The sequence below is a fragment of the Miniopterus schreibersii genome (assembly GCF_964146895.1).
Source record: "Miniopterus schreibersii genome assembly, chromosome: 9".
NCBI lineage: Eukaryota > Metazoa > Chordata > Mammalia > Chiroptera > Miniopteridae > Miniopterus > Miniopterus schreibersii.
The window spans coordinates 11,065,199-11,209,377 of record NC_138118.1 but is presented as its reverse complement, the minus strand read 5'-3'; the positions used below and the strand labels follow the sequence as shown (position 1 = coordinate 11,209,377).

The 144,179-nt window shown below is 42.1% G+C and overlaps 1 protein-coding gene across 1 annotated transcript; it reads right to left on the bottom strand.

Annotated features, from left to right (window-relative positions):
- Positions 1 to 28,598: 28,598 nt before the first annotated feature.
- On the bottom strand, positions 28,599 to 75,630 carry MTPN (myotrophin). The gene is made up of 4 exons (XM_081148104.1): positions 75,293 to 75,630; positions 43,641 to 43,754; positions 42,704 to 42,787; positions 28,599 to 31,758 (listed from the first exon to the last, which is right to left on the bottom strand). The coding sequence occupies exons 1-4, from the start codon at positions 75,362 to 75,364 to the stop codon at positions 31,672 to 31,674; spliced, it is 357 nt and encodes a 118-aa protein (XP_081004230.1). The 5' UTR covers positions 75,365 to 75,630; the 3' UTR covers positions 28,599 to 31,671.
- Positions 75,631 to 144,179: the final 68,549 nt, after the last annotated feature.

Here is a 144,179-nt window from a genome sequence, read left to right as displayed (position 1 = left end):
ATAAAAAGTAGAGTATCAGCCCTTTCAGACTGGATTGACTCAAGTGTACTTTTCTTATAGAATACTCTGTAATGTTTTTGTAAAGTTGCCATATAATCTAACACCTAAGTTTTTCCTTTGAACAGTCAATACTCTAATTAACTGTTGAGAACAAACTTCTAAGTACCAAAGGCAGGTACTCCGTTCATGTTTGAACTATGAGCAAACAATGCACAGTGCTAATTAGCTCACTGACACGACACTTCACTGCTATTCTTTGAAATGCTCTCAATTATTTTGCAGTCTAAATAAATCCATAAGGTCAAAAGTTCCCAGTTTTGCCTTGTCTTTCTTATAAAGTTGGATAAGTTGCTGTACCTCCTCTGTCATAAACCACAAAATGGGACTAATGGTCCATTCCCTACCCAGCCCCCCAGGCCCTCAGGGTGATGAAGATTCAGGGCTCTCACACACAGCAATTCTGAGTTCCTTCCCAGGCCTCCATGCTCTAATCATTCAGTGACCCTCAGGCATGAGTGGTCAACACCAGAGCCTGAGGATAGCTGCCAGGTCACCTTGTAGTAGAAGAAGGGGAGGGACTTTATCTCCTCCGGGAATCCAGGGCTGCTTGCACTCAGAGGTGTCTCTTTGATAATAAATCTTAAGACTCCAGTAACCTTAACTAGCCCTGCAATGGACTGAATGTGTGTGTCCTCCAAAATTCAAAGGTTGAAATCCTAGCCCCAGTGTGATTGTATTAGGAGGTGGCACCTTTGGGAGCTAATTAGGTCATGAGGGTGGAGCCCCCATGAATGAAATTAGTGCCCTTATAAAAAGGACCCCAGAGAACTCTCTTGTCCCCTTTCTACCATGTGAGGACCCTGGGAGAGGGTCCTCACCAGAACCTGGTCATGCTGGCATTTTGATCATGGATTTCCAACCTCCAGAACTGCAGAAAATAAATGTCTGTTGTTTATAAGCCACCCAACCTATGGTACTCTGTCATAGTAGCCAGATCAGCTACGAGAAGCCATTGCCTGGAGGCAGATGCTTCACCTGCTCAGGGACTGCCTGCTTGGAACAGCTCTCTCATCCACCTGAATGAAACAGCAAGCAGGTCTTTCCTATGAAAAGCTTAGGAAATTCTTCACCCACCTGCTTTTCAGGTTGAGGAACGTCATAGTGAAAATCAAATGTTTCCTTCTTAAGATGGGAACATTCACTCCCAGAACAATGGAGTAAAAGCAACTTGTCTTTTGCTGTTACTGTTTTTGTAGAGTCTGTGTGGGATGTTTGCAAAGAGCAGTGAACTGGAGATCAGGGATCTGGGTCTTGTCCTCCTTGCCTGTAACTCGCAGTGTGACATCCTTGTCACCTCTCCTGGCCACAGTGTTTTCACTAGGTGTCATCTAGCATCCCTTTAACCCCAGCATTTTAGGACTCTGTTCTATTTTTCCTGGTCTTTTCTGGGGAAGATTAAATTCTCAAGCTCTTACCCTTTCTGAATGTCTGCAAAATCCCAGGGATTTAATGACAAGCCGTGGCGTGCTGGTCAATGTTTCACAACTGGCACTGATTTGCAGCATTCGCCCATTTCTGTAGTGTAAATAATCTCATCATGGCTGATTTGCAGCTATCAAGGTGATATCGACCTGCTCATTCAATTCTGAAAATTTAACAATCAGCCCTAACGAGCTGCTGTGAGCTGACTTCAGCACACCATTGTGAACAGGCCTCCTGTCCATCCTTAGAGGAGCAGGACTTACCCGGTAAGGGGCAGAGATGCTTGCTCATGATCTTGGCTCTATGCCTGGCTATCGGGAAAGGTCAGTGTGGACATCAGAAAATTATAGAAGATCAGCATTGAAATGTTCACTGAGAATAGAGATGATTCTTATTTATCAGGATGTCTGACAACTCTCTTGGGGCCTTTTGCCAGAAAGGCATCATTCCTTTATGCTTCTAGAAGGGCACACAATGACACTCAGAAATTAGATTGCCAATAAGAAGTGTTCCAATTAAGGAGAGTCTTTTCCCCTGTGCCAGATGGAGGACAGTTTGGGAGTGGGGTCAGATTCAAGATTATGTTCAGTGGAGTCTCTCTTACTTAGTTTTATGCTCATTAACTAAAATCAGCGTTGTAGTCTGGCTGGCATCTCTTTTCCTACAGGAAAGTACTGTTTCGGAGGGCTAGTACTCTAATTTTTTCTGCCTCTGTTAAAACAAAATAATTCCCAGGATATGCTGAGAGAGGGAGCTCATATTTCGCTCTTCTTTAATCGTAATTGAAAGCATAGGAAGGTCATGGGTTCAATTCTGCAGCAGCCAGCAAGTGGTAACGGGAACAGTCTTATCCCCTGGCCATGGCCTGTGTGCTGTCTAACTAAGAGTCTGTAGTAGAAATGGTGTTCTGTACATATTCTGTCTCGTAAGGGGGACGCCAGTGTCAGGTGTGGCTCCATCTCAGTGAGGTTGAAATATCAATAGACCCAGAGCTTAGCAGACCTGCAAGGTCAAGACAGAGCTCAATCTGCAGATGCCAAGCGCTGAATGAATGTTTTGGTGAAGGCTGGGCAGGAAGTCTGGTGTAATGCAAAGCCCTGCAGTTCTTTGTTTTCTTCCCAGGGCAGCATAGAGTAGTCACTAAGGTTTATCATCACTGGAACCTATGCAGGTAAATCACGCGTCTGTATGTAGGTTGATTAGGAGACAAGGGACAGGGACCCTTTACAAAGGTAAGAAAACCTTGACATAACCTCAGCCATCCATCTTCTATATGAATGTTGTTGGGCTCAAGGGAAATCTGGCAAAACTAGGTCAACTGGCTCAATGAGCCCCATCTTCTTAATGGGCAGATGCACACGCTGCTCAGACAAAAGCACTCCTTCTATCCTTTTGTCGAGTGTGGATGAAGGCTCCAGGGAGGACCTGTGAAGGAAGGATAGCGCATCGGTGAGGATTTGCCTGAAAAGTGGAGATAAAAATTAGCTAGTGTGCGAAGATGGGGTGTCTACCAAATACTACCTCTGTTAGGATTATGGTTATTGCAAATATTTACACCAATGGATAAAATTTGGAAGCAGATACAGAGAAATGAAATTTAAGATAGGCTGGAGGATTATGAGTGAGCATTTTACAAACTTTCCTGGTTTTGTAATGTTGTTCAAATATATTTAAATCTTTTGTGAAAAGGATTTTCAGTCTTCACAGAAATCAAAAGGCGCTGGGGTTTCCCTGGAGAAATGGAAATCAGATATAATGAAGAATTTCTTTGTGGGATGCTTAGTCCCTGGGAAGTGTCATAGCAGAGCTGAGAAGCCACCTTCGAGACTGGGATCCCCCTTCATCATGTGGACGGCGCTGGCCTCTGGAGTGGGGGGCAAACGGGGTTGCTGCTGAGAATTCTCCCATCTGGAGACAGTGGTCCTGACACACAGCATTGACTGAGGTGCAAATGTGACTCAGTGAGCTGATGGCAGAGCCGTGAACAGGCAAGTTTATAAAGAAGGGAGAGACCAACTTTGATGACTGCTTCAGATCTCAAGATGCGTTTCCCATTCTTATAGCTGATCTAGGCCCTTCCAGCAGGTTAATCAGTCTCACCCCAGGGTCAGCCTATCATGAGAACATTTCAGAGACTCTTACAGTCATAAACATCCTACATAACCCAAAGTAACACCTCTTGAGTGCAGAGAAAGACATTGGGAGCAGCTTTCTAGAGTGGGGAGGAGTTTTCTTGCCACCAGGGGGGTGGGGAACCACCTCTTCACACCCCACCCAGGCCATTCTTCTGCTCCAAGTTCAGTGTTCTCTTTTTTGGTAACTTGGATGGTACTGTGGCCATATCTGGTTAGAAAGATGTTACCTGCCTGAGATATCAATTTCTCCTGGAGTTCAAGGGCTCTTCTCTTTCCACAAGACACACTTGTGTAGCAGAAAGTTCACACTGACTTAGGCCACAGACAGGCTCTATTTGACCCTGGACCTCAGCTGCAAGCTCACAAAGCCTCAGCTTTCTCATTTGCAAAGTGAGGCTATCACCTCGCAAGGTTCTGGAGAGGAAGTGCACCAACGAAGTGCCTGGCATATCATAGGCCCTCATTAAACATTAGTTCCCTTTAAGACGTTAGGGTCACCGGAGATAAAGTACACATCTGGTGCTCCTGAACCGCTTCCTCTGCCCAGTCATGACTCATTCTCACTGTTGACCAACGCACAGAAGGTGTCAAAGAACAGACCTCACTGGCTCTGAAAGACACACTTCTTTTGGTGACTGGCACCTCTTGCCATGACGCGTGGGTTTAGCCACAGATATTAGCAAAGACTGTTTCAAAATAACTGTGGGGTCTCCTCCCCCAGAGCCACTGTGAAACCCTATGACTGCATCTGTTCCTGCCCCCGGTCTCCGCCAGGGCTTGGTGTTGGCTCTGAGTGCCTGGCATACCCTTGGGGCAAGACGGCTGCTGTGGAGTTCAGGCCAGAGCTCCCCACCCTTGCCTGCTGATGGAGGAGGAGCAGTGCCTCTTACCCCAGCCCAGGGCCCCAGAGTGAGAGGGCCAGTAGGAAGGAGTGGGGGGCTGTTTCCCGAGCTGAAGCTCAGCGGGATCTTCTCCTTGTTGGGTTGGGAAGGAAGGAAGAGTCCATCAGAGCGGAATACCCAAGGGCAGCCCAATGGGTGGGCTACCCCACATTGATGTAAGACCCCAAACAGTCAGTCACATCTTTCTGGAGCAGTGGTTAAGAGCACAAGCTTTCACACCAAATGGAGTCCAATTTAGCACTTGACCTGGCCATTTCCTAGATGTGTGACCTTGGTCAAGCTACTTAACCTTCCTCTCCAATCCTGGCTCCTTCTGTGTGAAAGGGAATAATAATAATAGTAATAATAATATCAACAGTGACAACTTCACTAAGTGATTGAGGGAATTAAGTGAGATAATATCAAGCACGCAGCCCAGTATATAGCACTGTAGCAAGTTCTCAACCAATGTTATCTATTCACATGAGAACCAGAGACCAAGCTCTTTATTTCTATGTCAATAACCGCTTGTTATACTGACCCATTTTTGCCTTCTACTTCAATTTAAAATGCTCATCTTCTAGAAAGTGGGTGCTCAGCAAGCCTTGCAAAATGCATAGCCACGATGCCCTCCCCTCCACCCCCAAGGTGGCCCAGTGCTTCATGCACATGCAAATGTCTGCATGGCAAACACACGTTCACATTTCCCGGGAGCAGGCGGCAGTGACCATTCATTCACAGCTAAGCTGCAGGGTGCCTGCTGCATTCCAGGCTCTGCTCCAGTTCTAGGGATACAGTGATGAAAACAGACAAAAATCTCCACCTTCCCGCAGTGACCACATTCTAATGCAAAAACAGATAGTAAACAAATGAAGTAAGAAAACCTATAGCATATTTAATAGTAACAAATGCTAGGGAGAAAAAATAAAGCAGGGAAGGGGAACACAAAGTGTCCTGGGGGCATTTGACATTGCGGGTGGGGTGATGTATTAGGTTGCTGGAGCTGTCATAACAGCACCACAGACGGGGTGGCTTAAACTACAGAGATTCCTTTTCTGACCATCCTGGAGGCTGGAAGTCTTTGGTCAGGGTGCTGGCAGGGTGGTTTCTCCCGAGTCCTCCCTCCTTGCTTGCAGGTGGGTGCCTCCTCCCTGTGTCTTCTCGTGGTCTTTCCTCTGTGTGTGCCTATGGCCTAATCTCTTCTGATAAGAACACTAGTTCTGTTGGGTTAGGGCCTGCACAAATGACCTCATTTAACCTTAATTACCTCCTTAAAGACCCTGTTTCCTAATACAGTCACACTCTGAGCTACTGGGGGTTATGAATTTTGGAAGGGGATCCAATTCATCCCATAACGTGGGGCAAGGTAAAGTCTTATTGACGTGTCACTTTCGAATAACGGCTTGAAGGACGTGAGGAAACCAACATGTGGCTGTCTGGGAGAAGAGTGTTCCAGGCAGAGGGAACAGCAGGCGCAAAGGTCCTGGGGTGAGAACATGCCTGGCTTATTTTATAAACAGTAGGGAAGCTAGTGTGGCTGGAGCCCAGTGACAGGAAAGGAGGGGCAGGAAGATAAAAGAGGGGTCAGGGCAGACGGTGTGGGGCTTGCAGGCCCTACTGAGGACTTTGTCTTCTCCTAGGGAGATGGAAGCCAGAGGGGCGATGTGGTCTAACTTACAGGACCACGCCGGCGCATCGACGTGGATGGAACGGGGTGAGGGCAGAAGCAGAGGCCGCTGCAGGAGCCGTGAGGACCAGGGTGGCAGCAGTGGGTGTGGTCAGGAGTAGTCAGACTCTGAATAGATTCTGGAGGAAGAACTGACAAGATTTGCAGCTGGGTCAGAGGGGGGAGGGAGTTTGAAAGACAAAGACAAGTCAAAGCTAACTGCAAGGTTTGGGGCCTGAGCAAAGGGACAAAGGAACGGCCATTGATCGAGATGGGAAGACTAGAAGAGCCCTTTGGGGGAAAACAAGGAGCCCGGTTTTGGATAAGTGAGGTCTGAGATGCCTATAAAAGTTCCAAATGGAGATCCTGAGTAAAGACGTGATATGTAAGTCTGGCTGTTAGTGAGGGGCTCTGGTATGGAGACGTAAGTTTGGGAGCCATCAGCATATAGGTTTTATTTGAACCGTGAGACTGGATGGTATGACAAGGGAGAGATGGTACATGCAGAAGGAGAGATAACCTAAGGGCAAACTCCAGGGTTCTCCAACATTCATAGAAAAAAATCCAGATGAAAGAGGATTCTAGGGGTCACACTCCTCTGGGGTGTCCAAGTTATCATCTTAGCCCAGGCTGTTCTTGTTAATAGTCAGACCAGGAGTATTTTTTTGGTTTCTTGTTGACTTAGTGGAACCACAGCTTCCAGGATCCTCCTTGGTCTCTTGACTACCTGACCTTTGCTCGTACCCGGCTCGTGGCCGGAGTGGGTCATGGGAGGCGGACAGTGCAGGCCGCGCGGAGCCGTGGAGTCGGACCCGGCTCAGCCTTGCTGGGGAGTGTGCTGAGCACACGCAGTTACGAAGCTGCGCATCTTAGCCAGGGGCCGGCAAGTCTTCATTTCTCTGGAGACCAGCCTCAGGGGTTGTGTTAACACACAGGAAACCACCAGTGTTGCTAGAGGCCTGGAGAGGACCGCGGAGCTACCAGGTACTTTAGTCCGACCCTGCAGGGAGAGGGCCTGTAGATGCCGCTTGTAACTGGCAAGTTGACATGATTTAAATAAACTTGGTGATGCAGCGGGAGGGCTGGTTGACACAAGCCCTTGCGTTAACCCACAATCGAAACCTGCCTTTGGCAGGAAGTCCCCCTGTGGTTTCAGATGGGTTTTTATTTTATTTTATTATTTTCTTTTGTATCTTTACTGTTGAAAGTATTACAGATGTCCCCTTTCCCTTCCCCAGTGAACCCCTCCACCCCACATCTGCCCCCCTCCCAGGCCTTCCCTATACTATTATCTGTGTTCTTGGGTTATGCATTTGTCTATATAAATTCTTTGATTAATCTCTCCCCACCCATCCCCTCACTCTCAGACAGGTTTTTAAAATCAAAACAGGTTTAGTGTTCTTATCTGATCTTAGCTATTGAGCCTGGTGGTGTCTAAAGGCCCTTTGGCCTTTAGCATCTCTCTTATCCTCGCTAATCTTCCTTTCTCATAGGCTCAGGGTCTTGGGAAGCTGGCAGGAAGGAGCCTTTATTATTTTATTTTATTTTCATATTTACTTTTTATTTATCACAAGTGATAGCTGGTTTCTCATAATGAATTCCCTAAATAATTTAAGCTTAAAAAGTGACTCAATTTAAGAAAAACATTTTTATTTAGTACAAGAAAAACATTTTTTATTTGTGGTTATGGAAAAAACCCTGACAGTAGTGTGTGAATGACTGAATTTTTGCAGAAACACTGCCACTGTGAGATCTTACACCTGTGCACGGGGAGTGCAAGTGCCTTTAATAGCAGTGGAGGTCCAGGTTAGAAATCAGGTTAGAAGTTTGAGGATATTACATTCTACTTTCCAGAGTTGCTGGGGAGAAGTCAGAAGTCACCCTGACTCCAGGACCTTTTTAAGTGACTTTGTTTCCTTCCCTCTGGAAGCTTGCAGGACCTTCTATTAGTCCTCAGTGTTCTGCGTGTGGTGATGTGCCTGGTGTGGGTCAATTTTCACCCTTTGTGCTGGCACATGGTGGGTATTTTCCTATCTGTGTCAGTTCTGGGAAATTTACTTTCCTTTTTCTTTCTTTTTTAAAAGTTGAGATATATTTGACATTCAGTGTTGTGTAAGTTTAAGGCGTATAACGTATTGATTTGATACATTTATTTTGCAATATGATTGCCATTGTAATAATGTTAGCTAATGCCCCTATGATGTCACATAATTATTATTTCTTCTAGCGTTGAGAATCATTCAGATCTAGTCTCTTAGCAAGTTTAATGACTGTAATACAGTTTTGTTGTCTATAATCGCTGTACTGTGCATTAGGTCTCCAGGAACTTTTATATCTACTAGTTGGAAATAGATATCCTTAAGCTTCATCTCTCTCATTCCTCCATCCCTCAGCCCTGGTAACCACCATTTTACTCTCTGCTTGTTTTTTCCAATCCTCACCTGAGGATATGTTTAGAGAGAGGAAGGGAGGGAGGGAGAGAGAGAGAGAGAGAGATTGGTTGCCTCCCGTACACACCCCAACCAGGGATCAAATCCACAACCCTTTGGAGTATAGGATGACTCTCCAACCAAGCAAGTGAGGGCTCTCTGCATATATATATATATATATATGTATATATATATACACACACACACACACATATATATACACACACACACACACATATATATACACACACACACACACATATATATACATATATATGTGTGTATATATATATATATATATTCCATTATATATAAGGATGTGATCTTTATATCTTTATGCATTTATCTGTTGATGGGCAGTTGGGCGGTTTCCATGTCTTGGCTGTTGTGAAGAATGCTGCAGGAAACATGGGAGTGCAGATGTCTCTCTCAATGACCTGTTTTCATTCCTTTGGACATATACCCAGAACTGGGATTGCTGATTGCACCGTAGGCCCTTTAAAAAAATTTTTTTGAGGAAACTCCATACTGCTGCTGTCCATGTGGCTGAAGCAGTTTATAACCTCACCAGCAGCGCGCAAGGGGCTAGGAAGCTTTCTTGGGTATAATAATAATAATTAGTTTTCTGTTATGTTATGTGTTTTATTATTTTATCATTATTTTTGCTTTTCTATTATTTTCTGTTTTCTCTCTTTTCTGTTGAGCTGCTTTTCACTCAGATGCTAAACCTCTCCAGGTTTTTCTCTTTTTCACGCGTCTTCCTATTTTCTAGGTTGATTTCCTCAACTGCTAACACGTTTATTTGCTGAGCTTTTTATTTCTGCTCTCCTACATTTGTTTTCTAGGAAGGGCTTTTTTTGTTCTCTGAAGCTTCCATTTTTAGAGCATACTTTTCTAATGTTATAGACGCAATATCTCCTTTTTATCTTTTAGGATATTCATTGTTTTTGTTTTCCTTTCTTTCCTTCTCTCTGAATAGTCTCTGTTTCCTCCAGGGTTTTTTCTCTCTGTTTGTGTTCTGTCTTTCATTATAAATGTCTGGCGAGCCTCGATTACGAGGAACTAAAAAGTGATGGGCAAACCCCACCTTGAAAAGAAAGACTCAGATAGATGCTTGTATGACTGTGGTCACCGCAGCACTAGTCACAAGAGCCAAAAGGTGGAAACAACCTAAGTGTCTGTCAAGAGGTGAATGGATGAACAAAACGGGGGTACACAGACAGTGATGTGTCCCTCAGTCATTAAAGGAATGAAATTGTGATACAGGCTACAACTTGGATGAATCTTGAAAATATACGAAGTGAAATAAATAAGCCAGACACAGAAGGACACATACGGTGTGATTCTACTTCTGTGCAATATTTAGAACAGGCAAAGTCATGCAGACAGAAAGTAGACTTGAGGTTACCAAGCCGGGGGGCGAGGGAGGAGTGGGGGTTATTGCTTAATGACAGAGTTTCTGTTTGGGGTGGAGAGAAGTGGAAATAGTGGTGATTGTACAACCCTGTGACTGTACTTAATGCCACTGCACTGTAAACGTAAAAGTGGTTAAAATGGCATATTTTATGTAATATATATTTTACACACTAGGGGGAAAAAGGCAACTGGAAGCCCTGAGCCCACTGGTAGGGTGTATGGACTGTGCGGGTCACTGTAAGGAGTTCTGGGGACCCTGCATTTCAGGATCCTTAGACTGAGATTCCCCAGTGAAGCCTCTTTCGAGGCCTTGTTTGAAACGCGCAAACCCGACTGCCTCGTTTCCAGAGCCTCCCGGTTTCTATGATGTCCAGATCCTTTGAGAGTCCTGAAGTGAAGAAACAGCTTGCTTCTCGGTTTTCCCCTCTACCGCTTAGGATTTAATTTTGTGCATGTATATCTTTAAAACAAATCAGTTTGCTGTTTTAATGAGACTTACTTACTGTAACCCATAACTTATTTATGAGCATATTATTTTAAAACAAGTTTCAACTATCTTTTTTTTTTTTTAGCTGACTTCTGATTTAATTGCATTAGGGCCAAAGGTATAATCTCTCCACAGAGTCCATGAAATTTTAGGGAACTTTTTCTTTTGTGATCTACTCTATGCTCAGCGCTCATAAATGTTCTCTTGTGTCATTGACCCTTTGAAGTAGGCAAATGGGGTTGTTATCCCCACATTATAGGCAGGTAATCAGGAGCCCAGAGGATTTTATTTTAGTTATGTATTTATTTATTTTTTTGAGCCTGGAGAATTTTAAAGACTTGCCCAAAGCCCCACAGTGAAGCAGGAGCAGAGCTGAGGGATGTGAGAGGAAGTGGAGCTTGACTGTTAAGAGCATGGCCTCGGGTCCAGTTATTGGGGTTGCATCGAGGCTCTGCCATTTACTAGCCATCCGTCCACTGGGGATTATAATAGTTCCTATTCCATAGGATTGCCTGGAGGTTTACAAATATGGCACATAGTAAACACACAGTAAAAGCTGACTATTATTATTATTTCTGTTTTTATTTTTAATCCAATGTTTGTGGTCCATTTCGAGTAGAGAAGTCATCCCATTAAAGACCATGTCTTTAGAAACGTTTGCAGCTACCCTTTAGCCCAGCAGTTTGTATTATATTCTGACCACTGTGCATGAGAGAAATTAGGGATAATCAGAAATACCACCATCTATGTGTAGAAAAGCGTTCTGGGTGTAATCCATAGAGAGCACGCAAATCAATTCAGCAAGCTCTTTATTGAGCACCTATTATGTGTCATTGCTCCATTCCTACCCAGGAGTTATTTTCTATCTTCTGCAGCTCATTTGTGCCTTAAATAAGGTAAATATTGGAAAAAAACACACACAACCCTTTATAAAACAAACAGCAGTAAAAATGCTTAAAAGTTGAAAGAAGGCTGGGAGGGGGTTGGCCATCCACTTTATGGTGGATCGTCTCAATAGGAGGAATTATCTGGGCTGCCAGACTGTCGGGTGCTAATCTCTGCAATAATCAGCCTCGAAGCTCTCAGAGCTCAGAACCATCTAGCAGGAGGGAGAAATGCCAGTGGTGGATGTCCATCGGGCTGTTCGAGTGGGAGCAGTCCCCTCTCTCTTTTCTGGGCACAAACAGCTGACAGTCTTCAAAATAAAGGCACCTGGCCTACCTCTGAGCTGGACAGCAGGAAACAGGCCAGCCCCCATCTCCCTCTGAAGACTCTGTGTTCCACAGAGTCTGTCTCCATGAAACCAGCTTTCAAAACCTGCCTTTCACTTTGAAACTCCCCACCTCCTGGCCCGTTTCTTCCTGTCTGTGGAGAAATTGTGCAGTTATTTCCTTCTGTGCCATCTCCTCCCAACCCCTAAAGAAAACATAATTGATGATGTATTTCCCTACACCACTATTGCAAGGAATGTGATACACAGGGACATTTAAAAAAAAAATTTCCTTCTCTCTAAAGAACTTCTTTTAACATTTAAAAATTTCCTTCTCTCTAAAGAACTTCGTTTAACATTTCTTGCAAGGCAGGTTTGATGGCAACAAATTCTCTCAATTTTTGTCTGAGAAAAGTTTTGTTTCTCCTTCACTTTTGAAAGATAATTTTTCAGGGTATAGAACTCTAGGTTGGTGATTGTTTTCTATCAACACTTTAAGAATTTCACTTTATTCTCTTCAAGCATGTGTGGTTTCTGAGAAGTCAGATGTAATTCTTATCTTTGTTCCTCGATAGGTAAAGTTTCTGTTTCCTCTCTGGCTTCTTTCAGAATTTTTCTTTGCCTTTGTTTTTTCTGTAATTTGTCAATGATATGCTTAGGTATGTACTTTTTTTTTTTACACTTTTTTTTTTAATCCTCACTGAGGATATTTTTTCCATTGCTTTTCAGAGAGAGTAGAAGGGAAAGGGAGAGAGAGAGAGAGATGAACACCAATGTGAAAGAGACACATCGATTGGTTGCTTCCCACTGGGGCTGAAGACCGAGCCTGCAAACGAGGTACATGTCCTTGGCTGAAATCGAACCCGGGACCCTTCAGTCCACAGGCCAGTGTTCTAGCCATTGAGCCAAACCGGCTAGGGCTAGGTATGTACTTTTATGGGGGCTTTTATCCTGCTTGATGTTCTCTGAGCTTCTTGGGTCTGTGGTTTGGTGTCTGATATTAATTTGGGGAAATTTTCAGGCATTATTGTTGCAAATATTTCTTTTGTTTCTTTCTCTCTTTTTGATTGTCCCATTATTCATATATTATACTTTTTTTTTTTTTTTTTTGTAGCTGTTTCATAGTCCTTGGATATTCTATTCTGTTGTGGGGGGGGGGTTCTCTTTGTTCCCTGCTTTTTTTTTTTGAGGATCCTACTGATATATCCTCCAGCTCAGAGACTCTTTCCTCAGCTGTGTCCAACCTGTCGAGCCCATCAAGGACATTCTTCCCTTTTGTTACAGTGGGGTTTTTTGGGGTTTTTAAAAATCCTCACCTAAGGATATTTTTTGCATTGCTTTTCAGAGAGAGTGGAAGGAGGAGAAAGAGAGAGAGAGAGAATCATCAACATGAGGGAGACACATCGATTGGTTGCCTCCAGCATGGGCCCGATCAGGGCTGGGGGTCAAGCTTGCAACCGAGGTATGTGCCTTTGGCTGGACTCAAACCATGGAGCCTTCAGTCCGTGGGCTGATGCTCTAACCACTGAGCCAAACCGGCTGGGTCCTGTTACAGTGTTTTTCATCTCTAGAATTTTTGGGGGCTGTTTCTTAGGATTTCCATCTCTCTACTGACACTGCCCATCTGTTCTTGCATGCTGCCTTCTTTATTTATTAGGGCCCTTAGCATATTAATCAGAGTTGTTTTAAATTCTCAGTCTGATCATTCCAACATCTCTGCCATGTCTGCCTCTGATGTTTGCTCTGTCTGTTCAAATTGTGTTTTTTGCCTTTTGGTATGCCTGGCAATCTCCTCTGGATAGCTTGACGTGATGTACCAGGTAAAAGGAACAGCTGTAAATAGGCCTTGAGTGAGGTGCTGGTGAGGTGTGGGCGAGGGGAGGCACTCTATAGTCCTGTGATTAGGTCTCCGTCTTTTAGTGAATTTATGCCTCTGGACTGTGAGCTTCTCACCTTTTTTCTCTCCCCTAAGGTGGGGCAGGATGCCTGCAGCCAGCAGGAGTTTGGCGGTTCCCTTTGCCCAGGTCAATTAGGCTCTGATTATGCCCCAGCAGGCTGGCCTCTGGTTCACTAGTCTCACCTGAGGCCAGGCCTGCTCTGGAGCCTTTCGGAATGGCTCTTTTCCAAAGTTTCCCGGGAACTTTTCTCAGATATTCACTGTGGGAGTCTGGCTGGGCTCCTGGAGGTAAACACTGTATCACGAAGCAGGCACACCTCGGAGATATTGCGGGTTTGGGTGCAGGCCTCCGCAGGAACGAGGGTTCGAATCTCTTTGCTGGAGGAGGGTCTCGCCTTCAGTCTGTAAAACCCGCAACACCTGTGCAGTGCAATAAAAAGAGGGGTGCCTGCCTCCGGGGGGCGCTCCTGGGACCGTGTCCTCCGGAGCCTGGAGCCGCCAGCCAGTGGTCAGTGGCTGAGCTGAGCTTTCCAGCCCGTCCTGGTTCCCCGGGACGTCTCTGCTCCCCAGGCTCGGCTCTGGTAAGTCGTGACTCTCTCTGCGCCCCTGTTCGCCTCTCCCATCTTGGCAGCGGCAGTTTGGCCTTGTGTCTTCCCCTCCGGTGCAGACCCAGGCGGGGTTGTTGAGTTTTCAGGCTGTTCAGCTTTTCCTCGTTGGGATGGAGTGGTGACGTGTGTGGATCTGGAGACTGGAGGCCTCTCTTTAGCTTCTACCTACCTTCCCAGCTTGGACTCCCCTGCACTGCACCTCGCCTCCCCCCCCCCCAAACATCCAGTGGATTTGTATTTGGAGCGTCAAAATTAAGGCCAAGAAACTGGCCTTCCGCCGTGGGATATCATTTATTTATGCTTTCAAAGGACTCTGGAAACACAGGTAACAATGGGACGGAAGAACAAGCCCCGTCATGTATTAATAACCAGAAAGCCTGATAACTGGGAGGGCAGGGGTGGAGAAAGACCGATAGGCTCCCTGGGCCCCAGGTGCCCGGCCTTCTAATGACTCCCTGGTGAGGCTACTGAGAAAGAGAATGGATTTTTTTTCCCCTCTTCAGCCATCTAAGTCTGAAAACTGCAAAGTATTTTATTAGCAAGTTCTTTATGAGAAGGCAGCTACTGCTTTACCAGGAGGGACGCAGAACAGATAGACCTGGAGGCTGGGTTTTTAAAGCAAATTAAGTAAAAGATTAATTGGAAGTCTATGATGTGCCAGATACTGTTGTAGGGACTGGGGACACGAAAATTAAAACAATGGTCCCTGGCCTGTAGCTCACAGCCTACCTGGGTGTTCAGGTTAAGGGCAAAGCAGTGCAAAGGTTGCTAAATCAATTCATCTATAAGTACTTTTGCTGTGTTGGTGCACTCAGGAAATTTTTTAAAAAATCATAGCTTTTGGGGCTCATGGATTGATAGGGAAGGCAAAACCCAACCCCTTTGGTACAGTGAAAGGATATTTCAGTGAAAACGTGGGCAGCAGGGCTTTGAAAAGGGAGAGGTGAGTGTAGGTTGGAGTTTAGAGAAGGTCGTGAAGGAGCAGCGGGAGATTCATTTCTAAAGAGAGGGTGAGGTGGAAAAGTGCGGGGCTCAGGAGCAAGGCCAAAGAGCGAACTTGACATGATGAGGGGCTAGGAAGCCGCTGAAGGTCTTAGAAGGGAAGGGGATTGTATCGTGTCCTAGGGCTGCCATGACAAAAACCACCCACTGGGTCACCTAACAGCATCAATGTACTGGCTCGGCCTTCTGGGGGCTGGAAGTCAGAAATCCAGGTGTGAGCAGGGCCACGTTTTCTTTGAGATTCAGGGGGAATCCTTCCTAGCCTCAGGTGCTGGCCACCTATCCTGGGCTTACAGTTACATGCCTCCAATCTTGGCCTGCATCTTCACATGGCATTCCTCCCTCATATCTTCACGTTCGCTTCTTGGGGACACCAGCTGTATTGGATTAAGGGCCCCTCCTACTCCAGTGTGACCTCATCTTAACGAGTTACATCTGCAACCGTATTTCCAAAGAAAGTCACATTCTGAGGTATTGGGGGTTAGGACTTCAACATATAGGGGGGCACAATTCAACCCACAACACGGGTGAATTGGTGGAATTGGGATATTGCTAAGGTTAGCCTGCGTGGAGCACGTTAATGGGTTGGAGTGGGAGGGCCTTCGGGCTGGCGGTTGTGACAGTCTCGGGGCCTGCAAGGGACAGTAGTGTGGAGAGTCGAGCTTGGCCATGGAGAGTTTTTATGGAAGAAATGACAGCAGGGGATGCAACTAAGTGTGAAATCAAGCAAGCTTGGTTAGGTTTTAAATCTACGTGATTAAAAGAATGATGTTGTGACATATGTTCAACCAATTTATTTTAATAAGCCTTGTATTTGGAAGGAAAGAAATGTTTTCTTTGGGTGGGTGGGTGGGCAGTGAAGATTGTGAGTTTAGTTTTGGATGTAGAAGGTAGTTGGAGGGCAGGGCTCAGCTTGGGTGAGGTTTCAAGAAAGATGCAGGCTTGGTAGTCATTCCCGCAGGGGTGGGGCTGTCCTGGAGCCCTTGGGTTATTGCCTGTATCCGGACCTGGCTTTTGGGTTGATGTTTCTTGTTTTGATATTAAGCTGCCTCCAGTTGTGCACGCTTCTCTCTCCAGTGATGTCGAGACTCCTGTCGTAACACATGAACGCTTGCTACACTGTGTTGATGGCGTGACAGGCTTACTGTGGGGACTGTCCCCTGGAGGATGGGATTAAAGTGCGTTAGGAGTTAGGAAGCAGAAGGACTACATCAATTGGCCTAACATTCTTGTTTCCAGAGCATTCTTGTTTATATCTCCAAAACTCCCAGAACCCTCGCTTGTTGGGAATGGGATGTTTTCAGATTTCCTAAAACCTAGCACAGCTGCTTTCTTAAAACCTTTGTGCCTGTCTGTAAACATTTTGAATCGTTTTATCATTCTGTGCTGCAGGTCGGTGTTAGATGAGGGCTCTCAGTGCTTCTCACTTGATTACCCACCAGTGTTTCTGACTCCATTAGTCGATCTGGTTTAAATCTGGCTCACCTGTGCTGCTCATGAGCTATTTATATTAGGCTGTGGTCTTAAAGGAGCCTTGGTAGGCCCATTAGCATCATCAGGGGAGAAAACAGGATTGAGCAATAATGACCTTCGGTTTTCATCGGATGGATTTACTGATGGATACAAGGAACTTGGTCATTGATTGGTGTCAGAATTGTTTCTGGGTTCCTGACAGCCAAGTGCGAGCACAGGAAGCCTGGACAAGTTCACGTAGGATGCAAGTTCAGCGTGTACAGAGAACACCACACAATGCGGGGCGAGGGAGCACTGCTGCTCCAAGTGGTGAGCCTCGGGCGGCCCACCCTCCTATGTTTGGAACCTGCTTCCCACCTTTTCCTTAGACATCTTAACCCAGGAGCTTGTGGAAGCACATCTTTCTTTCTTAACAAGGAGACACAGCTTCAAAGAGGAAGAACGAGCCAAAACTATAGATGTCATTTTTGGCCAAAAAGATTGTCAGGCTGACATGCAAAACTCTAAAAGTAATTCTTTCCTAAAATCTGTCAGGAGGCACAAGGAACTCTTTAACCCAAATAAATGACTGTGGCAGGAGAGAAAGAATAGAGATTTTGCCTTTCTTCAACACTCCGCAATTTAGCAGGCACGTTAAATCATGCATTGGACTCTCATGATAAAAGAGTGACTATCTCATGGAAATTCAAATAAATTTAATCAAGTGAAAAGGTTCTGGGTCAGAGGTACTAGGTGTGTTTTTTTTTACTCCCTGATTTAATCAGTAAGACCTCCTTTCAAAGTCATGCCCTTTTAAACTTCTGAAATGAGGGAGTTTAAGCCTTTAAAAGGTAGCCAGTATGCGTCACACAACCAAACATACACATTCGGTTTGGTTACCCTCAGAGAAGAATTCCTTTCTTTTCTTTCTTGCCATCAGAGATGGTAATACCTCCCGAGGGAGCCGTCCAGTTGCCTGTGGCAACTGGGTGGGGGACATCCAGGTTTTAATTGGGGTTTTTATTGATTATGATCATTATGAAGAGAAGTGCTAATAATGGCATGAAACAAGATTTAAACCCACAGTTTTTGTCATGAGATGAACTACAGGATGCCTGTAACGGCACATTCCAACCCAAACGGAGTAGGAAAGGGTGCCTCTGCTTCGTGCAAGGAGATGTTAGGGAACACATCCCACTTGGGGAGATCGAGCCTGGGGCCCATGTTCCTGTTTTGTTCCTCGAGCTAAACGCTGGCATCCTCTCCCTGGATCTGGAAGCTCCCTACAGAGAGCTGGGCTTTGGCCTCCTGCGTGGCCCTGTTAGGACAATAGGGTTAGAAGGTTCTGGAGCTGAACCCATCAGGGTGGGGCCCTGCTGCTGGTCCTTGATTTGAGAGTGGACACAGTGCAGAGAGATGGCCCTGGGGCGTCACCGCCCTGCAGGTCGTTAGGGTGCCAGGCATCCCCCGGGGGACCTGCTCAGCATTTACTCTGGTCTCAGAGCTGCTGCTATCTGCCACCTCCCTCCTGTGTCGTAGCCTGCACCCGGGTTACACGGCACCACGCCCTGCAAAGTGGAACAAGCCTCACCGGGTGGAGCTTTGCATACCCGGGGCTAACAGTTCATGCAAATGCACAAAAACCACAGAGGCGCCAACCTGAGTAAGGTGTGGGCGCTCGCCCTCCATGAGCAAGGAGGTCCTCTGCACCCCCCGTGTGTGTGCTAGCTCAGCTCGCTCGCTTCCTTCCAGCCCGCATCAGGAATAGTGATGACTTCGTTGAGGAGCACACTTTGGTTTTTGTTTGTTCTCCCTCCCAGCACATAAGCCCCGCTGGGCTGGAGTCACCTCAATAGTATTTACTGTGGGGTCTGCGGGGCCCACGACAGTGCCTGATACGTATTTAGACAATAAATATTTGTCGAATGAATGAGCTCACCATTTAGAGTGCTGACTGTCCTTACACCTCCCTTCATTACAGTCATGATGAGCTGAAAGGGCCCCAGTTTCTTTTGCAGTTGGATTCTTTGGGCATCTAGTAGATATTTTAGCTCCTTTATCCAGCAATGTTCTACATTATGCCTCTCCTTCCCCTGGCCTGTAACTTGTCCCTGCCTTCTTGCATGGGTCTCAAGCAGGCTGCCTTGAAATGATTTCACAGTCTTGGTGGAGAGAGAGAGAGTACCGAGGCCCCCCAGCCTTCATTTCGAGCAGGAAGGCCAACACTGGCCGGCTCCGTGGTTAGCAGGGGGACCCTGGTGAGAGTCTTAGCCCTGTGGCTCCCCCTTGTCCCATGCCGTGCCGCCCCCTCTGTCCAACCTCCCCACCCCTCCCAGTACTGTTTAAACCACCACCTTTTCTCATTGTTGTTATATTGTGTCTTCCAACCACGAAGTGGCCCAGGTGCCTGGCGCCTCCCGGCCCATCCCCACCAGCCTTTGATTCCTGCAGGAGGCAGAATGATACACCTTCAGGGATGTGAGAGGCTCTTTTTCCCTGTCTGGGCAGATAGACAGGGATAAAAAGGGTGCTAGTGAAGCGCAAGGGTTAATTATTTATGGCCCGTAAACTTTCCTGGAAGGAAGGCAAAGGTTTTCGGGTTTTAATCTATTTTTCTTCAAGAGTTTTAAAGAAAAGGAAACCCTGGGCCCTTAAAGGTATTTGGTGGTTATCCCACAGGGTGTGTGTGTGTATGTGTGTGTGTGTAACATCATTTTCCTTTTACTATTCAGACATAGTTTCTTGCCCCTAGGAGATGCTACTGATCCCTCATAGTAGATGTCCTTCAGCTAGGGTGCTGCATCACTTATCAGTCACTGCATAAAAAAACCACCCCAAAATCTAGTGGCTTAAACAGCCACTGTGTTCGTGATTCTGCAGCTTGGACTGGATTTAGCTGGTGGTTCTTCTGCTGGTCTCACCTGGGGTCACTCACGCGGCTGCAGTCACCTGGGGGCTCAAGCGGGGCTGGGTGGCCCATGATGGCCTTACTCCCACTTGGGTCCGGCAATTAGCTGGGCTGTTGTCTGGGACACTTCAGTTCTACGTGTGGCCTGAAGTATAACCGCAGACCGCTTTCCCTGCTGAGGTGCAGGAGGCGAGCCCCCAGTGAGGAAGCACCTGTTGCTGGGTTTATGTTTTATGTCCCATTGGGCTTCAGAAAGTAAGAAGGCCAAGCCCGGGAGTCGGTGTGGGACTTGGTTTCACAAGGGGATGGGTACCGGGGAGCAGGACTCACTGAGGTCAGTACCCTAACAACCCACCACGGCTAGAAGGAGAGGTGTGTTATTTGTGGCTATGGCTTTTCATTTGCTTCAGCTAACACAACATATTCTCCCCTGACTTTGCTGACCACTCTATGACTAGGTCCTGGCCAGTCCTAGAGAGTTTTTCTCAACCAATCCTACCTAAATATCAGCATCAGGAGTTGGCAGCCTTTTTCTGTGAAGGGCCAGAGAGTAAATATTTTAGACTTTGTGAGCCATGCAGTCTGTGGCAACCACTTGTGTCTGTTGTTGAGGTGTAGAAGCAGCCACAGGCAATGTGTACGTGAATGGGGCCTGGCTGTGTTCCAATAAAACTTTATTTACAAAACCAGTTGGTGGGCCAGGTTTGGCCTGTGAGCCATGGTTTACTGATTCTTCATCTATATCATAATTTTTTAGACTGCTAACAAAATGTACTTTATACTCAAGTATTGCTACTTCTCAAACTTGAAAATTAAATGTCTGTGGAATTTGATTTTGTTGTGATTGATAGATGCATGTTACATAATATTTTTCACCTAATTGTTTAAAATCATAAACAAATTCATAAGAATTTTTCTACATATCTTTTTAATAACTCGGTAAGAGTGGTGTTCATAAAATAAAATGCCATGAGTTGGTTCAGTGAAAGTGGGAGGGGCAATATCATAGGTGTAGAGAGCACAAACTTTAGAGTCAGACTGCTTGAGTTCTAACCCTGGCTCTACCAGAAATTGGCTGTGTGACCACAGGCAACTTAACTTCTCTGAGCTTTAATTTCCTCGTCTGATAATAGGGATGGCAGTAGGGCTACCTCAGGGTCATTATACAAATTAAACTAGTTTACATAAAAAAACTTAGATTATAGTAAATGCTCAGTTAAAGTGGTGAAACAAATCTCAAAAATCATAAAACTCTAACTCCCTTAAATAGTAATTTTCAATAAGCAAAGGCATGGGATAGTTTCCAGGTTCATAGTGTTGTGGTATGGTTTCAAGAACTTTTCATTTTAACTTTAAACTGTAAGAACTAATAAATTTAGTAAAGTCACAGGATATAAAAATCTGTTGCATTTCTATACACTAACATCTATACAAAAAGAATATGAAAATTCCACTGTCAATAGCATCAAAAGGAATAAAATACTTAGAAATAAACTTAACCATGGAGATGAAATACTTATGCAATGAGAACTACAAAACATTAACAAAAGAAATAAAAAAGACACAAATAAATGGAAGGGCAATTCATGTTCATGAGTTGGAAGAATTAATATTGTTAAAATGTCCATACTTCCAAAGTGATCTATAGATTCAGTGCAGTCCTTAATAAAATCTCAACAGCACTTTTAAAGACATAGAAAAACAATCCTATAATTCATTTGGAACCACAAAAGACTCCAAATAGCCAAAGCAATTCTGAGCAAGAATTGTGATACTGGAGGCATCACACTTCCTGATTTCAAAACGTATTGCAAAGCTACAGTAATCAAAACAGATTGGTACCATCATAAAAACAGACATATGGACCAATGTAACAGACTAGAGAGCCAGAAATAAACCCTCACATATACCGTCAACTAATATTTGACAGTGGAGCAAAGAATACTCAATGGGGAAAAGAGTCTCTTTGATAAACGGTGTTGGGGAAACCGGATAAACACATGCAAAAGAATGAAATTGGACTTTCATGTCACACCACATACAAAAATCAACTCAAAATGGATAAAAGAGTGAAATTTAAACCCTGAAAAAATAAAACTCTTAGAAAGAAACATAAGGGAAAAGTTATTGACATTGAACTGGACAGTGATTTCTTTGATATGACACCAAAAGCAGAGGCCACCAAAGCAAAAATAGCCAAGTGTGACTACATCAAACTAAAAAGCTTCTGCACGGCAAAGGAAACCACCAAAAAAATAAAAAGGCAACCTATAGAATGGAAGAAAATATTTACAGGCCATATATCTGATAAAGAATTAATATCTAAAATGTATAGGGAACTCCTATAACTCACAAAACCCCCCAATAACTCAATTGAAAAATGGGCAAAGGACTTGAAAAGACAGTTTTTCCAAAGAAGACGTACAAATGACCAACAGGTATATGAAAAAGTGTTTCATGTCAGTAACCAACAGGGACATGAAAATCAAAACCTCAATGAGATATCATCTCACACCTGTTAGGTTGGCTCTTATCAAAAAAACAAAGGACAAGTGTTGGCAAGGATGTGTGGAGAAAGGGAGCCCTTGTGCTCTGTTGGTGGGAAGGCAAATTGGTGGAGCCACTGTGGAAAACAATACAAGGTGGGGCAGAAGTAGGTTTACAACTGTGAGTTTGTGAAACACAGTTTATTCTTGCATTCTTATTTATTAATTATTGTATTTCCCATACAAACAACTGTAAACTTACTTTCGCCACACCCTGTATAAAGACTCCTCCAAATATTAAAGATAGTGAACATGCTCCAGCAATCCCATTTCTTTTCTATTTTCTTTTTCAATTACAGTTGACATACAATATTATACTAGCTTCAGGTGTACAACATAGTGATTAAACATTTATATAACTTACAAAGTGATCACCCAATGATTGACTATATTCTCTGTGCTGCACTTTCCTTCCCCATAGCTGTTTTTATAACTGGCAATTTATACTTCTTAATTCCTTCCCCTTTTCCACCCATCCCTCCCACACCCCCATCTGACAACCATCCATTTGTTCTCTGTATCTGTAAGTTTGTTTCTGTTTTGTTTGTTAGTTTTACATCCCACGTGTAAGTGAAATCATATGGTGTTTGTCTTTCTCTGTCTGACACATCTCACTTGGCATAATACCTGCTAGGTCCATCATGTTGCTGCAAATGATAAGATTTTATTCTTTTTTATGGCCGAGTAATATTCCATTATATATATCACACCCATTGCATATATTGTATATATATCATATGTACCGCATCTTTATCGCCTATCGATGGACACTTAAGTTGCTTCCATACCTTGGCTATTGTAATTAATGCTGCAATAAACATAGGGGTGCAAGTGTCTTTTGGATGAACACCCAGAAGTGGGGTTGCTGGGTCATATGGTAGTTCTATTTTGAACTTTTGAGTAACCTCCATACTCTTTTCCACAGTGGCTGCACCAATCTGCATTTCCACTGACAGTGCACGTGAGTCCCCTTTTCTCCACATCCTCACCAACACTTGTTGTTTGCTGATTTATCGATGATATCTATTTTGACAGGTGTGAAGTGATAGCTCATTGTGGTTTTGATGTGCATTTCCCTGATGATTAGTGATGTTGAACAACTTTTCATAGGTCTGTTGGCCATCTGTATGTCTTCTTTTGGGCAATGTCTATTCAGGCCTTCTGTCTATTTTTTAATAGGATTGTTTGAGATTTTTTCGGTATTAAATTGTATGAGTGTCTTATATATTTTGGATAGTAACTCCTTATCAGATGTATTATTGGCGAATTTCATACTTTTGTACATCTGTCCAGTTTTCCCAACACCATTTATTGAATAGACTGTTTTTGCCCCACTGTGTGTTCTTTGCCTTCTTTGTCATAGATTAACTGACTGAATAAGTGTGGGTTTTTTTCTGGGCTCTCTATTCTGTTCCCTAGATCTATGTGTCAGTTTTTATGCCTTATCATGCTATTTTGATTACTATAGCCTTGTAGGATGCTTTTATATCAAGTGGCATGATACCTCTAACTTTGTTTTTCTTTCTCAAAATTGGTTTTTCTATTTGGGGTCTTCTATGGTTCCATATAAGTTTTAGGATTATTTGTTTTTGTTCTGTGAAAAACACCATCGGTATTTTGATAGGCATTGCATTGAATCTATAGGTTGCTTTGGGTAGTATGGACATTTTAATGATGTTAATTCTGCCTATCCATGAGTATGATATATGCCTCCACTTATTTGTATGTTCAATTTCTTTCTTCAGTGTCTTATAGTTTTCTGAGTACAAGTATTTCACCCCTTTTGTTAAATTTATTCTTAGGTATTTTATCTATTTTTGATGCAGTTGTAAATGTGATTATTTTAGTTTCTTTTTGATAGTTTTTTTACTAGTCTATAAAAATACAATTGATTAGTGAATATTAACTTTGTATTCTGCTACTCTACTGAATTCATTTATTAGTTCTAATAGTGTTTTGGTGGATTCTTTAGGGGTCTCTATATATAGTATCCCAACAATTCCATTTCTGGGTATACATATATCCAAAGTAATTGAATTCTAAATTTCGAAGAGATCTGATCTACATTCCCATGTTTATTGTAGCATTATTCACAATAGCCCAGATGTGGAAACAACCTACATGTTCATCAGTGTACAATAAAGAAAGAAAATGTGGAGTATGGGGTGGGGCAAAAGTAGGTTTACAGTTGTGAGTACATGAAACAGTTTACTCTTGTATTATTATTTACTATTGTATTTTTTTATACAAACAACAAAAAAGTAGACTTACTTTTGCCCCACCTTGTATACATACAATGTAACATTATCCAGCCTTAAAAAAGAAGGAAATCCTGCCATGTGCAACAACACAGACAGACCTTGAGGGCATTATGCAAAGTGGAATGAGCCAGCCACACAAAAAATAATACATGATCTCACTTATATGTGAAATCTAAATTACAGTACTCTCCACTTATCCATGGTTTTGCTTTCTGAGGTTTCAGTTACCCACAGTCAAATGTGGTCTGAAAATATTAAATGGAAAGTTCCCGAAAGGAACAATTTGTAAGTTTTAAGCTGTGCGCTGTTCGGAGGAGCGTTATGAAATCGCACGCTGTCCTGCTGGGGATGTAAATCATCTCCCCACCGTACACGGTCCCTTGCCCACTACTCACTTAGCAATAATCCCAGTTATCAAATCGACTGTCATGGGATCACAATGCTTGCGTTCAAGTCAACCTAATTTTACTTAATAATGGCCCCAAAGCCATTCACATAACTTTTATTAGAGCATATTGTTATAATTGCTCTATTATGTTACTGTTACAATTGTTCTATTTTATTATTCTTACTGTGCCTAATTTATAAATTAAACTTTATCAGAGGTATGTATGTATAGGGGAAAAAATAGTCTATATGGGGCTTGGTACTATCCAGTTTCAGGCATCCACTGTGGGTCTTGGACTGTATCCCTCACGGGCAAAGGGAAACTATTGTAGTCAAACTCATTGAAGCAGACAGTACGTGCCAAGGGTTGTGGCAGAGGAAATGGGAGGTGCTGGTTAAAGTGTACAGTTTTAGTAAATAAATTCTGGAGATCAACTGTTTAAAAAAAAAAAAGCACTGGGTCACAGAGCCTCCCCATAGAAGGAAGCAGCGTTCAGCAAGGGAGTAGGTCTGAGCACTGGTTTGCGTATCTAGGTGAGAACAGTTTTTACACTGTTGTCTGAAACGAAATAAAATTAATTTTAGTGTTCATGCACTAGTTACGGGCTGTGAGCAAGTTATTTAACCTCTCTTGCTCTTTCTTTTCAACATCTGATTATTGGGAAAAGTAAATAAGGTAAAAAAGTTACCGGCACCATGTCTAGCCCATCACACAATAAATGTTCATTAAAAAGTCAGTTGTAAAATTCCATAGATTAGTTGAGATCTGAGTTCTCCCAAGCCTGCTGAAATTGGACTAGGAAATCACCAGCAGGGGCGACCCAGCTGGACTTGGTAGCTCTCAGGGGCACGTGCAGAAACACAGAACATCATTAGGTGTCAGGAAGAGACATATAGGTAGATACCACATACATTTCCAGACTCGTTAGTAAACCTTAGAAAAAGGTAGCTTCTTTAACCAAGGGCTTTAGTTATCTAATAGTATCCTCAAAACCGGCACCCAGGGGCCAGGAATTGTCTGCTCGTTGCTTCCTTCGCGTGGTAAGACAGTGTGGCTGTGCGGGTTGCCTGGCGTGAGCCATCCCTCTCCCCAACCCCCGTAAGGACACTGTCCTTGCTGCTGCAGCTGCGGAAGGCACAGAAGCTGCTAGGGTGCCAGACAGTCCTTTGTTTTGCTACTCTGTTTACAGCTGCGCTTCAGGATCTGCGACAATGGCCCAGTGACCTGCCTTTGACCCCATGGTCAGCATTTCCTCAATGAATCATTGTGACTGTGATATTCGTCTTTACTTCATTGATTTCAGTTTGCAGGATCAGTAGAATTTAGGAGGCTCCTTGGCCAGGATTTGGGTACAATTACTCTTAGGCTCCATGTCCTGACGGCGGGCATCCTTTAGCCAGGATTTGTTGCAACAAAGCTTATTTCACATTTGACTGTATAATAGTTTGACATTAGTAGCTCAGAACAAATACAGTGAGTGTCTGCCATGTGTCAGGTGCTGTGAAAGCTGCTGATAAATGTTCTCAATCAGTAATTATATTTGAGTGAAGTAAAAGCTGGAAAAAAAAAATCCCAGTGCTGATGTGTGATGATCTGTCTGGCATTTGGGACAGAGTTGACCTGAAACAATATTCTTGGCACGAGGTGCGCCCACGGCAGTGGAGGATCCATCTTCACAGCACTGATGCCAGCACAGGGCAGTGGGGTTGAGAGAAGGGCTCTCCTGCTGCAGGACTGGCAGGCAGGAGCCAGCAGGGACACTGTTAAGTGACTGCAGCAATCCCACGGTGACCTGCTGTTGGGGAAGAGTCCCAAGCCTGAGGTCAGGATTGATTCTGAACTGACACATGGCCTTATTCAAATTCTTAAGAGCTTTCATAGGAGAAACTTACACAGGCAAAGCAGCTGCTTCCAGCGATGGAGGCCAGGAAGAGTCCACACCCCTCCCAGGACTGGGCCCCTTTTTAAAGGGGGTAAGTGGGGGTTAATTGCAGAACCAGATGGCAGGTAGCTGTGTGGACCTCCCGAGACAACAATGTATAACTAAGTTAAAAGTCAAAAGATAAGATCAGGCAGTTAATATATTCTATACATTCATTAATCTCCTTCCTGGGGACGTGACGTTTGTCATTTTTGGGCGGCATTCTGGTTTCCAGGGCAGCCAGTCAAGAGTGAGGTTACAGAGTTAAACAGTCACAAAGAGTTCAACGTCTCCCAGAAGCCTTTGCTGCTGGAGCCACAGGGCATCTCTGATCTGAAGTGAGTTCCCCTGCACCTGCGGTGTGGCAAGAATGAGATGAGACTCATGACGCTCCACCCAAATTCCTTGGTTTCCCTCAACCCCCTTTGGAATCCAAGGAGAGGACTTGGGCAGGGCCCGCCTCTGGAATTCAGCCATGGGGACTGTAACCCTGGGCTGCTGTGGGTTACGGAAATGCCATCCACAGGGGACATCCCTAGTAACAGTGAGGGGTTATCCTCACCAGTGGTACATCTTTGGAGCCACCGTTACATCTTACCCTCACTTCTTTTGCCTTGAATATAACTTTGAAGATCATCTTGAATTCCCTTGTGTCCAGAGCTTCAGGACTTGGCCAGTTTTGCTACGCCTCCCGTGTTAAAGGCCTCCGTGTACTTTCTAGGAAGCCAGCCTTGATGACATCCTATTTGCAGGCTTTTGGACTAGTTCTTTCTCCCTTTATGGTGTGTACACTGGTCCAAACTTAGGTGTACATCAGAATCACCTGGAGAGCTTGTTACAACGGCTTGCTGGAGCCGCCCCAGCGTTTGATTCTGTAGGCCCAGGCTGGGCATTTCTATCAAGTTCTCAGGTTATGGTGATCTTACTAGTCCAGGGACCACCTTTTGGGAATCACTGGTCTTGCAGAAAGAGGAAAGAAAAAACATCTTACAACAGTCTGATGCACTGTGCTGTGTGCAAGTCCTGTGATAGCTGCTCTCTAAACACAAAAGAATTTCACAGTACTCCCCCTAAGCTCTCTCCTATAGATGTGTGCTCGCCACTGGCAGACACTGGTCTGCTCTTCCATTGTATAAGGGGGCTCTGTCCCCTTTAACACATATTTAGCCAGACCTAAATGCTTTTATAGACCATAATTCTTAAAACAAGAACTTCACTGCTATAACCTTTTCGGTGGACGCTCCCACCTAGTCACACACACTACCCATGTGTATACTTCCACCGACCACATGCAAGTTCTGAAAGACAGCTTTTGCTGTATTTTAGCATCTGTAGGTTTGTTTGTTTTTCATCATTAATGGACCATTTCAAAAGTAAACTACACCATACTCTTAGGGTGTCAACAAGATTACAATAGAATCACAAATTTTACATATAATCATTCAGTTCTGAGGTTCAGTTATTTAATATTAAATCAGAACATTTATACTGAAAAGTACACCCTAAAAAAGTGACATGGTCAAGCGGGTTTGGAAAAAATGGTGACTCTCCAAGGAACCTGCAGGAACTTAGGTGAGCATATGAAAGGATCAACTTTAACACCTACTTAAATCCTGGTGACCCAGGATGTGCTGGTGGCCTTGTCCCTTGTAATGTGACCCAACATTTACAGCAGAGCCATTTTTATCAGGAGACTGACGCAAAAGCAAACTTCCCAATGAGTATAACTTATTCAATTAAGTCGTTCCTATGTCTTATTTTTCTTTCTACTGTTTTCTTTCTAGAAGTGGGATTCAGGGAGACACCTTAGATTAATTAAATGTTTGAGCTGCTCAAAGTACTGGTCCAGTTGTGAAGACTGGAACGGAGGCAATAGGAACAGGGAGAAAAATGCTGCTGACATGTTAGCTGTAGCACAATTCAAGTTTATTCCATTTGTTCTTGCAACACAAAACTTAAACACAGTATTATTAGCATTCTGATGTACATGAACTAGGATAATATGCGAAACCCAACTGTGTCAAAAGTATTACATCATGGAAAAAATGAACTCAATTATATCAAAATGCACAAAGCACTAGTCTTCCTCCATTACTGCTTAGAAAGATATGATTGTTTCTCCATTTACAAAATAGAATCAGGACAATTTAAAGTTTTAAAACTCTGCATGCAAAACACTGCAATTGCTTATGTAGGAGGGCACTCTCACCAGCTTCTATACACAACCGAGTATACAATATTGCGTGGAAGAAAACAGCAGCTTAACTGAAGTTTAGGGAAAAAAATCCAATGGGTGCGGACAGATTTGAACCCATTTGGGAGAAAGAATCAATGAATAAAGGGGCTACCTGCTTGCAGCTTCCACACACGGACTTGCCCACCTCTCCATGTGCCCTGGGTTTAGAAGGTGAGCTATGCACAGAACTATTCGGGTCCACTCAGGTGCTGGATTTGAACTGTTTACAGATACCAGTCTGAAGCTGCAAGGGGGAACTGGTTAGTATACTAACAGTAAACACTTGGGTGTTTTACACACCTGTTCTTAATTGCTATAGTGCATACGAAATGACTGACTTCATACAAAACTACAGAACATGCAAGGTTTCTGCTGAGATGTTAAATATTACTTCAGTGGAGAAAAAAAAAACCCCACCTTTTCCCTAATGCTTGTAGTACCAAAAAGCAGATATGGTTTTAACTTTCTGTACTCAAAATATGAACATTAAGTGTTGTGAATTTTTCTGCCAAGTGGTTCAGAAATATAGTATAAATAACCTAGTTTAAAAAAAAAAAGAAATTGTAAACCATCTTGGTCAGTCTATTCTATGTTTATATGTTATTTTCTCAGGCAACCGCTTCATAATTATGGGGTTTACAAAATGGCTGGGAAAGAGGAAGGCGAAGCAGCCTCTACTGCATCACAGGGAACATCAGGGTAAACTGTACAGAAGTCACGTGGCTTCTACACCAGGTGACTGGAAAGCAGACCAGGTTCAGGAATGATAGGACAGTGCACTCTCTGCAACAGCCAGCTGGAACAGCACACTGAGGCTGTAAAGGGAAGAACTGTGGAGGGCAGAATCCAAGCCTTTTGATCACATTATGCCAGGAGGTGAAAACAAAGATATCTGAACACCTTGTTGACAGTTCAAGACTGATCGAGTGCCCTCCCTCTTCAATGAGGATAGCTCATAGCCAGCTTTCAGTTCAGTGGTGGGATAAAGTACTGATGACTGACTTTCAATCCAACTCGAATAGGCTGCATTAAGGCAGCAGAATTGGCCAAAGGTATCAAAGTATTTAAACTATTTTGTGAATGTTTTCTTGGATGCAGAAAAATTACAGGGTTAGGCTAGCTGTAAGTGAAAAAAGCCACAGGATTAAAAAAAGTGTTCATGGGGAAAAGTACACATGTACACACACACACACACCCCCAACCACCCAATCAGCAATTCATCATTAAGGTTTGTTATTAGCCAGGCTGACAGTTCTTGACTGTTTAACTCTGCTGTTGAATGCTACGTTGCCTTAAGAAAAAAAAATCCTAATTCTTTATTATCCACAATCTGAATACAAGCCCCTAACCCACCCTCCCCCCTTTTTAAAAATTTGAGGTACATTCAGTTATTGCATGATGTGGTTAAGGAAAAATCCTAATATTTTAGTAAGCTTAGATGAGTTGGCAGGTCAAAGGAATCTTAGTATTTTAAATGCAAAATAGCAAAATTTATGTGTTTTAATTAGTAGTACTGCTCATGAAATAAACATTTGAAAATGTGTAAGTATTTTCTGCACGTCATAAGAACCATTTTAGGGCACATATTTAAGGACACAGAATACATTTTGAAGGTTTCGCACTTTATGTGATGCATGATTTAAAAAAGGAAAAAAATACTATGCAGCTGGGCTGGTGCATTCAGCAGAAGTTTATCAACAGCTCAGGGAAACCTGGTAACAAGCGTATTTTTGGAGAGATTTGTCCAAATAGTAAATCTCACCCCAGTGATAGCTTTGGTGCAGTAAGTAATCAGCATCCAAGACAGGTCAGAGACATGCCAACAGTGTGCCCTGTTCTCCACATAACCAAGGCTGATTCGTTTAAACAGCAAATGAAGAAACCCACAGGTACGAAGACAACTGCTCTCTCTATTACACTAACAGGCTTATGGCTATGATTCTAGTTTTACATCCCCCTTTGCTACCAGCAGGAGTTTAAAAGTGTTTCAATGTTACATAAATGTGTGAATCTAGAGGAGAAAAAATTATGCACACTGGAATGGTTTCTCCTATAGACTTCCAAAATTTAAGATTTTATAAATAAAACTAGTCAGTTTTACCTAAAGACACATGAAATCAGTGTGAAAGGGGAGAGGAAATCCAAAGTTCAGTCACCTAGCAATTTAGGAGTGTGCCCCTCCTCACCGTAACTAGGCTTTCATGTAAAGCTGAAAGTCACCGAGGGAAGATTTGGTCACCAACCACAGGCAGCGCTCTCTACACCAGGAGATTCCCCAGAGTGCACCTTAAGGCAGAAGGCTAATTGCTTATCTCAGCACCCTAAGTTTACATCACAGCAGCCACTACTGCTCGCAGTTAGGGCTACCAAACATGTAGAGTTGGCCTTTGTATAATCAGACCCTCGACACAATCTAATTAATGAATTAGCTAGGGAGCTGAGACAGTCAAATGTTATGTTTTCTTTTTGTTCTGGCTCTCCCTTGGGTAGAAGCTGTGTATTTTTTGGAAATGGAAAAGAGGCCGACTTGATCAGGAGGCCTAATAAAAGCCTGACCGTGGTTTTTGCCTCTCCTCCAAAACATGGTTTTTTCTGGTAGTCTGATTGGTTATGAATTTCTCTCTCCCCTCACCCCTCTTAAAGTATTTAGCTGAAGAAGCTGGCAGATAGAGAGTGACAGACAGACAGGCAGCAGTGTGAGGCCACAGGAGAGTCATTCTTCCAGAGCTGTCAGCCCCGCCATCCATCACTGAAGTAGGGCTTTGATTGCCTGGTTGTCAGTGGCTTCAAAGGCAGTTAGTCCATCTGGACCTTTCACAGTCTTATCAGCACCCTGGAAAAGAGCGGGAAGAGCCTTGGTCATTAAATGAGCCACAACTGGGAGAAGAGAGTGAAAGATGAGATTACTTGGCATACGCTCGTATTTACACCTAGAATTAAAAACTTCTTTTACTTAAATGGAATCCATCCTATCGAAGAAAACAACTCTAACACTTGGCAAGGTTATGGATTAAGTTATAAAAATGTCAGATTATTTTTCAGGCCCTATAAATTGTACACTACACACACAGCTTGCCAATAACATTGACAGCGGCTGGCTTTTATTCATACTAGCATATATTTACCCAATTAATTAAGCTTTAAAAATGAATGTTCCTAGGTGTAGTATAAAATGGGAAAATCACTTTTGCTAATGAAAGTATCATGGTAATATTTTTTTCCCTCTTTGCAAAATTGTTTGGAGAGTGCCTAAGTGTGACATTATTTCTAAAATCTGGGGCTTACAGAACTTTTGCTTTAGACAAATTCCTACAGAACACGTGTAATACTGATCATTATACTTAGACACTTAGCGGTGAGAGGCTGGGACGTGGCCGGGGAAGGAGGCTCTGCGCTGTACTCTGGGGATGAAACCCTCCCCCCCCCCCCCGTCTCAACGCTTCTCCTGGAGGCTGCTGCTCTGGAACATTTACTTGCGACACTGTTTTGGGTTTGAGAATGTGACGTACTCCTCTGTGTCCACACTGTTTTACTGTCTTCCTTTCCTAGAAGTCCCATGGCAGCAGGAGCCTTGTCTGTATTCTCACCGTGGCTCCGGTACCTGGGAAAGTGCCTAGTGTGTGGGTAGTGCATTTGCTCCCCGGCCCTCTCTGCTGGCTCTGCCCAGCCGGGATTCGGTCACCAAACAGTCTCTAGCGTCCTATCCTCCTGCCCTTGCCAAAATCTCATTTGTTCCTGAGGCCTACAGAGCTATCAAAACTTGGCACAGGAGGTCCTTCAAAGACCAACTCCAGTCAAACTCACCAGTCTCTTCTTGCATTAATCTTTCTAGCTCTAATCCTATGGAAGTTTTCACCGTTCCTGACCATACCATGTGCTGTGCCTTTACAAATGCTCGTTCCAAACGGAAGGCCTTACCCCCCTTCTCTGGCAAATCCATGCAGTCACTGGAAAAACATTTACTGAGTGTGTGATGTGCATACACTAAGGGCCTGGAGAATCAAAAAAAACCAAGAGTCTGCCAGCCTGGCTGGCATGGGAGACAGACCAACCAGTGCGAGCCAGTGGGTTGAGAACCATAATGGCGCAGAATGGGACGTGATGCGATGTCATGTGAGAAAGAAAGTCTTTCTAGATGAGGTAATGCCGGAGCCGAGTCTTGGCGATGAGGTAAACCAGAAAGGAGATGAGAGATTCTAGCAAGTGTGAAAGTATCACAAAGTCCTCTTCAAGGTGACTATAAAAGTCTCTACTTCCTCATTTTCTAATTTAATTTAAATGCTTTATGGAACACATGGAACTCACAGTGGGAGAGAAATCTGTAAGGATCTCAATGTGGTAAACCCTACAACATAGGTTAAGTGACAATAATTGGGATCCCTGTATTCAAAACAAATTATTCACTTTGATAGGTTTTATGACTAGCACTGTAAACTATAATTCTGCATTAACAACCTTAAATATTATAGTGAACATCTGTTGCTTTTTTAGCTTCCAGAGTTCATTTCCCTTCTTTTGATAACTTCATCCTAATTTCATTTTGGGGAATCATTTGTCCCCATGGTGTGGAGCCCTGGGACTATAACTCAAGGTGCTATGTGCTTTCCTTGCCAAGTTTCAAAGACTAGTTTGACTCAAGCAGGATGCTCACTTCTGGATTCTGAATACTGATTGGAGAGATCAAAGAGAATGAGGAGTTGGGGCTCATTTAGTTACTTCTGGGGCATCACCGAGGAGACAGCTGAGAGGTTTCTGCTCTCTCGAGTCCTACAGCTGCCGTACTTCTGGCCTCTTCTGAGCTTGGTCCTCCAGCTTTCCTGCTGGTTCTATGACTGGTCCAATATCTTCAAAATTCTTTCTACTTGTTAGTCAAATTCTGCTATCTGTAACCCAAAATCTGGCTTACAAAGTATTTTTAAAATTTACATAAATCATTTTTTCCTAATTACAATACAAACTCATCACAGAACTCAGAATACACAGAAAAACATGAAACTCATAATTCAATACCTTGGGAACAACTGTGATTAATTCCTTTAGCTTTTTGTCTGGGAAACTCTTTTTAACTGTTGATTCTAAATGACAGATAGCCTTGCTGGGTAATCTTGGTTGTAGGTCTTTGCTTTTCATTACTTTGAGTATTTCATGCCAATCTCTCCTGGCTTAAAATGTTTTTCTAGAGAAATAAGCTGACAGTCTTACGTTGTATATAACTAAATGCTTTTCTTTTGCTCTAAACTTTTAGTCATTTCTTCACTTAAGTTTTTAATTCCCTGCTCTCTCTCTCCTCTTCCTCGTAACACTATGATGTGAATGTTGGAATGCTTGCTGTTACCCTAGAGGTCCCTTAAACTATCCTCATTTTTAACCCCTCCCACCCCCCGTTCCAACTGGGTGTTTTCTGCTATCTTGTCTTCCAGAACACTAATTGAATTCTCTGCTTCATCTAATCTGCTGCTGATTCACTCTAATGTAGTCTTGATTTCAGTTCTTGTATTCTTCATTTCTGACTGGTTATTTCTTATCAGTTTTAGCTCTCTGTTGAAGTTCTGAGTTCATGGATTCTTCCCCTAAGTTCATTGAGCATCCTTATAATCAGTGTTTGGAACTCTGTATCTGGTAGGTTGCTTGTCTCCGTAAGTTTTGTTCTGCACTTTCGTTTGGAACATGTTTGTCTCATCTTGCCTGACTTCCTGTGCTTGTTTCTATGTATTAGGTAGATCAGCTTTTTCTGCCAGTCTTGGCAGAGTGGCTTTATGTAGGTGTCCTCTGAGGCCCAGTGGTACAGTCTCCCTGTCCACCTGAGGTGGGTGCTCCAGGGCAACCCTTGTGTGGGTGTGTGCCCTTCTGTTGTAGTTGAGCCTTGATTTCTGTTGGCATGTTAGGGGAGGGATTGACCTCAGGCTGACTGGCTGTGAGGGCTGGCCATGACTACATTGGCCAAGATGTTGTCTGGGGGCTGATCACATGGAGCGGGGGTCTGTTTAGTGAGGCTCTGGTGCCAGCCGAATCTGCACTTCATCTGTGTTGATGTGGAGGTGGTTGGGTGGTGTGGTCTGAAGCCACACACTGGGTGTGTTATTTCTAGAGTCTTTAGGAAGGGCTTTGGTGTAGGCCAAGATCAGCTGCTGTTTGTGCTAAGCTTAGGGCCACTGGTGGGAGCTACAAAATAATCTACAGATGGTTGCTGCTTGTGCTGGGCTTGGAGTTCCTTGGGAGGGGCTATGCTGTCTACCGAGGCCGGCTGCCACTTCTGCCAGGCTTGAGACCCTTTGGTGGGCATGATGATGTGAGCTGAGGCTAGCCACCATTTGTGCTGGCTTGGGGCCACCTGATGGGAGGTACACATTGAAAGTTGAGACCTGTTGCCACTTGTGCCAGACCTGGGGCTGCTTAGCAAGCAGCCGATGGTAGCTACTGTTTTCTTGGGATTTGTGGATCTTGGAGATTTTAGGAAAATCCAGTGTGAGCCGCAGCAAGCTGTATGTGTGCAAAAGCCACTGGAAATGACTTGGGGGCAGGATCTCAGGGAATCACCAGGACAGAGCAAATGGTGTTAGCTATGATAATGGAGAGCTCAGATTTGACAACTGCCCGCAATTCCATCCCTGGAGAGAGATACCTTGCTCCTCTAGCCCTTACCCCAAAGCGAGTCAATTCAGTTTTTCTCATAAGTTTCTGGTGCTTTTCAAACTGCTACCCTGCAAGCTTAGGGTGAGTTAAGTTTGTGAGCCACCAAGTCCATGCATGGGCCCCTCAAAAGGAACACACAACTGGGACTCTGGCAGCTCTCTATCTCACTCTGATATGCAAACCCTGCTGGTCTTCACACCAAGATGTCCTGGGGCTCCTCTTCCTGGCACTGGTGCCAGGCTGGGATCCTGGCTCCTCAGCAGGGGATCACTGCAGCCCAGATACCTCTCTCAATTCTTAATCCCCACACCAAGGATGTGTCTATTCTGTTTCCACCTCTCCTACCAGTCTCGACATGGCTTCTTCTTAATTATATGGCTTCTGTTCAGCTAGTCTTCAGATGGTTCTCAATGATGGTTCTATAATTTAGCTTTAATTTTGATGTAATCATGGGAGAAGGCGAGCACAGTGTTTACCTACTCTGCCATCTTGACTGGAACAGTATTACATTTGATTCTCAACTCAAACAACAAAATATACACCATAGCCACTTTGAGGATTTGATAATATTGGTATTTGAGAGGAGTATTCATGTTTCATCATTAAATGGTTGCTTGACTTTTTAAAAAAAATGTAGCACAGGTAATATATTTCATAAAACATGAACATTTTCTACATTTTCTCAGAAGACTAATTTTTAGTATTTTTTTACCCTATAGCAATTGTATATATGATATTAAACATTCTGAAAGGCACTGAGTAAACCTTTGTTCTGTATTTCACTCATTTATCCCCAAACCAGGAGCAGTTAACTTAGAGTGGTCTGAAACAGTTATGAATCAAAAAATTAGTGTTGCTCAATAATCATTGATTATATATGTATTTTTTGTTTTAAGGTTACAGTAGAATTCCTAGGAAGATAAATTCTTTGACATAGTGTGAAACAGGAAAGAATGGAAAACAAAAAATCAAAGTTTCTCTGGGACTTTTCCTCTCAAATATAACAAATTATAGTTTATAATAATTTAAATATGCTGTCATTTTTATTTTTTTAAATTTAAGAGTAAAAAATGATAATGTTTTAAAACTTTAAATTTTCAGTTCATGAGATTTTGATTCTCTCATTCTGGGGTACAACTTTTTCTACTTAAAAGAATTCTTGTTCTTATATAGAAAGTTGAGAGGCCTTTTTAAATAGCAGTATATACCTTAAAAAGGATGGAATATAGACACACTTGACATAGCTTATCTATTTAAATTCTAAATTATAGCAAACTTAACATCTTTAAAAGAGAACAGAAGTAAACATTTAAGTATTTCTCCTTTCCCCCACAATATGCTGAGTGGATTATTTAGAAGTGGTTTTTCCTTTAGGATTAGGGAACAAGGACACTTAACTTCTTAAATCCTTTATTACCAATTATATAAATTATAAGGCATTACATAATTTATGATGATTTCAGTAAGTGCTAATATACAAATTTTGATACATGTTAATACTATATTTAATAATGTTAATATTGGAAATGGCTAACATGATAGTGTATTAATGCTACAAGGAAACTATTATTTCTCTTAGAGAACTACTTACTTAACCATGGGAACTAGATTATATCAAATCATATATGCAGCTGTACACAGTAAATGAATTTTGGACTTATGAAAGTCCACTGGCTGATACCATAGTTCAAGAGTATCATTTCATGATTAACTCTCTTTGTAATAATGCGTTCATGCTACACTGCTGTTACTCAGGTATTTGAGATATTAATCAGGAAGACCAGTTCAGTAATGAGCAATGAAAATTCCATATCACTGTCCTATAAACTTGTTTGGCTACATTAACTGACAATAAAACTTTTCAATAAATATGCACTAGCATAGTCTAGTAAAAGCATTCAGAATGATACACATTTTTATCACTGATGGTTGGTACTGTGAAATGCTATGCACTAGAAATTCCAAACTAATCATGAGCTACAGGAGGAGTCAGCAAACTATGACCCAGATGCTTGTTTGTAAGTAAAGTTTTACTGGGATGCAGCCACACCCATTCTGTATTGTCTATGGCAGCTTTAGAGCTATAGAAGCAAAATTATGACAGCAATCATATGGTTGCAAGATTGTGCCTGACCCTTTGAGAAAAAGTCTGTAACCTCTAAACTACAGAATATTTTATAATGCCATTTATTTATTTATTTTTTAAATATATCTTTATTGATTTTAGAGAGAGGAAAGGAAAGGGAGAGAGAGAGATAGAAACATCAATGATGAGTCATTGATCGAGCCCGCAACCCAGGCATGTGCCCTGACTGGGAATCGAACCCCGATCGCCTGGATCCTACGTCAACGCTCAACCGCTGAGCCACGCCCGGATGGGCTATAATGCCTTTTAAATATTCCTTTTACTCCAAAAACTTCCTGGTTAAAATTTTCTTAGGGGGAAAAAAAAGGAACCTCATTGAACTGAGATAATTACAATTCAAAGTGACGCGTGCTTACACTCTATTTTTGCTTTGATAAAAACAGGCTGCTAGGCCTTTTTACTGACTGCTGTGCTGTTCAGCTATCACTTCTCTATCATGGATGTCTGCTTCATACTCTCACCTGGGCTGCTTACTCCTCTGCTACTGCTAGATTCCCAGGATGCTTCTCGAGCCTGTACTTTTACCTGTTTCACCTGTCTCCTTTCCCTTTTCTGCAGTTTTACTAACGTTCTTCATGTACTCTGCATTTGGATAAAAATACCAGGAGCTTTGATCATTCCACTTCTATCTTACACATTATTATTTAACAATTCTGTAGTTTCAGCTTATTTAAAAGAACTTCAGTGTTTTATATTTTAATACTTGTTTAGATTTATTCACATGCTAATTTCCTGCCTACGATCCTTCTTGCATCTGAGTCTTTCCTTTGGGGTTTAATCTGTTCCTTCCTGACGTGCATCCAGTTCTTCACTTGTTTGTTGCTCAGGGGCACTGACCACTGCTCAGCTTGGAGCAGCCTTGGATCAGCTTCTACCATTTGCAACAAATACTCTCGTGCTCATTACCGTTTGCAACAAACTGATCCCCTTTCTGTGTCTCAAGGACTCATTATAATTTCTTGTCTAATAAACCCCTTCTTATGGTCCAGACCAAATGCGGATGCATTCATTTTAACAGTATCTTTTCTGTGGCGGGGAAGAGGGTACCTGGCATGCGCTCAGACCTCCAATCCTGAAGTGCAAGTCCCACTATGCTCCCTACACTGCAGCCCGCCAATTAAAAATCAGCCCAAACAGCTTTTACAGACAGAAATGTACATGCTCAGCTTCCTGCGACTGTCCGCAACAGGGATTCTGAAAGGCGATCTTAAGTTGCAGAAAGAACATGGACTTCTGGGTCATAATCTCGATTCCATTATATGCTGACTGAATTCAGGCAGTTACTTAACCTCCTCGAGAAAAATGGTTTCCTTATCCATAAAATGGAGAGGGACATACCTATGCATTTGGGTTGGTAAAAATTAAAGGAGACTATATACACAAAGTGCTTAATACATATTAGATTTTCCACAGATGTTAGTTTCTTCTTTTGCTATATGGATAATCAAGAATTAAATGTTTTAAATTCCAATTTTGCATTAAACTTAAAAAATAGTCCAGCCCGGCCGGGTGTGGCTCAGCGGTTGAGCATCGACCTGGGATCCAGGCGTTCGGGTTCGATTCCTGGTCAGGGCACATGCCCGGTTGTGGGCTTGATCAATGACTCTCTCATCATTGATGTTTCTATCTCTCTCTCTTACTCTCCGTTTCTCTCTCTGAAATCAATAAAGATATATTTAAAAAAAAAATAGTCCACTAAGTATTACATAGTTTAATTTCAAATATTCTAGCAACCTTTCTTTTTGTTTTTGTGAATTTACCCCATTAGTTGTGATCAAACTGAGTTCTTAAATTTCTGTTTATTGTTTTGGCTTTTTTCCTATGCTACTGACATACTAGGTATATATACTAAGAATGACAATGAGTCTGGTAAACTTCTTAAACCAAATACTTTAAAAATGAATTTATAATAATCCCTAAGGATTCTACTTTTGATAAAAAGAATAAACCAGATTTCCTAATACAAACATTGATTTTAATGTAAAAAAAAAAAAAGCACTGGAACAGCCTCATTTTCGCAACTATGGATTTTTAAAAGAGTACAATCAATTTCTTTAAAAAAAAAAAAATTGGCTAACAAAACTATAGGGTATCCATTAAAGCAGCTTGTGCAATAAAAAAATGAAAAGTAATTAATCTGGAAAAAGCAGAACTAAATTTTACTAGGTTGCTTTCATAAAGGTTAAAAAATATCACCTAAAACAAAAAACAGCTCTGCCATCAAGAGAGCCATCTCTGAATGCCTCTGACTTAGCTACAAAAACCAAGGCTCAACACAAAAGAACAATATTACAGGCATAAGTAAAAGAAAAAATAAACTAGTTAAAAGACACCTCAACTTACAACCAATAATTTAGCAACAGAGTACATATTTATAGAGACCCTTCTGGGATAACATATTAGGGCCTAATGTACATGCAAATCAAGCCAGAAGAATCTTCCTTTAGCTATAGAATCATCTCAATGACCTGGAGCATATTTTGGGAATCAGGGATAGAGAACAATGAATGGTTCGGGTCCTCTCTAGCATAAGGTTAACCAGTTCTTTTGTTTGTCCCACAGGAAAGAGAGGTGTATCAGAAAGAAATAGAGTTTGGATCCATAGTTTGAGATATGGCTAAAAAGAGCGTGTTTAGGGCATCTCCTTCAGTAAACGACTGGAGCCTAAGGATCTAAGCTCAAAAGGATCCTGTGGAGGTTTTTATTTTCTGAGTATAACAACCTTGGCAGGGTAGAAAAGGTCATGGAAAGGGGGAGGGGGGGAGAAGGAATCTTTTCTTTTGGTTTGTTTTTATTCTGACTTAGGAATTTATGTTTTTAATTGAGATAACTGACATGTAACACTGTGTTAGTTTAATATTTGTACATATTGTGAAATGATTATCACAGTAAGTTTAGTTAATATCCAACACCTCTCATCCTTACAATTTTTTTTTTGGTGATGGGAACTTTTAAGATTTACCTCTTAGCAACTTTCAAATATACAGATTAAAAAAAAAAATTTAAAAAATCAAATATACAATACAGTAGTACTGTTAGCTTTCTCTTTTACTGTATACACTTAGTAGATAGGCTGAGGTCAGGAGAATTAAGTCTATGCTGAGGGAGAGAGCTGACAGGCAAAAAGAAATCAGACCCTGTCCTGTGGCTTAAGCCCAGGGTTAGGCTGTGCCTCAACTGTAGAGTTTTATGTGTCATCAAGATCTCTTTAAGCCTATCTGAGCTGGGGTTAGTAACCTGCAATACCAAGAGTCCAAACTAATAAAACATGAGAATTACAAAAATCATTCACGAACTGTAAATCAGTATTTGTAGCCTGTGACAATTTTTAATACAGTAAGCAAAAATAACCCCCCAAGAATGAAATTATCTAATAGTTCACAAAGGTAATCTTTTCATGAGTGTGGAGGGAGGAGTAGCCAGTAAGGAGTAAGACAGTGACTGAAAGTCTTTGTGAGCACATCCTACCACAGATTCTCAATTGACTACAGTGGCGAAAGATATTTCCGTTTATTTTGGCCTTTGGAGAATTTAGTATACTTCTTATTACAGAACTTAGTATAGTATCTAAAAATTACTGTTGACATATACCAAAACCCCCCCAAAACTCTTATATAAAACAACCATGGCACATTTAAAGAAATCCTGTGACTGTGTTTAACGTGAAGCTAAGGGTAAAATCCCTGAGTTTTAGAGGACCTGAATTAACTGCTTTCAGAATAGTATCTTTAAAAAGTCCTCAAAGTATTATAAGACAAATGTGCTACATTCTTTCCCAATTTTCTCTAAATTTTACTGAAGCTGACTTGATGAAGCATAAAATCCTCTGCAGTCTTAGTTATAATAAAAGCTATTAATTAAGCACTTGTGTACCAGGCATGATGGCAACATGCTTCATATACACTTACTCATTTAATTTCCATTTCTTTCTTGCTGCTTTTAGCAGAGCTTTATCTTAAAACACCAAATAAAATGTTATAAATTTATAGCACTTTCCATCCAGAGTATGGCCGTAAAATGATAAGTTTGGGATTAATACTGGTGCCTTATTAAGATTTCTTGTCTTGTCTGGCTGGCGTGGCTCAGTGGCTGAGCATCAACCTATGATCCAGGAGATTGAGGTTCGATTCCTGATCAGGTCACATGCCTGAGTTTCGGGCTTGATCCCCAGTCAGGAGTGTGCAGGAGGCAGCGGATCAATGAATCTCTCTCATCGCTGATGTTTCTCTCCCCCCCCCCTTCCTCTCTCTGAAATCAATAAAGACATATTTATATATAAAAAAAAAAGATTTCTTATCTCCCAACATTTGCAGGTCCTATCTAAAATAGCTAAATGGTTGCAGCTGATGCGTTAATTCCTGAGGCTGGATTTTGAACTCCATCTAAGTTTATAATAGCAAAGCCAAAACACTGGAAAACTCCAGATTTACCATGATCTCAGTAACATTAAGATACCGGATGACTTAGAGAGCCCTTACTTACAGAAAAAGAAGTTTATAAATTTCAAACCAGCGCTACTCTGGTCTGTGAACTTGGTACCAGTCTACAAACTGTTACTAGTCCACAACATTTTCTAGATCATTTCAGCTAACTTTTTTTTTTTCACAGCAAACTATTCTTTTTTTAAAATTTGATTTGAGAGAGAGAGAGAGACATTGATTTGTTGTTCCACTTATTTATGCATTAATCAGTTGATTCTTGTATGTGCCCTGACCGGGGATTGAACCCGCAACCTTGGCATATCAGGACAATAACTGAGCAACCAAAGCAAACTACTTTTAATGAAGATTGTATTGTTTTATATTCCAGCCCAAGCTCCTTACCCATTATGAACTAGTAACAGCTTGTGGACCAGCTATTTTGGGTTATAATGTTCTGGACCTCAATTCTGCATACAACTAGTTTTCTGTCCTCGAGGCCAAACAAATTTTAAATAAATTAATCAAACACTTAACTAAAACAGTCACACAGTAATGTAAAAATTAGCAATTCACCTTACCTTCGACAGAAGCAATTTCACACAGGAAACGTGACCTTCGTAGACAGCAGACAGAAGGGGAGTAATGTGATGTTTATCTGGAGCCTGTGAAGTAATAAATAAAGAGATAAACCACCTTATCCATTTTTCATTTCTTTCTAATTAGGGAACACTTGTATTTTAAAGTCAATATTTCCCCATTTGCCTTTCTATACAAAATCACTTCACAGCTACAAGTTTCTAGCCTCTGGAGAGCTGCCCTCTAGAGGCCTGAGCCCACATGCAAGGTTTCTCCCTGGGAGTCAGCACAGTGAAGTCGAGGGTGCAGGGCTTTGACCTCAGCTCAAATCTTGGCTCTGTCATTTACTGTGTGACTAGTTAATCTCTCTGAGCCTCTAGTCCCCACTAGTACAGAAATACCAGTGAAAAGGTAAAAGACTGCCACAGCTGGGCCAAGCGACATAGTGTCCCCTGAAATGTGAAAAGTTCATCTCACTGCTGTCATGGTTACTTACACATTTTTCTAAAACTCTGAAATGCAGAAGCCACAGAAGACAAGAGCCAGGGGATGACTGCTCCTGTCTGACCACTTGCCTACTGACCTCTGTGCCAAAATGCCTTTTACATTTTTCGTATGATTTGCAGGGTCCTATGGTCCACTGACTGGGTGGTAATAGCATCTGCTCTCTACAGGCAGTGCTAACTCTCAAGTTGCAACAGAGCTTCACAAGCAACAGTCGAGGGGAATCAGCCTGACCCTCAGCTTGAAAGTCAGTTTATTCTGCTTATTCTTTACAATCCCAACTGTACATTTCTAAGTTACAGAAATCCGGTGTAATTTCATACTACTATTTAAAATGAGGTTTCCACAATAACTATCTTTACACATCTATATAAAATAACTTACCAAAGCATACAACAGAATTTTTTTTCTAGAATGACAATGTTCTTTACATACATTAATATCTGCTCCTTTCAGCAGCAGGAATTCCAGGATTTCAAGCTGCCCACAATCTGCTGCATAATGAAGAGGTTTCCTTCCACCTTCTAGTGTCCGGTTGACATCTTCTCCCTTATAAAAGAAGCCAGGTGAAGACATTTATGTGGATGGTAGAATAAGGAGGGAAGGTACTTGATATTTTCACTTTCTTAAAGCTCTAAGAGTTTCATGAAATAACTGCATTTCTTGCAAAGTGAAGTAAACAAAAACTTGAAATGAAATTCTGCACTATTAATACCTCAGCACACAGTATGACAGTAATTCAAACCACGATTAGTCAAGTGGAAAACAATAAGCAATAACGCTGAATAATGAAATATATTGCCGTGCTCTATTTCTAAGAAGTTCAATCAGCATAATGTCAAGAGTTGGCCACATGAAACTGAGGAGTTCAAACACTGACTTTTTACACAGGTCACATGACATGTATTTTAACTCTTCAAAGAAAGCATGCTACTTTGATGCAACTCAGACATCATCACAAGGTAATCAGTATTAGCTATTAAGAATTCATTTTCTTCACTCAACATCTACTCAAGTCCTACTGTACGGTAGGCACTGGACGCGGAACAATAGTGAGCAAAATCAGACGGCTTCGGATTGTGTGGAGCGTGCCATATAGTGTAATCACATTCAAGCATATTCAAAATATAACTATTACGAAGGCAAGAAACTCAGTGCTACACAAATACTTTTCAGAAGAATATGACAATCTTGGTGATGGACGGAGGGTGGGTAGTATCAGAAAATGAACTTAAAGCCTCAAAAAAGTTTTCATCATTGAGGATTAACAGAGAATCTAACACTAATAAATATAATTACTGTCTCTGCTGACCAGCTACTTACTACAGGTTCGGCACTGTGCTACTCGCATTATTTCTAATCTTTAAATAATCCTAAAAGGAGAAAACCTCCATTTAACATATGAAAAGTCTAAAGCTGAAGGAGGTTAAATAACTTTTTAATGTGGCTCAGTAAGTAACAGTAGAGATCTAAACCCCAAAATGACCACATTGCCTCCAATTCAGTATTCAATCCTTTTATCTTAAGGAAAATGCAGACTTTACAGAGTAGCAAAGTGTCTGAAAAAATTTACTTTCTTAACTACTGTATTATTCACCTAGCGTGGTTTAGTCAACTCATCAAGCCATACCTTGAATCGAGATAATTCAGAGCTCTATCATTTTATAGCCATTGTGAGCTGTTCTTTCAAACATACTCTCTATGGACACAGAAGGTGTGTTACTTGCTTAAGATCACTGGACACTGGGTTACTACCAGTAACACTCCAACTCTACCACTTAGCTGTGGGACCTCAGACTATTTTCTAAATCTTAATTTCCTTATCTGTAAAATGAAAATACTTATATCTCACAGGATTTAGTGCATCATTAAAGGAGATAATCCGTGCAAAGTAACACAGTGCCTGACACAGGGTAAAATGTAAAATATTAACTGATTTCTGTGGATCACTGATGTTGATTGATACTGGTTTTAAAAGACTATCCCAATTTGGGTTAAGGCAGGTTTCGGCATTACCAGTTGAAATATAAACAAAGAAATGATTTAATGTAATATACTTTATATTTAGAAACCAATTTAAATAGTAAGAGCAATTTGGTGTACCACCTGAGCCTTTATTCACAACTGTAGAAATGTGAGGCTCTTAGATATTAAGTGATTCACAGATATAAGTAGTTTAACTTTTAAGACTTCCTTTCCAAAATATCTGACAGCTCCCTCCCCTACTAAGTACAAGCATGCAAAAAGCATATAAAACAGAGCTGTTGTGTTTAAACTTTCTCCTTTAACCCTGCAGACACTGAATTTATAATTCTTATTTTAGCAGACAAAAAATTACAGGCACTAGAAAGGCTTTAAGTTACGGCAGGAAGGAAAGGACCCTCTCCAGCAGGGCCTTAGCAAAAGCAGTACTTATGGAAAAATCTATAGTACTAAATGCCTGTATTGGAAAAGAAGAAAGGTCTCAAATAAATGATTTTTATTCTTTCACTTTCAGAAAGTAGGGGGAGAAAAGGTATATGGAAATCTGCACCTTCTGCTCCATATTGCTGTGAACTAAAAATGCTCCAAAAAATCCATTTAAAAACAAATTAAATACGAAGTAAGCAGGAGGAAAGAATAAAAATCAGAGCAGGAACCAATGAAATGGAAAACAGAAAAACAACAGAGAAATCAAAAGCTAATTCTTCAAGATCAATACAACTGATAAATCCCTAGCCAGAGTGGGTGGTAGGCACACAATGCAATATACAGATCATGTATCATAGAAATGTACACTTGAAACCTATATGAACCTATTAACCAATGTCTCCCAGTAAATTTAATTTGAAAAATTAATTTAAAAAGAGTGAAGACAGAAAGAGACTCCCAAGCCCTACATGGCTACACTGCTAAATTTTACCAAACATTTAAGAAAAAAAGGGTAATAGCAATTCTACACATTATTACAGAAAATGGGAAACATCCAACTCATTCTATGAGGTCAGCGTAACTCTGATTCTGAAATAGGACAAAGATGTTAAAAGAAAAGACTGCCAAAGGCCAATATCCTTCATGAACACAAATTCTGAATAAAATATTAGTAAAATGAATCAAACTATATATAAAAAAGATAGTATACCATGACCAAGTTGGATTTATCCCAGGAGTACAGGTTGGTTAAATATCCGAAAAGTCAGTCAATATTAAACCACCATTTTAACAAACAAAAAAAACAAAACAATGACCCATATGATTGATCATTTCAGTAGACGAAAAAGCATCTGACAAAATCCAACACTGATTCCTGCTAGAAACTCAGCAAAGCAGTAAAAGAAAGAAACTTCCTTGGCCTAATAAGGGCTTTCTACAAAAAACTACAACTATCATACTTAACTGGTGAAAGATTGAATCAGGCACAAAAAGACAAGATATCTGTTCTTACCACTTTAGTCAATGTTGTACTAGAAAGCCTAGCTAGTACAATTAGGCAAGAAAATAAAAAAGGGCATCCATTTTGAAAAGGAAGTAAAACTGTCTTTGCAAATGACATGACTGTGCAAAAAATCCAAAGGAATCTACCAAAAAGCTACTAGAATAAGCAATTTTAGCAATGTTGCAGGACAAAAGATTAATATTCAAATTCAACTGCATTTTATACTAGCAGTGAATTGCAAACCCAAGCTAAAAATAGTATTTACAATACCATTCAAAAATATAAGACAATTTAATGATAAATCTAACAAAAATGTGAAATACCTGTACACTGAAAACTACTAAATATTGTTAAGAGAAATTAGAGAGGACCTAAATGAGCAGAGAAACATACCATGTTCGTGGGTTGGAAGACTCAATATTTTAAAGATGTCAGTTCTCCCCAAATTGATGCCTAGGTTCAGTGCAATACCAGTCAAAGCCCCAGCAGGTTTTTGGGGTTTTTTTGTTGTTGTTTTTTAAAGACATTAACAAATTGATCCTAAATTTCATATGGAAACCAAAACAATCTAGAATAGCCAAAACAACTTGGGAGAAAAAGAACAAGTTGGAGGGCCAAGACAACCTGATTTCAAGAATTATTAAAAACTGAAGTTATCAAGAAAGTGTGGCATTGGCATAAAATTATAAACTATTCATCCTAATACATAGTGATAGAAAGCAGATCCTGGGAGGGAGTGGGAAGAGCAATAGGAGGGAGGAACTAAAAAGAGGCACTTGAGGGTAATGGATATGTTCACTGTCTTGAAAATTAAATGACATTACTGGCATTTGAGAAAGCTAGTTATGTTTCATTTCTCAAGTACTATTGTTCTAAGTAACAGAAAGCCTCAGTTATAGCACTAAATTCTCTTACTTGGCAACTTACTGGTGTAACAGTCTAGTTCTATTTTTACTATCAATAAATCAACTTGTATGTACTGAGAAACCAGGTTCCTAGCCTTGTGCTAGGCATGCTATGTATTCAAAAAAAGTAGGATTGCGGATCTCTGCCCACAAAAACTTTATTCTTCACTGATTAACTGGTTTGAAAAAAGTATTAATTGCTATGTATCTCACCCACTCACAAAATATAAAATAGTCTGCCCCACTAACTCTCTACGCAGTACTTCTCAAACTTTTTTATTGAAGAACTCCAGGTAACAATAGAGAAAAAAATACATGCTTCCCTGAATCTGAAAGTAGAATCTTAAGTTAAAAATTCATACAAATATATCTATGAATATGCATGTATCGTATGTACATATATGTGTTGCTTGTTTTAATATAAAAGTCGCAACCCTAAATCCATAGCTATTGCTCCCCTTCCTCCCTGCTCATGGATGATTCAGGAATTTGGGCCATGTTTACTCTATGGGTTAGAGTATCTTCTTGGAATACAGCTGACTAATAAAGAGCACAATACTCTAAAATTTAATTCATTCTCATCTATTTCTGGTACCATGATATATAATACCTTTCCTTTTGATCTACAGACCACTAGACAATCTATGAATAGACTTTCAAAGAGTATAAATTTTTTGTATGTGTATAATTTTCTAGGTAGAGTCCATGACACTTTTCATTAGAGTCTCAAAGGGGGCCACGACCCCCGAGACGTTAGGCTCCCCTTCTATTAGAATGCATTTACCTACCTTTCACTGCCTACTTAAGTTCTACTTTTATGAAGAGAAGTAGTATTAAATAGAGGAAAGACCACCAGACAGAAGCCCTTGGCTCTAGTGACCTCTGCTACTACCTACAAACTTGGTAGACCTTATTTCCTCACTGAACAGAGAAGATAACCTCTAATGTTTATTATAGTTAATTTTCATGCTCTTTACTTTTAGAGGTTAAAGGCATCTGGTGATCATGTCAATCTACAATTGTCCCACCACCATTCCACTCTTACATTCTAGATCAAGAAAATGGGTTTTTCTGTACTTCTGGCAATGAAAACGAAGTAGTCCAAGAGTTTTGATGCTGAAAATGGCTGCTACAGTACACTTACCTTTTCACATAAGCTAAATCAAGCAGGAAGATTAATACAACAATGTGAACTATGTAAAAATATTACATACCTTTCAAAGACAAATGTTTTTTTCTTTTAAATCTATTATTATTTTACCAACGTAAAAGTTTACAAAGATGAAGAGACACTGCATTAGAAAAAGACACTATTTACAATTAGATTTAATTCAACATTTACTGAGGCTTCCATAAGTTAGGCATAAGAGAATGCTCATTAACTGAAGTTGACAATTTATCTTCTTTTGCAATTACCTTATCGTGTATTTATATTTTGTATTAATTAAATTTTAAAGGTACTTAGGGGTCAGAGACTACATATTCTACTTCTGAATAAAATCACATTTCACAATGCCAAATGTGGTACTAATGAATTATGAACGCATATCATAAAATGCTAAATTAAGAAATAATAGTATTCAACATGGTGTCTACTGATTTGGAGAGTGTGGGTGTATGTACATGTGTATGTGAGAGAATATACCTGAAGAAATCAATATATTATGGTGTACAGAATTCCTATAAGCCAACTGGAAATCCAGGAGGTGCTCACCCTCCCCACCCTGCCTCCAGCTGCACCTCATACATCACGGCCACTTAAAAATTTAAAGTAAGACTGAAGGATGAGCGCCACCAGTACTTGGGAAACCTCCTTCAGTTTGCTGTATAAAGAGGCGGTGTATTTGGGTACTACCATTCAAAGTCTGAAATCTTGTTCATTACATTCCCATCAAATCATCTTTTCCAATCATTCCCCCAAGCACATCACTGAAACATCCAAATTTCAACGAAATGTTTGAGATTTCCCTTACCTAACAATCTAGGAACTGAAAAAAAGAATCAGTAAAGCAGGACATATTTCTAAGCACTTCCTTCACATGTGTTACAAACAATCCTACTACCATAGCACACACACTTAGAAAGTAACACGGATAAAATAAAATTTGGAATATAAGAGATGTTTCGTCTAGTAAGTTCTACAATCCAAAATACAACCACATTACTATCTTGCTGTGCTTTTCTATGAAAGGTAGTTGCTTTAAAACGTTGTTATGACACTATTAACACATGAGATATCTTGCTATCATTCTCGAAAGCTACATAATATTCTGTCAGGCAGATGTGTCATGGTTTACTTAAATTTTCTAATTCTGGACATGCAGATTAATAGCAAATACCTGTAACATTAAAGTTCTTATTTTATAGAACATCATATTATATGCCATTGATTCCAAAGCACACATATATTAACATCTCTGAAATTGAGTCACAAATTAGAAAAAAAATCTTAATACTTTGCCTTGGTGGGTGGGAAGGGTACTTAAGGGTTGACTATGTGCTTTGAAAAATACTACAGAGACTAATATGAGGTGGGTCAAGATGCTAGAGTGTGAAGTACAGAATTAGATTACTCTGAATTTAGAGGACACAGAATAGTGAAATTCACTTAAAGACCTGACAATATTACTCTCATGAATATTGGGTGAGTGTGCCAGCAATAAATTTTAGGTTGGAAATTAAATATTAAATAGAATATTTTATATTTTTAACTATGCAACAAAGATATAAAACCAACAGGAACATATTACACCCTAATGTTAATAATACTAGATGTTTGGAAATTCTGACTTTATCTAAATTGTGTCCGCAAACTGACCTCTCGTATAAGTGACATTCTCAGAGAAGCATTCCCCAATATGCCTGTCCAAACTGCTGTGAAAACAAGCAGAAAAAGACAAAAAAGCTGAAGAAAAACAATATAGGGCTGTAAAAAAAACTAATCATACAGCAAAACAAGAGAACTATTAAACTGAAAACTCAAGAAACTTAATTTAGAAAGCATTTACAGCACGATGAAAATGGAAGCCAAAAGATGTGGTTTCTATGAAAAAGTTCTCTCTGACCGGTCATGAGTATATACGTGTTTACGTGTCTGAACATTGCTGACCAGTCACGAAATAACTCGTGTCTGCACTGACATTAAAGTAATTTTAAACACCTTGCTGACCAAAGCAGCCACAGCCGGTCAAGCAAGGTGTTAAAACAGGCAAACATACTGAGTGAACAAACTGAGGTGAAGGCCGATGGGAAAAGGGAGCTAGCAGGCTGAGAAAGTGAAATACAGCAAGGAAATTACAACTGCAATTGCAAAATTAAAATGTGCACCAAAGTCAGAGTTGGGTAATACTACTCAAATCAGAAAACTCGGGTAAAGAATTGAGAAGAAACTAAGAAATTCTCCCAGAATAGTGAGGTGATAAAAAAATTAAAATGATTAAAAAAAAAGATCAATATAATGAGTCTGAAGTTCAAACCTATAAATAACACATAACCAGAACAAAGGGAACAGAATAGCTGTAAAAGGAAACTTTTTGAGCTCAACAAAGACCTGAGCCTGCGTATCATAAAAGCTCATTGTATTACAGATGAAAATCAGTAGACACCCACCCATTAATACAGCTTTGCCATTTGTTTTACAGGGATGAAGCGAGCAAAAATAAAAGAAAAAGAAACACATTAATGCTAAAGAAAATTAAATTACCCTGGTCTCCTACTTTTGACCAATCTGCAACACTGAGTGACAGAAGACGAGAGAGACACTATCTATACAAATAAAATTTGGAGCTTGGGGATCAGGTGTAATCCTCTAGGAAGAGTTATTGACACCAATACTAACAGTAGAACCTGTGAGGTGTCCTTTAAATATGTTGAAGGTAGGCAAAAGGTGGAGAATCTCTGTTCTACAATTTGGAGAGAATAAATTATGATTTGTGCATTTCACAACAAGCAAATCAATATTCATGTGTAAAGGCAGTTTTGGGCATCAGCAAATCAGAAAATAATACCACCCATAATCCCTTGAGGGCGGAGGTGGCGGTGCAGCACCTCAAGACTTCCAGTGCAGAAACTCTCCAACATTATGGTCTCAGGATCCCAATGAGGTTTTTTGTTTATATGGGTTATACCTATGGGTATTTATGAAATTAGGAATTAAAGTAGAAAACCCTTTAAATATTTAATTCATTTAGAAAAGAAAGAAACATATTACACGGTAGCATAACTGAGATTAAAAAAAAGAAAAAACTATTTTCCTCTAAAAGGGTAGGAAGGATGGCCTGTATTACATATTTTGCAAAATGTGTGTTTTAATAGAAGACAGCTGGATTCTCATATCTGCTTCCACATTTGATTTGTATCTATATACTGTTTTGGCAAAATTATAGGAAGAAAACTGGGCCTCCCACAGATACATAGTTGATAAGTAAAATATTTTTAGCAGCCTTTTCAGTTAATGATGGATATTCTTCTTTAACACTACCCCAAACTCAGTAGGTGGTAGTTTGTTAAAGGTTATTTGCAATGCAGAATCTGAAACTACCAATGAACTTCATACTGTTAATTAAAAATTAACCCATCAGTCTACTTGCACTTTGAATGGATCTTTATCCATGCACAATTCTATAATGTTATGTATTGGTCATTTAGAAAGTACTGGTTTACTGAGTTATGTAAATCTTCCAAATGTTGAAAAATTTCTTTAACACAGTATCAAAACAACCACATTCATTGATATGAATCCTAATATCACCACAAAGCCTTTAAGTACTGGGAAGCTGTCAGGCTCAAAATGGCAGATATAAGTGTTCCAAAATATAAATTTTCTCTTGAAAACTCCAGTTTTACCATTGGCAATAAAAAGTATCAGTTGTTTTCCATGAACAGACAGGCTCGTTAAATTCATTTTTTAAGAAAATGTCAACCAAATGTTGAAGTCTGAATAACCAAATTTATAGTCTGTCAGTTTTGTTTTTATTAACAAAAAATGTTCTATAAAAAAAGCAGATTGTTCAGGTTTCTACCCCAACACCTGCAGATGTGCTTTTATAAACACTTTCAATTTCTTCGAAGAGAACATTAGAGGAGTGTACTGCATAATCAGGATTTAATAAAAGTGAATTTTTAGTGGGTCCATCAAGGGTATTCTGAAGTGAACCTAGCATACTTTTCCACCATCGGTGAAGGTGTCATCACAGTAAAAAAACCCAAAGTCTTAATATATTGTAGTAGTTTTATAGAAATAGTTTAGAAATCATGCAGGGATAATAGATCCATTCAATTCAACGCGTATTTAGACTGGTAGATTTAACACAACAGAGTATGAAGTTCACTGACCTCTTGAGAAGGTTGCTACTTTAAGAACTGTTGCTCTAGTGAAGCAAAAGATACAAAGTCAAAATTAGGACACAAAGTGGGGAGTTTTGGTATAAAAGAATGATGAAAAATAAAGTGAGCCTATACTTAAGCAAATCTGGTTAAAAAACAGGTGTCCAAAAAAGTCTTGAGAGAGAAGACGTGCAATTTAACAAGCACATGCAATCGCACAGTATAAAACAAAGCATGGGGAGCATTTGAGATCTTGTTTCTCAACATACATTGTCAGTTTGGTTCAAATAAATTCTTTTAAAAAGTAGGTAAGGTCCTGGCCAGTGTGGCCCAGCGGTCAAAGCATTGGCCTGTGAGCCAAAGGGTCTCCGGTTAGAATCCAGTCAAGGGCACATACCTCGGTTTCGGGTTTGCTCCCTGCCCCCCCACCAGGGCGAGTGCTGGAGGCAACCAGTCTATGTGTCTCTCTCACATCATGTTTCTCTGTCTCTCTCCCCCTCCCTCCCTCCCTCTCTGAAAAGCAATGTAAAAAATGTCCTCATGTGAGGATTAACAACAACAACAACAACAACAACAAAGTAGATGAGGACATAAAAACCATACTGGATTCTGTCAGACATAGGGTTTGTTAAGTGACCAGAGTTCACAGGAAACACTATACTGAAGGCTTTTACATGAACGATGGCATAGCCTCTGTGAAATACTATGCAGAATCATTTACTACACTTGATCTTAGCCAAAAGGCTGAGAAGCGATATGCAGAATCATTTAAAAGGAAAATAGTTTATACTCCTTGAATGCTGATCATGTGCCAAGCAATGCTACAATAGTAATTCACTTTATTATCACAAATAGTAGCTAATGCTACTATTCCTGTACAAGGAAACTGAGACACAGAGAAGGTAATGTCCAAAACTTCGAAACTTAGAAGCATATTCTTATATGTAAAATAAAATTTCAAAGAATGTATACAACAAATGTGTTGGTAGTCATTTTTAGAGAACAGGATTATGAGGATACTCTCTGAATTTCAATATTATATTTTTTAAAATGAGCATGCATTACTTTTATAATTAAAGCAACACAGATATTTGTTTTGAAAAACTAAAATCAAAAGCTACTGCTTATTTGTTAACTTAGCAAAATTTAAACTCAAATACTTTTTCCTGATGAAATTTAAGGTCTAGTACACCTTAAAAAGGATGAATATCTTTCAAGTCATGGGGGGAAAAGCCAAGAAAATAAATTCCTAAAGCTAAAAAAAAAAAAAGGGGGGGGGGAATGAAAGTAAGTTTAAACAAAGTAAATTCAAAGTATAAAAGCAGAACATTTAAATGGATCAGTTATGATAATAAGTGTGAACTACTGAATTCCAAGATAAAGAATCTTGAATTTTGTTAACAATAACAGAAAACAAAAATCCAACCAGAAGATGTTATTGAGAGAAACACCTAAAAACAAAATGATATGAGAAAATGTGAAAAAGATAAAAGAATGGGCAAAAATATGTCAGGCACATTATCTAAAAAAACTAATAAAAGTAGTATCAATATATGATAACAAAGTAGAATTCAAAGTAAAAAAAAGGAAATGGGAAAAAGATTTCATTTTACATTTTTAAAATGTATGTTAGTCATAAATCTTTATCTGAAGAATAGCAAAAGCAAACAACCGACAAAAATAATATTGTAGCGAGGGACTATCAAAACAATCTCAGTCTCTGGCAGCTGAGGATACAGCAGGTGTGATTGATGAGATTTTGGACTCTATAGAAACTCCACCTTCTACTTCCACTGAATATTATCAAAACTTGATTATAACAGACCAAAGAAAACTTCAATACATTCCAAAGTTTAAAACCTCCTGGAACCCATTCTCTAATCCCAATGTAATAAAACTGAATGTTAATACCGAAAGCTTTAGCATAAGCACAACACTAAACAAAAAACCCAAAGGAACAAACAACAAAAATAACACACAAGACAACACACACAGGAGCACACATACAGCCAAACCAACGCCAAATGCCCCAAGCTACTGATGGAGCAAAGAGGAACTCAGAATTCCAGACTATTTTGAAAATAAAGGTAAAAAAATTATTATATTAAAGGTGAGAATATTACTTATGTATAGAGACAAGACTGAAAAACCAAGTGAGCTTTTGAGAGATAGGTAAATTAATACGAAATTACACGGCTTTTTAAGTCTGCCATGGTTTTTTTTACTTCACACTAGACTTTGAAAACATTTATAATCTGCCTAGGTCTTGCAACAATAAAAATAAATTTAAGTATACTAATTCTGATAACTTCATATTAGCTGAAAATAACGACCATTTACAAATTTAAAAATTCCTTAAAAATATCTGTATAGAAACATCATCCAATTCATCTTGCATCCAAAGAAAACTAACCTCAGGACTTCTGAATTTAAATTCAAAGATCTATTTTTCTAGTTTTGTTTGGCTGTGTAAAAATCAGTATTACGAGTGCATTTAACAGAGTTCTCAACGCTTGAAGAAAAAATATTCATAAAGCAATATAGGTATGTGTACGCACACACACACACACACACATATATATGTGTATATATACTCCATTTCTATTTCCTATAGAATAATTATTCCCAAATCTGACACTGTTCAAATTATAACCCCATAAAAATGAATATTAGAATGGAAACGAGAACAACAATATACAGTACTTTCAGGATGAACTGCAGAAAATCTCCAAGCTTCCCTCTCCCTATTCAGGAAATTCGGACTGTCTAAAGAACAAGGATTTCTGAATCTCATTTTCCTTGTTTGATGCTAATCAATTCTCAAATTCCTAATCTCAAACAAAAATATCTCCAAGCTTCTTTTTAAAAATCAATCTTAATATTCTGGGTCAAAGTCTAGGAGCCAAAGTAGTTGCTGAGTTAATCTTTCATCTTAAACAAAACTGGCAAGCTAATTTCTGGCTTTGGTGGCATTGCGTAAAATTTGACTGCTTCCTCTAGAATAAGAAATTATGAAAAAAATAATCAGCAACATTCTGTGCCAAGTGTAGAGAAGTCTTACAAAGATTTAAGTTCAATTATGAAGCCTGAAATAATGAACCATGCTTTTACTCAGAGGCCTGGAAACTTTTTTTTCATCTCCTCATTGTTTGTAGTACACAATTAGTGATAGTAACTAAGAACACAAACACCCTAATGACCTAGGTGACAAGTGTCACCTACGATGCTGTTAACCCTCACCCCCATTCAGACCCTTTTTCTGCCCATTTGCTAATACCAAGATGGAGATGAACTGGTTCCCCCAGACTCTGTCTCTAATATCCTTTTTTCCCTGTTCAGACTTTGCCAAAGACTTTCACCTCGAACTGATGCAGCTTCATCTGCTCTTGAGTTTGCCTTCTGGATAGAGAATAACTGCGAGCTCCTTCTACATAAACCCCTGTTGTCATGGTATATACAGCTCTAGATCTCTTTTAAGACTTTAAATCTTTAAAGAATTTTTCACTCACTAGTCACTTATTTGGTCACTCATTCACTCAACAAACATTTAAGAGCTTCCACTATGAGTTAGATATTATTCTAAGAGGTAGAAATATAGAAGTGAACAAAAAGGACAAAATTCATCAGGTCAAATAACTGCTCCAACAGGCTCAGCATGTGCTGGACTATGATCACTGTGGTTCCAAAAGTTTCTCTTCTGGCAACAGGTTTGTGTACAAACAAAAACTGAAACACCACTCCTCCTCTACCTGCTCAACCTTTTAAAAAGTACTCATGTTCGTGCAAAAAAAAAAAAAAGAAAAAAGAAAGTACCAAGACCGCCTTCTTACACATATACAAGAATAAACTAAAAATGGATTAAAGTCTTAAATGTAAGGCTCAAAACCATAAAACTCCTAGAAGAAAACATAGGTAGTAAAATCTGACATTTCTCTTAGCAATATTTTTTTCTGATATATCTCCTCAGGCTAGGAAAACAAAAGAAAAAATAAACCAACTAAAAGCTAAATACATCGAACCAAAAACTTTTTGCACAGCAAAGGAAACCAACAAGACAAAATGACAACCTACTGAATGGGAGATATTCACCAGTAATACATCTCGTAAGGGTTAATATCCTAAATCTATAAAGAACTCATACAACTCAACACCAAAATCCCAAACCATTCAATTAAAAAATGGGCAGAGGACCTGAACAAACACTTCTCCAAAGAGGACATTCTCATAGCCAAAAGTCATATATGAAAAGATGCACTCAATGTCGATAATTGTCAAAGAAATGCAATTAAAACCACAATGAAATATCGCTTCACACTTGTCAGAATGGCAATCGTCAATAAATCCACAAACAACAAGTGTTGGTGAGGATGTGGAGAAAAGGGAACCCTTGTGCATTGTTGGAAGAAATGTAAACTGGTGCTGCCACTATGACAAACAGTATGGTTCTCAAAAAATTAAAAATGGAACTACATTATGACCGAGCAATTTCACTTCTGGGTATGTATCTGAAGAAATGCAAAACACTAATTTGAAAGATAAGCACCCTATGTTCACTGCAGTGTTATTTACAATAATCAAGATATGGAAGCAACCTAAGTGCCCATCAATAGTGGATTAAAAGGCTGTGGTACACATACACAATGGAATACTACTCGGCCATAAAAAAGAACGAAATCATACCATTTGTGACAGCATGGATGGACCTAGAGGGAATTATGCTCAGTGAAATATGTCAGTCAGAGAAAGACAAATATCATATGATTTCACTGATGTGGAATCTAAAGAACAAAATAAACGAACAAACAAAACTGAAGAAGAATCACAGACACAGAGAACAGACTGATGGTTGCCACATGGGAGGGGAGTTTGGAGTCTGGGTGAAAGGGGGAAGGAAACTGGTCACAGGGATGTAAAGTACAGCATAGAGAATATAGTTAATAATATTGTAATAACTATACATGGTGCCAGGTGGGTACTGAAAATATGGGGAGGGGGCACTTTGTAAAGTATATATTTACCTAACTACTATATTGCACACCTGAAACTAAAAGAAAATATTGAATGTAAACTGTAAGTGATAAATTTAAAAAAAGTACTCATGTTCATATAATTGAATGAGACTGGTTTGGAATCTAACAGATCTAAAGATAAATCCTGGCTCTACCATTTACCAGCTTGGTTGTTCTGGGCAAGTTACTTGAATTCCTTCATGTCTTATTTACATCATCTGTAAAAACAACCTTTCAAGATGCCTTTTTTTTAAATCAATTTTTATGACAATTAAATGAGAAAATGTAAACAAAGTACTCAGCAAATAACCTAACATTAAATGGTGACCATTAGAACATCGTTATTATTGTTATGTTTATTTCATTACGCAGGGCAAGTATTAGGTCTTTGGTTTGCTTTATGTGTCTTACGATATTATTCTAATCATTTATGTGGTCCAGATAGTAAATTTTCTTTCAGTGGGTTGCTATTACTATCATTGCAAGTACAGCTTCATTCAGGAAGTTTAAGGCAAACAAGGAACAACAGGTTACGTACATACTGGTGAAGAAAAGAAATCATTTCAAGGGGCTCTGTGCTAAGTGTTAGTAGCTCTAACATCTACAGTACAAATACAGAGTAAGTCAAGAAGAGTCTAGTGGTCTAGTGTACTTAGTATTTCTATTTTTCTACACATCTCACTCTTCCCTTTTACTAGAATTCCCCAAGCTTTTTGCAGTCTTCAAGTAGTTTTTTCCAAAGCTATTCTCCTAAATAGTTTTAATATGGAATAAAAACATATTTACAAATATGAGGTATATTTTTAATAGTTTCAGATTTCCTGCCCTTAATGGCAAAATTTTCTATATGTATCTCAAAAATGAAGTTTGGTGGGGATATTTACTAGATTCAGTACTTCTCACAGGACTCTATTACACAAATCAGTTCCTCTGAATAATAAACATTCAGATGGGACAGCATTCTTTATACTATTTCTAAATGAAATGGTCATCTGATTCCTGCAGAGAACTTTAAGACATTCTTTTCAGGCAAAAAGAAACAATTCTCTTACTTTGATCTCTAAGATATGTACACACGGCTGCAACTGAGTTCTAAGGCATAAGTACATACTGTACTGTCACAAGAAACCAGTGTCCTCAAAAGCCACTTAACAAAACAGTAGACTAAATTAGCATATGTGTGACTATTTTGTAGCATTACAAGTAAATTAATACTGCACAAATGACTGATAGAATGCAGCAAAACTATTAAATTTTACAAATTCTATGTAGTTGATTTAGTGTCCCTAATAATTCAGTTACAGCTAAGTATTACCTGTTTCCAGTCAGAATTCAGAATTCCTTAAGATTACAGTATTTAATATTTTTTAAATGACAGGTCCTTTTGAGAATCAAGTGAATGCTATGGTCCTTCATTTCCTACGAACCTCCCTCTGTCGTGCTCTCTACCCTGGCCCTCAAGGGTAAAAGTCCTTACCTTAGGATATAACTTTGCCAAAAAATCACATTACTGCACTGGTGACAAGAGTGGGTAAAACAGTACCAGAATTCAATTACACCATAGCAATGGATTCTAATGTGTAACTACTACTGAGGGGCAAAGTAAGCAAGAAAGGTGATAACACTTTAATACTTTACCTGGAACTTTGCAATACAGAATAAACAGATGGATGGCACCACAGAAGAAGGTAGAAGGTCTGAGAAATATAAAATCAACTCACTGTTACTCTACATGTTTTCTACAAAGTTAACATGAAAGGTCTGTCATACCAAATGCATCAAATTCTCTACTTCAAAGTAATGAGTAATACCTGTAACAAACATTTATTTAATGAGTACCTATTTAATAAATATATAATGCATGCTCATAAAATGTATTACGAAGAATAGTTTCTTATTGCTAGTTAAAATCCACACTACACTAATACTGACCACAGTGATCACCTAAAACTAACAGATCAGTCACATGAGACATGCTCCCAATTGAGGGTTATTTTTTCACAGACAAAATTACTACAAGACACGCCTGAATGGTAGTGATGGCTGAGACTCTGGGGGAAAAAATGTTCACAATAAAAACTCCACGAAAACAGCAAAGCATATATATTAAGAATGAAAACTGCAAAATAAAACAAAGTCCTGTGTTTTTAACAGTTAAACAAATAACTATGTATTTCTGTTTCTGGGATTCTTTTTTTTTTTTAAATATATCTTTATTGATTTCAGAGAGAGGAAAGGAGAGGGGAGAGAGAGATAGAAACATCAATGATGAGAAAATCATTGATGGAGCCCGCAACCCGGGCATGTGCCCCGACTGGGAATCAAACCCCAATTGCCTGGATCCTAGGTCTACGCTCAACTGCTGAGCCACGCCCGGCCAGGCTGTTTCTGGGATTCTTAACCTAGGGACTACTAAGATTCTGAAATACATATACAAATTATAGGCTCATTTTCATTTATTTACTTACCAGTGTCACACAGAACTAATGGAAAGCAAAGAAAAAAAAAGTAAGCTACAAAAAATTAAGGGCAAAAGTAATGCATACCTCTTTACAAGTATTTTTAACCAATAAAAAGTGTTAAGCATCTACCTTTCCTACTAATAAAAAAAGTTTTTAAATGGAAATCACAATAGTGAAGGTCCCAAATCTTATGGTATATTCCCCCATATATACATCTATATAGAACTTTTAACGTCCCCCCCCCAAATGACTTTAGTGATTTAAATTAGTTTTATATAACTGTTTTACTTATTAAATGCATACTTTATCTTTCTTCGTTGGAAGGTTTAAAAGCAATTAGTCACAGACATTTTCTAATTGAAAATAGTGAAGTATTTAAATAATTTTTTTACTGGTGGTATAAAGTTAAAATTCTAATTTAATAAAGTACATGTATTTATAGAAAGAAAAACTACCAAAATTAAGAAAATCCATTCAAAACACTGTAATAGAACTTCAATTTGGACAAAAGAGTAATATGAACAAAAAGTACTGTAGCTTCATTGTCAAGAAAATAATTAATCGCTCCGCAGTTGGAATTTATTACTAAAATCTTATGTAGCCTGGAAAGTATCTCATGTCTTGATCCAATGGTTTATATTCCAAAAGGCTGTATCAGTAAATAAACCCATGAGAGAGTAGGGGAGGGAAAAAGGAAGGGAAAGGGGGTGGAGGCAAAAGAGAAGAGAGAGAGGGACAGAAAAATTCGATCCCTCACGTTTCCCCTGTGATCTCTGCAGCAATCTATTGAACGGGAAGGAGGGTAGATACAGGCTGGGGCAAACACGTTTACATTTGTTCTTATGGAAAATAATAATCAATAAATAATAACACAAAAACAAACTGTTTCACGTACTCAAAACTGTAAACCTACTTTTGCCCTGCCCTGTTTTAAGGCTGTTTTTGTTGCCACCCTACATGAATGACAGCTTGAATATATATTTTCACATCTTTTATTCCTAACAGAACTGCTTGTTTCACTGTTTTCTAGTACTGTCCATCATAGAAAATAATCTAAAGGTAAGTTGATTTTACTCCTTGAAATTGTTATTTTGCCCCAAAGTTTACAGATTAAAAAAAAAATCTCTGTATTTAATCATTTTAGCTAGGATGTGTCTTGCACCTCATCTGCATTTATTATTATTTTTTTAATCCTCACCCGAAGATATTTTTTCCGTTGCTTTTCAGAGGGAGGGGGGGACAGAGAGAGAAAGATCAATGGGAGCGAGACACATTAACTGGATGCCCCCCACACGCGCCCGGACCGGCGCTGGGGAATCGAGTCTGCAACCGAGGTATGTGCTCCTAGTCACAATCGAACCTGGGATCCCTCAGTCCACAGACCGATGCTCTAACCAGTGAGCAACCAGCTAGGGCTGGGTTTATTAATTTTTAAGTAGAAGTGTGGAGACCCTCTATTTCCAATCTTAGGTCTTCTCAGCTCAGTTCAAACTACTTATCAGTTCAAACATATGTTCCTGCCCTGGCTCAGCAGGCTGAGCACTGTCCCGTGCGCCGAAGGCTGCAGGTTCGATAATGGGCAGGGCCACACCGAAGTTGTGGGCTCAATTCCTGGTGGGGGAAGCAGCTGATCAATGCTGCTCTCTCACGCTGATGTTTTTCTTTCTCCCTCTCCCTTCCTCTCTCTAAAAAAGTCAATAAAAAGTTATTTTTTTTTAAAAACCCACAAACTTGTATGTTCTTCCCTTTTGCTAGTTCAGTCTTGATGTTTTATCTACTGTAATACTTAATCTTCAGTTTTTTAAATCTATATTTTTCACTTGTAGTTCTGAAAGATTTCCATGCAAATGATGGAAAATAATACTTTTTTGGAATGAATCAGATCAAATCCTGTCCTTCCACTTATTAGCTGTAGGATCTCAGGCAAGTTACTTAATGTCTATTTCTGGAGAAAGCCTACCTAGGTTGTTGTGAGGATTAAATTACAAGCATATCTGTATGTATATCAATTTATTATGCAGGACTGTATCTGGCACAGAGTAAGCACTCGGAGTACTCAATAAGCAAGCACTCAGTTCCCATTATCTTTCACTCTGAATTCGATGTTTGATCTGGCATTGACTTCTATTTAAAATTTCCATCTGAATTTCATTGGTATTGATTCTCCTCAACCAAATATGACTTCTTCGTGGCTCTTACAAGTAGTCTACTCTTTTTATATAGTGATGTGTTTTCTTGACACAGTTGTATGCTTGCTTCTAAGTTTTATCCATGTCATCCATTAAACAGGGAAATGATTTACTCAGAACCTATACAACTATCTTATTTGTTGTTTGTTCTATACCCCCTTTAAAAATTGAACCTATCGAAGAAAATTTATTCTCACAAGAATTATTCACTATTGTACTCCCACGGCTACTGAATACTGTGGAAGGCACTGTAGGTGCTCAAATGATATTAGCTGAATGAATTATGAATGAACCAGTGAAAACTGTGCTGCTTTCTCTTTCACGTCTGGAACTGGAAATCAAGCCAGGTTACGAGACTGACACTAGGGCTGGGGAGAGAAAAATTCCGGAACATTTTTGGTGAAGGATGACCTCTGATAGCTGAGAAGATTTTGTAAAAGTCCCTTTCAGTTTAAGCATCTAAATTAGTTCCTGTTTGCATATTTATAAGGAACAGTTCCTAACTTCAAAATAATCTAGGCCTCTTGCCTCAGGTTCACAATTACTGTAGAGAGTCTATGCTTTTTCTTTCAGGGATCGTCACTGTCTTTCCTCCTTACTCACACATGGCTTTCTATGCCTTGCTTTTCCTTAAAGCTCAGTGTTTTTTAACCATAAAGGTTTCTGAATTATACTTTTGAAAATGGTGATCCCGAAAATAAGTTTTTATATTTGCTCATACAATTTAAATTATTTTTTATCTCAAGAACTCGAGGGGAAAAGAAATTAGACAACCCAGTTTTTGAAACTGCAATGTTATGCAGAAGTGAGCAAACAAGGACCCACTGGCCAAATCCAGCCCGCTGCCCTTTTTTTGTAAATAAAGTGTTACTGGAACATAGACATGCTCATTTGTTTACATATCATCTATGGCTGTTTTGCACAACAGTAGACATGGCTCAAAGCCATACAGTCTCTTATCACAACTACTCATCTCTTAGGAAAGGATCTACTTAAAAACAACACAAATGGCAAATATTTAGTCAGAATGTGTTAGGGCTGCTTTGTGAATTTTACATCTACTGTCCCTTTTAAAAATTAGATAAGACATATGAACTGGACACTATTACAATTCCCATTTGCAGATGAGAAAGCTGAGCTTTGATAAATAACTTGGCCAAAGCTAATAAGCGGTAGGGCTGGGAGTCCAGGTCTACTGGAATCTGAAGTGGAAGTATAATTACTGTTCTACAGAAGGTTTTAAAAGAACAAACAATAAACGTTTTCTAAGGACTTAGTTTGCAGCTAGAACACTTTCAATGTTTTGGTTTGATGGTCTACATGCTTTTATATAAGCAATGTGGCATTAAATATAGTTTTTAATATTTATTCATTAATAACAAAAAAGTACTGATGATTCTTATTCTTCACAAGGGAACAAGCATGAAAACTATCTTTACTTTCACTGAGACTGTATGGTTTTAAAAATTCTTAATTGAAATTCTAAAATGAGCTTTCAGCTTTCATCTTGGAGGCGGTTTAGGTGCAACTTTCTTTGGTTGTCCCGACTCCAGGTTCATCTGATAATCGCCGCCTCCACTGCCTTCACCATGCCACAGAGGCTCGACCACAGTGAGATCAAAGTTGTATACCTTAGGTGCACCAGTGGGGAAGTTGGTGCCACACCTGCCCTGGCCCCTCAGATCAGACCCCTGGGTCTCTCTCCAAAAAAGGCTGATGACATTACCAATGAAACCAGTGGTTGGAAGGGTTTGAGTACAGTAAAACTAACCGTTCAGAACAGACAGGCCCATACTGAGGTAGTACCTTCTGTCTCTGCCCTGACCATCAAAGCCCTCAAAGAACTGCCAAGAGACAGAAGCAAAAAAACAAACAAAAAACCATTATGCACAGTGAAAATATCACTTTTTATGAGACTGTCGTCAACACTGCCCAAGATATGGCACCGATCTTTACCTAGAGAACTTTCTGAAACCATTAAGGAGGTCCTGAGGACTGCCCAGTTGGCTGAGTGCAATGTTAATGGTTGCCACCCTTATCCCTCATATCATAGGTATCAACAGCGGTGCAGTAGAATGCCCAGCTAGTTACTACAAAGGAAACTATTTCAATTAAAGATCATTTGACAACCAAAAAGAAAAAGAAAAAAGAAATTCTGAAATGATGGCTATGAGAAATTACAAGTGGAAGGTGGTGTTAATATTTACACAATTGTTGTCAAAACTGTATTCTGCAACTATTGTAGCAGTGCGGAAATGTTAGATCAAGTTCATTGAGTTTAAAACAATAAATAGAGTTGAAAAACTTAGAGCTATTTTCAAAAGAAGTAATGATACGTCATTTATACTGAGCACATCTGTTACAAAGAGGTATATGGTAAAACAACTTTGAAATCAACAAAAGAAGGGTTAATTCCTAGAAATAGCAATTCAACCTAAATTTAACTAAACTATACGATAGATAAGAGACAATGTGATAAATACTGAGAATACAAAAATAATTTCTTTCTTCAAAAAGCTCACAGCACAACAGGGGAGACAGGCAGGTAAAAATTAATGTGGGGCTCTTAAATGTAAGAACAGAAACCAATTCATATTGATGAACAGAAACGTAATGCATTAAGCAGATGTTAAAAGTAGCTCCCTAAATTGCTGGGAAGGTTGAAGAACCAGGCTCAACAAATAGGTTGGAACCAAGGAGGTTTAAAAGAAAGAAATAAAGTAAAAATCTGTCACAAGAACCACCTGGGCACAGAAGAGGCACCACAATGGGCACACCACTACTTCTGTTTTTGGAAATGATGTTTTTTGCTGCCACTACATTCTTTACTGTACACTTGAGTCTTTGTATCAGCTCCAGATAAAAGCACCCAATTATTAGACATGTTTGGGTTACGGGCCCATTTTCTAAGTGTGAGTAGGAGAAAACAATTTATTTGCCCTTTTTGTCTTCTGTTGTGGTAGGAGCCAGGCCTTACATTTCACCAAGACTTATACTATGTACCAGGGAACTCCTCAAACACAGGAAGGGGATTCAAATGCTGGGAAACCCCCACCTCCCAAAAGACAAATGCCCCGCTACAAACACCGCATCTTAAACCAAGATCTGCAGAAATGCTTTGCGGGGAGAGTCTCTGAGTTCTCAGAGACCACTGAAAGGCACTATTCACATATCTAAATGGAAACAAGTGATCCACAGCTATATATGCACTTTGTTTTTTTAAACCAGCCATTAAGAACAAAAGACATGCCCTGACCAGTGCAGCTCAGGTGGTTGGGCGTTGTCCCGTGTCCTTAAAGGTTGCTGGTTGAATTCTCAGTCAGGGCACATGCCCAAGTTGTGGGCCTGGATCCCTAATTGGGGCCGTGCAGGAGGTAGCAGATTGATGTTTCTCTCTCACATCAATGTTTCTCTCCCTCTCCCTAAAAATCAATTTAAAAAAATTAAAAAAAGAAAAAGAACCAAAGACATATTCCTCAGATGAGAGTTTCTTAAGCCAAAGTTTTTCAAATTCAAGTCCAGTGATTTGCCAGTAAAGTCAGGAGCCCATAGCTTTCAAGTTTAAGAAACTCTACACTAGAGCATAAAAACAATAGGAAAGATCTACATTAGAGAACACGTTGGCATAAATGAGGGATTAAACTGCACAGGCAGGGAATGCTATGCAGAAGAAAAACTTTAAAAATAAGCTGAATTTTACCAAGCAGATCGGAGTGGGGGCAAAAAAGAATATTCCAATAGAGGTATTAGCTAGTAAAGTATTTCATTAGAAAACAGCACAGTGTGATGTAAAAAGCACCTGTTCAGGTTCATGAAAACTGAATTAAAGTTCAAATCCTAATTAGCAGTATGATCCTTGTTAAGCCTTTAACATCTGATTTTTCTTTATTTACAATATAAGGCAGTTGAATTAGATGATCTAAGTTCTGCTTCTATACAAATTTATGGTTACTGTTTATCAGTAACTGGCTAACACTTACTAGCATTCACCATGTCAGGGAAAATGATACACAGTTTATTATTACCAACTAAGGAAACTGAAGTTCTGAGCAGTTAACTAATTCACCCAAAGTGATACAGTTAGTAAGAGAGCCAGAACTGGAGGGTTTCATTCCAAAGCCAATATGTTTAAGCTCCACATTATGGTTTCACCAATAATGCACTTTCAAATTCTTAAAGGACAGTGTTGTAGCTTCAGTTATACTGTGGGTAAAGTTTATTATCTACAACCCATCTTTTAGATATCTAATTTTTCAGACAGCCAAGAGTTTTGACCTAAGTATTAAAATGTTCATTACTTTATATAGTCAAATAGAAATCTTTCCAAAATATATCACACGTCTCTTTTTAAATGAGAGAAAAGTAGAGCAAATATAAACTTTTCTTGAAGACTGAGGTTGCATTTATACATACTGATTATTGCATGGGCCTCTGGAACTTCAAGGTAACATGACCTTTTGTCCCTTCATTTTTTTTAAAAAAAATATCTTTATTGATTTCAGAGAAAGGAGAGGGAGAGAGAGAGAGAGAAACATCAATGATGAGAGAGTCATTGATCGGCTGCCTCCTGCACGCCCCCCGACCGGGGATGGAGCCCACACCCCGGGCATGGAGCCCACACCCCGGGCATGTGCCCTGACCAGGAATCGAACCCCAATCGCCTGGATCCTAGGTCGACACTCAACTGCTGAGCTATGCCCGGCTGGGCTCCCTTCATTTTCTTATGTTTTGGTTTCTTCTCTCATGATTTCAGGAATCACAGTTCCTCTCCACCCTTGTAATGTTTTGTGGACTTAAACAATAAAAATCAAGGTTCTAAGCATATCAGAACTATTATATACAGTTGACCCTTGAACAACACAGGTTTAATTGAGCAGGTTCACTCTTATGTGAGTTTTTAAAATAAATATACAGTCAGCCCTCCATCTCCTTGGATTCTGCATCTGCAGATTCAATCAACTGTGGATTGAAAACATTATTTTAGATCTGAGGTTAGGAATCCACTGATGCGGAGGGCCAACTATATGCACTATTTTCCACGATTTTATATAACAGATTTGAACATCTGCAGATTCTGGAATTTGTGGAATCAACCCCCAAGGACACGGAGAGACAAGTGTAGTTAAGTTTGGGGGGAATAAAAAATTATAGATGAATTTTAGACTGTGTGGGGGTTGGCGCCCTTAAACCTACATTGTTCAGGGGTTAGCTGCAGTAAATATACAATTGCAAAAAATTTACTTTTGGCAATATTTCTCATTACTAGGTAGCCTTCGATGTAATACCATAAAATAACTTAACTATCTAAACATTTTGAATATCTGAACATTTCACTGTTTCAAAGACTTTTAAATAAAATATTCCCATACTGCACCACATCTTCCTATCCTAAGATACTTCATGAAGAATTAAAAGCTAACACATTATGTTCTTCAGATCACATGATGCCAGCATTCCAGAAAATAAAATGTTTAATGCTTATGAAAATGTATGGATTAAATGTGAGGTAGTTCCAAACGATCCTCATACTTTTCCTGAGACAAGAGAAAAAAGGGAAAAAATTTAGAGGAACCACCTACAAAAATTCTAGAGAGAATATAAAAGGAATAGTGGCTCTTTGCCATACTAATACATATGAAGCTATGATCATTAAAACAGTTTAGTATGAATATAAAACAAATAAGAAATCCAAACACACATTAGAATTCTGTTCATGATAAAGATAACAGTTCAGATTAGCAGGTAAACAAGGAATTGTACAATAAATGGTGTGAGAACTGTTAAAAAATACACAAATAAATTATATTCCTATTTCATGCCTTACTTCAAAATAAATAACAGAAGTATTAAATGCATAAAATGCAAAAACTGAAAAAAAAAAAAACCAAACAAATATCAGAAGTTCTACAAGACCAAATTTATTTGTGATCTTATAGAGAAGAAATAGGTCTCTGTAAACAGGACACAAAAATCCAGGTCACAAAAGGGGGAGGGAAAACGTGATATATTTAACCACAGTAAAGGTAAAGTCTGTTGTAGAACAAAAACTATGATAAAATAGATGAAGTCAAGACACACACTGGGAAAAACATTTGCATAATATATATTAAAAAACCGAATTCCCTTAATTTGTAAAGGATCTATACAAATCAATAAAAAAAACAGCAACCAACTACCTAATAGAAAAATGAGCAAAATATATGAACAAGAAATTGAGGGAAAGACTACAAATACTCATAAAGTTTTAGTAAGGTATCAACTTCCTTATTAAAGAAATGCAAATTGAAGCAACATACCATTTCCCACCTATTAAAATGGCAAAAACTAAAGAGTGCAATGAGACCCAGTGCTGTCGATGTTTGAGGGAGTGCTTGGTCTCAGGCACTGCTGCTATGTGCCTAAGTTGATAAAACTCATCAGGAGGGTAACACAGATACAGTCTCAAAGTTGTCAAGGAACATATAAAAAGGTAATAACTACACAAAAATGAGCTGAAAACAAAATGTTTACCATAGAGCGCTAGTTAAGTAAATTTGAATACTAATACAGAAAACGGAATACGACGCCCCATTAAAAAGGAGGAGGGTAGATAGATAAATTTCAATGTGCAACCTACGATGAATTGTTAAGGAATTTAAAAAAGCAAAGTGCAGAAGTGTGTACAGAATTTTTTAAAGTGAGGAAATGGATGAGTAAGTGAATTTCCAGTCTTTCCCTGAAATTAATTATGTGAACCTGTGAAGAATGGCTCTCTTTGTTCACAGGAACTGGGGAATGGAGTCATAGCTGTTGCATTTTCTAATCTGTATCTGAATTAATTTAATTTCATCTTTTATAGTTATTAGGAATTATCTAGATAGTAGAATCATGGGTCAATTTTTACATTTTTTTATACTTTTTGTATTAAAAATACCTGTAAGTTTTACATTTTAAAGAAAGATACCACCTAGGTATGGGCAATTGGACACTAGTTTCACTTTATTCAATTCAGTTGTATCTTTTAAATAATAAGTATATATTATATTTGTAATTTAAATTAGCTTTATTACACCTTTCACTGTCTATACCAGTGTAAGAATAATGTTTAAAATCTCAAAGGAAAACACTATATACAGCCTACAGACATCTGAGTGAACATTTGCCTTCCAATATTAAAAAAATATTCCATATTTTATATTCAAAGAAAAAAAGAGTAAAAGATTAACAGAAAGAAAAGTATATTAACCTTTCTATATCTATGGAGGGCACCTGTATCTTATACAAGCTGATATATTCACTTTCTGACTGGGTCATCAGCCCTACTGTAGAAAGTGACAATTTTTATAATATAGAAACTTATTATTTCAAAAAGAAAAAAAAGAAAACTGCAAAAACTAATAATTACAAGATAGATTGAATCAGGACCCTTTTTAAATTGCCTATTTTATTAGGAAGTGAAAAGTGATCTCAGTAAGTCTTGCAATTTCTGAAGATTAGAACTGATACTTTTCCAGGGTTCAAGAGATCCTATCCTCTCACCAGGTACACAACTGCTGATTTTCAAACCTATCAGAGTGTCAAAGGCAGATGTAATGAGAACGGGGGCTGGAGTGGGAAAGGAAACCACAGAGAAAGGGAAGTTAGAGACCTGATGTATAGTATTTCACAGCAAGTGAAATAGAAGCACATTGTAAACAAGAGTACATATATCAGACCTCCTGGAGATTATATGGGACTACTTATGAATATAACTCATAAGCATTCACCTCTAAGAGAGCTGGATCCTCAAAATCTACCACAAAGATCACCTCTAAGTAGTCTCAATGGATAATTACCTTCCTGCTGTGATTATTTTTAACACTTATATATACTCAATTATACAGTAATCCCTGAGTTACCTACCACTATTGAGAAATGAAGGTCAGCAGTTTGAAGGAGCTTTGAAGTCAGACTAAATTAAAATCTCTGCTTCACTACTCAAGAGCTTTATGACCCCAGGCAAGTTATTTAATCTTTGCCTCAGTCTCCATCTCTAAAATCTCCCAAATGGGGTTATGCTTTATGGGCTGATGTGATAAGTAAATGATATTATACCTGTACATAGCATCACATATATAAAATATATAAATATTTTTTATATGCTCAAATATATAAAATTTTAAGAACATACTTTTTGAAAAAAGTGCTATTTATTTAATTTAAACCACCCTGAATAGGAATTGCAATACTTTTGTTTCTTCCTAAGGCAAACAGACACAATTTAATGTTTTCTGTACTGTACAGAATCACAATTACAAACAAATTATAACACAAAATTATGCGTGACTATAAATACAGAAGTTTCCACAAGCTATCAAATAGTCTCTATACAGACACACTTTGAGCAAAGATAGCCTCTGATGAGATTTAAAGTTTACAGAGCTGTTGTCTCCATGCTAATTATTTTTTCAAATTATTAAGTGTTTAATAGGAGCCATCTTTCTATTCTTCATTCACAGTCAGAGATAACCTGTGTCTGCCTCTTGTAAGCCCTTCTCATTTTTTTAAATGTATTGATTCTAACCTACTGTGAGCTAAGAAACCAGATAACCATTTCAAGGCAGACTGATATGGTGAAAAATATATGGGCCGTAAATTCAGATGGCTCTGGGTTTAAATCCAGTTGTGCTACTTACTTAGTGACCTTGTTAAGTTACTTAACTTTTCTAAATTCAATCTCATCCTTAAAATGGGAATACTATTACCTATGCTGAAATGCTGTGGTAAAAAGCAAATGAAAACTTAGGTAAAAATCTTGCAGATCGCTTTATAGTACCTGGCAATATAAGCACTCCTGTCAATGGTAATTATCATTATATAACTCATGAAGTACGCTGTAACTATAGCTAAGTTACGAATAAAAAGAATTTCTTACTTGGAACATATGCTTTTCATGTGTGAAATTCCTTGGCACTATACTGGAGATACAAAGATGAAAAAGAGTATAGCATCTACCCTCCAGAGACTCAGAGCCTAATTAAAAACAGACATGTAAACAAAATGGCAGCAATTTGATAAGTGAAACACTAAAAGCAGCAGCACACCATTAGAAGTCAAAATGTTTCCTGGAAGAGGTGATATTTAAGCTAAGAGGATCAACAGGAGCTCACCAGGTTGGAGGCTAGGGGTTGAGGTAAGCAGATTTGGTCATGGAGATGACAGCACATTTAAAGACATACAAGTAAGAAACAGCATGGCAGGGTCTGGAGCAAAGCCCTTCTTGTAAGGAGGCGAGTTTTGAAAGGCAGGAACAGGCCAGATCAGAACAGCCAAGTATGCCAAACCAAGGAGGTGGCCATGGGAAAAAAAAAGGGCAATCACAAAAGTTTTAAGAGAGTGAAGGAGGTTGGCTGGAAAGGATAACATGCTCAGATTCACATTACAGAGAGATGCTTCCAGCTAAAATGTGCAAGCTGACCAGGAAGGAGGGAAAAACTAGTCCAGGAAAATATAGTTAGGCAGGAAAGAGGCAACAACTAATGTAAAATAGCAGTAAGAATGGGGAGTGAGGAGTGAATGAGAGTCGCTAAGAAGCTGGTCTTGATAACACTCAAGAAATCTGGGAAAATTTCTCATTTCTGGTTTGGCAAATGGCTGGGTAATGATGTCATTAGTCAAACAGAAATAATTTTTGAAAAGAAAATGGGCGCTCAATGTGGAATTTATCTGAACAGAGCTATCCATTCTGGAGCCCAGGTGAGGGCTGAATTAATTCCTATGGGAGAAATCAAGGTAAGGGCAGAAACAGAGGGCAAAGGCAAAAATAATGTCACCCAGAGGAAGCATATCGATTGAAAATAGGGCTATGAACATCTATCGCTGCTCATGAACATCTTACTTTCTGGCTTTCCAACTTCTTTTCCAATTGGACAAACTAAATTTTGTGTGAGATGTTACTTGTAACTTGCATACTGCTTTAAAAGTATGATAGCTTCTCCACACAGATCTGCTGAATACAGATGCTTAAGTTTCCCGGGCACTGTGTCCAACTTCTTGACCATCACGCCAAGCCTAGCAAAGTGCCTGGGACCTGAAAGGTGCCCAATAAATTAACTAAATATGGTCTATGGGTCAGTCAAGAAGCCAAGACGTTTCAGGTGTTGTTTTAATGTTACAGATTAACATTTAATAAGGAGTAATCTAAATTTTTCTTTATATGCTGTTTTTTCCCCCCACTTAGAACCATACAATTTTCAATGGTTTGGGAATTCTGAACTGATTTTTCAGAGTTCAGGAACTCACCCCAAACCAACAACTTATGCCTACCCATACTTAAGATTTCTGTATACAAGTCAGAGGCAGGTAGAAAAGTCCAATTACTGATTTTAAAAAATTTTAATTTAAAAAAGAGAGACTACTATGCTTCACTTACATTAACAATGAGAGATCTTCACAGAGGAACAGAAGAAAGTATTTTAAAGACTCTAACCCCTTAGGAGGAAAACTAGACAAGTCCATTTTTACAACATATACTTTCTTTACACACAACTCAGATAAATGCACACTACATAAACTCAGAAAATGGTAATGAGTGTTCATTAACTGGTGGATGAAAAAGGTGAAGATGGCTGTTGAGCAGAAGAAACTATGTTCTAAAGACTTGAGAGTGAACAGGCCCAATAAGGGAGCTCAGTCAGTAAAAACTCAAGTGCTAGTTTTTGGCTGTTTAGTTTTGTTTTTTTCATTAACAAAGCAAAAAATATTTTAAGAGACTCAAGTTACTCAATAAAAACTAAGAAAGGAAAAAAACTCAATGATCTGTTCACAGGATTACATTACAGTCCAGCCTTTTGGGATAAAAAGTTCTTAATACTTCCTTTTACTTTTCTTTGAATGTCTATCCTCACTTTCCTGCGCATCGTTTTTGTTAATGAGAGTAGGCGGGATGGTAACAATAGGAAAAAGCCAAAACCAAACTGAACATAATGACCTAATTTAAAAAACTAACTGAAAGCAAATTAACCCCTCATTATTGGCATATTTTTTTCATAAATGTGCCTGTGTGACTTACAACTCTTTACGTACAATTTATCTGCCTGGATGTGGACCTTGAGAATGTCCTACTAAAATCTTGGTATCAGATGCTTCGCAACTACATTTTAGACTGAGAGAGAATGAATAGAGCAGTTAGAACCTAAGTTTTGGAGTCAGCAGTTTAGTTCTGGCTTTATCGTTTTTTTATCTCTGTAACTTTGGATTTTTTTCCTTAAGTACCCTGCATCTCAGTAATCTTATCTGTAAAATGGGACTAATACAAGGACTCGCTTCACATGGCTCAGAAGGAAGACATAAAACAATGTGTCGGGAAGACACTACATAAATTGTGTGCTTTTTGTAACTGTAAGCTCAGTACTTATCAACTTTTCGTGTTTCAAGGTTCCACAGTAACAGAAAAACAAGCGCACTCACTCCCGGAGTGTCCCACCACCGGAAAGTGCACCATGGACTGAAGTGTTCCAAGCAGTTTCTCCCCTTTCATCTTACACTGAAACATCCAATAAGTCGGGTTTCAGACTGCCACCAGCTGAGAAGGCAGTAAATAGCGTCCTAAAAATCCACAGCAAACAACAACTCCGCAGGTAGGGTGCATGCCAAAAGGCTAAGTTGCAGTGGTATCAGAGAGGGTAAAAACTCAAGGCATTGCACAATCCTACAAGTTTTAAGAAACTCTTGCTTCTGTTTGCTTGCTTCCTAACACAGATCTCTGACGCAAAAACACGGCCCCACATTCGTGGTCACACCCTCCGAAGAGCTAAAATCTAGGGCTGGGTTCTCACACTCGTAGGTGCGCACGATGCCCTCCACGGTTATGTCATAAAACGATACTTTTGTTTCAGAAGGTTTCTTCCTAGGTTACCATCCTATCAGAACCACTTGTAAGCTCTCCCATAATTACAAAAGGCCCACTTTCAGGGCCCAAAGGCTGGCCGGCTTGGAATTGAACCAATCTACCGCCGTGCGGATTCAGTTTTATGTCCCGAGTTTAGTTTTGAGATGAGCTGTCTTCACCACAAGTTTACCCTCAAACACACCTGCGACTAAACGGCACGCCTATTCGGTACACGTGTGAGCACTTCAGATGGAGTCAAGGGGAGATAGGGAGCGACCACGGTAAACGCGCCCGTCTGACCACCACTCAGACGCCTTAAACACTCCCAGATGCGGGCCGATAACCCCCCGGCTGGAAGCAAGCAAGTCTGCGGCGTGGAGGAGGCGAGGGAGAGGCCACGCCCGAAGTTCAGGCGCGGCGGCGAAGCGGCGGCCCCAAGTTTCCGAAATCTCGCCGTGGTTATTTCGGGTGCTCTTTTGCACGGTCACTGAACGCGGTGGATTCACGAACGCGCCCACAGTTCAAACCACCACCCAAAAAGTTCCTCCGATTCGTGTCGCCGCATTCAGTAACGGGCAGGCTCAAGATGGAGAATTATTTCATTCAAAGAAAAGACTGAAGGAACTCTGGCTTAGACGGGAGCCAACCTCAAACGATGGGCGCCCTAAAGGGAGGCTGCGAGAGCCGGTTACCACTCCCCCCTCCCCGGCCCTCCCCCCCAGGGGTCGGGAAAGCGCCAGCGCCGGCTGCGGCCACACGGCAGGGCCCGACGGACCGCGGCCCCGGGCTCCGGACCCCTCCCGGCGCGGCCGCCCCGGCCTCCCCCTGCCCCGCGCGGCCTCCCCCGGCCGCCCGGCCGCGCCCACCCCGCCCCCACCCCGCCGCCGGGCTCCGGCAGCGTCCCCAGCCCCCTCTCCATCCCGCGGCCGCTCACCTTGGCCACGTAGTCCTTCACCTCGTCCAGGTCTCCGTTCTTCAGGGCCCACATGAACTCCTTGTCGCACATCGCTGCTGCGGGCGCGCGGCCGGCCGGGCACGAGACGAGGAGGTCGTGGCCGGAGCGAGCGGACTCTGCCGGGAGCCGGGAGCGGGAGCCGGGGCCGCCGAGCGCGGAGCGGGAGGAGGCGGCGCCCGAGGCTGCCAGGCGGGCGAGGCAGTTGGCCGCGGAGACCGTTGGGGCGGGAGAAAGTTCCTTTGCAGCCACCGGGCCCAGCTGAGCAGGTTCCGCCTGGCGGAGAAGCAGCAGGAGCGCTTGCACTTCCGGTTCACTCCCAGCTAGGACCCTCCCCGAACTTCCTCTTCCTCTTCCTCCCCCGGCGCTCGGACCCCGCCCGGAGGGCCCGGCGGAGACACCTGTGTGCGCAGGCGCAGAGGCTAGGCCGGCCTGGCTGGAAAGGGGGAGGGGGGAGGAGGGGGGAGGAGGGGGGAGGAGGGGGGAGGGGGGAGGAGGGGGGAGGAGGGAGCGGGGAGGAGAGGAGGGGGGAGGGAGAAGGAGGGGGAGCGGGGGGGAGGGAGGGGGAGGAGGGGGAAGCAGGGAGGGGAATGGGGGAGGAAGGGAAGGGGGAGGAGAGGGAGGGGGAGCAGGGGGGAGGGAGAAGGAGGGGAAGAAGGGGGAAGCAGGGAGGGGGGAGGGGTAGGGGAGAGAGGCAGGGGGAGGGAGGGGAAGGAGGGGGGAGGAGGGGGGAGCGGGGAGGATGGGGGGAGGAGGAGGGAGCAGGGAGGATGGGGGGAGGGGAGGGCCAGGAGGTCAGAGGACTGGAATGGCAGAGAGAGGAGAGTTAGGACAGCCTCAGATGGGATGGGACATTTCTGCACACCATAAATGGGGAAAACTTATAAAAACAACAACTGAAAAACCTCAAGATGCCATTGCAGGGCCTCTTGCTCACCTAAAAGTCTCCAGGAGGACTGTTTAATTTGAATTCCTTCTCCACTGTCTTTTCTTTCTCTCCCTCTCTTTTCTGGGCTGTCAAGCATCTCTCTCTGGCTTCTAAGACTGCTGGGATATTGTTAAAAGAAAGAAAGAAAGAAAGAAATTAATTCCTGCGCTCAAGGAACTCTTTAATACAACCATGGGGGTTTGGCATGTCAATGCATGGCACAGTGTTTGTGGAGGGTAAAACTTTCTGTGTTGGAGAAAAATTTTGCTCATCTCCCTGACAGCAGATCTGTCCAGGGCTAGGCCTTTGGTTTGACACCACAGGGCACAGCAAGCCTAACTGTTCTGTACAACTGTATTTTTAATATTTTGTGTTTGTTTTTAAGGGTTTGAAGCTTCAGGACCGGTCTAGTGAAGCCAGTCTACTTTGCCTAGAATTTGTCTCTAATACCTTGAGGCACAGACACCAGGGGAATTGTGCCTCAACCCTAATGATCCAGACACGCACACGTGCGCATAGATCCAATAAAAACTCTTATTGAAACTATTGCATACATATAAAGTCTATTATTTATTAAACAATTAAACCAAGCTACTTTACTATGCCTATTGCCATGTAGTATAAGTAGAACACAGACTCTGGAACCAGATTGCTTAGTTTTGAATAGAGGACCCAACCCTTATTGATTTTGGGTCACCTTTGGCAAACTGACTGACTTCACAATACTCATAAGGATGTTCAGTTTTCCATATACAATGGGGATAACAATAGTGTTCAATAAATGTAATTTTTTGGCTATCATTTAGAAATAGCACATAGAAATAGGTTTGAAATCAAAAGAAAAATCTCCAAACATTTAACAGCTCCAGCCCTGATTTCTCCTATGCTTATATTTAATTTCTAATCCATTTGAATGTCTCAAACTTAACATATCCAAAATAGGATTGTCTCCTCTAGATTCTAAGCCTAGTTGTCCCATAGACTTCCCTGTCTCTATGAATGACACCACTAGTCATCCCAGAAACATGGTGACAAAGATTGTCCTTGACCAAACTCTAGCCAGGCTCCCCTGAGCCCTCTTCTCAACTAGGCCTCAGCCTTGGTGTATAAAGACTTGAACAAACACTAACATAGTTCCTAAGAGCTTAAGACCACATCACTAAAATGGCGCTTGTCCCCCCACTAAAGTTCCTGTTTGAGAAAACTCAAAGCTGCCACTTTTATTTATTTTTACCATTTGTTCCAGGCAACACTTGAGGATAGTACTTCTGTTTCCATCTCTGTAGGAGGGTAGAATCCTAACTTGTTGTGTTTTGTTTTAAATGTCTTAAAAGGTCTTAGCTTGACTATTTTTTTATGTGATTTTTTTAGAGAGAGAGGAAGGGAGAGAAAGAGAGACATCAATTTGATGTTCCACTCATTTTTGCATTCATTGGTTGATTCCTGTATGTCCCCTGACCGGGGACTGAACCCTCAACCTTGGCATATCAGGATGACACTCTAACCAACTGAGCTACCCGGCCAGGGCCATAGAATCCTAACTTTGATTATTGACAGCTAGCACATACAGCCAGCTTAGTAGCATTTACACTAATCATTTAAAATTTTTCACTTCCCTGACTCTACTGAGACCCCACTTATCCTATCCCCTCATTTTTCCTTTAAAACATCCAATCACCTCTATACAAATCAAAGCTGAGTTCAGTTCACAGTGGACGCTTTTCCTCCTGTAGTAGTTATTACTGATTAAAAACTAGTGTCCGGCTTTATCTTTGACAACGGGAGTCATAAACACCACCGACCATTCCCTCTTATTCAATCCACCAGTAAGTCCTTCAAAATATATCTTATAGTGCTCACTTCTTGCCATCCTCACCATGGAATCCCCCCCCCCCCCCAACCCCAGCCCTTTCCGGTCCTATCATCTGTCTGCACTGTTATAATAGCCTCCTAGCCGGTCTTCTCATTTTCACTTTTACCCTTTTCTAAATAATTCCGCATACAGCCAGAGTTATTTTTCTTAAAACATAAATCAATCGTAATTCTTGTCCTAAAACCTTTCAGTGGCTTCCTATTGCCTTTAGGGTGAAATCCTGATTATCTGTTATGGTTCTCCAGGCCCTCTGTGATCTGACCCTGATAGTCTCTCTTATCACATGACATGCCCCTGGACGTGGCTTCTTAGGTTCCCATAGATCTAATCTTCTGCCAGTTTCAGTAAAAACCAAGCTCATTCTATCCTAGGGCCATTAGGGTTGTTGTTTCCTGTCTAGAATGTTCTTTTAATTCTTGCTCACTCGTGACCTTTGAGGTTTCAATGCAAATGCTACTTCAGAGACACCTCCCAAGCCACCCACTTTAAGTAGGTCCCTCAATTACATCTTCCATATAGCCCAGTTTTATTTCCCCCTTCACCTCACTTATCACAAAGATTTTCATTAGTTTCTTCTTTACCTATTTTGTTAGGTATTCATGGTATTCCAGAAATGTTTCCTTTCGTCTGCCATCCTGGGCACAAGAGGGAATTGCTCTTCCTGGCTTCCTTGTGGTTGAGTAATGTCATGTAACTAATTTTGGCTTATTAGTTATGAGCAGAAGTAATATGAGTCATATTAGTTATGAGCAGAAGTAATATGAGTTAATGCAAGACCCTTCAGAGCTCTTTAATCCCTCTGCTATGGCAACCAGCTACTTTCAAGACAGTGGTTACAGTCAGTCTGGGTTCCTGAGGGACTGGAAGGAGCAGAGTTCCTCTGCCATTCCATAATGGATGTTTAGTAAAATAATAATTAAGCTTTTGTTGTTTCAAGCCACTGAGATTTTGGTGTTTATTACTGCAGGAACCCTCAGCCAATCTTCACCGATACAGAAATTTTTGTCAGAAGGTTTTTGTTACTAGAACAAAAAGCTTAATTATGCTAAGAGAATTCACCCCTCTACTAATTCAAGAAATATTTATTGAGCACCTACTATGAGCCGGCGTAGTGACAAATATCCGGCATATAACCTACAGCAAGCTAGGTAAGATTCTGGTCCTCATTAAGCCTACTTTCTAACGCAAGAGGCAGATATTACATAGGTATTTTGTTCAGGATAGGCTACTCTGAACAAAATATATTTTGCAATAACATACACCTCCCCTCTACCCCCAAATCATAGTGGCTTAAAACAAAAAGGTTTATTTCTTATTGATGTTAACTATTATGGGTTGTAGGGGAATTTGCTTTCATCATTGCTTAGGAACCCAAGCTGAGGGTTGCCACCCTATTTATTAGGGAAAAAAAAAAAAGTGCATTGGAGGAACTTACTATGGCAATTCCATGTTCAAATGTTCTCTCATTTTCACAACTCATTTGCTGAAACTCGTCACATGGCCCCACCCTGTCACTCACCAGGAGCCTAGAAAGTGCCCCAAAGGAGGCATGCGCAGGCAAGACTAGTGACTACCAGTGTCAGCCCCCCGATCTCGTTAGATTTTAGGTTCACCTTTCTTCCCACATGCAAAATATATGCATACACAATGTCAAGTTCAAGGTTCATGATCTCACAGTAGCCGGGCCTCGATGTATCTTCTCTTAACACAGAGGCATATGAGCTAAATAAACAAATGCCTGCGCTCCCCACCCCTTCCATATCTAAGGTAAAACGGTAGAACAGGTAGGACAGCCAGCATACACACGCTCGTTCAGCATGGAGAGTGGGGTTCAGCCTGTGGCAATTCCGGAATCCTACCAGGCAGGCCCTGCAAGATCTCTAGGGCAGGGTGGGGGGATTCCTCCATTAGGCCCTAATTCTGATCCGCAGTAGACCCGCTCCCCCCACCTCACTGCATTGTATTCTGTGGTCCTTCGCTCCACCTTCCACCTTCTAAGGGAGTTCACTTTCACGCTCTAAGGTCAGAATTGAGTTGAATGGCAGGACATCTGGCTGGTGTTCCAGTACTGCTACTTTGGGGAACCCTGCCCCCCAGTACACACATGGTGGAATTGGGTATAGAACCCTTAATTGTGTGTGTTTGTGTGTGTTCATATATATGTATCCCTGTATATATATATTTAGAAACAAATACTAGAAGGAATCACATATTAATTATGCCATCTCTGAGTTGTGGCAGTATGGTTGATTTGTTTTCTTCCCTATACTATGCTATATTTTCTAAATGTTCTATTAACAAATATTAATTTAAGAATCAGAAAAATAAAATTGTTATTAAGTCATATAGCTGTGTAGAAAAGACCTTATGTCCAATTCAGTTGAAGCAGTTTCAGTCATTGTGATTAGTTTATAAAAGTGAGGTGACCAGAAAGAGTAATAAAGTGGACATAGCTCTACCAGATATTAAAACATCATATGGGTTTACAATGAATAATTAATTTAATAAATACTAATTCAGTGCCTGGCACTGCTTTAGGATTGAGAAGAGAGCAGTAACTAAGATAAGATCTCTGTTGTGATGGAGATTAATATTCTAGTGGGGGAGACAGATAACAAGTAAATTAATGAGATAATTTTGGTAGTCCTTAGTGCTATGAAGAAACTAAAGAAGGATGTTATTTTAGTGAATGTTGTTCGGGGGGTGGGCAACATTAGCTAGATAGGGCCTCCCTGAAAGCAGAATATTTGAGTTGAGACGTGAATTATGAGTGAGCCACTCAGACTTCTGCAGGGAGAGCATCCCAGGCAGAAGGAACAGCAGTTGCAAAGGTCAAGGCAGGTACAGGGTTGGTAGAGTCCAGTATCGATTGGGCTCAGCTAGCAGCCAGATATAAATGAAAAGTCAGGGTAAGTCCTGACAATAGTGTGGGTTTGCTGAATGTGCTGTAGGAATTTTCTTAGAGGGGAAGAAAGTATGATCTAAGGAATACACCCAACAAACTTTTAAAATGTGGCCAGCCCGGCCAGGCGTGGCTCAGCGGTTGAGCATCGACCTGGGATCTAGGCGATCAGGGTTCGATTCCCGGTCAGGGCACATGCCCGGGTTGCGGGCTCAACCAATGAATCTCTCATCATTGATGTTTCTATCTCTCTCTCCCTCTCCTTTCCTCTCTCTGAAATCAATAAAGATATAAAATAAAATTAAATTAAAAAATAAAATAAAATTTGGCCAGAACCATGCAGTCCTAACTGGCATTAGCATTGCACAGAATGTCTGCATGAGTGTGAAATTCAGTTACCCACTTCTCCTGCATCTCTGGAGTTCCCATTTAGGGCACATGCGTCATGCAGATGCACTGTCGTGAACAGCTGGGACCCCTGTAGGTAAAGGATTCCAGGATGATGTTTCAGGGAGCCCTCGCCCCCATCGTGCCATGGTTAAACCCTCTAAAATTAATGCAGGTATCAGCGCTGAGTTCCAGGCAGCACATGCTGGTGAGTCAGTGAGCAAGTCGAGGACCAGGGTGGGGCCAGAGGGGCAGCCTGCAGGCCACGTGTGTGTATGGGGACGGAGGTATGGAGGAGGGGTGGCCTTTATTCTGGGTGGCCACAACCTTGGGGCGGGGTGCACAACTGGATCATCTGGTGCTAGAGCTCCCTGGGTACCTCAAGGGGTCTAGGTTCATTTTAGAATGGGAGTCGGCTGAGCTTAAACACCCTCAGCTGTAGAAGGTGAAGAACCGGGGGACAGGAAAGGATAGCTCGGATCCTTCAGAAACTTTCATCCAAGGATCGGGTCATGATGGCAGCAGCAGGCTCAGAGGCTGGCTGGCTTAGCGGAGTGGGGATGGGCCATTTTAGGAAGATGATGAATTAACGCGGCCAAACAGAGATGCTTAGTTCAGTGATGGGGGGGGGTCCTGACTTATTGTAGATGCTTATTTGTGAGAACTTACTGTACTGAAAAGTTTCAGTTTCTTCTTTGTTCTAAATTATGTGTCACTTTTTAGATTTAATTATTAAGGCTGATTTAACATTATTGCCTTGATTATGGAAACAAATGTATTGTTTAGACAAAATACTAGCCATTGAAAAGTATGCTGTTTCTCTCCCGTGGTAATCCACACCTCTGCGGATTCCCGTGCCAGGCACCATTGCTCACCTTTGGCAGTACCTGAACTTTAGGTCACGTTTCTGGGTTGAAATGAATAGTCTCTGAAGTGTTGGCTTTGCGATCCCGAACCTGTAAGAGAAAAGGCGAGTGTCACACTGTCAAGGGGCAGCAATTGCTGAAATGGACCCTTAGGGAACTCTGCCAGATTGGATGGATTAAGAGACTGACAGCTTGACAGTCTGCCACACTGAATGGAGTTTGTCACACAACCGAAGACCTCTTAAAAGAAGAGCCAAAATCTCACCGGCCTGTGAAACAACAGCCCGCCTTCAAGAAATTGTCAGTGCTGACGACAGTGCCAGTATGGAGACAGTATCGAGTCTGATCGTGCGCATCAGGAATCACTTCCAAAACCATGCCTCTAGCAGGAGGGAAATCGATTTTTTAAATTGAATTTTAGAGAGAGAGGAAAGGGGGAAGGGAAAGGGAGGGGAGGGAGGGAGACATCGATTTGTTGTTCCACTTTTTTATGCATCATTAGTTGATTCTTGTATGTGCCCTGGCCGGGGATCAAACCCACAACCTTAGCATGTCCAGATGATGCTCTAATGACTGAGCCACCCGGCCAGGGCTGAGGGAAATGGATTTTGATTCAACACTCACACATCTAAATGTCTGCGTTTATAACAATCTTGACTGTAATAATTCTGAAATTTCCTCCTTCATATACATTTACTAAAAAATACATATACGCCCTGGCCAGTGTGGCTAAGTTAGTTGGAGCGTTGCCCTGGGCAGCTAAGGGTCCTGGGTTCGATTCTGGCCGGGGCGCATACCCAGGTTGTGGGTTCAATCCCAGGTGGGGGCATGTACAGAAGGCAACTAATCACTGCCACCCCCCTCCCATCCTCTCTCTCTAAAATAAAAAGAAAAACAAAGAATACATATAGGAGTGAAGAAACCATATTTTATAAAAGTGAAAGGTAGGTTACTAGGAAATATAGACAGATCGTAGTGTGTGTGTGTGTGTGTGTGTGTAACCGGATAATTAACAGCTGTAATTCACTTCATTGTGAATAGACTCACTCATTCCACAGTCTCTGAAATAGTGGCTCATGCTGTTGACTCTGGGTAATAACTTAGGGAGGAGGAGGAGGGGAGACGAGTGTGTCTCAATGACCCGGTCCTCAAAAAGCTCTGTGCTTCATCAACAGTCAACTCATTAACCCCCCCAATGCTCAAAGGCGAAGGGCTGCAACTGTTCCTTCTGCCCCTCGTTTCTCTATGCGACCTGCTTACCCATCCGGTGCTGCAGGATAGAGGCAACGGGAGCTCCATTTCTTTGCAAAGCTTCAAACGCTTAGATCCCGCAGTGCACGAATAGTGGTTTCAACACCGCCAGGTCCTCCAAGGTAGGTGGGAAGACGATCATTTCTGCTGACTTTAAGGAAATTTACTAAGGGACAGCAATTCGAACTTCCATGAGCTGTATTTTCATAAAATGTAAACTAGCCAAGTCATCAATAAAAAAGTCTTATAAATGTTGAGGCTCACAAAAATATCATGTATCAATGTGTGTAACACATTTATATTTATTCTCTATGGCTTGAAGTATATTTCTATTTTAAAGATTATAGGAATTTATTCTTTCTTTTAGTTATTTAATGCCATATTTTTTCAACCACAAGTTATAAAACTGTTCTTATGAGAAAATGTGGTATTTTATAATTCATTTTATTTTCTATCCCCAGGCACCAGATAGTAAAAATCCTGAACCATTCGTAATTCTTTTCTCTGCTAAATTTAGGGAGAGTCCAATCGCAGGGTGCCCCCTTCTCTATTCTTCCTAGCATGGGACTGTGTGGATTCACTGTCTATATAGGTAGGAGTGAGTGTAAGTCCCAGGTTCAAATATCCATCATTCAGTGAAAGTATTTCCGAAAAGGCCCCAAAGCAAGGAGTACTTACCAAGGTAAATTTGTTCAAAGACTTTTCAGAATGGGAGATGGGGATATGGCTTCATCTTTCCAGTTCAGGCTTGAGGATGAGACCACTCAGAAAGAACCTTATTTCTTTATTAAAGACCTGAGAGCCAGAAGAGATGTCTTTAGGCCACAGAGGGAAGGAGCTAGGGAGGGAGGAAGGAAAACTGGAAGTGCAATGAAAGTCACTGTGTTCATATCAGGGTTTCTCAACCTCGGCATTTTTGACATCGTGGGTGGGGTAATTCTATGTTGTAGGGGGCTGTCTTGTGCACTGTAGGGTGTTTAGCAACATTCCTACTGGACATCAGTAGCACTGCCCCTCCCCATCCCAACTGGGACAACCCAAATGTCTCCAGACATTGCCAAGTGTCTCCTCTCCCAAGGGCAAGTCACCTCTGGTTGAGAACCATTATTTAAGGGGGGGGGGGGGTCAAGCTGAATTAAGTAAACAAGATTGTATACTGCAAGTTTATCAATCTCAACATGTTTTTTCTCACACTGTTGTAAAGTATATATATCTTTAAATATATCTTTATTGATTTCAGAGAGAGGAAGGGAGAGGGAAAGAGAGAGCTAGAAACATCAATGATGAGAGTCATTGATTGGCTGCCTCCTGCACGCCCCCTGCTGGGGATTGAGCCCAAAACCCAGGCATCTGCCCTGACTGGGAATCGAACCCTGATCTTCTGGATCATAGGTCGATGCTCAACCTTTGAGCCACGCCGGCCGGGCGTAAAGTATTTTTAAAGTAATGTGATCAGCTTGCCAAATGTATGCTTATCGAGCAAACTTCTATAGATGTGTAGTATCAGGACAAAATAAAAGGGGAAATTATGCTCTCATGATAAAAGACTAGAGAAAAATTCCAGATTCTTGAGATAGTGGCAATAGAATATTACCCAAAGCAGAAATTTCACGAGTCGTCTTCTTTTGCATCACATGCAGGCATGCAAAGTGGTACAATCCTTTTGGAGGAGCATTAGGCCCCGACCTTGGTGTCAGAGGCTCCTTCTGTAGTGTGTAGAGGAGCCTCTACTTCATATTAAGCTCACTGGTACCAAATCACAAGGCCCAGAGCTGTCCTTTGCTAAGCTTCTCATGGGAGAAACTCTCATGACTGTTTCCTAGAAAAATGAAATAAAAATACCACAAAGAGTAAGATTTTGAACTTCTTCCAAGGAGACCATGAACAGTCACAACTTTTAAAGCGTAAGAGGCCTGTGATAGCACAGACTCTGAGGCTGGTAGAGTACAAGGCGTGGTGAAAAAATATAATATGTAATTAATGATTTTCTGGTGGAGAAAATCCATCAGTAAAAAAATAGTAATTGCAAATAAATCGGTCAACCAGCCAGTATTTAATCAATATTTCATTCTAGCTCCAGGAGTACCATTTCAACCTAGGAAGGAGTGTAATGAGGGATGTAAGTTCTTGAGAGAACTTCCCTGCTGGAACATACTGAATTTTTAATGCATGGATTAAAAATATCATGCTTACCATGGAGAAATCATTAATGACCATCTTAGTGGACTTTTGCCCTTAAAAATTATTTTCACTGTCCAACACTGGAATGCTCATCTCATGGTTTGGAAATTTCCCTTCTAATGAATCTTGGGAGGAGGCAGGTCTATTCACAATCACAACTGTAGAAGAAGAGAATGCCAGATCCTTGTTGTTCTGGCATCTCTTTGAGACCAAGAATCCCATCAGTTAGATGGTAAGAGCTGAGGACCCAGAGCCAGTGATGTGGCAGCTGTGAGACTCGAATTCTGTGGTGTGGTGGTGACCACTGAAGGAAGACAGAGATCCTTACGACAGAGGGCCGTTTGTGGCATCTGGGCCTGGGAGTGTCAGTAGTACAAGCCATAACATCAGAGGTTCGAAGGTGACAACGGCAGTCGTGGGGACAGAGGGGACTGGGGGTCTTACCAGGCAGGTTCTGCCTTCTGATTTCAGGCTTTCTTATTTGCTGTACAGCCCCATGCCAGTCATCCAGTTCTTCTAGTGATTCTGGGATCCACGCCTATGTTTTTTAATAAATCTCATTTTTGGCATAAGTCAGCTGGAGTTGGTTTTTGTTGCCTGCAACTGAGAACCCCAAGTGACACAATTATTAACTTATAAGAACCACATTAACAGCAATAGAAGCAGAATGTTTGTTTGCAACACAAAAGTCAGCATAGAAATAGTAGCAATAGCAACAATGATGAACACTTCCTGAGCGCTTACTCTCTAAAAGGCACGGTTCCAAGTTTGCTACATTTATTAGTTCATTAAATCCTGACAACCATCCTGTAGTAAATTGAGGCACAGAGAAGTACACGACTGGTAAAAATACAGAGCTGGGCTTTGAGTCTGAGCAATTTAATGCTGGGCCCGTGCCTGTCACAGTTATCAAGTAAAGACCTGCGGATTTGCTGAGAAGTTTCCTTTTCCATTGCGCTTTTTTCATATTTCTTCAGGGAAAGAGCCTCTATTTTTTCCCTTGATAATGTAACTCAAGAGGCTTCACCTTCCCCAGTGAGGAGGTAAAAGTGCTATAACTGGTACAATGACTCACCCAGAATAGTCTTCATTCCCCCCTCACCCAGTGAACACTTAATAACCACCTGTGGCAGTCAGACTCCCAAAATGACCCTTATGGGATGAGATCTCTCTCCCATGATTAGTTTACATAAGATTGTAACTTCCGTCTTGCTGGCAAACTCTATTTCCCCCCAGGCTTGTGTACTTGGCTTGCAAGTATGGCATGAACGGCCATGCTGGAGAGCCTCCTGTGGCCAGGAACTCCAGGCAGCTTCCAGCCAGCAGCCAGCTGGGCACTAAGGCCCTCATTCTGAGAGTCCTGAGCTCTGCCAACAGCCACAGGAGCTTGGAAGCAGATCCTTCCCCAGTCAAGCTTTCAGATGAGAGAGACCCCAGCCCTGGCCCACGCCTTGATTGCAGACCTGGGAGAGACATGGAAGCAGAGCACCCAGCTAAACCATGCCCAGGATTCCTGGCTCACAGAAACGGTGACATCATAGACATGTACCGTTTTTAAGCTGATGGGTTTGTGGTAAGTTGCCATGCTAGGCAACTTACACAATACTTATTGTATGTCCAGCTCTTTTCCTAGGTAGACCAGGTTCCTGCCCTCATTGAACTGATAAAAATGCAAATGATAACTTCAGGTAGTTACTAGTGCTCTGAGGCAAATAAAATATGGTGATGTTATAGGGCTGTTCTGTTTAACACGGTAGCCCCCACCTGCACATGGGGCTATTATATTAAAAATAAATTGAAATTAGATAAAATGAAAACTTCAGTTCTTTAGCAGCAGTAGCCACATTTTAAGTACTCAGTTAGGCACACGTGGCTTAGCCTGTGGCTACTGTATTGAACAGCACTGATTACAGAACATTTCCATCTCAGAGAGTTCTGTTGGGTGGTGCTGTTGCAGACAATGATGGGGGAATGAGGGGCTTTAAAATGAGGTGCCAGGGAAGGCTTGAGAGGCATGGCCAGAGGCCAAGAAAAAACCAGACCTGCAAAGATAGGGGCAGAACATGAGGCAGAGGAAACAAGATGCCTGCAGCCCATCAGGTGGGAACTGCTGTGGTCTGTTGTAGGACAGTGTGGCGTGATCTTACTGATGAAGGGAGGAGAAGAGTAGTGGAGGGAAGCTAAGGGCCAGGTGACTCAGGGTCTCATGGTCCAGGGTCAGGGCCTTGGGTTGTATTCTAAGGGGAATGGGAAGCTTTAGAGGTTTTAAGCCGGGGAGTAACATGATGTGATTTATGTTCACATTCTCAACTGATCGCTTTGGCTGGTTTATGGAGAACTGATCATTGCGGGTGACAATCAACAGTTGATTGCTGGAAGAAATAGGTGGATCACCCGGGGGACTTGCAGTAGCCCGGGTAGCTCAGGTGGCTGTAGGTTGACCTGGGGAGACAGATGGTGGTTGAGATAGAGAAATAGATAAGGGGTCTGTTTTAGATACACTGCTGACAAGGCTTGATGGATCGGGAAGGGCATGAAAAAGGGAGTAGTCAAGGACCGTATCTATAGTTTTGATTTGAAGAAAAAGTTGATAGGGAAGACTGAGGGAAGAACAGGTTTGGAGGGCAAAAAGGAACGACTCTCTTCTGGTCGTAGTAAATTTGAGATGCCTATTGGACTCCGAAGTAGTAAGGTAAAGTGGGCCCTTAGATATGCATCTGGAGCTCTGTGAAGTCAGAGCCTGAGATAGGAACTGGAATCATCAGCATATAAATGCTACACAAGGTCTTGGGACTAAAAGAGATTACAGAGAGCGCTCAGAGATAGGACTGAGCCCCAGGGCCCTCCAGCATTTGAAGACGAGTTAAAAAACAGAGCATTACCCAAGTCACACGGTCCTCTCCTTTTCATTTCATAAAGAACTGGATTCGCAGGAACAGGAGTCATTCCTAAGATGGAAATGATCTAGACTTTTGTGTAGCACTACCTACCTGTTACTTAAAAAGCCAAATGGGGGCTAGAGGGGTAGGAGGAAGAGAAATTAAATTACAAGACAATTTCAAACGCTTTGCCATGGAGGCCTGGAAGAGTCACCTCTCCAAGCTCATCTTGTGCCACTCCACCCCTGGCTCACCAGGTTCTAGCCACTGGGGTCTTTCAGGCCCTCAAACATGCTAATTTTTTCCACCTTAGGACATTTGCACATGCTCCTTCCTCTGGCTGCCTCTTTCCCCCCCTCTCTTGGCCACTCTACCTGTAGTAAGTCCTCTTGTTTTTCTATCTCAGCATTTGGTTTCCCATATAGTACTTATTACAACTTACATTATTTTACTTTTTTAGCTGCCTCTCCTGATAGAATATAATCTTCACAAATGAAGAAACTAATTTATATCTTTTTTTACCCTTGTATCCTCAGTGCTTGAGCATAAGTACTTGTTGGATAAATAAACTTGGTGCCCGGGGATAGATATTTGTTGCATAAAGAAATTTATTTATTGAGCGTTGGACACTAAAAGTTGTTTAAGAGACTGTATCTTTTTTAAGCCACTCAGCTCTATGGTATGTTTTTATTTTCATTTTTACAGATGAAATGACAAAGGCTGAAAAAGGCTGTGACTTGGTAACACTCACACAGCTAATAAGTGGTCAAGGCAGCATTTGAAGCCAGATCCAGGTGTTCTAAAGTGGGTGGGGTGGAAGGGAGCAGGAATATGGGCAACGTGGGGAAGCAGAAACTGCAATAATATGCCAAACGAGAAGACTCAAAGTCTTCCAAGCAGCAGAGCCCGAGAAGACTGCTGGTTGAAACAGAATCAGGGCCTGGGCTGAGTCTCAAAGGCAGCTCGGTGACGGTGGAAGCACGAGATGTGGATTGTACTGGTGAACAGAGCTGTTCAAAAGCAACACGGGGAGGAGTGGAACCAGGCTTTTTTTTTGGAAATAGGGCCCAAAGGAGTCAGACAAGCAATTCATTCCTAGTTCACTGGCTGCGGTAACTGAGCAGACTCCTTCCTGCCCCCCGGGACTGCAGACATTAAGAAATCTGGCAGATAGGCCCATAACTTTTAGGGGTGCAGTCACCCCTCATGCATTTATATCACGTTTATTATTATTATATATTTAGGAGGTTATTTGTTTGTGTTTGTCTCGGTAAACTCTATGAGGGTTGTTTGGGGCTTGTTTTGTTTAATGCTGTATTATAATGCCAAGTGCAACAGCAAATATTTAATGAATAAATAATAACAAAAATGATGGTAATACTGATAGGAAACACATTGGGTATATACTATGCACCAGGCACTGTTTAAGCACTTCACACATATTAACTCAACTGCTTCTTGTAACAGCTCTCTAAGATAGGTAGAAGTGTTTCCCACATTTTATAGTTGAGGAAATTGAGGCTCGGAGAGGATAAGTCAGTCACCCAAGGTCACCCAGCTGATAAGTGGCAGAGTTGGGAGTGGAATGCTGTTCTAGAGACCACTTTGCTGCACTGTCTTTCAGTGAATGAACATGTGCACAAATGGTTGTTCTAAGGACCACCCAACGTCTCTGCTCTTGGACAGGGAGCATTCTGAGACTAGTTTCAAAGTCAGGTTGTTATTTGAGAATAAGGATTGCTGGTATCCTGGGTGCCTTGCCTTTTATTAGTTCCATGAAGGGAGCACTTGGCCTGCAGATAACTGGATGCACAAGGCAAACAGCTGGGATACAGCCAGAATAGGAGGCAGCCACAAGCGACAGCAGACTTCGAGTAAGGAAATTCCGAGAATACAGTTCAGGACTAGTGGAAAATCAGAGGAAGTGGGTGTGAGGCACCCAAACACATGGATCAGACTGTAGGGCTGGGAAGGGCCCTGCAGGTGTAAATTAAACAGCATTTCCTAAACATAATATTCATTTTAGACATGAAGATACAGAGATACAGAGATGAAAGAAATTCAATTATATGTTAGCATCAAAATGAACACATATGCATTTTATTTTTAAGAAAATGGATTAAAATCTACACTTGAGACTATTATAATAGAGTACATCTAACTATATAAAAAGTATCACAAAATGTGATTGATAATCTTACCTCAATAATAGACTGTGTGGTCTTCATTATGGTATATGAAATAATGAGAATTTTAAGGTCCAATGCTTTTAAAAATTCATTTTCTTTTTTCTGTGACTCTGCTTCTATTTCCTAATCTATTACTGATACTGAAGGTTCTAGTAAAAGCCACTTAAGATCATATAACTCAGTTCTCCACATTTCTCTGAAGCTTAAATTGAAAATAAATATTTCTGAAAGAGGAATTGGATATTTCAGTGCTCATTACACGCTCCACATATATTATAGGAGTTGAGTGCTTTATGTTAGAGAAGTTAACTGAAGTCATTCTTAGCTAAGTGCATTCCTCTCTGTACTTGTTAGAACAAGTAAAATAAAATGATAGGAATGTTAGAATTTAAGCATTTTTATTGTATGTTTGGCAAACTATGAAAGTTAACATTTGAAAATTCCTTCACTCTGTTTACACTTTGTATCATTTACCCATAAAGGTGGAAACAGGAAAATACTCCAGATGGTTTCATCTTCTGAATAAAGTGGAAAATTATATCAACAAACGCAAAGCACGATTATAATGATAATGTTTGCATAGGATTTTGAGAAATATTTTTCACACTCATTACTCTTGTTTAATACTTGTCACAACTCTAGGATGTTGATAACATCATTATTTCCACTTTAGGGTTGAGGAAATAGATTCCAAGGAATAACTTACCCACGATAGCAGATGGTGAGGTTGGAATTCGAACCCAGTTTCCTGACCTCCAACTCCATACAATTTCCATTGCATGAAGCTGCCTTCATATAGAACTAATGGGGAGAGGGGGTAGAGCTAGTAGATTGAGAAGCTAATGGATTTGGATCTCAACATTGAGTGTAAAGTGATTTTAGGATTTTCAAAAATAAGTGTTCAGGAAGTGGGTATAGATATTTGGTTTGGTGTTCAAGAAAATGGCCAAAAGTGAAATGATTCCTCCCCAGCCCAGGTACTTTTTACTCTTTCCAGGTGGGAGATTCAAAGCCATAATCCAGATCCTCTCCCTCTTAATGAGAAGCATCCTCTAAGAAGTGTGGTACTTTGCATAAGGCCTGGAGGCAAACCTGGGATCCAAACTGGCACCTCCTAGCTAAGTGACCAAGGACACGTGAATTCACTCTTCTAAAACTCAGTTTCCTCATCTGCAGAATGGGGATGAATAAAGTAAGTATGTGAAGAGATTTTGCTTTATGAATGCAGAATGGAATAGTTTATGTAAAGGTACCCAACAAACTGCATTAGGTATATTGTTAGCTAGTATCTTCATGTCCCATTTGGGGGGCTAAAACGCCTCCACATTAAATCGAGTGTGTGTAAAATATTTTAATAGCTTATGCATTAAGACATGATCTCAGTAAACTGATCATGGCTCACGTTCAAAAGGGGACAGGTATTAGTAATGTGACTTCTAAATTTTCTGATGACACTAATTCAAATATTTTGTGCCATTGTTTGCATGAGTAGGCTTATTTTTGACCCAGTAAATATGGTCACTCTAAGCCTCTGAACGCTCGCCTGACACATTGGAAATAAGGGGAGCATGTGGCTGGTTTCTGACTGTAAAGATGCAGAGGACACTACCTGCAGATAGTTGGGTGCTAGTGTAAAATCCTGAGCAGCTGCCAATATTGACTTTCTGGCCTCAATCTGGGCTTGTTTTGAGTGACTGCTGAGCTGCTCCAAGGGTCATAAAGAGTTTCAGCAGGATTGAGGACAATGGATTAGTTTTTACCATGGTCAGTGAGCTAAAACTAGTTTGAGGAACTGGACATTATTTGGAAATTATTGCAATGGTTATTTTTCAGTCATGAATTTTCATTAATACATCCATATAGTATTTCTTAATAGAAGCAATTTGCATTGTTTCTTAGTACGCTTATTATTTGAACCCAAAGAGCCCTTCTAGTTATACCTCTGGATACTAGAGAATATGCGCTTCATGATACTAGAGAATTGGCTAAACTGAAAAAGCCTTTTATAGGTTGAAATGGCACAAAAGGCAGTTTTTCTTTCAGTTGCTCAGAGCGAGTACTCTTGATTCACTCACCCACAGGTAAAATACATTTTCTGGGAAATGAACATGCTTTGTGTCTTTGTATATCCCACTGTGCTCTCTGTCAGGTTCATCTGAAATAATTTCACATTTGACATCACATTTTAGGATCCCAATGGGATCTGAGGATGGAAGAAACTACAGCACATGGAAGACAGCTGGAAAGTAGGGGCATTTAGTGTGGAGAAGAGAACTGGAGTTATGATCCTTGCTCTTAAATAAATGGAGTGCAACTCTTCATATAGGTGCAGACAATAGAACCAGAAACGATGAGAAATTAGCTCTGGGCCTGATGTTCGACTTTCATATGAGAATTCTCAGGATGAAGGACGGTTCTTCGAGGGATAGAAGGCAGGTGGCAATGTGTCACTGCTTGGGCGATGCATTTTCAGGGGTACTACCAAAGTGGCTTTCGCTTTGGGTAGAAGGTTGGATTGGTTGACTTCTAAGATTCATTTTCACTCTAAGATGTATGATTTCACAATCTTTAAGAAAAATCCCTGAGAAAAGATGCCCTGGGAACTCACTGTGTGACACAGATAAGTCCTTCCTTGTCTCTCGGTTCCAGATACCTCATCTGCAAAATGAGATGGTTGGCCACTAGCTCAGAAAAGTACATCTGTTGGCCTTTGGGTGCATCCAGCCTGAAATGTTTCTTAAGAAGAAACATTAGAAGCTGCCACCATATTTTACCTCTCGAGTATGTTCAGGTGTTAATGTTTGAGTGGCTCATAAAACAGTACCAGTCTTCTCATTCACATTTCAAAAATTCATTAACCTGGATAATCCAAGTCTTAAGAGTGGTTTTCTCCCATTCGATGCAGTGATGTCACTTTTATTTGGAAGAGAGGAAAAATGTAATCTGAAAAATCTTGATTTATTTTGAATTGGTCTTTGTACAACATTTTGACTCTCATTGCTCCAGATAATGTTTATGGTCTCTGCATCTTGAATACTGTTTCTAATTCCTTCATCTCTCTTAGAATAAGAGATTCTAAGACTAGAAGTTTGAAACTGTTGGCATAGGAAGCTTTTACCTCTCCGAATCCAGCATTGGCTGGATCTCAGGAGGGGCTGTTGAAGGGACAGAGGCAATTTCTCTTCCACTTGCAGGAGGAAATACATCCCTCATGGCACAGAGAACAAAATCAAATTTAATGTGGACTCAAAGTCTTTTCCAAAGTACTTACTTTCTCAGAACCCTCTCTCAAAGTGAATATCCTAGAGATAACAGTTTTTACTTAGGAAACAATGATTATTTATAGTAGAGGTAGCTAAACATTAGATAGATTCTAAGTTCCATGAGAACAAAGTCCTCCTTCTTGTATCTCCGGAAAACAACAGAATTTGGTAGTTAGTAGGAACTCAATGATATTTTAGTGCATAAGTAAATGAAGGAATGAACATAGAGTGGGTAATTTTTTATAACTCTTTCCATCTATACTTCTAATGATGAGAGAGCCCCCTGCTGGAAGAATGGATATTATATACACTATGTGCGGTGTACTGAAAATATTTCAGTTAATCACTTTTAAAATATATATATATTTTTATTGATTTCAGAGAGAGGAAGGGAGAGGGAGAGAGATAGATAGAAACATCAATGATGAGAGGGTTGTCAATGATCGGCCACCTCCTGCATGGCCCTGACTGGGGATCGAGTCCACATCCCAGGCATGTGCCCTGACCGGGAATCAAACTACAACCTCCTGGATCCTAGGTCGATGCTCAACCGCTGAGCTAGGCCCGGCCAGGCTCAGTTCATCACTCTTGCTTCTAGACCAGGTTACAGAGAAAGGGAGGCTCCTTATTGGACAGAATATTGTAAAAAGCTATGTGAAAAATCACTGGCTTGAAAGGGACTCAGTTTGCACTAACTGGGTATGTTATAGACCAAACAATGGACTTCCAAACTAAACCTCATATACCAAAATTTCTGATATGATGATCCAGACCTATAACCTCTATTATGAGTAATGCAAGCAGCAATGAGCATCGCTGTCAAGTGAAATTTATAAATTAATCTGATATACACTACATATAATTTTGTGCTGCATAAATATGTGACTTTGAGTATATTTTTATATATATAATCTTAGTGCAGCATAACAAGTATGCAGATGATAAACAATTCATTAAAATTACTTGGTATTGCTTTTTTATGGAATCAAACAAAATGTTACAATATTTCTTTCCATTAGGTATTCAAAACAGAACCACTAACCCTTTTTACACACGGAGGCCTCCCCACCTCTCTCTCTCCTTCTGTCTCTCAGTCTAGAACTAACTTCTCAATTCTTAGAGTTCCTCGTTCACCTGTCTCCTTCCTCTGTCTCATTCCATGTCCCCACCTCCCCCGAGGGGTCTGCCACTGACACCTGACTGTTCTCTCTGGTTGTTCTCCTGCTCTGCTCTGGGCACCCTGGATGCTGGAGGGCTCAGGGAGACTGGGCTGAGGAAGCGGGAGTAACCTTTCCAGAAGGCAAAAGCACTGTTATCGCACTTTCGGAGGAGGCTAGAGTGGGGCAGAAGAGATCCAGGCAGCAGATCCAGGGGAGCTCAGTGAGCTGGTGTCCTGGATCCTGGTAGCCCCGAGACTCGGGTCTGAATGAGACAGAAGAGCTTGCAGGGAGTGAACAGGAGGGGGTGCTTCTCACCGTGGGATGGAAGACAGCACAGGGCCGAAAGTAGGTGGAAGCAGGGGGCAGCCAACCAGGAGTGCTCCAGGTCCCTTCACCCCTTCTGAACAATTTCCTTTTTTAAAAAAACCCACAGGAAAAGGCCTTCACTAATCATCAAGTGCCTGTGCCAAGGGTTTTCAAACCTGACTGCACGTTGGAATGACCCGAGGGAACATCAAAGCTCGATTCTGATTTAGCTGGTCTGGGGTGTGGGCTGGGTATTGGGAGGTTGTAAAGCTTCTTGGGTGACTGTAATGCGCATCTAAGGCTGAGGGTCTCACTGGCGTGTACTCTGGTGAAACAAGGCATTTCTTGCGTAGAGTTAATAAGTGCACTAGCATCTCTGGTTGTTAATGCATCTTTCTATTGCCCTATTTTATACTCATTCCCTTCACCTCTGTGGTAAGCAAAGTAACTGGGCCATACCCGCAAAGATGTCCATGACCTTGTAAGGACAGGGGAAAATTCCCCCACCCTCCTCTGGCTCTTTTGGCTGGTTGAGTAATCAAATCAACATGGGGCAGATTGACAGGAAAAAACCGAATTTGATTTCATGTGCATTGGAGCCCCACATACATGAGAGAGTCACAGACAGAAAATGGGGTATATATGACTTTCTGAACAAGGGATGAGGCAAGACACCTTGGGGTTTCAAAAGCTCATTGGAGGGAAAGCATATGTTCAGTCATTAGTAGTTTGCCCTGACATACAGCTAGGTCAACAAAGGGTGATCTCTTATCATCTCTTAGTATGGTCGAGGCCTCTAATTAAAATTTCTCTAGATAGCTAATGGGAGGGGGTAGAGTTACTCTTGACCCTGCAGGTTCTGGGTTGTCTTTAGTTCAAAATAACCCACATACCACAGAGGCCCATCTTGGGGTGACTTGTTCTGAACCCCTACCCTGTAATCCTTGGAACCAGAGAATACATTATCTTATGTGGCCAAGGGGATTTGGTAGACATGATTAAATTAAGGATCTTGAGATGGAGAGATTATCCTGATGACCTGATGACTCAAGTGTAATCACAAAGGTCCTCAAAAATGAAAGGAGGAGGGAAGAGAGTCAGAATCAGAGAAGATGTGGTGGCAGAGCAGAGGTCAGAGTTATGAGGTTGCTGGCTTTGGAGACGGAAGAGGGACATGAGCCAGGGAATGCTGGAAGTCTCCAGAAGGAAGAGAGGACAAGGACCGAATTCCCCTCTAGACCCTCCCAAAAGAACTCAGCCCTGCCGACACCCGGATTTTAGCTGAGAGCATCCCATTTTGGCTTTCTGGCCTCCAGAATTCTAAGAAAATAGATTTGTGTTGTTTTAAGCTACCATAGCTTTAGAGTAAGTCTTGAAGTGGGCTAGTGTCAGTCCTCCAGCTAAATTCTCATTTTTAAAAAGCTTTTTAGCTCACTGTTTGGGGCTCTCTCAATATATGGTCATTTCTTTTCCAAATATTTCTCTCTCACTTTTAAAGTTTCTCTCTGTAATGTTCTTACCTATTGGAGCTCTGTAATATGTTTGAACATCTGACAAAGCTGTTCTCTTTTAGTGACTCTAGTTTCAAAATGATCTTGGCCGTTCTAGCTCATTACCACCCTGGCAACAGGCACACCTCTCTCTTGGGGATTTCTGCAGAATCTAGAGGTAGAGTTTTCAAACGACTTCCAGTCTTCCACAGCAAGATCATTGTCTTTTACTTTTAAAGAAAATTTACCGCATGAAAATATTTTTAAAGACCTTTTTATATATTAAGGTAATGCGATCTCTGTGCGTTTCAGATGTTTTTCGTGTTTTTTTTTTCATTTGGTCTTTTCACCTTTTTATGACATTTTTTCCTCGTGCAGGAATGGGGAATGGAGAGGGGCGGGGAAGGTGTCCTAGTCAAAGGACAGCAAATGCAAAGGCCTCTGGGCCAGACGATTGGAAACCTGCGATGGGAAGATGAGTGTGGTAGGAGCTGACACTGGAAGAGTAAGCAGGGGTCCTCCCAGGGAGGGATTTGTTGGCTCTGCTGAAGACGGGTTTAGATTGATGCCACTTTCAAAGGGAAGTCACTCACGGGAGGGCTTCAAGCAGAGGAGTGACAAGATGTGACTTATGCTTTAAAATACTCACGCTACATGGCCAACGGGCTGTGGGCTGTGGGCTACAACCAGAGTGGAAGCAGGAGACTTGCTAGAAGCTGCCGCAGCGGCGCCAGGTTGGACGGGGCGGCCTGCACCGGCATGAGGCTGGGAGAGGCAGGAAGGGGTGAATTTCCAAGGTATTTGGGGGGTACAACCAAAAGGATTGGACATTGGAGGATGAGGGGAAGGGAAGAATCGGGGATAATTCAGTGTTTGACTTAAGCAGCTGAGTGTTTGGTGGCGGTATTTACTGAAAAGAGTGTGGGATGAGTGACAGGGCTGGGGGCAGAGTCCCGTTTTGGGCACGGTGGCTTTGAGATGCCAACTTGACATGCAAGTGGAAGGAGCTCGGGAGAAAGGCTCAGGCGGCTTTAAAATTTCGGATTGTACAGGCGGACCAGGTGAGGGTGCCTGTGTGAGGGTTTAGAGGGGGCTCCGAGGCGTCTCCAGCTTTTGGGTATCAGGTTAAGGGGCGCAGACAGCACCCGACGGCGCGGAGGGCGAGGCGGGAGCGGAGGGCGGCCACGGAAAAGACTGGAAAGAGAAGCGATGCTCACGCCTTGAAGCAGCTCAGTGAAATGAGAGCGTACGGGTGTTGAGTTTACTTGATACAACTAGAAAATTACAGCATGAGCGTGTTGTATCAGCCAGTGTGGGCATAACGCCTAAGGATGAAAAGTATTTTAAGTAAAAGTAAGAAACGAGACAATGATAAAAGCGCAGCGTTACATTCTGTTCCGAAAGAACTGGCCCATAAAATGATGCCAAAGGAAAAAGTTTGCAATTTCACAAGGTTAAAAGCCTTTCCGGCATTTTTACTTGGATCTGACTAAATTCATAGATTCATCTAAGGGACAGTAGATCTTTAGAACTTTACATTTTTTTATCCAAAAACAGGGTATGGGATTTAATTGTTTTCTTTTATGGATCTCAGCAGATAGAACATTTTCTTCAGGAAGGTTCTGCTCGTTTCTAGTTAAATTTATTCCTAGGTGTTTCAAAAAATCTGCTGCTACTGTTAACCTATATATATATATATGTGTGTGTGTGTATATAAATTGATATTGATATAAATATTGATAGCTATGTAATCTTTAAAATATATATTTAAATAATTATGCACAGAAAGATTAAACTAGAAATGAGCAGAATCCTTCTAAAGAAAGCACATCCCCCCTCTTCATGTGTGTATGTGTGTGTGTGTGTGTATACATACACATCTCTCTATGGATTATGGTATATATATTCATACATATTCATATACATATACATATTCATACTCACATATATATGTCCCTTCTGGGAAATACTTAAATCTATCTCTGAGTTGTTGTTTTCTGTCTGGTACTAAAGTCTTTATCTTTTTTCCTTCCCTGACTGTGACATGTTCTATCTTAACTTCTTTCATGAAGTTCACCGGGCACACAGCACTAAAATCCTCAGTCACACACCTTGGTGTTTCTTCACACTCTTACAGAAGCTATGAAGATGGAGTCTTCTCCCGTGGGCCTTTCCAAACGAAGGGCATGAGCTGGGAGGGGACCTTGCGATGGGTCACTGCGATGGTTGGCCATTGGAATGTTATCATCATATTTTCAGTCACGATTAAGACTTGAGCAGAAGTCTTAAAACTCCATGAACTCTGATGTTAATTATATTTTAAATTTAATTCAAATTTTCTTTTAAATTCCATGTCTTTGGTAACATCTTGTTTTTCTCTCTTTCTTTAATGAAACTTCACTTCCATAACAACTAAATGTGTAGCTCTTCAAATGATTCCCCTCAAACACATTATAGGAAACATGTTTTAATAAACACTGAAAAGTATAGTTGCATTTTTTAGCTTTTACCTCAAGTGTCTGAGCAGTTCCTATGAGCTCTCTCCTGGCCTGTTTGTTCTAATTCTATACAAAACAGGAAATCAATTATACAAACCCTTTGTTAAAAGAATGTAAATTAGATGCTCGATTAATCAAAGAACTTATATGCATAAATGCATAACCCATGAACATAGACAATACGGGGAAGGCCTGGGGGTGGGGTAGATACAGAGTGGAGGGGATCAATGTGGGGGGAAAAGGGGCATCTGTAATACTTTCAACAATAAAGATAAATTTAAAAAATACATGTAAACATTGCTTTGGCCGTCTGGCTCAATGGTTAGATCATTGCCCGTGCACCAAAGGGTTGAAGGGTCAAGGGTCAAGGGTTCAATTCCCAGTCAAGGGCACATACCTGGGTTGCAGGTTCAGTCCTGGGCCATGGAGTGCAAGAGGCAACCAATCAATGTGTCTCTCTCACATCGACGTTTCTCCTTTCTACTCTAAAAATCAATGGAAAAAAATCCTTGGTGAGAACAAACAAACAAAAATAAATAAACACATGTAAACATTAACATATTTGATAATATTTGGAATTTAATTAAAAATAATCAGCATATTAAAACAGCACTTGACATATGTTATACACTTTATAATGTATATTAAAATTATAGTTGGCCGCTCTTTATAGAAAACCAATTACTGCATTTATTTCAAATTATAAAGACTTGTGGGGTTAAATATTGAAATATTGCTGTCTCTTGGCACTTTGACTTAGGTTAATTCTCTAAGAATGAATATAGGTAGAAAGCAGGGTGAACACAGCCTGCCAAGTGAGGGTCAACAGTGAGACTTGATATCTTCAGTATATTGCTATACGCCAATTCATTAAGCGACGGAATTAAAATTATATTGAGAACCTCAATAGCAAATGGATTTATGAATTATGTTTGCTGGGAAATTTAAAAGCTCAAATGGTTTATGGAAAAACAAATGAGACCCGGCCAGTGTGGCTCAGAGGTTGAGCGTCGACCTATGATCCCAGAGATTGCAGTTCAATTCCTGGTCAGGACACGAGCCTGTGTTGTAGGTTCATCCCCATTGGGGGGCGTGCAGGAGGCAGCCGATCAATGACTCATTGATGTTTCTATTTCTATCTCTCTCCCTCTCCCTCTCCCTTCCTCCATCTGAAAAAAACCCACTTTAACTTGACTAGGATGCAGTCATTATAGTTTAATTTCCAAGTGATCATGTGCTTGTCAAGAGCTCCCTAAAGGCAGAGGAAAAATGGAAATAGGACCAATGATTGTAGATCTGATAGATAGGCTCCAATAAAGGAGAGAAAATGAGTGTCTACAGAGACTTCATCCTTGATCTTTACACACTTGATTTGGCTCTAGTGCCTGATATGACTCACTGTTCTAAGTTTCTTGTGTAAGTTCAATGTTGGTGTCACAGAGAGGGCCTGGGACGGCTTGGTTCCATAAAGAAACTCAAGGGAATATTGTCAGTTCTCCAGTAAGGATGTACAGTCATATTATGTGTGTTCCCTTCCCATACTCCAGGTGAGTCTTTAATTTTGGTAATTTCAGAATTTGCCTAAGTAGTTTGGAGCTCAGAAAAGTTCTACATCAAGAGGTTCTCCCATCAGTCTCTAGGAGAACTGAGTGAGCATGTGTGACTCAGTACAACTCATGATTGCAGAGGGAAAGTCATTCCGAAGTACATTTTCTGATATTGGAAGGTGAGTAACATCCTCCTTACTCAAGCTTTCTCATACCCAAATGTTCAGAATGCTACTTAGGTGATAGCCACTGTAGTACAACAGAAGCTTATTTTCACCCAGATGCACCCTCTTTAGGTAGTTCTTCCCATGGGAAAGCCAAAGTGTGCTTGTCAGAGTCTTGGAATTACTGACCTGGGCTTGAGCAGAGCCTAGAACTTACAAACATAAGAATGTCTTCCAACCTCAAGTGTTGATTTAAATTATTTTGTTAAAATATTAATATGAATAAAAAATAGATATAAACGCTTTATGCTTATAGCTCTTATATCACTACAATCCAAATCAAATTCGCAAACTAATTATATACATCCTATAAAACCAACAGAACTCAAATCTATAAAATTTACTTAATGCTGGTTTCTTATAAATGAAATCACCTTTCATCACATGAACATAGCACTCATACAGGGTAAATCTCTTTGTGGCTACCACATTATGCAAGATGGGTCCTTTCATGGTCACTATCTGTCTTGCAATAGGGCTCAGAAAGAATTTCACAGAATGAAAAGGGAATGGGCCTTGTTGGGGGGAACTTACAAGGCAAGAGTCAGCAAGAAGACAGATGCATGGTTGTCTATGGAGGAAGAGGGTTGGGGCTAGCAAGCTTTGTGGATGTATTTTGAGTAAAGGTTCTTTGTTCTTGACTCCTTTATCTTTTTATAATATAAACACAACAAAACGGCCATGTTAGAAGCTATTCAAACTCTTGGGATATCTGGGTTTAGATTCTAGTGTTGAGTTGTCTTGGAAATCCAGCTGCCTAGGGACATTGGGGCCCATGTGGAGTTAGGTTTGGGTACAGATTTTCCTGGGGGGAGGGTAGATAGCCACAGAATTCAGCTTGGTGCGCTTGTGATCCAGAGTGAGTTCACAGGACCACTTTCAGACAATTCTGCTCGTTCTGTTGTAGGGCTACATGCTATGATACAGGTTCAGTTGAATTTGGTATGTTCATGTCACCATAAGCTAAGTGATGATTTTACTCTCCCACAAATTTTCCTATTTGAACTCTTGTGAAACTTATTTCCTATAGTACATCATATCATTTAGTCTTCACTTAGGGAACAACCTTGTTTATGTCTCTGCTTAGACAGTGTTAACCTAATGGCAGATGCAAATATAGGCCCTAGAACTGTGGAACAGTATTCATTTATAAAGTGATGAGGTGATATTCAATATCACTCTGAACATTCTTACTTTTAGGTTACCAAAAATACAAAACCACAAAACCAGTACAGAGTAGCTGCCCAACAAATGACAAGCATTATTCGTATTATAGATGATCAATTCTCATTTTATAGGTTAAAGAGTTCATCTGTTCTAAGCAGGAAAGTTTTGTTGATCTCACTTATCTCTTTATTTCTAAAGGGAATGAATGTAAGGAGACGACCGTTTCCGTTATCTGTCCTTGTTCACATCCCTTCTTTGTAAAGATGTTTACGGTATGTTTCCTTAACAATCTCAGGACATACATTATTCATACAATCACAGGATCTTTACTTATTAAAGCTGGTGGTACTCTAGAGATCGTCCTGCCTCACTCATTTTTCTGGTAAGCAAGATGCAGCCCAGGGAAATGGTGCTAGTTAAGATCACAGAATTAGTGGCACAGCTTGTGCAAGATCTCAGGTCGCTGGATTTATAATTGTCTGTTCTCTTTGTTATAACGTATTCCCTTCTTCGACTTTCCCTCCCTAACCATGCCCTGGCTTTTTGTTGCTATGATGATTAGCGAAATAATAGTTATGGTTAGGGTTATACATGAGCCAGTGATATTAGTAGCGGTGTAAAGCTTTTTAGACAGATTGCATCATTGGAGATGAGCGCATTGTTATAAACAGAATGTTTAGGCCCCTCCATCCCAATTCATATGTTGATGTCCTGACCCCCAGTGTGATGGGGGTCAGGTGGGGCCTTGTGGAGGGAACTGGGTGTAGGAGAGGTCATGAGGGTAGAGTCCTCATGATAAAATTGATACCTTTATAAGAAGAGACCGTGTGTCTCTCTCTGCCATGTGAGGACACAGCAGGAAGGTGGCCGTCTGTAAGCCAAGAAGAGAGCTCTCACCAGCACCTGGCCACGCTAGCACCTGAACTTGGACATCCCAATGTCTGTCGTTTCATCCACTTAGCCTATGGTCTTTTGTTACAGCCTGAGCAGACTAAGACAGGCCTTAGTCTTGTGCTGTGACATTTATGATCTGCGATATTCTTGAATATTTACTAAGGCGGAAGAAAATTAAGCAGTAGGATGGTTGGCCCAGGAAACTTGCGAAGGTTTCCTACCTTGATCGTGAAGTGTTAATTTCACTTAGGAAATTGCCTTAGAAATCCTGCTTTAGAAATGGTCACTGTTTTTTTTCTTTTTGAAAGGAAAGAGGAGTACAGATAAACTTTAGTTAAATACTGATTTTACAGCCATCTCTCCTTAAGACATTAACAGGTTTGTGGGTCGGGGAAGGTAGATGAGGGTGGCCTTCATGAAAGGAAACAATGTAAAGGGTGATTAAAACAGAATCTGGGTTTAGAGATGTTCCCTGCTGTAGCCTGTAGGATCCTGGGGGGGGGGGCCTGGGTGTCTCGGGGCAGGACGTGGTAAGGCCACAGTCTGCAGCAGCTCTGCTGATAAGGGCAGGGAAGGCGGAGTCTGTGCGCCCCTGTGTCACGGCAAAAGAGCAACTTGGAGGCGAGAAAAAGGCCAATTCCAGACGGGCCTGGAGAGCCCTCAGGCCCACCTCAGTGTCTTCTTAGCGGCCCGCATCGCTCTTCCCATGAGTTTTCTTGTGTTGTGTTTGTTTGCTTTGAATTTATGTTGGAAAATCCCTAGATGTTTGCCTCGTGGACCAGCCACTTCCGCTGGAGAAAGGAGGCAGGTAGGGGCACTCCGCAGCCTTGGCCCCTTGGCACATCGCCCCCAACAGAAGTGGCTTCAGCAAGATCCCAGCGCAAGCGAGTCAGAATCCATGGGAAGGCCTGTCCGGTCTCCTGCAGGCTCAGCCTCTCCGGAGGGTCTCAGGTCTTAGATGAGTGCTGGTCAAACTCGCTTTAGCGGCAGAACCTTTTCTTGTTCTCATGCAGAAACCCCCATGCCTGACAGGGTGGAGGAAGGAGTTTGGGGAGCAGCAAGCTTGGGGGGGCTGCTGTTCCACTAAACTGCCGAGCTCTTGCTTTGCTGAGGGAGAGACACGGTCAGACTGAAGGCAGAGGTGACTCGCTGGGAGCAGGGGAAGGGAGTTTCCTCTTCAGAGGCCTTGGGGTGAAGGGAAGGATGGAAGTTGCCACGTTTGGACTTTGCCAAGGCCATGCTGCGCGGTGGTGAGGCAGCCTCTCCACCTCCCCACGAGCACCCAGGGCCACGGGGGGACACCCAGCGTTTCTGGAGTCAAGGCTGAGTACTGAGGGACGCGGGGGGGTGCTGGGCCTGAAGGGCAGTGTTGGACAAGGCAGGAGCCGCCCCGAGGGGCTGTCGCATCCAAGGCGCATGGATGCCCTGGCTGGGGCTGGAGCGGGGGTCCCAGCGCCCTGCCCCTCCACCTGCGCTCAGATCCCGGCGCTGGGACCACCACGGAAAGGCCACCATCCCAGGCCACGGCGATGGAAAGGTAGAAGGACGTCGCCTCCCTCGTCTGGGGTGGAGAGGGGGCAGAAAGCGAGAAGGCAGCCTCTGACTCCAGGAGAGGGGCCTGAGCGCGCTCCCGCGGAACGGGGACGCTTCCAGGTCAGAGTCTGGGCCCTTCCCAGCCCCCACCTTGAAAAGGCATCTGGCAAAATCCTACACCCGCTCACTTCCCCTGCCCAAATCCACTTCTAGTTTCTTCCCACCTGTTTTTCTGGAGTCACCCCCGGGACAGAGCAGGCGGCCCCTGGAGCCCGAGCCTCGCCCGCGCTGTTCTCCAAGCCCCGCGTCTGTGCAGGAATCTGAGCGGCGGGAGGCGACGTTGCGCAGCGATCGTGTCCCCGGGGCTGCAGGCCCAGGCCCGGCCGCTCTAAGGGTCCTGCCTGGAGCTGGCCTGCGGCCACCGGCTGACAGGGCGCGCAGCCTCGCGGGGCCCGCGTCGGGGCCGAGAGCACCGGGCGGGTGGCGGGCCCGGGCCCGGGGGGCGCGCTGGCCGAGGGCGCCTGGGACGCGGCGCTGCTGGGGCCGCCGTGGGAGCCGGGTCCGGGCGCTGCGTTGATGGGGCGCCTCTCTCCACGGCCGCTGGTGGTCGCGGGGCTGCTGTGGCCGCCGTGGGAGCCCGGCCCGGGCGCTGCGTTGATGGGGCGCCTCTCTCCACGGCCGCTGGTGGTCGCGGGGCTGCTGTGGCCGCCGTGGGAGCCCGGCCCGGGCGCTGCGTTGATGGGGCGCCTCTCTCCACGGCCGCTGGTGGTCGCGGGGCTGCTGTGGCCGCCGTGGGAGCCCGGCCCGGGCGCTGCGTTGATGGGGCGCCTCTCTCCACGGCCGCTGGTGGTCGCGGGGCTGCAGGCGCTGGAAACGCTGCCGGCGGGAGGAGGGCTCTCCCTGCGCGGGGGACCCGCGGGGCTCTTAGATTTGTTAAGGTTCTTGGGCTTCCGTGCTCTGACTTGAATCCCCTTTTTCCGCATCGTAAGAGGCCTGGGACCCCCGTGGAGCTTCGCATACAGGCCGCAGGCGTTGCACACGGGCTGGCTGTCCCTGTCGCGGCGCCACACCGTGGTGGTGGCCGTCCCGCAGCTGGCCCAGGAGACGTCCCCGCGGCGGGGCGCCGGCGGCGGGGCTGCGGCTGGAGGAGGGGCCGGCTGACGCCGTGGCCTCGCGGTACAGGCCGCAGGCGGCGCACCGGTGGTGCCCTGTCCCATCCCGCCTCCAGCCAGGGGCGCACATGGCCCCGCAGGTGGCACACTCTCCGCCTTCCCAGAAACCAAAGGTATCTGCGAGGTCGGGGTGCTGAGCGGCGGGGCTGGCGCGGCCGGGCGGGCTCTGCAGGGCCGGGCTGTCGAAGGGGCGCGCGGCCCAGGACGCACCCAGGTCGGGGCTGGAGCGGGAGCCGGGGAGGCCCGCAGGCCCGCACTGCTCGCCGCCCGCCGCCCCCAGTCACTGCTGGAGGCCGCGGCTCCCAGGGCCCCGGGGCGGCGGGCGCAGCAGCTGCCAGGGACCCGTGGTGCCCAGGAAGGAGGAGCGCGGCCCCCCGGGCGGCGCGGTGTAGGCGGCTCCCTCGGCTCCCGCCTGGCTCCAGGCCGGGCCGCCCTGCTGGGTCCCGGGCCCCGCCCCCGGCGAGGCCGCCCCCGAGCTGCGCCAGCCTCCGCCCTGGAGGAGGGACGCGCCGGGCGGGCGCGGAGGGCACCGGGGGCGCGGGCGCGCAGACGGGCGGGGGCGCAGCGCTCCCGCTGTGCGCAAAGATGCCCAGGCCTTGCACCTCCTGCGCCCCGGGGTCGGCGGCCATGGCCTGGCTCTGGCACACGGTTCCTGCGAGCTCTCAGCCTCAGCTCATTTGAGGGTCAAGGAGCAATGAGCGGAAAGAAAAATAGTAATCACAAAAACCAATCATGTGCATGCGAGGGACTGTCACAAAAACCAAGACCCCAAAACAAATGCTTCTTAAAATCCTTCAAAAATATATACGCGTGAAACCTATCACTGAGCAAAAGCCTGTGTCCCCAGGAAAATCCCAAATTAAGTTTTTTGATGGTTCCCAGAGAGGGCGGAGAAGGGGCGGAATCTACCCCAGGGCCTGGAGGACCGGGCACCTAGGGGCGGCCGATGCCAGCCAGGGCCTGGGCGCGGGTGGGGACACTTGCCGAGGGCCGGGCTGGCTCCTTTCCTCGGGGGCAGCCGCTGTCCTGTCCTGGGGGCCCTTCCAGGAGGCCGGGCGAGGGGTGTCCTGCGCCCAGGAGCTTTGGCGGAGGCGGCACCTCACAGCCACTGTGCCAGCCGCCTCCGGAACTGGTCACTATGGATTTTATGATGTGAAGGCAAAAGCTGAAGATCTAAAAGAAAAATACAACCTGAAAATATGATCTTGGGGTAACTTATAAGGTCTTCTAATGATCTGGCCCATCCTGGTGAAATACATGACTGTCAGAGAGCCGCTGAACCAGATGGGTTCTTGACAACATGCTGAAATGCAGGACTCTTTTGTGCTTGTGACTGAGAATTGGGTCTTTGCTAGTCCTTTTCTCAGCGGAGAACACGGTTCTTTTCTAAAGCTACATTAAAGACCTAGTGCTGACAATGGGGAAAGAGGCTTTGTCAGTAAAGCAATACAGACACAACGGGTTGAGGTATATGGCAACAATTATATTCTATTAAATTTTAAATAATAAATAAAAAGTATCTTTATTGTTGAAAGAATTACAAATGGCCCGGCCAGCGTGGCTCAGCGGTTGAGCATAGACCTATGATCCAGGAGATCAAGGTTCAGTTCTGGTCAGGGCATATGCCTGGGTTGTGAGCTCGACCTCAGGTAGGGGTTTTGCAGGAGGCAGCCAATCAATGACTCTCATCATTGATGTTTCTCTCTCTCTCTCCCTCTCCTTTCCTCTCTCTGAAATCAATAAAAAGATATTTTTTAAAAAGAAACTATTACAAGTGGCCCCTTTCCCCCTCATTAATCCCCTCCATCCTGCACCCCTCCCCCTAGGCCTTCACCACACTATTGTGTCCATGGGTTATGTGTATATGCATATAAATTCTTAGGTTAATCTCTTCCCACCTACCCCCGCCTTCCTTCTAAGATTTGTCAGCCTGTTCCATGCTTCTGTGTCGCTGGATCTATTTTGTTCATCGGTTGGTTAATTTTGTTCATTAGATTCCACATGAGTAAGATCATGTGGTACTTGTCTTTCTCTGCCTGGCTTATTTCACTAAGCATAAGACTCTCCAGGTCCCACCATGCTGTCCCAAAGGGTAAGGGATCTTTCTTTTTTACAGCTGCATAGTATTCCATGTGTGTAAATGTCCGAGAAGATGCTTGATATGATTTCAATCTTCTTGACCTTGTAGAGTCTTGTTTTGTGTCCTCAACTGTCCTCCTGTTTTTTGTTTCTTTTTGGTTCTCTGAGTGATTTTTTTCAACCCTGTCTTCTAGTTCTCTGATCCAGTCATCAGCTTCCCCTAATCTGCTGTTCATTCCTTCCAATGTATTTTTTATTTCTGCTATGTCACTCTTAATTTCCTTCATAGTTTCTATTTCTTTTCTCATGCTGTTGAGCATCCTTATGATCAGTATTCTGAACTCTGTATTTGAGAGATTGCTTATCTCCGTTTCATTTAGCTCTTCTTCTGGAGAATTCTTTCGTTCTTTCATTTGGGGCTTGTTTTCTTGTCTCCTCATTTTGGTTGCCTGGGGAGCCAAAATTTTAGGTAGATCTGCTAGGACTTCCAGTCTTTTGGATGGTCTCTAGTACAGGCCAATGTCAGACGCTGTTTGTGACTGGCCTTGAGTATCACCCTGTTTGAAGTTTTTCTCTGGGTGTGTTTGGACAGGACCAAGATGTGCAGCAAGGTCTGCCTTTCCAAGTCCTGGGTCCAGAAGCAAATTGGGCAAAGACTCAAAGCACCCGAGACTCCACAGGGTGGGTCGAGTGAGAGGTTTTCCAGCAGGGTGGGGCAACTGTCCCCTCCCCCCCCCCCAAGCAAAAGCTGCTTGGAAGGTAAATGTCTGCCTCTTCAATATGGGGAAATGACTTGGCACAAGAATCCAGATGGGTGTCCTCTGAGCTCTGTCTCCAGAGCCCACAACCCTACATTCTCCTCACACAGCTCCAGTCTGCTCTGCCCTCCCTCTGCTGGAGCCCAAGGTGAGTGGCTGCACACGAAACTTTGTGCATTGGCTCTTTAAGAGGGTGCCTGCATTTCCAGCCACCTCTCCCTGGCAGACAGAAACCCAGCTGCTTTTCACATCCAGATGTTATGTGGGCACATTTCTCAGCTCTGGTGCTCTTGGCTGGGAAGCCCAGCCTGGGGTTTAGGCCCCAGAGTCCTCAGTGGGAACCCCCACAGCTGAGATGTCCCTCGGGACCTTCAGTGCTGCCTGTGGGAGCCCAGCCAGCCCTCTTACATCTGCACTTCCTACCAGACTATGTGGTCTCCACTTTTCCTCCTTGGTGATGAGGGTGCTCTCCAGCTCGTCTTCAGCTGCAGTTGATGATTCAGGCGGGTTTTTCTCTATTTTAGTTGTAATTCCAGTTTGGTCCTGGGAGAGTGTCAGTGTAGCTTCCACTTAATCTGCTGCTCTCTATATTCTACCACTTTTATAAAGTCCTCCGGCCTACTGATGCCTAAGCAAATATACTGCTAAGCAGCCTCCTGAAACGGATGAATCAGTTGAGATGTTGCTTTTCAAAATTTAGACTCAATTTAGGTTCTCTGTAAAGATGCCCAAGTGCTTAGGACTGAATATCTAACAATAAAAAATAAAGGCAACTTCAGGGCATGTATCAGTCAGCAGTTCCACACACCGTTTTATAGCCTCTTATATTTGTGAAGTTGTTTGCAAATTATTTATAGTAATTCTTTAATATCGGGGTAATGGGAAGAGCATATGAAGGTGAAGACCCTCCTTACATATTAATCTAAGATTTGATTTCTTAAATTTTTAAGACATGAGAAGGAATACCTGCATCTCGGTGTTGTTGTAAGAGTGAAATGAAATAACATATGTGGACTGCAGCCTAACAAACACTAGACGGGGGTTATACACGCATATATTTGTTTTACTTCCAAATTGGAAACTTCAACACAAAGGAACTAAAAAAGAGGGTTTTGTCACCAACAGTCCATGAAGAATGGGTGGCTAATAAGCAATGGACATGTAAGTGGAAGGAGAAGCGTTTCGACTTAAGCTAGTTGAAGGAAGTTGGCGTAAGAGGTGTCACCCTTCAGAGCCAGGGCAGAGAGGCGTCATCAGCAGAGAAACGAGTTGCCTTCCTGGGAGCCGGTTTGGAAGCAGAGCTGAAGCCTCTGGACAGGAGGTGGGAAGTAGTGGAGCCTTCCTTTCACCTGCCTCACGGTGAGGGCCACCTGAAGCCCGGCAGTGCAGGGACGGGCCTGCAGCAGCCAAGCCCGTTCAGGTCCGAGCAGAGGAGCTCCTCCTGCCAGGAGAGTTGGCTGGTGCAGGGGGGTGACCGCCACCAGCGTTCTCACTCCGCACCCCCACGCACACAGCTCTTAGTGGAAAGCTAGCTTGCTCTGCAAATACGGCCTCTCAGCCCTTCCTAGTCAGAACTTCTGGAGCTGTCATTCTTTCCTGTCCTGTTGTGGAAGCAAAATGTCCAACTCCGTGGTTTTTTTGTTTAAGAGTTTTTCACCAGACAGTAAGCTCCGTGGCACGTGCTCCCTGTCACAGTTTCACCTCCCAGTGTGTCCTTAGGGCCTGGCACAGGGCCTGGCACATCCTAGGAACTCACTCACTAGACAGAGTGAACAGGCGACGGAATGTAAATAAGATGAATATGTAAATAGGAAAGGGGTGTGGCCTTGGAGAAGTGTTTACTGATTGCCTCTTTCGCATTCCTTTACTTACAATAACGTGTTTGAACCTTCCACCTACCCTGGTCATAGGTGTAATTTGTTCCCTTTAGTAAATGAGGAAACCGAGGCTTGTTTCTGGTCTCCCATCTGGTAAGTGACATAGAATTTGGGCCAGATTTGACCAATGATAAAATCCACAACCTTCCGACCACTGAGGTTCCCTTGAATCGAAGCGAAAAGGGGGGAGCACATCTAGATTCCGTTCCAAAGGTTCCCCAAGGGGAACTCAGAGCCCTCCGACTGCGATTCTGGGGTTGAGTAGAACTTAATTTTCTGTTTATTAAACACCCCAGCATCTCTTTGAACTAGCGCTAATACATTTGTAGCATAAATGAATGAAAAGAAATAGATAAACTAATCCAAAGGGTAATCAACCAGAAGGCTGGTTTTAACCTAAAAGCCACACAGAGGAGCATGACCAGCCGCAGGGAAATGGAAATGTCACTGAGGGGGAAGCCATACAGGAGCGAGTTTCTAGCAGCTTCTCACCTGCAAGTACTGGAAGGAAGTGAGAAGCAAGGCAGCACATTCAAGACCCGCATTGCGAAGGTTTGTGTGTCTTCTACTTAGGTCTCTAAACAACCATAATGAGTTTCTCGTCTTCAGTTCATTAAATAATCTATTTTAAAAACCCAACCACAGCCCTTAGAGAGTCAATGAGGCCTTTCAGGGCGGGTTTCCCAGCACCAGGGAAGGAAATGCTATGAGCCCTTTGGTGCCCTGAATGAGTTAACACATTCAGATTGCCAGTTTTCCTCTTGGTGTACTTATAATATTAATTATAATTGATAAGCTTTTAAATTTACTTTTAATGAATAGGCAAGACATTTGCTATTGGTTGTGGCTAGAACAAGGCCTCCTTCCCAGATCCTGGCAGGTTAGGGTAAGGAAGCATCAGTGTTTCCTAAGAAAGGAAATTGGCTCCTGGGTGATATTAATGCTCCTAAGAAAAGCTGCAGTGCCTGGCATTGTCCTCTAACATTTTGAGGTGACACCTTGCTGTCCCACACTCCACCCCTTGGTATCATTCCCAGAGGCAGAATCCTAACATGAGAGGATCAGGGGCCTAAGGTAACGGGACACTCCTCATCATTTGCTCTGTCTCCTGTCCTGAGACAGTGTTGGTGAGGACGGTGTTGTCCTGTCACGGCTCAAGCAGATGCTCAGCGGTTCTAGGCTTTGGACACCTGGACTAGAGGAGGTGAGGGAAAGAGCTCAGGGCCTCATAAAACCCTAACTTCAAGTTGTTTTTCATTCATTATTATTATTATTTGAATTGGTTCCATGAATGTAAAGATGAGAAAATCAAGTACATGTGAGTAGTGATTTATCCAACTTGGTACCAGAAATGATACCGACATATACAATAACTTAGCGGCCTTTGTCCACATTTCTTGGAAAAACAGCAATAGCTCAGCTAATTGGATAAGAGCGGGATGGATTAATTAATGTAATTAATTAATCTTGTCATTTATTTTATTATCATTAATCTTATCTAATGACTTTTGCTGCTACACAATTAATTAGGAAGCGTTTTGGTCCACTGATCAGACACATGGGATCTGGAGTCAAGTAGGCTGGCCTCGAATCCTGGCTTAATTATTTACTAGCTCATGGTCTTGGAGAAATTATTTAATCTTATAATCTCAGTTTCCTCATTTGTGAAGTGGGCATAGAGCTGTAGCTGGCTAGACTGTTATGAGGATTAAATAAATTAAACCATGCGAAACACTAAGTTAAAAAAGGTCTATCAAGTCTCAAAAATCCCTAAAACAACCTATATATTTGCTTAATGCCAAGAATTATGTTTTCCACATTTTGAGATTTCTGAAATTGGGACATTTCTTAAAATCTTTCCAAAAAGACTGACCAGGTACCAGCCAGAGAAACTTTTCCAACACAAGGCAGGTGTTCACCTCAGTTGAGTCAGTTACCTTGGTAGTACCACAGGTGCATCTCATTTAAATTAAATTTTGAAGTGTAATTGTAAAAATCGACAAAAATATTTAAAAAAATTTACAGCATACTGAAACATTGAAACAAGAACTTACTGTGCATGGAGAAGACTGCCTGTCACGCTCACCAGACAATGCAATTCAAGACATCAGAGAGGCCATGCTTTTCCGAATACATCACAGAATTTCCAAAGCTAGGAGAAAGGTGACTATAATCAATCTTGTGAAGACCTATCACTCCAGCTCAGAACATCAGATAAAAGCTTTTAGCTGACTTTCAAGAAAAGCAGTTAAAATTCCAGTGACGGGTAATTCAATTTAAAAATCCTACAAATATATGCATAAGCCATAGACACAGACAACAGTGAGGTGATGGCCAGAGGGGAGGGGGAGGGGGAGCTGGGTGAAGGTGGGCAAAGGGGGATGTGGCCATGTGTAATAGTGTCAACAATAAAAATAAAGTTAAAAAAAAATCCTAAAAGTATAATCAAAGCAGAAATGTAGACAGAATTCCAGATTCTTTGCTATGCTTTTAAATTATATCACCAGTCCCAAAGTTGCTAATCTCCCAAGGCGATGAACATGGGCAATGAGTATGAGAACATCTTTAGGATCCAAAAGTATCTCATAATTATTTTTACACTTTGTAAAACAATCATAGAGTCAAATTTTGATGGTCATATTGATACTGGACAGGGATGTGGTGTGTGATGGTATGGACAAATACAAACTTTTGTAGGCTCTTAAAATATATACATATATTTAACATGGTATTTGCTTGTGCTGGAAGAGTTGCAAGTGAATTGATACCTTTAACAATGGATGATGTCTTTGAATCAAGGGACTATTATAATCAAGATGACTAAAAACTTCATGTTGGATGTGGCAATATCTTCGTGTGGTGTGTGTCCAGCTCGTAGCGCCACCCTGGCAGCCATATTTCACGATGTAACACTATTCCTCTGGCCTCAGTTGGTCAGACCAGGCGAGCACCCCTGGTTCAGGTTGGGCCAGAGTGCCTTCCCCGGGAATCTGGAATTGGGACACAGAGTCTCTGAACTTGGGAGGGATGACAGCATGCCATACATATAGAGTGTCAAAGAGGGGCTACTATGCCAAGAAAAAAGAGCAAAGCAGGCTACCAAGAGAAGCAGCAATGAGACATGCAGAGAAGAGCCCCCTTTGCTTGATGACTTTCCATTTCTCAGTTCCTTCCAGTTCTTCCCCAGGCCTGGCCGATCTGGCCGATTCCAGCCCCGTGTCCCTTGACTTACCCCTATATTATTAAAATAAATTCTCCACATTTTTGCGTAATTAGCTCAGGTTGTTTTCTACTATTTTTAACCAAAAGAGCCCATATGGATCCATTTGGATAGTCACGGACTAAGCCAACAGCATCACATTACTGGGGTTGGGATTCCAAGCTGGACACCCCAGGCCACCAGCAACGGGGCTGCAAATATCCTCTATTTTGTCCACTAAGCCATAAAACATGTTATATTTTCTGCAAGGCCTTGATGTAAAGGGTTGGAAAGCACTGGTTTAAGGTATGTTTTAAGTAAAATCAACACTGGGGGCAATGACAAATCGATGTGCCTGAGGCAAACGGGCTTCGGCCCAGAGCTGCTTTGAGCGTAACCTTTAGGACTAGAAGGCAGAACATTTTCCTCTTTCGGTGCTTTTCACTCCCCTAGTTGGCAGCCTGCTTCCCCACTCACCCTCTTTAGACTCCCTTGCTTGCTTTCCCTACTCAACTAGTCCTCTGATTATGTTGGGGGGGAGGGGGGTGGTTCTTAAGGGTTTTCCCTTTACAAATTTTCTCCCTAAATGAATCTCATCCATTTTTAGGGATTCGAATACCATTGTAATGCTTGTGGGTAGAAAAGGGGCCATGTACTAAGCCTGACAAGCTCAGGGGAGGCCTGCATGGTGGCCTTACAAACTCAGAGACCTCAAGGAACCACATAGGATGGTCTGAAGTTAAAACTTTCTAGCTAAAAGCAGGTCATGGCAGGTAGTCGTGTCTTAGGCTGGTATCTTGCTTGACAAAGGTCAGTCTTGACCTTAACTGAGACTATCTATTGCCTTTTTGCGTCTGTGATAGCATAGCTTTGGAATGTCAGGCTAATTTTGCCCCCATCACCCCCTCAGGTCACAGCCCACAACCACTGCACCAGAGCAGAGATCACAAGTCCCCTCATTGTTATTGTTATTGCTATCACGTCGGTTGTTGACTGTTAACTACCCTGTACCCACTTATGTAAAAGAAGTATGTATCTATCATTCTACTTTTTATCCAGTCCCAGAATTTCCCTGCTTTGCTCCCTTCCGCCTCCCTAATCTATCACCAGTGACTTCCATGCCACCCCCTTACGCCTCCTTTGATTGTAATGGGTAAAATTAGGTGCAAAACTATTACTCTCTAGAGCATTTTCTCAATCTGTTGAGACTTTGCTGCCAGGTAATTATCATTAGTTTGGCGACATAAAATAAACTCATAAAAATTCTTACAGGTTTGGATGTTTTCTGTTGACACGCTAAGGACCAGATGAAAGCCTCCAGCCCTGATCTCTCGGCTGAACTCCAGGCATGTAGGTCCAGCTGCCTATCTGACGTCCACCTGAGTGTAACACAGATGTGGCAAGTTCCACACGGGTTCTTGACACCTTCTGCAAATCACTGAATCTCAGTAAATGGCTCACCATCCTCTCTGTTACTCCAACAAGAAGACTAGAGTAATACTGGATTCCTGCCTTTCTCTTCTCCCTCATGTCTAGTCTATGATAAAACCCTGTTAATTCTATTTCTCAACTATGTCTCAGTCTCTCTTCTCTCCATCTCCACCGCTACCACTTACTCCAGGTCAACAGCTAGTGTCCCCATACTAATTCACTGTTTGCGTATTATTCAAGGTGACAGTCTTAAAATAGAAATCGCACCAGGTCATCCCCTCGCTCAAGCCCTCAGTGACTCGCCATTAAGCTGGAACACAATCTGAACTCTTAACCACAGCCTCCAGGACTTGCATGATCCCTTCCCTTCTCCCACCACATAGCTTGCCTTTCTCCCTTCAACGGATGGAAGTCACTTTTTTTTTTCTTCCTCAAAAGTGCCATGGTCTTTCCTGCTTCTTAATCTTTGCACATGTTGTTTTCTCAACCTTAGATTTTATTTTTTCTGACTCTATGGATGAACATTGCTCTTTTAGTCTCAGCTTAAGTGATTTTTCTCATTCATTCATTCATTCATTCATTCATTCATTCATTCATATATCTTTATTGATTTCAGAGAGAGGAAGGGAGAGGGAGAGAGACAGAAACATCAATGATTAGAGTCATTGATCGGCTGCCTCCTGCACGCCCCCTGCTGGGGATCTGGCCTCCAACCCGGGCATGTGCCCTGACCGGGAGTCAAACCTCGATCTCCTGGATCCTAGGTTGATGCTCAACCGCTGAGCCACGCCCGGCTTGGCTTAAGTGATGTTTCTTAAGAAAGGTCTTCCTCGACTGTCTAATATAAGGCATTAAATATAACGTACAACTATTAAACTATTTCATTTGACTTTTACCCGCTTGTCTTTTTTTTCCTTCTAGATTGCAAGCTCCCCGATGTCATGGTCAACCATCTTACTTGGTTTTCTATCGTTAGTGCCTATCACAGTGCCTGGCTCAATTTGCTGGAGGAATGAAAAACACTTGGACAAATTAGTTTATATAAAGGCAGATCAGCACTCTTTTCCTTTGTGTAGGTAAGATATTCTCTGGCCACTTGAATGGCATGGAAAGGAGTGGTAAAATTTTAGTTAAGGAAATAGTTGACAAATAGTAAAGCTGATAGAAGAATGTTTGTAAATGTGGTGCTTCAGGAATCTTTGACACCTGAGATCATTGAAACCAGACTTATGAAGCTCGCCCCATGAAACGGTATTCCTGAATTGCCACAAAATTTCCCTTCTATTATCTTTTGGTTGCTGGTGGCATATTTTATTAAAAAAAGAAATATGTTTTCCTTGGAATTTCTTGCAGAACTAACAAGAACCCTGCTCTGATTTTTGTGATTGCGAAACTTCTGTGTACTTTTCTAATGAATGTGGACATGAGGTAGAAGCTTATTAATTGCTATGACATTTCCTTCTAATATATTTCAAGCCCAGGTGTGGAGCCAGCATGTGTCAGGTTTTAATCACTGGCGCTTGTTTGTCTCATAGGGCATATTGTTATTTTGTGCCTCTGGGTAAAAGATATTCATCTTCTTTCTCAGGTCTCTGTTGTGTGTGTTTTTTAAGTCATTAATTCTTTGGTTTTATGAAGTATGATATTCACCCTAGGTGCAAAGATCTTCCTAGACTCTTTAATTCATGCAAGTGTATTCTCCCCAATGATGTTTTAGGGAAAAGCAGAATGTATCCTAAGATTATTCAATGGCAGGAGCCCTCAATTTTACTTTGAGCCACCGATTCCTTTGAACAGCTCATCAAAGCTGTGTAATCCTTGGATAGAAAGATGCATACACATGCACACATGTATATTTGGGATGTGCGTTTAAGAGTTACCGGGCTGGCTGAAGCCCATTTATGAACCCTAAGCTAAAAACCACTGTTTGCAATGCTCTCATACAGACCTTGGGAAATCGCTTTAGCTGCTATCCATAAATTGGACAAATCAAGCTTTTTTGATAGAAGAGAAACATTAAAGGCCAGAGAATGAGGGTTCAAGTCCTCTTGTCCCTCAAACTAAGAGTTAAAGATCTTCCTTCACCCTAAGATTAATCCTATGTTCTCGAGAGTTACGCTATATAACGTGGAGCGCTCTCTGAGTGTCACAAATTGGGCAGAGCATTTCAAAGTATTTCATTTTCCTGATATACTTGGAGGTGAAAACCACTCTTATTTACAGGGGAACAAACAAGATAACGGAACTAAGTGCCATAGCCAGAGGGGACGGACTAGGCTAGCAGACAGAGGGGCTTCGGCTCTGAGTAGCTCATGTTCCTCTCAGTTCACTCAACAAATCGCTGCCAAGAGTGTACAATGTGATTGTACTCTGCTGGGGTACTGGGCGATCACCAAAAATATAGGCACAGTTCATGTCTTCAAAGAACTCACAGTGTCATTAGGAGGATGAGACGAACAGTTTATTAACCCAGGCTCCTTACTTTGGATGACACCAAAACAAGACCTATTTTTGTACTCAAAACACCTATGATGTACTTAGAGGATATTGAGGTATACGTACAGCATTGACACGAAGGCAAATAAAATAAGTGTTGGAAGAGTGTTATGAACCCGATGAGACAGGCTTCAGTGAGAGACAGAGGGTGGCAGACGGGACCTCTCTGTTGAGTATCCTGGAGGTTCTCTGGGACCTAGGCTAGTAGAAGACAGAATGTCTGCATCTGTAGAGTTGTAGCACCACCCAAATCCAATGATCTGTTAGATCCTTGGCCTGAATCTATTTTTTAAAACATTTCTTCAGGGCTTAGCAGAGGTTTTCCCAAAGGGGAGGTACTCAGTAAATGTTGGTTGATTGACTTGGAAACAAAACATAAAAAATACAAACAGCAACCTCCCTCCCTCCAAACACACACAACCACCACTATCACCAAGAAAGAAAACATAGCAGCCTATTTACATACGCTATTGTCCTAAATGCTAACCAAGGAATTACTTAGGTTCTTAATTTTTAGGATGTGACTGCCTAATTTGGACACACAGAGGTAGACATAGGAAATACTTTTGTGGGCCTCCTTACTGTATAAAGAAATAATCCAACTCATTGGAAGAAACAGTGTAAAAAAGGAGAGTAATTAGTTATTTCTATTTATGTGGCTATGTTTTTGTGTTTTTTTCTTCTTCTTTCCTATTTGGTGCATGGTAAGTTAACTTTGGCTGACCATCAGCTAAAAAAATGTTGATTTGCTCATAAGTGTTATGAATGACTTCTCTAGGCATAGACCATCTTTTATTTCAATAGGGAGATGTAACACTTCTAAAGATATAGCTGTTTTTATTTGTTCAATGCCATAATTTCTAGTAACTTTCCTCCATTATTGGCAGTGCTTACATAGCCACATACGAACACATACGGGAGTTAGTTCATCTTGCAGATTTATGGTGACTACAGAAAAAAATGCCTTATGTTGCGAACATTAAGGTTTCAATGATCTCCTAAGAGTCCCACAACCTGACCACGGGGTTTAGAGGTCAAAATTCGGAACAAGTCCTTTTAAACTCTCTTTTGTATTTAAAAAATGAGACCAGTTCAGAAGGATTGGGAAATGCTATTAGCAAGCAGCTAAGCTATTTTTTCATAACACAGCTGAAACAGAACGCTTCCACTCGTGGGGGGTTACGAATATTTTCAGCAAGTGGACTCTGTTCCCCCTACCCTTGGGCCAGCAATAAGGACAGTCCTGCGCGTCTACGCAGGCGCTCCAGAGATCTGCAAAGCAACTACGTTGCTTTTAAACCACTTGCTTTTGTCATTGTTCCCAGCTGTGCCTCTAGTTTTCTCCCACTGGTAGCTATCTTCAGCATTCAGTAAGAACGTAGCAAGTATTTTTGCTGAAAGGAAGCTATGTAGTTAATCTTTCTTTTCTTCTCTTTCCCCCCTTTTCATGGTTTCTCCTCCGTTTTCTGGTCTTCGTGTGTCTTTGTTCCTATTTCTCTCCTCCTCTCTCTGTCTGACTCTGTGCCTGCCTCTGTCTCCTGCCTCTTCTTTTCCCATGTGCCTGTCCCTTCAGATATTCATTAAGTGTGAGCACATGCCAGGCGCTGGATTAGGGGTTGGCGATTACAAAGATGACAAAGAAGACAGTTTATGCTTTCCAGAGTCCTCAGGATAGGACAGGGGTCGAGGGGAAGAAAGTGCCACGGGAAATGTAGGAATAGCAATTAATAGAGGTATAAGCAAGATGTTACAGTAGCACAAAGAAGTATTCAACTGTATTTGAAAAGATCAGGATGAAGTGGAATTTGAAGTCTTTTTTTTAAAAAAAAAAAATCTTTATTTTTGAAAGTATTACAAATGTCCCTTTTTCCCCCTCCATGAATTAAGTCTTTAAGCATAAGCAGGAGTTTCCCAGGTGATCAGAGGTGGGGCCAGGAGAGAGGCCATTGCAGGGGGATTAGCACAAGCACAAGTGTGGAGGTGAGAATACGCTGAACGTAGAAATGGTGAACAGGGCACTGTACTTAGTCCACTCAGAACCACAAACGGAGGGTGGCTTACTGAGAAAATGGCACCTACAATCCGAAAACAATCCTTACCTACATGCCCACAGAAACCCTGTGCAACTGGGACAACTTTGGTTTGTTTCTGCGTTTCTCCCACAACCACTCTGAAATGTATACACTGTGCCCATGTTGGGAAGCCATTCTCCTCACTCTGTCTGAATCAACAGAGTTGGGTGGAGGGGAGCCCTCCATTTCTCTGACCAGAGGAGTTTATGCTCACGCTTTCCTAAACAAAGTAGAAACCAAATGTTGGAGTCTTGGGAACAGCCAACAGATGATCCCCCTTTCCTTACTAGGGAGTTCTGAATCAATGAAGAGACAAATAATAAGGCAAGTAGAATTCAGATAACCTTTGTTGGAAGTAAGGGCTAGTTTGGAGAAAGTGGCGTGGGCATCTGGAAACACAACTCCCCAGTTCCTTACCCCAGAACTAGGGAGGCTCACCTACCCAGTTTGGGCAGGGCTGGAAAACCATGGGCTTCCCTGCAACCATGAGGAGATGGAGGGTCAGACTAGAGCTCTCCATGGGCAGGCAGAGGAATAGGAGGAGAGGCTGAAGCACACACTTGTCATATAAATTATTCCATCCACCATGGACTTAAATATGTGTGTCGGACGAGGTCATCTGTACTATGTTGCTGATGTCCAGTGGAAACCTAAAGCCAGTTAAGATTGTCCCTACCGCCTCCAAGTCTAACATTTGCCATTCCTCTTCCTCACCATAAGAGACTGACACCTGGGTGAAGGTGATCTTGGGACCATTTTTATTTGAACCCCTAGCATGAGCTGGTGTAACAAGCAGTGATACCCGTTGTAAGTACAAGGTTCGGAGCTGCATTCTTCTTTAAAGTGGAAGCATAATGAGTTGACTTTCTAGCAGCCTCCTAGATCTGTGATTCTAGATTATTGTGCTCCATTAAAATTAGTGGATTTGATAAACACTAACATTATGGTTAAAAAAATGTGAGAGACCCAGGTCTTTAAAGAAATCTAGAATTGAGTACAGGATTGGAGATACGTGGCAGTGGGACCTTTTGAGTAGGCTATACATTTGGAAAGAAGGTCCTCAGGTTGTTGTTCAGACTTCAGGCTCTGTTCAGCACATTTTGTTCTGGTCGTATTTAACTGCACTCTTTCAAGCTAACAACTCTCCCCTCCATCTCTCAGGACTCTTTGCTTTCCCTCTGATGTAGACTTAGGTGGGGTGCTGTGTTCTTTCAAGATTAAGACAGCTGCTCTAGTCTAGTTTAGAAGGGCCTGCATTTTAGTGTCTTTGGCTTTTTTTTAAACAGTTGAAACAAGATTTATAATTTAATTAGTAAGGAGCTGCAATCTGTCAGCATACCATGGCTTTAATTGCTGCACAGGCATCCTGTGAAGGAGGGGACTTCAGCTCCCCCAAAGAGATGCCACCCAGGCCCAGAAAATGTACTGAGACCCTAACATTAACTTTCTGGTTCTGTGGCCTTGTATTTTCTGTCCCTGCTGTTGCTGCTAGATTTTCCCACAGTCTCTTCCTTACATCCTTGCTCCTGCCCAGAGTAGGCATTTTTGGCTTATTAACTCCTATTTTCCCTGATTCCACTTTACCTCAAAGTCAATAAATCTCTAGCATTAGTCAGTGTACCAATCACTTGAGGGTGGGGAGTGGTGCCTGTACAAAATACTGACTCCTGGGCTGCACCTTAGAGATTCTGGTGTGTTAGGTCTGGAACGTGGCCCAGGAATCTCACATTGAACTAGCATCCCCAAGAGATTCCAAGGAAGGTGGTCCACAGACTTGACTTTGAAAAACTTTGCCAAGTATGACGCCCTGTGCCCTGCTTAAGCTCACTTCAGTATGTGTTGGCCCACCTTCAATTTCTGTCCTTACTACCTGCATTTAGGTGCTGAACACCTGAAGGAGCTGGGCTTCCTTAGCCTGAGATAAGATGCCTTCCATCATGTACACTCAGGAAGAGAATCAAGTCAGGGAGGTGTTTTGAGATGAAAGAGAGACCAAATTATGTTGTTAGCAAGCACTTTCCACAAGGCTAGAAGTTTATCATCGTTTGGTTCAGTTCTGTCCAGTTCAACAATTCTCTCAGGCTCTGTGTTTCACGATGGGGATCCAGCCCTCTAAGAACTTAGGGTTTTAGACAGGTCACTGTTTTTCCTCCCCAAGCAGTCTGACAAAAGGTTGATTGGTTTCTGAAATTGCGTTGTATCCATGATGAGATTTTTTTGGTTTTGATTAGTATTTGGAAATGTGTTCTACAAACTTTACTTTGAGACACTTGATGGACCACCTGCATCCATTTAGAGATATTTGCCCAGGGATATCAAACCTCACAAAACTGCAGTAGTGACCTCAAGTTTGGGGAGAACCATCAATCATCTTGCTACAATGGACCCTATTTACTTTTCAATGGGGTATTAATCACAGGACTTTTGGATTTCTAGAACTACCGTAATTTTATCTTCTTTCTTTCTGGTATTCTCTTAATTGATTTATTTTTAACTATTTATTTTTAACTATTGTCACACTACTTAACTCTGTTAGAATATTCTTTTACCTATTCACTTTTATTGTTTTTAATACTCAGTTTACCATTTATCATTGTATTTTTGTTTAATAGTTCTGTTTAATCATACTTCATTTTATACCATTCTATCTTCCTGTTTATTTTTTTAAGTTTTAATTTTACCTACGTACTTTGGACATTTCATAGCTATGGCTTTTTATAAACAGTAAAATTGTGTTTTGGATGAGTTCTTTGCATTTCTGTTTAGTATAGGAAAATTACTTTCAAGTTAGATTTATTGTACCAGTTTTTATGACTTGCTTTGTCATCATCTCAGCTCCCTATTTATACTTTCTTTATAAGAAGCATATTTCAGTCAAGAGCTGTTGGAAATCCAGACTGTTTACTATATGCAGCCCTCAGGGATGTTTTATGAGAAGCTAGCATTACTTAGGCAGGTGTTGGCATGGCGCCAGCATGTCAGGTATTTTCAGTATGGACTGAACCACAGGGTGGTGTGACCAGAAGGCCAATAATTTAAAATTGCTGAAATTGTCATTTTTATTAAAAAAAAATTTATGTGCCTCAGTAAAAGACAGACTGTATGTAGTATTAAAGATGGCTATACTTTCACCACTCTTATTCAACATAGTACTGGAAGTCCTAGTCACAGCAATTGGACAAGAGGAGGAAATAAAAGGTATCCAACATGGAAAAGAAGAGTTAAAACTACCATTATTTGCAGATGGCATGATAGTACATGGAGAGAGCCCTAAAGATTGCACCAAAGACTATGGGAACTGATAAATGAATTTAGTAAAGTAGCAGGACACAAAATAAATATTCAGAAATTGATTGCATTTTTTCACGCCAATAAAAAACTATCAGAAAGAGAAATTAAGAAAACAGTCCCATTTACATTGCATCAAAAAATACCTAGGAATCAATCTAACCAAGGATGTAAAAACCTGTACTCGGAAAACTAGAGGACACTAAAGAAAGAAATTATAAGAAGATACAAATAAATGGAAACATATACCATGATCATGGATAGGAAGAATTAACATCATTAAAATGTTTATACTACCCAAAACAATCTATAGATTCACTGCAAATCCTATCAAAATGCCAATGCTGTTTCTCACAGAACTACAATAAATAATCCAAAAATTTGTATGGAAACACAAGAGACCCTGAATAGCAACAACAGTCTTTCAAAAGAACAAAGCTGGAGGTATCATGCTACCTGATATAAAACAATGCTACAAGAATATAGTAATCAAAACAGCATGGCACTGGCACAAAAACAGATCAATGGAACAGAAATAAACCCATGCCTGTGGGGGCAACTAATCTATGACAAAGGAGGCAAGAACATGCAATGAGGTAAAGACAGTCTATTCAATAAATAGTATTGGGAAAATTGGACAGATACATGCAAAGAAATGGAACTAGACCACCTTCTTACATCATATACAAGAATAAATTTAAAATGGATTAAAAATTTAAAATGTGAGACACCAAACAATAAAACTCTCAGAAGAAAACATAGGTAGTAAAATCTCTGACATCTATCTTAGCCATATTTTTTCTGACATGTCTCCTTTGGCAAGGGAAGCAAAGAATAAACAAAGGTGATTGTATCAAACTAAAAACTTTTTGCACAGCTAAGGAAAGCATCAACAAAATGAAAAGACAACCCACTGAATGAAAGATGTTCACCAATGATACATCCAATAAAGGGTTAATATCCACAATTTATGAAGAACTCATACAACTCAACAACAAAAAAACTAAACAACCCAATTAAAAAGTGGGCAGAGAACCTAAATAGACTCTTGCCTACAGAGGACATACAAATGGCCAATAGACATATGAAAAGATGCTCAACATCACTACTCATTAGAGAAATGCCAATTAAAACCACAATGAGATATCACCTCACACCAGAAAGGCTATCATCCATAAATCAACGAACAGCAAGTGTTGGCAAAAATGTGGAGTGAAAGAAAGCCTCATGCACTGTTGGTGGGAATGAAGAGTCCTGCAGCCACTATGAAGAACAGAATGGACAGTTCTCAAAAATTAAAAATGAACCTGCCTTATGACCCAGCAATTACACTTCTGGGTACATATCCAAAGAAATACAAAACAACAATCTGAGAGAATATATGCACCCCTATGTTCAGTGCAGCATTGTTTACAATAGCCAAGACATGGAAGCAACCCAAGTGCCCATCAATATTTCTATTGGATAAAAAAGTGGTGGCACATACATACAGTGGAATATTACTTGGCCATAAAAAAGAAAATCCTACCACTTGCGACAGCATGGATGGACCTAGAGGGCATTATGCTAAGTGAAATATGTCAGACAGAGGAAGACAAATAACATATGGTTTCACTTACATGTGGAATCTAAAGAACAAACAAAATAGATACAGACATACAGAAAACAGACTGATGGATGCCAGAGGGGAGGGGTGTTGGAGAGCTGGGTGAAAAAGGTGAAGGGATTAAGAGTACTAATTAGTAGTTACAAAACAGTCATAGGGATGTAAAATAAAGCATAGGGAATATAGTCAATAATATTGTAATAACTATGTATGATTCCAGGTGGGTACTGGAAATATCATGGGATCCCTTTTTGTAAAGCATGATTGGATAATCACTGTGCTGCACACCTGAAACTAATACCAAACAATGTTGAATGCAAATTGTAATTGAAAAATAAAATTAAAGAAGGAAAATATTATTATTATTGTTCATGTCAGGTGAGGAATGTTATCTTCCTAGTCGCGCTTGGGAGAAGCTGGAGAGCAAGCTTCATTGTGCAACTCTGTGTCATAGACTGAAGTGGCCTGGATTAATTTAAGACTGTTTCGCTTAGAATAGTCTGGGTGCCTGTCCAAAGAGCTGGAAAAAAATCTATTCCCATGGTACCCAAAATGTTGACACCAATTCTCTCACTTGCAAGGATGCTGGCTGTAGTTTAGTAAAAGAATCCTCTTTTCAACAAAAAGAAACCCTAACAGTGACTAGATTTTAGCTTAGCAGGAAGATCAGAACAGTGGAAAGTTCCATGAAGTCTCTGTGTGAGCATCCCTGGAAGTTCGATGCGCTCAGGGGTTACCATGGAGCCCTCAGCCTGCCTGGGAACCTCTCAGCCACCTCAGCATCTAGGGGGCCAGCTTCTGCCCTTTGCTCTTTACAGGTCTCTGGTCATCCACGAGGCACGTTTAACTCACATCTGTCCATTTGCTGGTCTGGTGAAGTCTCTAACCTGACTTTATCTTCCATATTGGAAATAAAATTAAAAAGCTGAATTTTAAAGACACATTCTTATTTATTCACTTTGGATGAAGCATGCCTTTACCTTTGCATGGATATTTGTTACTGAGAATTTAAAAACACTCATGTGTTCTGTTCTCCTATCTAAGGTAGAAATGATAAACTCATTTTCAAATTCTACCACTTTGCCTCCTATAACAATAATCTATCAAGGGGTAGATGTCAATTTTCCCTCCTCCCCAGCATCTTTATTTCCTTCTTTAGGTAAAAACCATCCTGTATTAGTTAGGTTTCTCCAGAGAAACAGAACCAATAGACTATCCCTAGCTCGCTCTCTTTATCTTAAGAGAGGTTTTAAGGAATTGGCTCATGTAATTGCTGGAGGCTGGCAAGCCCCAAATCGGCAAGGTAGGCCAGCTGCCTGGAGACCCAGGGAAGAGCTTTGCTTCAGTTTGAGTCTGAAGACAGTCTGCAGGCAGAACTCCCTCTTTCCTGGGAGTGGAGAGATGGGGTTGAGGAAGGTGTCAGTTGTTTTTTGGCCCCAGTAAGGCCTTCAACTGATTGTATGAGACCCACTCATATTGTGGAGGTTAATCTGCTTTACTCAAAGTCTACTGATTTAAATATTAATCTTATCTAAAAAAATAACTTCAGGCCCAGCCAGTGTGGCTCAGGGGTTGAGCCTTGACCTAGGATCCAGGCGATCGCGGTTAGATTCCGGGTCAGGGCACATGCCCGGGTTGTGGGCTTGATCCCCAGTCGAGGGAGTGCAGGAGGCAGCCGATCAATGACTCTCTCATCATCAATGTTTCTCTCTCTCTCTCTTTCTCTCCATCTCCCTTCCTCTCTGAAATCAATAAAGATATATTAAAAAAAAATAACTTCATAGCAACATCTGGACTAGCGTTTAACCAAATATCTGGGTACCATGGCCTAGCCACGTTGACATTAGGAATTAACCATCACATACCCCAACCTCCTTTTGGGGAACTGGTTCTCCGGCCCTAAATCCACACACTTCAGGTGGGACTGACCTCATTTTCTGCTCCAAGCGTGAACATGTGACTAAGACATGGCCAATCGTGGCATCAAATCAGCCTAGTCAAAGAGATTGCTTTAAGGGTGGGCACACAACCAAACACAGATCAATGAGAGCCTTTCCTGGGATTTCTGCCAGAACAGTCAGGACTGAGGTTTTGTCTCCTTCTTAGAGTCTGGGGGTCAAAGGCCTGTAAGCCTGGTGCTGCAGGCCACCTTTGCCCCTACATGGGGAAAGCTTGCTTGAAAATTAAGAAAACAAGGCTGAGAGATGGAGAACAAGAGACAATTCTTTGCAGACATGTAAACATTGATTGAAAACCTGACCAGCTATCGTGATCCACAGGTTTTGTTTTAATTATATAAACTGATACATCCCTCTTTTTGCTAAAGCTGTTTTAATTTGAGTTTCTGTCACTTGCAACTAAAATAGTTCTGATTGACACACAATATGCTGGGCACTGTTCTAGGTGCTTCCCAGAGGCAGCCCCTGTCAACAATTGTAGCTATTTCTTTTCCTGTTTACCTCCACATAGCTAAACAATATGCCTTTACTGGTCGATTTTAGTCAGTAGTGCTCGATTTCCTGTTATGGTGATGATTTCCTGTTATGGTGATGATTCACTCCTCCCTCTGCATTTCTCCCTCCCACTCCCACTTCCTCTATAGCTATATTATAAGGTTTAGTTAAATCACTAGTTAGGAGCTACATTATCTTGACTTTATAAAGATTGTTTACAGTTGAAACAACTATTGCTCTATGATTGTGTTAAACATTTTTATCTCATAATTAGTAATGGTCCTGCTTCTGCGTTTCTTAGTTTTCTATGTACCGACTGGTACATATTTTCCCAAAATACTTCAACATATTTGTCAACCACCCAGAAAAAAATTTCAAATATTCAGTCATCAGTTCCACTCTCTGGCACAACCACCATCGTGACTCATGCCAAGCTACTATCCAGGGACTCCCTTTCACCGATGATGTGTGTAGGAAAACCGATTTTTTATATTCCAAGTTTTCCTCTCAGTTTTCCCTCAATTTATTAACACATATGCCCTACTCAGTAGCTTCCTTTGAAAGAGTTCCAGGGAAGTAACATCTTTTTAGTCCTTGTATAGCCATACAGGTCCAGCAGGGATGGGAAATGCCCTTTGGTGTCACTCAGAGCACTTTAATTGCACCCTGAGCACTGGCAGGTGCATCACAGAGCAGGCTGGGCTCTTGGAGACGTGGCTACCTGCTGGGCTTCTCCGGTGGTGGCTCTGGTGGTTAGCAGCAGCTACTAGAGATATTACCAGGCGAGTGAAAGTGCCAAAGGAGAGAACCATGTTTCTCTGTGACTAAAAGGAAGGTTAGTTCATGCAGCTCGCGCAAGACATCACCGTGAAACAATTTCTGTGACAAATTTGAAGGTGGGGTGGGGCATTTGGCCAGACAACCCTCTCAGAGAAACTGGGAGCGGAGTCCCCCAAATGTTTACCATTTTATGACTTTTACTGTGATCCTATTTTTCCCCTAGCAGGAATGCCTAGGGAACTTGAGGGATGGATGTTAGGTAGCTATACAAACATAAGGGATCATTATGAAGGCATTTTACAAGCATATTTGTGCTCCTATCCTCAAAAGGTGTAAAATGGGGAACCAAAACCAGCAAGCATTTATTTTATTGCTCAAAGTTGCACTGAGAGCTCTTGGATCTCAGAGTTGTATCTTAAGTTTTGCTGCTTTGTTTGAATATGTCGAATTAGTGCTTTGAAATACGAATTTAAAAATATTGAAGTTGTTAACTCTCATCAAACTGAGTAGAAAATGCATAAATGTTTAATAATTTAAAACCAAATTGCTACACATTCATTCATCCAACAAATACTTGCCGAAAATGTACAACCCATCAGGCAACATGCCAGGAAGTCATTCGTTCACCTGTTTCCTCAGTGAACATTTAGTGAGCGCCTTGTTTTTGTCACCGGGCGATGATGGAGACAAGAAAGACCATGTCACTGTTCTCATGAAGCTTAATTTAAATGAAAGGGAGAGTCAGTCAACAAAGAAACACATAAATAAGAAAAAAATATCATATATAGTAAGTTCCATAAAGAAAATGTATAAAGGGAACATGACTGGAGTGACTAGGTTGCTACTTTAGGTTGTAACATCAGAGGAGGAGACATCTGCTGATATTTGAATGAGGAGAAGGAATCAGCTGTGTTGAGGAAGGGGGGAGGCAGAGAAAATGAGAATGAAGGCTGTAGGGCTGGGATAAACTTGACCTATCATATGGGCAGAGAGAAGGCGGCCTTAACTGAGGTTGGCATGGCCTGAGGTTGTAAAGGAAGGCAGGGGGTAGATTTTGCAGGAGTTTGGAAGTCAGATGAAGGGGGTTGGGTTTTATAGTAAATGAGCTCCGTGACTATAGTGCAGAGGAGCATTTTAGATAATGAGGGTAGAAGTAAGATGCTATGGCAATGACCCAAATGAGGGGGTGAAGGGTTGGCCATTGACCACAGCAATGAAGATGGAGTGTTCATGGAAGGATTCAGGATACAGAGTTGATTGGACTTGCTGATGAGATTCTTTGTGGGGGCTGGGGGGTTAAGGAAAGAAAGATGTCAAGGATGACTCTTGGAGGGTAGAATGTGAACCAAAATAGACATAATCCCTAACTTCATGGAGGCCGAGGAGACATTTTGTTAAATAACCCCATAAATACAATGCAAAAGTATACAATGAAAATGTTTCCTGGAAGAGATTTTCAGTGCTGTGAGAGGGCTCAAAGAGGTACTGCGATTGGGCGAGGGAGATCAGGAATGGCTTATTTTGGACTGAAATCTAAATCTGCAGTGACGCATGGAAGGAACATCCCACTTTCTGAAGCCTGAGGTTCTCTGCCTGATCTGGGGGAGGCTGTTTAGCAAAGGAAAGTGTCAAACTGTAGCCCAGAGCAACCTCACTCCCATACTCCCTTTCCCATCCCAGGGCCTGCAGAAAGATAGTTTTTAAAAGAAAGTACAAGAGCCAAAGGGAGAAACTGTGTGTCCGAGTTGCCAGAAGCTGCCTGGCTGCCCAGGCTGTGGGTGCGGAGGTGGGGTGCACCTGCCCTTTGTGTTCCAGGTCTGTCAGGAAGATCAGCAACCTCTCCTTTCCCGTGGGCCTGCCAGCCAAGAGGTAGCAAGTTGTTTCTTTGTCTCTTTCTGTCATTATTATGTGATGAGCCTTTCTTCGCTCCCCTTTGAGAGGAGTTTGAAATGATCAATTAATTGCATAGAATTTGGCATGAGGATCCTGAACTTGACATCCGACTCCACCACGAGCTGTGCCAGTGTGTGTGTGTGTGTATGTGTGTGAGCTTGGGTAGCTTGCCTTACCTGTAAACTAGGGGTGATAGTAACTACCCCGTAGAGCTGTGGGACACAGTGAACTAGTGAAGGTTAAGCTCTCAGCAGAGTGTCTGCCTCACTGTAAGTGACTAGGATGTGCTGCTATAACAAATGTCTACAAACCGGGGGCTTAAGCCAATGACACCACATTATCTTATGTTCTGGAGGTCAGAAGTTTGAAAATGGGAGTTACTGGAATCAAGGTGCTACTATATCCCCTAGGGGCTCTAGGGGAAATGCCACATATTGCCCTTTCCAGCTCCCAGAGGCTGCCTGCCTTCCTGGCTCATGGGCCCCTTTCATCTCCAAAACCAGCAGTTGTACCACTTTGACCTCTAACCTGGTCGACAGAAGCACTGGGAGAGCTGGGAGCATTCCTGGTGGGAAGCGGTCTACATTTGCAGTGGGAATGTAGGGATCTCCATGGCCTTTTTGGGGTGCAGGGGGATGACTAGTAAGGGGTGCAACGGTGAACTGGATTGACACTGGATTTTGGCAGACCTGGAGTGTTTGGACAGTCTTGCCAAGGTGAGAGAGAACATGTAAAGGTCTTAACCAGGCTGCTGGTGTGTCCTGGGAGACAGTGTTTTGAGAAGGTCAATCGGACTGATGGGCAGGTCTGATTGAAAATGGGGGAGACTGAAGATGGGGAGCCCAGTTAGAAGACTGTTGCTTCAGTGCTGGCGTGAGGTCAAGAGCTGGGGTGAGGGAAGTGGAAAGAAGGAAGGGGCTGATCCTTAAGGATTTAAGGTGACTGGATGTGGGGGACAGAGAGAGGAAAGAGTTAAAGAAAGCAGTGTTTCAAATGACAGGTGTTAATATGAGGGACAGGATGAGAATAATTGGTGTTTGGCAGGGAGGGAGTGTCAGCCTTGAAGATCTCATGGTAATTTGCATCATGTCAGTAAACCTGCTTTTATACGGTACTATTTGCTAACTTTGCAATAGAAAAGAAACTCAGCATGGGGAAGGCATGAGTCAGTTCTCTTTCAAATGAGATAAAACTAATACTTTAATACTTATTGAGCCCTGTAAGATCTCCCAACTGTCCTCTGCGGTGTAAGCATCACTTAGGGCAGGAGAAGGTGTTATTTTCCTCCCATTAAGTGCCTAGATGAAAAGAAATTCTATATTAATCAGAGGAAGGCTATAATTCTAATCCCTCTCTTGTCTTGAAAGGGAGAGAGGTGTAAAACCACAGCGCAGCTCTCTGCGTCGCCTGAGCCCCCTGAGGTCAGCGTGCGAGGGCTGAGTGTCGGCGACTGGAATAGATGCTATGGGATTATTAATGCAGGTGCTTTGTGCCTGTGATGTCAAGAGCTGGGACCCCGGGAGGGAGATGCAGATGAATGCACTCAGGTGTCTCCAAAGGGGCACAGGAGGAACCATGACATGGACAAGAAGATAAAATGTTGGAAAGTCCCCCCCGCCCCGGTCTGTATCATGGGGAGGAAGGGGAGGATGGGGGGGGGGGGAGATCAGAATTCTTGAGAATTCTCAGAGGGCGTTTTAGTATCTGAGCACTTCTGCCAAACCACCAATTTGGCCCCACGGAGCCTGTGCATTAGACATGAACACAACAAATCCTCCTTCTCCCACTCGTGCCTCACGTTGAGTGGAAGAACCATGGCTGGAAATGAAGGCCCCCCATGCATTTTTCTGGCTCTCCCCAGAGTCACTGAGCCAGAGCCTGTGGGGCCCTGGCAGCTGCGCTCGCTCACTCGGAGCCGAGCGTCAGTACCGTGTGTGGCAGTGTCGTGATGGTCCTGTGGGGGTGTTGGGGCCCACAGACACCCTGTGGTTGGTTAGTGCTGACTTCCACTCTGTCACTGCTTGCTCTGACCAGCATCTCTCACCAGGCCAGGAAAAAAAAAAAATCTTCCTAAGTCATCAGATAAATAATTAGCTCTCCCATCTAGAAGTTGCCCAAGCTGGGCAGCCCTGGCTTATGCCTGTTGTCCCGGCATAATCGAAAATATCCTCGTTTGGATCATAAAGGATACGGTCACCTTCCCTTTCATGCTGTCCTATCTCACTGTGCAGCTCATCTGTTTCTGGGTATGGCAGCTGAACCCCGAGTTCCCTATGCCTGGAATTGCCCCTTTGCTCTGCCTGCAAGAGGTGTCCTCATGGATTCCGTGTTCACGGAGGGTCACTGACACCTGAGGCCCGCCTTGGACAGGTGGCCCTCTGCAGGGGCCCAGAGAGAGTTGCACTGCGGCTGGCAAGAAACTGAATTGTTCTTTTTATGCACACTAGAGAGCTATACTTCGAATAACGTCCTAGCCACTGCCCTGAGTCCTGAGGTCGGATTGCATTACTTAGAGGAAGCTCCTGAGTCTTGCTCAAGCTGATATGGTCACTCTTATGAATGATGTAGGGAGAGGTGGGGATTGTCACCACCACCCTAGGCCTTCCTAGTAACCTCTTGGAAGGCAGAGTCCCAAACATTAATTATTTTATCTTAATTATACACAGGGTCTAAAAAAACATCCGAAGTATGTAGCAGCTTAATAAGAAATAAATACAATTACAATAGCGCAAGAATTATTTCAGTCTCATGGCTATGCCCCCCAAGCCTCTCTGGGCTTTACTAAACAGACCGAATTTTGTTCAGCAGCCAGAAATGCTGCTTGCAATTTATGAAATCCCAGGCACTGTTCCCCCCGCCCCCCATGGTAATTTATAACTTCTTCCTTTATTGGAAAATGTTCTTATAAGGCAGTTTTATAAATTGGAATTTTATAAAGAATTTTGTGATTACTGAAATTAAGATGAGTAATTATGACCCATTATCAACTTAGAAAAATGGTTTGCTTTCAGGAGGAAGCAGCAATTATTGCCATCTTCCTTGTGTAGGCTTCAGGCTGGCAATTAACTGGTCTTTGGTGGAAGGAAGAGGCAGTTTAGCTTCAAATGGTTTCCTGGATTGATTATAGGTACCTCTCTAGACAGAACCTTGAAGAATGTGTTTGTGTAAAAACCTGTACTCAGAAGTACACGACATCTATTTTAGTGATTAATATGACTACATCAATGATGGCAGGAAAAAGAATAGTAACATATCTAAACAATTTAGTATAACAAATATATTTTTGAAAACCCTTCTCCTTTATCATCTTCCAACAAGAATTTCTAACTTTGATCAGAGATAAAAGCTACACTTTTGCTTCCTAAACTTACTTAGTAAGTGAAATTTAGGGATTAACTTGTGTCTCGTGAGAGCCAGCCTGTCACTCAATTATCTCGCAAGTTATGCAGCACAAGGAGGTCCCATCAAGGACTCTGGTGGTCCACAGACATCTTATGGAAGCTAGGTGACAGGATACTGTGTTGGAGGACAGACCTCATAAGGACATCAGGGTGGGCTTAGCTAGCATCTAATGCCTGGGACCAGGCTGTAAAAGGAGAGGGCGTCAGAGAAGAAAGGGAAACTCCATATTAATCTTTGGTCATTTCACAATTTTGTGTGTGGCCGGGCATTCCTAAGACTCCTTTCTCAGCTGAAGTGAAGGTCAAGGTGGAGGTGCTCTTTACCTACCAGCTTCACCTTCGGTCATCTCTCCTAAGGCCCTGTCCACCGACAGGAAATCACCCGGAGGAATGGGTGGTGTGGTGCTATTTTCAGTTCTCACCAAACTCTTTGGGCTTCTTTCCCTTGCACCTCTACTCAAGTGTAAGAATAATTTTCAGCTTTTCAACATAATCCTCACGGGGACACAACAGATAACTGGTGATGAATATGGGTTTCAAAGCAAAAATGTGTCCCAAGAACATCCAGAAATCACTCCATACATCATGTAGAGATTTGTGAGAGGCCAGTGAAATGACCCTGCTCCAAATTCTCTCCGCCCTCCCACACAGCCCCAAAGCCTGATTGCCGAGAGGAGTTCCCCCAGGTCAAAAGGTGAGGTTTCTGGGGTTCCCCCTTGAGTGTTAAACCCCTGTGGGTGGGAGGTGGGGTGGGGTGGGGTGGGGAGGAGGCATTTCATCGCAGATGGATTCATCAGCCACTAGCAGCTCAGTCCCGCAGCAGGGCAAAGGGAGCAGATGGAGACCGCACGTCGGTGAGCGGAGGAGGGAGGGGTCCAGGGAACGGATGCCGCCCCTGTGAGAAAGGGCAGGGTGCTGGGCTGCGGGGCTGAGTTCCAGGGGGCTTATATGGAGTACCCGGGAGGCAGACACCTGATCTGATTTTGGACAAGCCTAGAAAAAGAGGTAAAGCACCTTGAAGGACAATTTCACCTGGTTCACAATTTGGCCTAGGGTTGCTCCTGACTATACTCACGTAAATAAACTAAACTCCCACATCTGTGGGCCCATCACTGTGTTAGATGTTTTCATATTTATTTATTTATTTATTTATTTATTTATTTATTTATATTTTTTTTAAAAAATATATCTTTATTGATTTCAGAGAGAGGAAGGGAGAGGGAGAGAGAAAGATAAGAACATCAATGATGAGAGAGTCATCGATCGGCTACAGCCTGCAACCCGGGCATGTGCCCTGACCGGGAATCGAATCCCTATCGCCTGGATCCTAGGTCGACGCTTAACCGCTGAGCCACGCCCGGCCGGGCTTTCATATTTTTTAATCACATGCACTGGGTGTCGTTCTAAATGCTTTACACATATATTAGCTAACTTGAGTTTCCAATAGCCCTTCGCAGTTGCTGCCGATATCTCCCATTTTACAGATGGCGAGACTGAGTAGCTAACCCAAGGCCGCAGAGCCAGTCAGTGGGCGCCTGGCGTTGAACCCAGGCTGCCCGCCCCCCAGCCACGCCCTTCGCAGACACATTATTCTACCTTCCACACATGTAATTTCTTTCAGGAGTGGCTCTGCTACTTCTCATGGCTGCTTCTTCATTCAAAAACTGTTAGTTGAACTAGGTGCTGGGGTGTGGGGAGCAACTATCCCATTTTGCCTGCAGCTCAGGAGTTTCCTGGGGTTTGGCAGGACTTTCAGTGCTGAAACTGGGAAAGTCTCCAGCAAACTGGGGTCGTTTGTCACCCTATGCTAGGAGCGTGACTGTGATAAAAATAACCAGCAGGCCCGCCCTCATAGAGCTTACAGTCTAGCAGCGAGGAATCGCACGTGTGGTTATAATTTAGATCAAGAAAAGACAATGTGACACGGGAGCCATGGGAACACTGGGCATGTCGCCTACTGTAACAAAAGCAGAGGGTCCCTTGTGTCTGTTACCCGTGTCGATCTCCTGGCCCAAGAAGAGACAGGTCTGGGCTAATTTTTCCCATCAGAGTGATTTATATTGTTACTACATCATAAAATCGGCGTAACTGACAACCAAGACTTCCACCGCTAATGGCTCATTTATCCCAAGGATGCGTTCCTGTTCCTGTTTAGACCTGATGTTACACTCCAGATAATTACTCACAGCGCAGGTGTTTTTATTAATCCCACTTTTGTTTCTATAATTTACAGCCGTGGAGAGCCCCAGGGGCTGTTTTTAAAGAGGGTTAAGGTACTGGGTCGAGAAGCTTCCATTTCTAATCAGCAAAATGCATTGTTGGGATGGAATTAAAATGAAACAACAATACATGTTTCTCAAGAAGTTTAGGGGAATATGAAGGTGATAAAACAGAAAGGTTCAAAGCAACAGGAATGCGATATGTGAGGGTGCACCTGAAGGTGACTCTCCTCTGGCTTCCTGCGATTGGAAATAGCGCTGGGGCTCGTCCAGGGCCTGAGACCTACGGGGAAGGATGGCCACTCAACCAGGGCATTGTCCTCTATCAGCTCTTATCCATTTAAAAATAAAATAAAAAATATATATATGTTCTTCTTGATTTGAGAGAGGATGGGAGTGGGAGAGAGAGATAGGAACATCAATGAGAGAGAAACACCGATCGGCTGCCTCCTGCACGCCCCATACTGGGGATCGAGCTGCACCCCCACCATGTGCCCTGACTGAAATCTATCTGGAGACCTCTTGGTTCATGGGTCAACGCTTAACCACTGAGCCACACCGGCCAGGCAGCTCTTACCCAGTTTTAGGACAGCAGCATTCGTTAGTCCTGTGTTACTAAGAAAAACTGAACCAGGAGACACCTTCATTGCAGGTCGAGCGAGGTTAAAGAATTAATAAGAAATCAAGCTGTGCTCATGTGTTAGTCAGCTCAGGCCGCCCTGACAAAATACCACAGACTAGGCAGCTTAAACAAGAAGAAATAATTTCTCACCGTTCTGAAGACTGGAAGTCCAAGGTCAAGGTGCCAGCAGGTTGGCGTCTGGAGAGGCCCTCTCTTTGGGTTCCTGATGGCCTTTCCTCAGTGCAGGCGAGTAAGGGGAGCGAGCCACATGCTTCTTATAAAAGCACTGATCGCTTCATGAGAGTCCCGCCCTCACGGCCTCAGCTGAACCGAATTACCTCCCAAAGGCCCTGTCTCCAAATTCCATCGCATTGGGGGGTAGGGCTTCAACACGTGACTTTGGGGGCAACACGGTTCAGCCCATAGTTTAGTTTAGTGGCATGACTAGACGGATCAGTCTTAGTTTCAAGGAATTAATGCAGGGACAAGAGGTCTTTTCAGCTGGTTTGGAGAAGATGGTTTCACCTCAAAGTGAAGAACCAGGTCTGGATTGAAGATACAGAATGTGCCTCAACTGGAGAGCGTCCCAGCACAGAAGCAGCGAAATGTAGGCCGCAGGCTGGATTCCCGAGCTGCCTACCTTGGTCTGAGCCTCTCTGCTGCCACTTACCAGCCAGGCTAATGGGATTACCTGTGCCTCAGGTTAATGGCAATAATGACAGTGCCTAGAGCCAAGTGTTGCTGGGTGGCTCAGTGGTTGAGCACTGACCACGCACCGAGAGGTCACCGGTTCGATTCCTGGTCAGGAGTCAGAGCACATGCCTGGGTTGCCGGCTCACTCTCCAGTAGGAGGTGTGCAGGAGGCGGCTGATCCAGGTTTGTCTCTCACTGATGTTTTTGTCTCTCTCCCTCTCCCTTCTTCTCTCTCTAAAATCAATAAAAACATATAAAAAAATTAAACTGGTATTTTTTAAAAACTGTTAGTACATGATGGTAGAGAATACAGCTCATAGAGTTCAGTGCCATGGCCTTGTTTGGTGCTAAGGCAGTTTTACCTACTATTGCTTTTGTATCTTCAGTGAAAATTTCGACAGTGGGAAAAAACTCCTTCTTATTAGGAATGTTGTTTTGACCTTGCAGACTCTCTGAGAGATACACGGCCCTAGTGCATTGGTGCCGACCCTCTCCATGGGGTGGAGTCCAGGCTCCTGGAAAAACTTCGGTTCCAGTCCTACCAGAGAGGGAACTGGGGAAGGCCTGCGTCTGCAGGGAGAGAGAGGTCCACTGCAGACTCAGCTGGAGGACTTCGAACTGGAGCTTCACTGCAAAAAAATCAAGCTCACAAATTATCAGAAGACAAAAGCATAAAACTAAAAAACAAAACAAAGCAGAACTATTGACAAATCCACTTCGTAGAGAGAGAGAGATGAAAATATTGGCAGGAGGCAGGGAATGATGGTTATCAAGCATCTTTATAATTTTGCTAGAAATGTAATTTTTGTGGATTTTTTAAGCAGTTATATAAACCAAATTTATATAAGTTTTGGCAAAGTTCTCAGTGCACATCATCAACATGCTTTCAGCTTTTTCCTGGTTGGGTAGAAGGCAAAAGTAACTCTTCCTTCCTTTGGTTACTTGGTATTAATGTGAGTGTTGTCCCTGACTTCTCTATTACTAATACATTCCCTTTTGGATTGTCTGTATTAGAGTGAAGTGCCAACGTGTGTTTTTGGTGAGTTTTCTTGAAGAACATACCACACATATTTTGGTTGAGTGCCGCCTGTGGTCGAGGCTTGCCTCTTGCTCGGTTTCCAAGGACACGGTTGTGCGCAGTGAACGAAGGCCTCCTGCCTCCTAAGGAGTGGGGATGGATGGTCCTTGTGATTTTAAAAACCTTTCACCAACAGTTTCCTTCGGGCAGCTGGGGAACCCAAATGGCACTCATTCTTTGTCTGCCAGGTTGCCCCGTCGTTGTGAATGAGCTCAAAAAAGCTGGAACTGCATTTGTTTGAGTTATCTGCACTCAAAGCCCGAGCTTGCATTCACGATGATAAAGGCTTTAAGCAGGAAAGAAAAGACAAGATGTTGGCTTTCTGGGGTTGCAACGAAGAGGTCTGCTACCTCGAACATGGAATTTTTGTATATACTGTTTTATACGGCGCACCTTACATAGGATTTAAGTTATATTTAGTATATCTTTTAATTTCCTTCTTGACTTTCTCTATTCATCACCCCAGCCCCATCTTGTTTTCATTCCCTGAAAGTGGTGGCCTGTGTGTAGCTAGGAGGAGCAGCTCACGTCTGCTTGCTTCCCTCCCTTCTCTCAAGCTTTCAAACTTCTTCCATTTGCTGTCCTTTTGTTTCGTTTCGTTTGTATATTGAGCCACCTGTCACTGTTTGCCCACCACTCACAGGGTTCGCATCCATGTTGGTTAGTGGCTGTGATGCTTAGACGGGGACCAGAGAGTCATTGATTGGAGGGCCTTGATCAGCTAATCTAAGCTTTCTCACTTTTGCACGGGAAGAACTTGAGGACGAGATTGCTGAAGTGACTTGTACAAATTTGAAAAGTAAATGGCAAACCCAGGTGCCCCCAGTGCAGGAGTGAGGAACCCATCTACAGTGGGACTTCTGTGTTTTAGGTTAACAGCTGCTATCTCATTTCATATCAGGGCAACCACTTTATAACTCGTGTAAGCGGGGCTCAAAATATTTAAGACGTCTCCCCAACCCCAAACTGTGGAACACACTGCTCAGCTTGATTGCAAATCCTGCATTTCATCTCCTGACTCCTAGCTGCCCCCACCCCCCTACCCAACAAGGTCAAGATCAAGTGGTAACGTGTCCCATCAGTTACGGGCTTCCCCTGCTAAGAGATGTGGGTAAAAATACTCCTTAAAAAGTGGCAGCACTCTGTTCCTTTAAGACTTAGAAAACCGATCTATGGAAATAAACTTTCTAGGAGACCTCGGGCATGACTTGAAAGTTCATTAAGAATATCTCTTCAATTTCACCCCACTTGGCTAGGTTCATGCTACAGAAGAAAAATGTTAAGTGTTAAATTTATGCATCAGTATTTTAATCAAGTCAGAGCCCTCCTCCTTGGCTGCTTAACATGGAAGTTAAAATCTGCATTTAAATTGTGGTTCTAAAATATAAATCCTAAGGACCCAAGAGGCCGTCTCCTAGAGGGACGGTATGCGGAGAGGATGAACTTTTTGCTTGTCTTTGATTCCACCAGCTCTGAGAAAGTTCAGGGATAAGCTGGAAGGAGGCACAGCTTTAGGAAATAACAAGAAAATGCTGAGGGATTTGGTATAGAGCTTCATTTAATGATAAGATTTCTCCAGTCATTTATAAGGGCTGAATCTCCATGATCTGACATGAATTATGGTGTGGGCCTGCTAATAGGCAATTTATTCAACAGCTGGAGCAAGGGTTATTGCTTTCTGTCAACAGTCACACATATTTGTTTTGTGGTGACGCCGGGCAGCTGCTGGAGGATTAGGGCCCCTTAAGGGATGTGCACGTGGGCTTCTCGAAGCGTCAGGCTTTGCATAAGCTTTGCACACAGGAGCAGAGCCTGGCATGATGGTCATTCAAAAGGAAAGGAAACCACGGTTTAAGGATAGCTTTGGTTGTAAAAAAATTAAATAAAATTATGGGTATATATGTGAGTGAGAGAGAAAACTGTACTTGTCACTCCATAAAGTTTTCTCCAATGTATCTGCATAGTCTCGGGCTTTCTGTGTGTGTACAACCTGTACGACGTGGTCAGATCTGTTTTCTTAAAGCCAGTTCTGCACAGATATATTCACTGACCTCACGGGGCCGTGGAATCAAAACACAGCTTCTCTGCCTGGCCGTCTTCTAGAGAAGGGACCCCACCTACCTTTCCACCCTGACCTTCTCTTTCTCCAGGGGACCGATACTTGTCCAAGCCAAACAGCTCTTTCCAAACCAAACAACTCTTGTGTTTCTGTGTCCCCGATTTTCAAAAGAGACTTTCAAAGGCACTGGCAAAGGTTGACATAATTTTTGGGAGCATCAGGTGCATGGGGAAGGGGGGAGCTGGACGATCGATCAGATGGGATCTGCTGATCTTACTTCTTGGTTAATGGCTGTCATCATGTTCCTTTCCACCGTCACCCTTTCCCAAACGACATTTTGTTTGCTATTGTGTATCTTGGTTCATTTTTTTATATTTCATGGGGCTCTTACCATAGAACCTTCTTTCATGCACTTAGAAGATTACAGATTTGGTTTTGTAAATAAATGTCAGGGTTTCATCTTGCTGCACAATTGTCCCTTTTAATCCAGGGTTCACGTTATTTAGATGTTGTTTTCCCTTCTTAGGAATAATAGCCATTCTTAACCTTGTCGCTTAAGCCTTAGTGTCACTCCCTCCCCTGTCCTTGCCCTCGTCTCCTGCTGGAACTAAGAAGTCATTTGATGCTGACCTGGTTACTATGCCTTGATTAATTCCAGGCTGCAGTCCTGCCTCGCTGTAATTGCAGATGCCAAAGCAAAAATCTTAATGATTTACACCAAAATCAGAGGCTGGAAAATTGCTTTCGACAATGCTATTGAAGATGGTTTCCCAGGGGCTGTGTTTGCGGTAAACATTACTTAAAGGTAGCAGCGCTCTGTCCTCTGGGCTTAGAAGAGTCAGGAAATTGATGAGTGGAAAAGTTGGCTGAACAACAGAAGACAGTAAGGTTATATATTCTGTTTGGTGTTGTTTGTATATGTGGGCTGTGCCTATATATATATATAGTTAATTTATTGTTATTGTCGAAAGTATTACAGATGTCCCCTTTTCCCGCACTGACCCCTTCTACCCCGCCCCCCCACCCCAGGCCATCACCACACTATTGTTTGTGCCCAGGGGTTATGTATCAGTTTGGATTAGGTTTTCCTTCACATCGCATAAAAATTTGATATGAAAGAGTCTTGAACAAGATAGGCATTATTTCTTCCTCCTGTACAAAATGACAAGAAGTGGGGAGTGCGGGCCTGGTATGCGGCTCTCTGAAGTCCTCAGGGACCAAGGTTCTTCTTGGTCCCGTGAACCCCAGATTATGTTTTTCATGCTCATGGCCAAGGTGGCTGCTGAGGCTTCAGTCTGCGCAAAGGAGTACCAGGTACACAAGGCAAGAAGAGAAAGGCGTGGCTCCTGACGCTTACAGGGCTGGCCAGAGTCACAGGACCCTTCGGACAGCGCTCCACCGGCCAAACCGCGACGAGATGGCTGCACGGAGCTTCCAGAAGGGGTGGGGATGGAATCTCTCAGTGAGGGGCGAGGGGCTGGCTACCTCGAGTGGTTATCAGGAAAGAAAGCTCGATGGATGTTGGGAAATGACTAACAGTTTCTCTCGCAAAGTCAGTTTCCTGTTATCCCTTGGCTCCAGTCCACCTCCTTAGTCAACCTGTCTCCCGAACACATTTGCATCTCCCCACATTTCCTTTGCTCCCCTGGGTTTTTCTCTGCCTGAGACGAATGTCCTCTGTTGCCTCCAGCTAGTGACAATGACCTTGTCCATGAATCGTTCCCCGAGTGCTCCCCTGAAAGAAAGCTCTCCCATCTTGGGATTCCTGTAACACATTTTCTCTAGCATTTAAATAATATTGACTGAACCTTACCTTATATGACAACCATTTGTATGTACTTGTATATATATATTTGATTGGTATATGTTTATCACAGTCTGTATACTAGACTCCAGGAATGTGAGGGCCTGTCTGAGGCACGATTGCATCCTCAAACATATAAGACTTTGCTTTGATCATGTCCACTCCCTCAGAAAAAAATTTATGGCTGCCTTGGGCCAGGATACTGTGGCTGCAGGTGCAAAATGTCTTTCAGGGGAGACAGGCCTACATGCAATTATAGTGTAGTGTGGTATGTGCTTGGGAGGGGACTTGCTAAAGAAGTAAATTTTACCCCCTTGCTTCACTTATTTTACAGCTGTAAGTTTAAAATGTAAGAATATTAGTCTCATTTCCTAGAGCAGATAAACACATTTTTAGAAACCCCTAGCAATAAGTTATAAAGAACTTGAAGTGATACAGGGGTTGGCAAAAGGAGGTTTACAGTTGCAATACAAATAAATAATACAATAATTTATAAATAATAATACAAAAATAAGCTCTGTTTTGCATACGTACAACTGTAAACCTACTTTTGCCCACCCCCGTGTGACACCCATATTCATAAGAATATCATCTGTAATAAGCAAATAATACAAAATAGCACAGATGGAGAATTTGGGCGCCAGCTTCCCTACAGCATTCCCCTCCCTCTCCCCTCTTTGCCTCTTTCTCTTTCCTTGCTCCTAAAAACGATGTGGGGGAAACTTATAAAAACACATCACTGTAACAAGATAAAATATAATTAAATATAAGAAAGTCAAGCAATTGGATTAAAAAAATTGGAAAAATAGGTGAAGCCAGAAGTGAGGTTATTTATTTATTTTTGATAAATCTTTATTGATTTCAGAGAGAGGAAAGGAGAGGGAGAAACATCAATGATGAGAGAGTCATTGATCAGCTGCCTCCTGCAGGCCTCCAACTGGGAACCGAGCCCACAACCCGGGCATGTGCCCTGACTGGGAATACGAACCCTGATCGCCTGGATCCTAGGTCGATGCTCAACCGCTGAGCCACGCCCGGCTGGGCCAGGAGTGAGGTTATTAAGCAGAATGAACTGATGAGTGTTCTAAGAACTTTAAAATTTTGCTGGGAGAAGACTCTACATTTCCATATAAACCTTTTAGCAGCCAATACAAAGAGGCAGCAAGATCAGTTACACGGCGCAGCATCTGTTCTCAGATGATATCCATGAGCAGATTCATGCACATCTGATTAACCCACAGCTAACAATATTTTCATAGCTAATTATCTGCAGGGGTGCGTGAGGGTCAGTGCTCATTACAGGGTCCTTCTGTGGCTCTGGCCTTGGTTTGTTAGCAAAGCAGGTGGCTTGAAGCATTTGCTGGTAGGGCCACAACCCCAGAGCTGCCTCTGAACTCAGGCCACCCTGCCCACTGTTGCCCAGCCCCGAGCTGTCTAAACCACGTTGCGGTGCTTCAGGTTGGCCTTCAGGGCAACTCGGTCCCCTTGTGGTTATAGCAATTCCTATTATCTCGGTTGTAGGTTGGGTTTAAGCCATGGGAATGTTTTTTAACGAGCTGCCTCAGTGGTAAGCATAACAGCAGGGAGAAGAGGTGGCCGGTCCGCCTAACTTGTCTTTTCTGAGAGAGGAAAAAGCAGAGTCCTGCCCGGCCGGGCTAAACGTGGCTCAGCGGTTAAGCATCAACCTAGGATCCAGGAGATTGGGGTTCGATTCCCGGTCAGAGCACATGCCCAGGTTGCGGGCTAGGCAGCTGATCAATGACTCATCAATGATGTTTCTATCTCTCTCTGCGCCCCCTCCTTTCCTCTCTCTGAAATCAATAAAGATATATTAAAAAAAAAAAAAAGCAGAGTCCTTAGAAATATAAAGAATTATGGCTATGAAAACTAAAACACAGGTATTAAAACATATAGCTAGGCCTATTACTACCTTACCCAATAAACCTAGAGCGGCCCTTCAATTGATGGCTGTTTGAGTATAATTGACATGCTGAGTTGATTGTACTCAAGAAAAGTGGTTTACAGCCTACCTTAGGTTTGCATCAGTAGCTCCTTAGAGCTTTGTAAAAAGTAGGTAGACCCAGGCCACATACCTAGGGATCCTGATTCAGGAGTCCAGGGCCAGGCCTGGGAATCTGCATTTTAATGATGTTCAACAAAGGATTCTATAAACTGCCAGGGCAGAGATTTGCTGTTCTGGACCTCACTGGATGACTCTGACGTACACTCAGGATGCTGAGGAGTTGATAAAGGAGCAAACCTTCAGTAGCCCAAGTCTAGAGGGTGAACCATGGTGGGATTCTGGCTTTGCTGAGTTCTCGCTGCTCTGCGGTGATGTGTCATGTCTGGTC

Bases quoted from the DNA above. Each gene is read 5' to 3' on its own strand.
- MTPN (XM_081148104.1), bottom strand. From the start codon at position 75,364: ATGTGCGACAAGGAGTTCATGTGGGCCCTGAAGAACGGAGACCTGGAC. The intron at 43,755-75,292 runs GTGAGCGGCCGC...TTCTTTTATAAG, and splicing joins TGAAGGACTACGTGGCCAAG to GGAGAAGATGTCAACCGGAC. The intron at 42,788-43,640 runs GTATGTAAAGAA...ATTACTTCACAG, and splicing joins TGAAAGGAGCAGATATTAAT to GCTCCAGATAAACATCACAT.